This window comes from Phytophthora infestans, genomic scaffold (assembly GCF_000142945.1).
Source record: "Phytophthora infestans T30-4 supercont1.7 genomic scaffold, whole genome shotgun sequence".
Taxonomy (NCBI): Eukaryota; Oomycota; class Peronosporomycetes; order Peronosporales; family Peronosporaceae; genus Phytophthora; species Phytophthora infestans.
Window position 1 is genome coordinate 3405056 of NW_003303752.1, and position 103401 is coordinate 3508456.

Here is a 103401-nt window from a genome sequence, read left to right on the forward strand (position 1 = left end):
AACCGTATCCAGCCTACCACCAACGAAGCTGGTTATACAATCGGACTCTATAACGAGAATTTTACGTCCCGAACAAATTCGAACATGCAGTGGAAAAGTCGCAAAACTGCAAGCAAAATACAAAGGACTACGCGAACAGGGTGTGGTGCTGGATATTGCTGGGATTGGTTTGTATTCAACACGAATGGTGGGTATCATGAAGAAATGACACACAGCTACAAAATCCATTAAACTTATCGAGAGAGGTCTGAGTTGGGCGGAGAGTATTGATTTCGATGTCACCATGCCGCAGTCGTTTCAAGTCACAGAGCAGTCCATTCTTCCAGCAAAACTGAAGGCTATCCCCCTGCTGTCATCAAAGGTATGTATTTTGTCGCTGTACAAAATCGTTTCAGCTCATGCTAACTTTCCTTAATGTGAGTTAAGGCGGAAATACTGGACCTCATTGGGAAAACTCAACTAAGTGACGATACTATTAGCTTTGTTATGTCCTCGCTCTTCGAGTCCAAAGCCAGTATTATAACTGTGGATACAAATGTTTTCGGTCCAATGAAACATGGTGCTGTCTCAGTCCCGATGACGGTATTCGCGGACATGTTCAAGAACTTGTCGACGGAGAAAATTCTGATCCCTGTATGCTGCAACAAGAACCATTGGTGTGGTATTATGGTGGATGTGGAGCGCACAGAGGCAATCGTGTACGACCCAATGGCTTCTACATACATGATTGGAGTCCGAGCGCTTACTGAGAAGATAGTGACCCAGCTGCCAAATTTCGCCCCACGAAAGTATCGTGTCTCTCCCTATCGTGGAAATCTCGGCGTTCAGGTCGACAGTTTTAACTGCGGGATGTATGTCTTGCTGGCGTTTGAAGTGTTTGCTGGGGCCGACGGACTTAGCTACCTGAACAGAAAGGAACTACAGTATTTGCGCTATCGATACCTCTGCATGTGCGCGTAAGCCTAACAAGTTAGCAATCGTTTTACTTTAGAAAAACGTTTTTGAGTGCTAAGTTGGATCCGCTGTGAACGGAGTACATAGAATGCTTTGCCCTCTTCGTCAGATTCAGAGTCTTAATATCCGTGTATACGCGCTGGACACGTATACTTGGAGTGCGTTTCCTGTGATTGCACAACTGAACCTTTATCTAGTTGGGGTCAGTCGGGCATCCGTCGGGTTGGGTCGGGCAATGTAGCCTGACTCTTTCACATCCAGTCGGGCTAGATAACGAGTGCCAATTAAGAAAGAGATTGCATAAGCTGACAATGCCTCGCTAAAAACAGACTTTGATATCGGATCATGTGCACGTATTGAATTAAGTTAGGATAAATTAAATATATTCGACTTTTGAAAGAGACCAGAGTGATTTCAGCGGATCGTGCTAGTCCAACAGAAAATGGATAGACGAAAAAAAGGTCTCTCACACACGCGTGATGGGTAGCGTATTTTTTCTGTGTGCTACAGAGAATGGGCTTTCAAATAAATGACGAAGTAGCAGTAATTTACGCGGTAAGTGCTCGGTAAGTGCGTAAGTTTGATGTCGTTTATAGTGTGCATGTCGCCTTTTATAGTCTTTATAGTTTCTGGCGAATCAAATCTCGTCGTTTGCTTATGTGTCCTTTACAATAATATGGCGCTGAGTATAAAAAATTGAACGCACAGCCGTTTTTCAAAATATAGACTTGACTCGGCTTCCCTGGAGCAGGAACACCTCGCAAAAACTCTAAGTCCCATGGATTCTGTATAATTTTGGTTTGGTTCTGTTTGGCTTCAAAGTGATACCAAAATCAATTCGTGTTGAAGTTACCAGTAACTAATGTCTGCACTTACTTCTCTTCTTCCGGCTCGTCTTCAACTGAAAAGTGGCTCTGCAGCTTGATCACCTTGTGCAAGTACCGCATGCGCAAATAGCCGGCTGCTTCGTACAACGAGTCGCTTCAATAGTTGCTCCACTTATCGTGAGTTGCTTCGAAGAGCAGTAGCTCTAACACGACCAAGCACCAGAGGCCGCAGGACGGGCTATCCTGCTGCTCACAGCCAGTGATAGTTTCGTACTGGATCTAGTCCGTCATCTTCAGCATTGGCTCTACGACAGTGCACACCGCCGTTCTGAGCGACGTGATGTTGCTCTTCAACTGCATCGAGTCGAACAGGAAGCATTGCTTTCTCTCCACATCAACGTAAAAAGCACCCCACTGTTATCCGAGATTGACCGCACTCATAATTTTCTTGACCCCTGGTTCAGCAGCACCATACGAGCGAGCGATCCGCTCCCTCTGCTCCGACATAGCAAAGTCTAGGAAGCGGGGGTTGACGATGCCGACATCTTCATAAGTCGATCGCATCATCAACAGCGACCCAATAATTGATCCAGAGTGCAACCACACATTTTCTCGAAAATCAAGGAACTCACTGCCAAACTGGGCGTGTTTTCCAACGAACCACCTCCCCAAATTCAGGTCCTCAACGGCTTTTTTGTGGTCCGCCTGTCCAAACATCGTAACAATATACATTTTGTGTCAGTTTTGTACAGGTTCTGTGTCTTTGGTTTTTGAGTCTGGTTACCTTCGTGATGTCCACTGAGTCTTTAAATGGTTCCACAATGGAATCCACTTGAAACTCCACTTTGTCGATCCACTCCATAGTTGCCGTCACCATCTTGAAGTTGTTCTGGGCTTGCACTACCAAATCCATCAGCTTCAACTGCCCGTAGGTTGCACATCCGTATTCATCCCAACGCGCAAGTAAGTCTTGATCGCCTTTGTCATCAATTGCTAGGATGGCCTCTCGGATCTTCTCACCTTGAGGAATTGCCTTAATGGCAGGGACCGGTTGGCCGACGTTGTACTTGCGCACCACCAATGGGCCCACCACTTTTATACGTGGTAGCTTCAGTCTGTCCAGAAGAGGTCTTGTTGTGCTGCTGCTAATAGGCCCGCTGAGGATCTCCATGTGGCACAGCTTCACCGCGCGCGCCTTCTTTCCTTCCCTGATGCACGTCTGGATGCGCTTCGCTTCTTTCAGCTCCTTTTTCGAAACTTCTTTCTTCTCAGCTCGCGTAGAGAATCCTCTCCGTTTCGGTGGGGAGCCAAACACAATCGGGGCGGCGGCGCTGCCAGCATTATTCGTAATGGGCTGGTCTTCGTCAAGTATCTTGTTCCCGCTCGGTCCTCCAAAAGACAGTTGAGAAATAGTGACGCTGTTGATGTCGGAAACTTGCGTCAGGTTAGGGAAAACGCTGGGTGTTGCTTCTGGCTCAATACCCACGAAGTCTTCTAGTTGGCCGGTGTGTAGAGCAGTATGAAAGCCCTCGAGCCACTTCATCGCTAGTCGAAAGGTTGTGGACGGCTAGAGACATCACGTCGATGAATTACTCAGAGAGCTGCTTGCTGCGGCTGTACTTGGTATCTCTGTCAATTGCCGGTAGAGCTCGGATGGGTTGGCAGCTCACCCGGGTGAGGCCACCAGCAGAGACGTCGTCTGTTTCAATGTTGTTAGCTGGACTCTGTACGATCCACCTCGACGAAAAAGTCCTCATCGGCGGAACCACTGTCTCGTAGTTTGCTTTACTGCGAAGGAACATGATGTGTCTGCATGGTAGAAGACACGTCTGCCTGAAGATACAGTCACACGTACAGAGCTACAACAGAAAACAAGTGTCACTTTCCAAATAGAACATAATACCATAAACCGAAAATACACAAAACACGTACCCCCGCATTAACTTGGTATGTTTTACCTGTTGCAGGATTTGTCAGCGTCGTCCTCATACCGTCCACTTCAATGTCGTAGGACGCATTCAAACCCAAGGCCAATTTGTGCTGCTCTTCCACCATCTTAAATGCGTAGTTGCTCAGCTGCATTGCTAAAGCCGTCAGCTCCGGGTCTTCGGATATTGGAGGCCGGCTGTTAACGCGATGGCACTCAGCTAAATACCGTTCCTCCGCATAATTCTGCATCGTAATCAACATGGAGACCAGCTCGTCCATCGTGAAATTGCCATCCACAATCTCCTTGACTCGTCCCCACTTCGACTCCAACCGGTTGTTAGTATTGTTCTTCAAGTGCGGTACGCCGCCACGCTTGTACATCACCCATTCTTCGGTAGTCGTGTCCCAGTGTTTCATGAAACTTTTGTACAGCAGATTTTCTTCATCTTTGCCGACCGTCTCCAGAAGCGCGTCCTTAAAGTCATCGTATTCCTGTTGAGATTCCGCGTTTACCAGTCCTTTCATGATCACCTTCAACTGCTTAGTCTCCAGTCTGCCAACTCCACCCAAACGAGAGCACAGCTTCTTCAACCAAGTTTCCACGTGCCAGCGACATAGCAACTGCGTTGCATTAGGCCACCCCTCATTTAGCACTTCCTTTTCGTGGAGAGCCTTGTCCGTCATTACCACTCTGATCTTGGGCCAATCCGGATTGTTTTTCTTGAAAACGTTCACAGCTAGAGCTATATTTGGTTTCTCTTCTGTCAGTACCAGCGCATGCTGCACATACTGGCCCTACCAACACACAAAACAGAATATAAGTTACTTCTTTTTTTTGGTAGTACTCTTCACTCAGTTATTACCTTCCCGAACACATCATGAACTGCGAAACTAAAGAGTTTGTAGCGGTTTGCGTTGGTTCCATGCGTCGCATCAACAAGAACAACTTCGGGAAACGCTGCAAACAACCGCTTTTGCCTTGCATACTGAAACGTCACGACTCGAACCACGTTACTCTCGCTGTCCACTATGAATTCAGCCGTATTTCCTGGTGTGCCTTCAAAGAATTCATCCAGAACCGACAGCGCGCGCTCTGCATCACTTTTTCCACCGCGGAACACCTGCTTCGCTGTCTGAGTCATGTTATGTACGTCTTTCAAAGTTGTGCGCTTGCCTAGACAGCCAAATCAGAATTAGTTCAACAAAATATACGTCGAAGATTTACAAAACGAATACGGTACCCGTCTTGGAACGAAGATACTCTAGTATACCTCTTGGTTTTGCACCAGCCTTGGCCATCACAGCGACGTCTTCGCGAAGTTGCGGGCTATCAATACGTCGGTTCTCAGCGTAGTTAAACCACTGGTGGTGTGTCAAGTTGTGATTGTGGATGCCAGTTGCTTTCACCACCAAATAAAATCCTTTTCCACCAGATCTAAGTCGCACACGAGCATTCACACGCGCCGTACAGCCTGTTGAACGCACAGTAGTGTGCTCGCGTTGACCAGTGCCCTTGCTGTCGAACGGCATTCGATGCGTACACAGGTATGTTCTGCTATACAATTTCCAATCATCAGGAAGCAGTGTGCCGCCAGTCGCTCGCCTTCCCTTCGTCTTCTTAGGGTCTTTCTTCTTCGCCTTCTTCTGCTTGGCAGAAATCTTCCGGTTTCTTGCAGCGACTGATGTGCTCGTACGGCAGGAAAAAAGCTGGAATGTAGCCTCCTGGAACTCTGCAAACACCTTGTAAAATTTATCCCACGAGCTCCAAAAGACGGGAAAATCTTCCAGGAAAGACCCAGCAACCGGCATATCCTCCGAATTAGAAAAATGGCCCTCCAAACATATATGCGATGTCATCTTGTGTGTTTTCGGTTCATCTTCTGTATTAAATTATGTTTGTCTTTCTCCTCGTGATTTACACTGGACTCTGCGCTTTAACTGGACACGTCTTCCAGCGCACCATCTTATTCGTAGTCGCCGTCATTACTGTCACCATCCGAGGCAAGCTCATCTTCCTCATCCAGCTGGTCGAGCACCTCCGCCAGCGCATCGTTATTTCCAGCACCATCCAAACTTGCGCCCAAATCATCCATGTCCGTTATCTCCTCGCTGGCAACATAGTCCGAATGCGTGCTTTCATCGGCTTGCAATTTCTTCAGAACCTCCGCTTCCCATCTGAATTCTTCGCCCGGGGCTGCAAGCGGTGAGTTCGTCTTGCGTTGATTTGGAAAGCGATCACCGTACCTCGCGCCTAGCACACGCTCCTGGCGCGGCGTCATTTTCTTCCCGCCGTGTCTTACAACTTGAGCGAGAGGGGGCAGTCGTCTCGCTGGTGGCTCAACGTCTTCTTGCGCAGCGCGACTGGCGGACCGAATCTTCACGCGGTTTGCTTCCGCTTGCTGCTGGCGCGACAGCACGACGGGATCCCGGGAAGGGGCTTGCGCTGCTTGCTGTGGCCAGGATAAGGAGGAAGCTCTTCTTCTAATGGCTGTGCATTACACAACCGCACCTAAGACAGTTAAGAGCACTGCAAGGAGCCATACATCACGGCTTACCATCGATTCGAGTGGGTTGTCTGGGAGCGGGAAAATCTTCGAATGAGCGGTCCAAACGGCCTCACAGACTTTCAAAATTTTGAATGTCTCAATTTTGCTGACGAAGTTATTTTTTCCTGCGCAACTGCGTGATAGCAGCTGGGGATCTGTTACTCCGTATATTTTGAAAAATACCGAAATCATACAGAACCAAACCGAATATGCTGTTTCTGTAGTGTGGATTTTCTGTTGCTCTAGACTTCTCCGATTTCAGCAGTGCTAAATCGTGAAAGCGCTAAGTTTAGACCGTACAGCCTTCTCCAGTGGAGAAGGCTGTGGAGACTCCACAGGCCGTCCGCGCAGCACAGCACTTGATTTGAGTATGCGGTATTTTGTCGTTTTGCCAGGGGCCGTTGGAAGCCCAAACTCTTCAACCGCCCACTCAGCTAGCTCATTATACGACAGACTAGGTAAGCGAGCAGCCTTCTCGAGGGTGGCTACTCTCTCAGACCAGGTGAGGCGGGCGGAGACGATTGAAGAACATGGGGGCTGAGGACGCAGTCGGCTAGTTACCTTGAATGCAAATGTAGGAATGAAGTTCGGCTCGTAGGGCTTGAAGCGAAGGAGGATCACCTACTGCGCGCCACTTTTTTAATTGAAATCAAAGTCAGTGCCTGGATAGTTTTATCAGTATTAATACCTTGCCCATCACTATCTCATCTCCCTAAATCTTTCCCGACTATAAAAAATGCGAGGTTATTAGATGAAACCCCGTTCCTTATTCAGACAGATTTCTGTACTTATTATAAGTGAGACTTTGATACTTGAGATGGCTATCTCCAGGGCTCCCGATTATGGCATTGTTATTTAATGGGAACCCTTTTTAACCATAAATAATGGCATTGGGCAGCTAGTGTCATCGCATACATTATGTCATGTACTGCGCACAAACAATAAATAAGAGCATAATGTAAAGCAAACCAACACCATGTTAATGGCCTCGTCGACAGTCTGAGCTGACCAATACTCACCATTTTGGCGTAAGAACAGCACCATTTCTAATGTAATTGGCTGCAAGCTGTGGCGCTCTTGCCCGTACGTCGTCCTGGTGACGCTAAAGAACCCCTCAACAAGGTTAGAAGTAGGTGGAATGCAGCTAAGCAGGTTGTATCGCGGCTGAACTGCTGCTAAGCGGCGACGTTTTTGTAGACTCGCCACGAATAAACCTTCGTCTTCACTTTCCTTCGCTTTGCTGCAGTGTGTGCAGGTTCTTCTATTTTTTCCACGCAGCGGAAGGGCTGCAGCACTGCCTTATCGGCCCTCGTTAGACTTTGGCTCCCTCCCAAGGCACGCACACAGTAACCTGGGCTGGCGTGAAGGTGGCGTTGCGGGGGAGCGTGGCAAGGACCATAGTAGTATATTAATAGCGAGGGGCTTTGTTCGAGTTGCTCAAATTAAAAAGTGAGGATGTGAGCAAGCTGTGTCGTATAGCTGGCTTAGAGAAGTGCTGATAGTAGAGAGTTTAAGTACAGTACATGTAGTGACAAGTCATGGTTGGTTGTGAGAGGTACATAATGATAAAGAAGTTTTGCTCATAAATTATGTCGGATGATTCCTTAAGCAAATAAATTATTAATAACATCCAGGTAATCGAAGAAATAAATAATTTTATAATTTCATAAGAAATAATTGAAAAGACCATGCCATAATCGGGAGCCCTGGCTATCTCTGTAGGGACACTACAAAAGAAAACTCTTCCCCGCAGACCTCGTCAGCATCATAGGACAAGCACTCATGCAATCAGTAGTATCATACAGTAGGATACTGGTATAGTACCGGTAAGCCATTTTAAACCTCTCTATGGCGATGAGTTGCATGATGTACGAGGACTTGCAGGATGCATTAAAATAGAAGCGCTAAGTTATGGAGTCGCATACGATGGACCGTGAGCGTGAAGCGGAGCTATAATAGCTGCGCTGCGGAAATTGGTGACTACCGCTGGAGCTGGCCACCTTGAGGCAGTGAAAAAGCTTACGGCATCGAAGCTCGAGCATGTGGCTGAATATTTTGTGGCGAAAAGAGATATCGCCGCGTTGAATTAAGAACTGAAAATTGTGCACGGTGAATTAGAGAATGAGAGGCAGAGTAAGCGACAGCGAGTCGAAAATAATAATCCAGCAGTCGAAATGGTGTGATATCTATTACTAAATGAATAATTTTGCTGTAAATCTGGTGAGGATAACATTGTTAACTTGACACCAATTCTCTCTGGTCCTTTTCCTCTTTAGCCAGTGCAGCCTTGACAACTCCAATTCTCTCTGAACAGTTTCTTGTCGAGCTAGCACTCTTGAAATTGTCAGCTGTCAAGGCCCAGAGAGTATTGGAGTTTGTCAACGAGGCCTGGCGCTCGACTGCCGACCGCAACCAGCAAGTGGAAACCTTGCTGGAGATAAACTGCTCCGAATTGACGGAGAAATCGCGGGTGAAGATTCTGCGGAAATATTGTCAGACTACCACGACTGAAACGGTTAGTGCGTATAAACAGCTACAAGTCGCAAACGAGTATCTCTGTTCTGCGTGGCGGAGAAGGAAGAGCTTCTGCAGCAAACTTTCAGCGTGGAATCAGATACAACAACACCAATGGAGTGTGGCACACTGACAAGCGTCGAAAGGGCTGAGCTACTGCAAGCGGTCGCGGTGGAGAAGGAAAAGATTCGGCTACTACTCAAAAGACGTCGAGAAACTGCAGCATCAGCTTGAAACGGAGAAGGAAAGGGTTCAGATTCAGCTCAAAGCTGCCGCTGAGAAGTGGAACAAGAATGTCAAAAAGAGAAAAGCTGAACGGGACGAGCAACAACGCGAGCTTGTAACAGAGAAGATAAAGGCACAATTGCACCTTGTTATTGTCACTGAGTACTGGAACAAGACCGACAAAAGAGAGAAGTCGAGCGCGTCGAACAGCAGTGTTGCTGGGAGGCTGTCATTGCTGCCACGGATGCCACCCTACTGGGCCTGCCGACGCGTCCTCGGCTAGCAGTGAGGCTGAATCGGCCCGCAGACCTTGGTTGAGAATAATTGTGGGCTTGAGGTACATGTGAAAATGAATTGAGAATTAGCTTTGCATTCGTGCGCTAGCCTGCTTCATACTAAAGTTAACTTTGTGCAATATGTGGTTCTCGTTATTCAGATGCGCTCTGCGGCTGGTGCTATTCAAGTACAATTAGTGGGTAGCGCGTTCCGGCTCCATTCGCGGAAGCGATTGGTAGCAATTTATGTATCCAGTCGTGTCATGTCCCCACCCCTGGGGTTGTGCTAGACTGGCTCGATAAAATGCGTCAGATGCTGATCTGTTGATTCATGACTTACTTTTCGACTGTGACGGTGCCATTGTCGTGACGTTCACGGATCAGGAAACGCCCGTCGGCAGTGCACTTGGGTTTGGACGGAAAATAATAGGGGACCCGAACCATGACTTGATCACCCGGCTTGTAGATATGCTCAAGGCGTTTGGTGTTTTCGCGGTCGTTGTCGGATATTACTGCGTTGAATCTTTGTTTTTGACATATAGCTCCGATTGGTCACGTAGAGCTCGCGTAAGGTCATTTCTTGCCCGAAGTTAGTTGGCCTGGAAAAGCATTAAAGATGCTGTGGTAGCTGGATCAGACGGCGAAAGCGATGCAATATATGACCTTTCTCCAGTCGGCTTTTCGGTGATAGCGAACTACGTTAAAAATACTCGAGGTGGACTCGCTTGCAGAGTGCGTCGGTCGGTGGGTTCATGGATGTGATCGGTTTGGACTTGATACTGTAGCTGCGTAGCAGCTCCTGAAAAATTTCCCCGTTTAATTCACCACCTTGGTCGTGAATTACTTTGCATGATCTGGGACAACGGTACAGCCACTCGGGACCAAAACTGTCAGCTGTCGTAAGAGCCTCTTTGTCAAACTGTACACCAACTTCAATTCAGCGAGGCGCTTGGTCAATCGTGGTGATTTTATAGCCGTTTCATGTCGTATGGACCGATGAAATCTACATGCACGAGGTCAAAAGGGTTGACAGATTGCATCGTCCGGGGGTGATAAAAAGGCCATAATTTAGCTTGCCCTAGTGTAACTTGGCACTCTTAAACATGCCGGACGCCTTGACAAACTTTGAAATCGTCTCCATGTTTGACCAGTAGAACGTGTGGTGCATGGTCCAAAATTGGCGCACGCTCGCAGAATGGCTGAGATTTAGGTGGTACCCGAAGATCAGGTCGTCACGTAGACTGTCGAGCGCGATAGCACGCTTCTGATAGGATACTAGAGTGCATTCTAAGAGAGTCATCAACCGATAGTCGTGATTGTTGTTGCCCACAAGGCGTGCAGTTTTGATTTTCTAGATCTTCTCGTCGGCCACTTGGTGCTCACGGATGACTGTTCCGTGCATGATGCATGCGGCTTCGGTGCTTGCGGCAAAAAATTTCGTCATAAAGCAATTGACCCTTGCTGATGGCAATGCGCATACCCCAGAAGGCGCCAACTCCAACATTCTTCAGACCTTTGATGAAGTGCAACGTGGGCCGGTACTCCAAAAGCAGCTTCCCACGCTTGACACGCAGACTCGTCTCGGTGGGTAGATCATTTTTTTATTTGTGTTCACCACCACTGGAAACCTGAGTAGCTTTGTACGATATTCTATTAAGAGTTCCTCGGTCGACAATAGTTCAAACGCCATCGTCGTATAGCTTAGAGCATCTGTACCGGTAGTGCAATGGATTGCTTAGTTGACATCCATTGTACTATTTGCATTTTACCGGCTTTACCGGCGTGATCGTGAACGTAAGTAGCTCTAAAGTAACGTGATTGCGTATGCTCTTTCCACTATCACTTTTCTGCAGTGAAAACGACCCCGTTTTCCACTACACTGCGCGACAAAATCTTTCGGACACTTACATTTTTATTTATAGCTTGGCTTCTAGAACGAGTTGAGACGTGCTATTTAGATATGTTTAGCCAATCCGATAGGTCTATAGCTGGCATGTGACATGGAGCTAGTATGTCGGTAGGCTTGCATACAATGAACTAAAAATGGGCTGCGACACAATTTTCGAACACACTTTTATCGTATTTTTAGTAAGGGTAAGACTGATTATCCTAAGCGATAAACTATCAGTAATGCGTCTTATCACCGTTCTTTTGTGCTACCTCAAATCATCGCGATGGCATCGAGTCCATCAACTTCATCAACTCGTCCATCGTAACCGAATCCCATGCAGCCTTCACAGCAACTGCTAGCTCAGGTACAGACGCATACGGCTTACCATTACAGTGCACCTTTCCTGTGAGGATTCCCTACACGTTCTCGATTGAATTCAGATCTGGGGATCTTGCAGGCCAGTCGAGCACCGTCACCGAATCTGGCGGTCGGTGAGGCTCTTCGACCTAACAGGCTTTGCCGCGCGTTTGTCTTCAGTACGCAGTACGTAGCTCACGCCGTCCGGCGACCTCTTGAGGCGGCGACCGATCTCTCTCACCCCTCGTTTGCTTCGTGGAGGCCCTTAATCCTCTCTCGCTCTTCGTCAGTGATGGGTGGTCCGCGTCCCATAATAATATGAAGTCAGAAAAGAGATTGATTGAATGACCGCTTAGGACAATCATTCTTTCCCTTACTAAAAATACGATAAAAGTGTGTTTGAAAATCGTGTCGCAGACCAATTTTTAGTTCCTTGTATGCAAGCCTACCGACATACTCGGAAATCTAGCTCCATGTCACATGCCAGCTATAGACCTATCGGATTGGCTAAACATATCTAAATAGCACGTCTCAACGCGTTCTAGAAGCCAAGCTATAGATAAAAATGTAAGTGTCCGAAAGATTTTGTCGCGCAGTGTAGCTCCACAGTAGCTAGTACACAATCCCCCCTCCCTCTTGTACCAGCCTCAACAGCACCAGTCATGCCGAAAGCAAAATGATCGGAGCGAGAAGAAGAAATCCACCTATGCCAGGCGCAGGTGAACGTCACAGAGGACCAAACCGTTGGCACATACCAGTCGATGGCCACCTTTTGAAAGCGCGTTCACGCTACCTTCGTGGAGCTCAAAGGAGGCGTAACTTCGCGCAACACCAACTCACTTCAGACCCACTGGTCAAACTTGATTCGACCTGACGTCACTTTATGTGCCTCACCCCATGCTGCTCTACGTCTAATTGGTACCTGAATAGATAAAGAGCTGACCTAACGTGAGCTGCCATTTCAGGTACTGGCGGAACAGCATAGTGGTCGGAACGATAACGACGTTGCACACAAAGCTGCTCTTCTGGTTACAGCAAGAAGGGAGCAGTCTAATAAGAACAGCCTATGTGAATATAATACTGGCGACGAAAAGACGCGCTAGCTGAGACTTAAGAGGGAGGGGTTTCGGCTACAGCATTGCTTTTCTGTACTGCGGCAAAGCGCCCGCTTTACGCGGGGTATAGCTCAACCTCGTAAGCGTCATTTACCGCATGAAGAGCGTGCCGAACAGCGTGCTAGTGATGACGGGTCGAAGAGAGCAGCGTTGAAATTTCAGGTTTATTGCATGTACTATCCAGCCACTTCCACTTTTCCACTATAGTCAGTGGGATGGCTTTTGGTAGTGCAGACGTAGTTTACCAATCTTGCGTTTCTATGTTCCGAAATTTTCATTCACTACGCTATAAACCACGAACCCATTGCACTACCGGTACAGATGCTCTAAGCTGGTGCTTTCTCAGTGTGCGGAAGTAACACACGATGATCTTCGTCTCTAGCGTGACCGGACCTCCCAGCAGAGAACCGCTGAAGTCAGTGTAAATATGAAAGGACTTGTCGAATTCTGGGTACAGCAATAGCACCGCCTCTGCAAAACGTCCCGGAAGGTCTTCTTATCACGGGCAACCATGAGCGGAACCTTGTTGCTAGTAGACCTGTACAGTCGTTTGCACAATGTGGTCTTGTTCGGCACCATATCGCGATAGTAACTTATCATACCCAGGAACCCGCGGAGTTTTTTGCGGCTTCTAGGCTCGCCAGTCTGCTGAATTGCTTGAATTTGGTTTGCCTGTGACTTGATGCCTTCCGTTGAGAGTGTATATCCCAGATAGTCGATTTCGTTGCGCAGGATGTGGTACTTTTTTCCGTTTAAGGAAACTTCGTAGTCCGTAAGGCACCGGAACACGATGCGCAAATGTTAAGATATTTTTCCTCGTCTGCGGAGAATACTAAGATATCGTCAAGATAAACGACGACGAAGTCCACATCACCGAAGTTTCTCTATGCATGCCTGGTACTCATCTGGCGGTGCGGGTATGCCCATCGGAAGTCGTTTGTACTAAGACTTTCCCCACGGTAGACATAATGCGGTGGGGTGTCAGCTTTTTCTGGCAAGCTGACGTGTATAACAGCCAAGGTTACTGCTGAATGTCGAAATGTAACTGGCCTTTGCGAGTTTCATGAGTAGCTCACGGCCCCGAGGCACGTAGAACGAACTCCTGCGTAATTGCTTATTCAGCCAACGGTAGTCGATTAGCAGACGCAGCGATTCGTCGCTCTTGAGCAGGAAGAACGCGGGCGACGACATCTTCTAGTCGTAAATGTGCTCGTGCACTCGACGTTAATTAGTTTCTAAATAGCGTAATTGTTTTTTTCCATGCTTCGAGCTACGCTGTACGGCTTTGCGTGTACTGGTTTGTAATCTGTAAAATAGGAATTACGTAGTCATTAAAGCGCATGCGGATCATAGTAATGCTGGTGCTTTACGAGCAGCTGCAAGTATTGTTGCGCGAGGTCTTCATCCAGGTGGTCAGGCAGCAGATCTTCAGGCTTAATGGCGTTGTCGGCTGCTTCATTGGACTCATTGAGGAACGCGTCGACTTGCGGCTCTTTTAGGTCGCTAGCGTCGCAATCCACGCCGGTCCGACCGGCGTTGAGGCGGTACTGTACTCATTTCATTGCACGATATTGTCATTAAAGTTTGGGATCAAGCCCAGAGCATTCAAGACTTTGCGGCCAATCACCAAGGAGTCTCTGCTATCCTCGATCACTTCAAATCGGTGCGTAATAACCGAGCTGGCCTTGAGCGTCGGGACATTGAACTGCTTCATTGCTATACTGCTACTCGGGTTAGATTCGCTCATCGTGTCAAATACGGTGGGCGAGGCCGGGGTTAATCCTTCAATCCCCGGCCAAGAAATCAGGGGATATTTTGGTTATTATATTGGACCGTCCAACATAATTATTATGGAGCTTTGTATTGGTCGCTCGTAAGTGAGGTTTTGCTGCGGGAGGGTTTTGGTTACGGGAGAGGCAGCTGGAGTATAAGGCCATGCGATATCTAACATACTCATGTAATATACTGGCTTGTAGGACACTGGCGTAAAATGGACGCGCCAACATATCCAATACCTTTTCTACTAGATACAGCGCACAAACGGACAACGAATGAATTTACAACCAATTTCAAAGCCAGAACGAATGTTGTGCATTACGTAAGGCTAAGAAAAGAGCGACCGCCGGCTCGGAAGAGTCTGCACTGTACTTACTTATTTTCGCGCCTGGTCGCCTCACAGTCGTTTGTCCCCTCCGCTCCCTCGTTCATGTCCACCCGACGCCTGCTCAGGCACGGACGCTTCTGTCCAGGGCGTCATTCCTGCACGCGGCGATCGTTCAGCAGCTGTTCCGGAATTTGCTGGCCGTTGCCCCAGTCTTCGTGCCAATTGCGGAAGCGAGTCTTCTCTTAGCCGCCACGCTCCACATGCACAGGTGCTTCCTGCAACACAGTACCAGGTTAGTAAATGATCAGAGAGGCGATAGATATTAACTCATAGCAGGTTGTCCACTGAGCGCCCAGGGCAGTAATTTTTGGTAAGCTTCCGTGGTACAACCTTGTACACGGTGTACACTTTGTATGACCGAGCCACACGCTTCTTCTTCTAGTCCGTAAGGTCCGGACACTGCGCGAGGCGGTGCCCACCCTGCTCTCGGTCAACGGCGCCGTCCTTAAGCGCACTTGCATCATCACGAGGCCTGTGGGATGTAGCCGCTCTGTCTTCAGCTCTCGTAACAGCCTTATACATAGCAAGAAAACGCTAGTCAAACTCTCCATCTTCGTCAGATTATTTTTACGTTAATTTCATCGAATTTTATGTCATCAATGGCCAAAACCGACTCGTGCAGCGTCTCTACACCCATGTAGTTCCTGCGATAGACCCCACACTTATTAGCACAGCATCCGCGCAGTCAGCAAACCGAGAAGATACAAGATTTCGGAGGGCACCAACAGACCTCGCCGTTCGTATGCGTTCTGATGCTTCTTTTTGTTTTACGTTACGTCATCCGGGTTAGCCTCCTTCTCAGCTTTTCGCATCTCTGCTACACGTGTTGTAATGCTCTTTAGTGGTTCTTAAAAAAAAATTATAAATCTACCTTCACAGTTGAGGAGGAAAGAAAAGACAAGAAAAGAGTCATAGCGTTATTCTCATCCTCGCTGTATTTAGAGCTTACGTAGTTTGTGGATGTGCGCTTTCGTTTGCAAACACTACCAGAGAGATTATAAGAGCTTGTTGAGTGTAGGAAGGACTAGAGCTCTTGAGCACTTAGAAGTTGAGCGAGTCGAGAGCTGACAAGTATGAGACGATAGTTTGAGTAGAAGCAAGTAAATTGCAAAGTAATTCGTGTTGAGCTCTTCGAGCTTCTGTGTCTGTGAAAAAGGAGATAAACCCATGGCTACAAAACTCCCGTGGACTTACTCTACTGGCTACACTGCACGGGCCTGGAAGTGGCCCCAGCTTAGGTAGCCATCCAAAATGGGTGTCATGGATTCTTTCAACGTTCCACAGAGTGCATGCAAGCCACCAGTAGTAGATGTCCAGCCGAAAACACAGGCCAACACCGGTTTCATCCTCGCAAAGCAAAGTGACCCCCTGAATCAAGTGGTGTGGTCCACACCATAGAGATAGATTCTTATACTCCCACTTCACGTTGCTCTGCAAAAAGAGTGTAGTGTCTTATAGAGCGTTACCACTACGATGTTTCCGCGAAAGCATACCAGAGATCACTTCAAAATCTCACACCATATCGTCCAGGACAATCCAGTCCCTAAGCAAATATGTCACCGTGCTAGCCACCATGAAATGTTACCGCCTCCCAGCTCTCACCGCAGTAGCTCACCAAAGACAAATCCCATATAGCACGTACACGTCCATGATTGTCTCCTCGAAAAGATGTCTACTTTCCCGACGCACACGCAATGAGATGACCCCACGATCTTAACCACTTGCTGCACCCCAAGTCCATAGCTAATAGGGACAACTCTAAATCGCCCATGCAAATCAAACTCGACAATCCTGCGATTATCCAAGAAAATCACTGATAGTCACTCCGGATCTGCGCGTTATTCCACACAGTCACGACATTCTCCATATTCTACTTATCGCGCAAGTATTCGAAGCGCTACGGACCCAGCGCTTTAGTGAAGATGTCGGCCAGGTTTTCAAAACTTGGTACATGCTCCATTTGCACCATACCTTCATCAACGAATTCGGCCACCATTTGAGCTTCTTTGGCAAATCGCTGTACTTTCTTGCTGTTACCACAGCTCGCAATTACCTAAAGGGCGCTCTGATTATCACATGACACTGTTGATACATCCACGTTCACTGGCAGCTCCCTCAAAAGTCGCCTTGCCCATATGACACAATCACACGCCGCAACGAGCTGACAAGGTTTCAAAACCACCACAAAAAACTCTAAAAACACCATGCGAGCTGACAAACACAAGACCACGTGTTTTTATGACATCAAAGCATTCGGGCCCACCACAAAATCACAGGCAACACAAAAATCTGTAAATAATCATCCCATAGTGTGTTTCAGCACAAAACGATTCTTTTCATCCAAGCACATGCCTCTATTTAGATAATTTTATCCAATCATATCACAGAATCCGTAGCCAAAAGTACAAGATGACTGGTCCAGCTCGCCCAAGAGCTTGCCGTTTTAAGCGCTCTTTACTTTCAAACAAGCTTCCAACTGCCTAGGCCACCCACCAACTCAAATCTTGCACCGATGCTCAGCTCTCACACCTGGAACCTACTCTGCAGCGGCATTTCGTCCGAAGACGCGGCCCTCCTTCTCCAAGGAATGAAGACTTGGAAGACGGTCAAAAGTCATCTGATGCCGAGCACGGCTTGTACCAGCGGTGATGCGCACACTATGCGCTACAAGCTTCTACGCTGCGCCTGCAAGCTCTGTACGGACGTGGTTCCCTACCTGGCCTGCACCTGGCGGATGAAGGTCTTGGTCTGCCAAGATACAGACATCGTCGACATGCTCGAGCTAGGCGACGATCATTCGCGTGCGCGAACGCCATCCAGGTCATGCATTACGCCGAGGTGTCGCGAGTTCATCAAGGAGCTCGTCTGTAAAAAACCTAATGCCGGTACGCATCCGGCACGCTTTAGGACGCAAATTTGGCCTCCCTCCTGCAGCATTAACCAGCCTGCGAGAGGTGCAAAACATCGTACACCACTTTCGGCGCACGCGGCTTGGTGGAAACGACAAGCGCAAGGCGGTCGTGGAGTCGGTGAGGGCCTCAGCATTTAGTGGACGTGAAGGCGACCACGACCCCTTCACGTTCACTAGTGCATACGACACGACTAGCCTTCCTGAGGTTGGAAACGGCTCAGATGCTCGGCCGTTTTTGGTAGGAATGACGACGAAGGCGCTACTTCGTAACGCTGCGAGGAACAGTGGGGCCTGTGTCTTGCACCTGGACGCAACGTTCAAGCTGAACAGCGTCGGGTATCCAGTCCTCGTCCGCGGTATTACCGACGCCTCCAGGGCGTTTCACCTGGTAGCGGTCTTTATCACGTCACAGCTCCAGTACAAGCATTTCGTGGCCGCGCTCGCTGCATTGCGTCGTGTATATGCCCGGGTTAACGGAGCAGAGTGGCGAATGAAATTTGTGCTTGGTGACGCGGACAAGGCACAATACAAGGCCTTCTGCAGTGTGTCCACCGACAGCTCATTTACGTACCTTATGTGCTTTCACCACGCGGTGGCGAAATTGCGTGAGCGTACTCGTGGTTTCAGCTCAGATATGTCTGGATTGGTATACACGGGCATGTACAACTTGCATTTGCGCAGAGCGATGCCGAACATGTCGACCAGAAGGCAGCTATGTTGAAGGAGTGGGCTGGACACGGATCTCGCTGCCTTCACCACGTACGTGAAGGCCCAATGGCTTGAAGGCAACTTCGCAAACTGGCAGTGCTTTCTGACACCATCCGAATATGCCAACACCAACAACCCGGTTGAGCAATCCAACCGAGTGCTGAAACGGGACTACACTCACCACCGCCAGCTGAATATGGGAACGCTGCTCGCCCAGCTACTCGCATGTTGTGACCACCGCTCAATGGCGTTGCCTCAGTTCTCGCTCGTGCCTACCTGCTCGACGACGCTTCAGACACGCACACGGGGGCTTCGTCGCCGCGGACTGCTGAGTGAGAACATAGCTACCAGGTTCAGCATAGACTTTCTCCTTGGCGACGCTGACCCTGACCTCGTACACGTGCGCGCGCTGCCTCCCGCGAGGACATTTGTCCCAGAGTTTAACCGCGCGAGAGAAGATATGGCGACTTCTGCTCAGTTTGAAGTCCGCTACGCGAGCATGGAGGCTGAGAGCCAGCCTCGTACTGGCTGGACGGTCGATCTTTGGTCTGCATACTGTCCCTGCAAATACCACTTTAAAATGGGGGTACTGCTGTCACTTGCTCTTTGCTCAGCAGTCACGAAGCGTTGTGGATGAGGCTGGCGAGGGAATCCTTGTGAGCAGGAAGCGCGTTTAAAAAGCTGGACGCCCGCAAAATATCGGTCACGCTCTGCAGCGTCTGTAAATAACAACGACATCAACAAATAGTTCCTTTGCTCACATGGCTTCATTTGTTTAGCGGTATCTACAAAGCAATATACTAAGGCACAAATACGTAAAATGTTAGCGTTTGAAGGCTCGCATCACATTCGGAGCAATGAGCTGTTACCTTATAATTCCTGAGGGACGGTAGCCCTGATTCCAACAGCATGCATATCCCGAGCGCGGTAGGAAACCGACGATGCCATCAACCTCCGGCCACGAGCCAGTCCCAGTCGTGAGCTGAAGGCCACCCACAGCACGCTTCACTATACCTCCAGCAGCCTGTCAGCATACAGATCACGTGTAACAAACCACCGACGCGCGCACCCTACCTCCAGACGCAAGCAGCTCTGACCACACGATGTAGATCAGCGACGACGCGCACCCTAGCTCCAGACACAAGCAGCTCTGGCCACGCGGTGTAGATCAGCTACGACGCGCTCTACAGTGTGTTACAGGCCACGCCTGCTCAGCCACGTGCTCCGCCCTACGACGCTCGAGTTCTTGAATGGTGAGTGGCCCCTCCTGTTGGTGGAGGAGGTGATACAATTTAACCTAGCCCTTCTGACAGCAAGACCGTCTTGAAGACGTGGGTCGTCTCTGTCCTGGTGCTGTGTTGGACTTTATGGTGTTTGTCAGGGATCTTATGGTGTTTATGATATTTTGTGCAACGAGCTCTGAAGAGCAAGTATCGTGTGTCACCAGCCCTTACTGCTTACTCTTCCACATCCACGCACAACCAATAAGCTGCAACACAAAGCCGGTATTGGAGCGACTGGTGTTTGAGCACATTGCGTGGTCAGCATCTGCAATTTCGTTGAGTACCGGTATTGCATCAACCGGGCGATACATCAAACCAAGCCTCTTCGTTCCAAACCAGATATCAAACAGCGAGCTTTGCCATAGCGAAGTTCGCGTGGGTGTAAGCTACGTTGTATTTGCCGAGGGAACGAGCAGTACTTGCCATATCTGGACGCATACAAGCCACTCCATACTGCAGCGAGCCGACTATTTCTCGGTAGGGAAGGAATTCAGCGCTGGTCTTGGCCTTATCCTTTTCCACTGGGGCATGCGCTCGTTGTGCATCTGCGGTGATCGAATTGTTCTTGCAAGCTCCATACCGAAACGATCTGCCATTCTTTCCACGTACGCTGTCTGCGAAAGATACATTATAACACTGAGCTGAAAGCTGATCTCCATGCCGAGGAGATGCATCACGCGGCCTATAGCTTTAACTTCAAACCGGACACTGAGCTGCTGAATTACTAAGTCGATGTCCGGGGTCATTGCTGCAATCACACCATCATCCACATATACCGTTAAGTAGACCTTGCCATGTAGACCTTTGCGAAAGTAGAAACCAGCGTCGAAGAAGCACTGCGTAAATTGAAGTTCCACCAAGTAAGCATACAGTGTGTCGTTCCAAATCTTGAACGCCTGCTTCGGTCCATAGAGCCCTTTGAGGAGATGACACACACGATCCGTGCCATCATGGTATCTCTGCGGTTGCTCCATGTAAATTTCCACATCGACCAGCTCGCCATTTAGGAATGCGGTAACGAATTCAACGGGTCTGTAATCGTGACCTTGCATTAGCGCGATGACTAGCACAAACCAGACAGACTTTATCCGTGCTACCGGCGAGTATTTTGTCAAGTAGTCGATACCATATTTCTAAAGAAATCAACGCACAGCGAGCCGAGCTTTAAACCGCTGTATTGCACCCATTTCATCCCCCTTGACAGCAAGAGCCTAGTCGGACGTGAGAATATTAACCTATTTTTTCTTAGTAGATTGGGGGCGCGGCACAAGTTCCCAAGTCACATTTTTCAGTAAGCTGTTTTACTCCACGTCGATGACAGCCTTTCACTTAGTTGCATGCTCAGATGCTAGGGCTTGGCAAACAGTAGTGAGGTTCAAAAGCTCATTGACAGCACCGATGATCATGTACTGCATGCCTGTGCATGCCATCACCCATGTAGACGGATCAAGTCGAGGGAGTGGACGTCTGACACGAGTCGATCGCCACGCTGGTATTCCTGGGGCTCTCGTCACTGCTCGACTGTTATTCGCCGGTCCAGCCACTGCTGGTGTATCGTGCCACTGCTAACTTCCATGGAGTCTCCGGCCGCGCTACGTGAAGTCACAGTGAGCGATTTGCGGCGCAAGCCCGAGGTCACTGCGGCTGACAGAGACAGAGCAGCTCACCAACTGCAGATTGGTGCGGACGCATGCGCAATTCAGTATGCTGAAACGTCAAGCTACGGAAGCGAGTTCTCGATCTAGAGGCAATCGTGAGTACCGTATTTTTAATGTGATTGCCGACGTTCACTCATTAATGACTTTAGAAATAGCCAATCATTGCACTCTAAATTTTGTACTGTTGCAATATAAGTGCTTACTGACAGCTTACAAAGTGCAAGATTAAACCTGAGCAATTTACCGTTGGTTTATTTTTTGCTTAGCGATAGGCAGCATTTACTTTAAGAATATGGCTGTCGTTTATCACAGAAGGGATACGGTAACCAAATCAATTTCCAGGTAAGGTATATGTGTACATATAGCGATGAATGCTCTAACGGAGGACTAATAGCCGCAACAGAAGCCCATACGCGTCATCTGCTGTTGGAATCGTGAGGAATCGGCAAGTGCAGCGTGCAATAGTCGATGTGCATCAACAAAGTTGAGGCTCCAATGTTGCCCCAATGTAACACAAAATGCACTGGAAAATGAATGTTGCACTAAGCCACGCGCGAAAAGCCCTTACAAAAACGTGATCAAAGGGGGCGATGGCCGAGCGCAAGCGGAAGGCGCTGTCTTCGTCGTTCTTGTGTTCGCCAATACCCAAAGACCCGTCGCAAGTGTTTTTCGTGGACGACAGAAGCTCCTTGCAGGTAAAGATGTCTCGCTGTCTATCTCTCGATGGTCTTTATTAATGCACTATTGTTGCCTCTTTCGCAGTCCAAAGACGGATCCAGCGGCATCTTCCTAGACGACATGAATACGCCCAACAAAAGCAACAGCCGCTTCTCACCCGAGTACGTACGACAGCTTCATGAACGTGTGCAGGAGCTGGAGACAGAGCGAGCCGAAGGTGCGGCGCATTATGGCACATCCGAAACTTGAGATTGTTGAGTAATGAAGGACTTGGCAGAGAAACAAGCAGTGGAAACTGACAGTGCAAGAAAGATCAAGCGGCAGCGACTTGAGATTGAGAGTATGGCAGTCTCCAAGGTATTTCTATCTGACGATCAACATTTTTTAGAAAGACATTAAGGCTGATAGCGACGGTGTTGTGGGGTATAAGAATGAGGAGCTGAAGCGGGAAGTGCAGATGCTGAAGATTCAATTGGAGACCAACTCTCAGCGTCACCAGATCGCGCTAAAGGAAAGAGACGTGCAGCTAGACCAACTTCGACGACAGCTTAAGTTCGCTGTGACGGAGGAAGAGGAGACACGGACAGAGCTCAAGAATGTCATTAATGAACATTCATCGGAGAAATTACAGCTGGAGAAGAAGGTGGTTGAATTGGAGGCGCAGCTGGAGCTTGTCGAGGGGAAGCTGAACGAGTGGAAGGAGAAAGCTCTGGAAGCGACCAGCCAACTGCGCTCGAAGTCGAGACAGTCGGAGATGAAGGTGAGCTACAACGAAAATGCGCTGAATAAACTACACTTGAGCTGGTGACTGACGTTTATGTCATTTGCCATAACAGATCCAGCTTCTACAGTATGAACTGGAGGCAGCTCAAGACTCGTCGTCGACTTCTTCTCAGGTTAGAGCGGAGCTGATGCTCTATTGCTGTGTATATTTCTTGTATTTATTTGATTTAATGTTCCTCAGAGTGAGGACAATATCTTTGAATCAAAGATTCGTTTGCTAGAGTCCCAGCTGAAGGAGAAGAGCCTCGAAGCTGAACACGCAGCTTCAAGCTTACTTGGAGCCCAAGAGACTCTGGAAAACGCCAAAGAAGTTCGCGAGCTGAACGAACAGATCATGCAACTGCAGTCTACAGAGCGCAAACTTAAAGCTGAGGTGCGTGCACGATGGCCACGTGTTGTTTAAGGCACAAGATTCTGAGACCATGCTGCTTGCAGTTGGTGGACTTGATCGAGGCGTCTCGATCTTCGTCTATTCTGCAGGAAAAGCTGTATCAGACGACTCAGAAGCTGCAGCAGAGCGAAGAACGAAACTCTCAGGCGCTCAAACGCGTTGTACGTTGCTAGGACATAACTATCGCGGTTGCTGTTTGTTATTTAACCCCCTTCTGTCCATACAGGAGGCTGCGATGCTCGTGGAGGAGGCCCACAAGCAGTTCTACGACTACTTCGAGCCGATTGTGAAGGAAGCAAACAGTATGCCGAGCTGCAGTTGTTTGTTACTTTACAAACAAGTTGTTAACGCACTATGTTTGAACGTTTCTAGGTGGTGTGTCGCTGGAAGACCTGAAGAACCGACCTGCAACTGCCGTCATTGACCTGTATAAGGCGCGTCAAAATGCTTTCGAGATTCTCCTGGAGCAAAAGAGCAACATGGAGATCCAGCGTCGGCGACTGGAGAAGCAGTGCGAAAAGCTTCAAAGTGACTTGATCACGTCGAGTAACAAGTGCGCGAAGCTTGAAATACAGCTGACGGAGACTCAAGAGAAGATGAATGGCTCCAATGATGTGGTCGCACACTTGCGTAAGTTGAATACGGAGTTGATTGAGATTCTGGAAACGTACGGTAAGGACCCGGACGACCAGGAAGCAAATGAACTCTCGACGAAGCGTGTTGCCTTGCTGGAGTCGTCACTGAAGCAGTCACAAGAACTGTTAAAGGGGATGGAATCTACCCAGAAATCCATGGCGACACCTGCTGCTGTCAAGAAGTATGAGGCTCGGATTGAGAGACTGGAGAAGGCGCTGGCTGACGCGAAGCAGGAGAATGGGAATCTGACGAAGCATCTTGAAAAGGCAGAGATGGAGCTAGCAGTCTTTGAGAAACGATTGGGCAGAGGAGAGTTCAACGTCGAGACGACGAAGATTGTGCATCTGGCTGTCAATCCAACGCGTGAGCTGCTCCAAAGCAAGGCCAAGTCTAGTGACATTGAGAAGCTGCGCCAAGAAAATGAGGCACTACGTGCAAGACTCAGCAAACTCACGGACGGCGAAGACACAGAGGTAAGTCGTAGTAGTGCGAGCTGCTCTAATCGTGTTTGAAGGGTCTAATGTGATGTTATACGGCTTGGAGCAGTCTGTTGGTGTCGCTGCAGAGGACAAACTTACCACCACAACGTCGTACGATACGGTGGAGGGTCTCAAGAAGCTCAATCAGCGTCTCAAGCAGGTGTGTTGATTGTTTGTGTCGTTCTCGATGATCGAAGTGCCAGTAAATAACGATATTATCTTGTCCTTGTAGGTGTTTGGAGACCAAATCCGACAGTACAGAGAGGCAGTGTATTTGCTGACGGGCTACAAGGTGGATCTGAGAAAGAGTAATGGTATGGAGCTGCTTCGCCTGCGTTCCGTGTACGCCGAGCACGACGACGACGAGCTGCTGGTTCGCATGGAGGCCAACGGGTCGCTGGAGCTACTGGACAGCGAGTTCTGCTCACAGATCAACCAGCGTGTGTTTGCGTATTTGACAACATGTCGATCCTTCCCAGCGTTCTTGTCCACACTAACGCTGCATTTGTTCGAGAAGCAGACCTTCCAGGGCAATTAGAAGCTAAGCGCTCTCTGCACTTGCTCAAACTGCTCAATATACCGAAACTGTGTCTCCTTACTTTAACCCTTTTAATACTGTCAGGTTTCCTCCAATCCTGCATGTCAACAGTGTTGACTGCCACGTCAGTGTCGGTTGCAGCTGTTTGATGTTTGCACACTTCTTCAATTTCCAAACATCGGATTGGACGTCAAGCCTTTCATCACGGCGGAATCGTGTGCGCCACATTAAAGGTCATTGAAGTGCCGTTTCCAGATCCCACACAATCGAATTCGCCTTCATCAGCGCAATCGCTCCCGTTCTAAACCCGCTACAATGCTGAGTCTTGCCCGTGGAAAGCAGACCCAGTCGGTATTTGTAATGACGCAGTTGGCGCGTCGTCGCATGTCCGTGGCGTCTGGCCGTCTAGCTCAGTTTCCATTCCTGGAGGAGCTGGGACTCAAGGAGGAGAACCACGGCGTGTACAATGGCAAGTGGTTCGGCAACGGCGACGTGTACACGTCCGTGAGCCCTGTGAATGGCCAGCCTATCGCTAGTGTGCGCGCTGGTAACAAGGCTGACTACCAGAATGTGGTGGCCGCCATGGACGACGCCAAGCCCAAATGGTGCGATCTGCCAGCCCCTGAACGCGGAGAGATCGTCCGCCAGATCGGAGAGGAGCTGCGCAACAAGCGCGATGCATTGGGTAAGCTTATTTCACTCGAAATGGGCAAAATCTACGTGGAGGTACGACTTGCTTTTGAAATGCTGGCTGGATTGACGACTCTGACGCTTGTTTTGTGCGCTTCTTGGTGACTTTTAGGGCGTTGGAGAGGTGCAGGAAGCCATCGATATCTGTGAGTTTGCTGTGGGACTCAGCCGCACGCTGAACGGCTCGGTGATTCCTTCCGAGCGTCCTGGTCACTTCATGATGGAGCGTTACAACCCCCTCAAGGGCCACGTGGGCATCGTCACGGCTTTCAACTTCCCTTGTGCCGTGCTGTTCTGGAACGCGGCTCTGAGTCTCGTGTGTGGCAACACACAGATCTGGAAGCCGTCCGAGTCACTGTTGCTCACTTCCGTGGCGTGCACGAAGATTATTGCTGACGTATTGGAACGTAATGGCCACCCGGGCGCTATCGCTTCATTGATCTGCGGAAGTGGCGCAGAAGTGGGCGAGGCGATGCTGCACGACAAGAGCATGGAACTCATTTCGTTCACGGGGTCCACAAAGGTGGGTCGTCACGTAAATGAGGTGGTGTCGTCCCGCTTTGGCAAGACCATCCTTGAACTGGGCGGCAACAACGCTATGATCGTGGACAAGGACGCTGACCTGGAGATGGCGCTGCGTGCTACGTTGTTCTCTGCTGTAGGAACGGCCGGTCAGCGCTGCACGTCGCTCCGTCGTCTCTTCCTGCACGAAGACATCCACGATGATTTTCTACAGCGTCTGGTGTCTGCGTACCAGAACGTCAAGATCGGTGACCCGTTGAAGGATGGTGTTCTGTGTGGCCCACTGCACAACACTCAGGCTGTCAAGAACTACCTGGACGGTATCGACTCCATTAAGAAACAGGGTGGCAAGGTGAGTACTGCACTAGTGTTGGTGTTGAACTGTGTTCTCACAAAAATTCTTTGATTGCTTGCAGGTTCTGACCGGTGGCAAGAAGATCGAAGGTGACGGCCACTTCGTTGAGCCGACAATCGTTTCCATCGCTCACGATGCTGAGATCGTCCAGAAGGAAATTTTTGCTCCAATCCTGTACGCTCTGAAGTTTAAGACTCTTGAGGAGGCGATTGAGAAGAACAACGCTGTTCCTCAAGGCCTGTCATCGTCTCTGTTCACGAAGAACCAGGCCGCAATCTTCAAGTGGACGGGACCTCTGGGATCGGACTGTGGCATCGTGAACATCAACATCGGACCCAGTGGAGCTGAGATTGGTGGGGCTTTCGGTGGTGAGAAGGAGACAGGCGGTGGCCGTGAGTCTGGCAGCGATGCATGGAAGCAGTACATGCGTCGTTCGACGTGCACCATTAACTATAGCAAGGAGCTTCCGCTGGCCCAGGGAATCGACTTCAGCTAACTGGTACCTTGTGCAGATGGTTTGTAAGACATATAAGTGACAATCCAAACGCGTTTTTCCTCGTCATCCACAGCTATCAAGAAAGCTCAAAGCCCTCAGCATTTGTGATTGCAAACGTAACCTTCTCCACAAGGGTTTCGTAGCTAGTGTATTCCGGAAGCACGAGTTGATTGAAGCATGTGTGTGTTCGTGGCAGTGCTTGCGGGTCTAGATCTGACTTGGTCAAGTTTAACGGAGGCTCAAAGCCGTCCAGCGGAATCTTGTTCGTGCCTGTCATAAATTTCAAAAACTGACCTCGTAATTCGATTGTAAATTTACGCAAAGCCTGCCACAACCAGAGAACAACTTGGGTATGCTCATCGTAGCCACCTTGGAAAACTGTGCAGGAGCGCAGCTCTTCCACATCGATCGTTGGTTTCCCATTCACTAACATTTTTAACTCCGCCATATCAAAAAGTTTAATAGCAGACAGAGGGATGAGAGTGGTAAAACCTTGAACTACAGCATCCATTTGTGCTTGAGCGCCAAACTGTGTACGCCACTGAACCACTAGGTCTACATACTCTTGTTTGTTGACGTCTGTGACTGGAATATCTCGACCGTTTTCCTTTAAATCCACGACTATCGGCTTCTTTGCACCTCCTTCCATCTCCACACTGAAAGTCTCGTCAATCACATCTTCTATATCGTTTTCAAGCATCCACACCAAAGATTTGTGATACTGTGAATCCATTTGATAGAGATCATTCATTCCGGTAGGTAGCTGCAAAACACGCTTGTAAAAGGCGTCACATAGGGGCAAATCCAGCGTTTGTCGGTCAAATATTGCCTTTGCAATGAATTTGCCCAAAAACTTGTAGTGCTGGGCAAAATTTGGGACTTGAGACGACGCGATATCGACTGTATAAAAACCTTCATCGCAGAGTTCAAACAACCGTCGATCCTTACGAGTAGCAAGCTTCGACACTTGCAGAAACCAATCCTTGGATAGTCCACCAGAGTCGATTCCTGGTTCATTTTCGAATGAAATCTTAGGTTTGGCTACCAGATCAGCTTTCTTTAAGGAGTGAAAGTACTTCATTGTTCCCTCAAACATCGACTCGCGTTGAAGCTCAATCTTCATAATGCTGCCGAAGTTGAGACCCTGCATACTTTGACGAATTTCACGATGAAAACGAAATCGCTTCCGTCTGAAAATCATTTCCGGAGTCTCGTCAACGTTGACAAGACCCTTCTCCTCTCTGACGACGGCAAGCTCCGGAGGTTCTTCGATAACTCGCTGACTTGTGAACTTGTTGAAGTAAAACACTTGCTCTGTTTTGGGATCCCAGCATTGTACCCAGCGGTCGTAAGCTGCAATTTTCTCTGCCTTCGTGAGCTCCACGATCTCTGGTTTACCATAAGCCATAGTTTTGACAAGTTTACTCTCAACGAACATCGTAGCCCCAACAATATTTGATGCCTGTATACGAAACGTGTATGTCGTTTTTGGAGTCAGTCCTCCGACAACAAATCCAAATCCCGTCCCCTCATATACCCGGAGAAAAGACGATTGTTGACTTCCACCGCTCTCTCGTAGTTCAAGAGAATAAATAACTGGTGGTGCGCCATTGGCTTCAACAGGAAACCAGAAAATACTTGCATACGTATTGGAGACAGTACCAGCAATTGGCTGTCGTGGGACGTCTGGAGGTCCGGGCAAAGTCCAGTATATTTCACTTGCATCACTGTAGTCATTCCATCCCCCGGGATTTCGTGCTCGAACGCGGAACTCGAACGGGCTGTGGCATTTCACACCGCTTAAGCTGACATGCTTCCAGGCTGTGACTACTGCTAGTCCTGCCCACGCGTTATTGGCGCTGTCAGCTCGACGGTACTGCACCTCATAGCGATCCACCGTCGAGTCCGTTGATTTCTTCCATTTGACGACCAGCTCTGTTTGCTGCGCTTCTACCAATTTTGGTGCTTTTAGCACTGGTGGTGAATCTTTGTTCACCGCAACGTTCATGATGTTATCGACTGAAATCTTGCACATAGTGGCAGACTCGTTCGAATTGGCTTTTGGTGTACTGCCTGCTTCCGATACGAACACATTGCCGTCTTTATCGACTGCTGCGCCCACAGGGTACCGTATTGGACTCTCTCCGCCTCCTCTTCGCTTAATTTGTGCCTCATCTACTGTAATCCAGAGGTAAGACTGACCTGCTTTGGCACTCGAGCTTGGATACTTTTGCGTCTGCACCGTCACAGGTGCGTACGGAAAGAGATTCTCTACGACATGTGCCACCGCCGCTTTCTGCTTTTGTGCGGCCTCTTCCTCTCTAGGTAAGCGGTTAATAGCGGAGTTAATGCATTTAACCACTGAGTCAACAGTATGAATTGAATAACCTCTTGGCTTCCAGCTCTTCTTCGAGGTCCAGTTGCTCGTCGGAGGGGGCAGGAACTATTACGCGCGAGTTGTTTGGGGAAGACGGCGCATACGCACCCTTAGAGATTGTGGATTTTGGGGCAGATGCCCGCGCAGAGTCCTTGCCCAGGACGCCGCCCATAGTGACAGTTGAAGGGCTTCAGGACATCAACGGGTTCAGAAATTAGACATTCTCTCCTACAAACAATGAGTCAAAAGGAGCAAATTTAGAATTGCGGAACCCGCACACTTACCCAATCACACCACCAGAAACGACACTTTTCGTGCATGTCATTCCTGGATCTGCCATCAAGTGCCCAAGACTCTTCTTTCTCTATCTACAATGAGCTGCTGCCCTGTTACTGCTGAGCCTGCGCGTGACGCGGCCGACCACATCGGTGTGATGAAGAAGGCTGGCAACACTAACATCTACGTGACGGGCCCTGCCTCCTCCAAGGCTGGCGTCATTGCTTACCCGGATATCTACGGCCTGGACAGTGGCCGCACCAAGGCCGACGCCGACACGCTGGGCAAACTTGGCTACTCTGTTGTGGTCGTGGACCTCGCGGACGGTGACTATCTTAACGACACGAACGGACTTGTGGACTGGTTTAAGAAGTACACGTTCGAAGAGCACTTCGGCCCGCGTATTCAAGACGCCGTCAACTACCTTAAGAATGAGGTGGGCGTCGAGCGTATCGCCAGTTACGGTATGTGCTGGGGATCGTGGGTGGGTGCCACGCAAACTACCCTGGTGGACCCGGTTGTAGTGGGTCACGTGTCTTTCCATCCCACGTGGATTGTGGAGAATATGCTCAAGGGTGACGGCGCCGTCGACAAGCTCGCTTCTGCTGTCAAGGTACCGCAGCTGCTCATGGCTGCCGGTGACGACCCGGATTTCGTCAAGCCGGAGGGCAGCGTGCACAAGATCCTTAAGTCCCGTGAGGACATCGGCGCAAAGTCCGACGTCCTCCTGTTCGCCGACCAGAACCACGGCTGGGTACACCGCGGAGACATGGACAACGCTGCCACCAAGACTGCCGTCATGAAGGCCTGGCACGCGGCTGTCAAGTTCATTCAGACCAAGTGCCCCGTGTAAAGCGTTATCCAAATGGATCGCTCGACCGGATCGCACGCATATGAGCTTGCAGCCGCTGTAAAGGACTTTTTTAGCCTGTGGCCTATTAGGCCACAGGCTAAAAAAGTGAATTTTTCGTCAGTTATGTGCATGTACCTTATATAGCAGTATTTGCTCACGATACAACGCTATCTGGCGCAAACAATACAGTTTCAAATTTAAAACGCCTTAACTGCGATATTTTCGCATATAGCTCAATCACTTTTAATATAACTAGGCTGCAGCTGTAATATTCAAGTATACATAACAGCGTGGTATCATTGGCAAAAATATGTATCTGAAGCTAGTGCGACATCGTATTATCTATAATATATCTGGTTTTCGCGAAATCCTGGCCATTTAATTTGGAAAAAAGTCAAAGCACAGAGAGGAAGCTCAGATTCACTTGTCAATTTCCAAGATGCCCAGTACAGCCAGCCAAGTGTTCGACCGCCTCAACCGACAGTGGGAGGACGAGACCTCCAACCTCATTGGCAAGTTGGAAAGTGAGGAAGATGAAGTGTCTCGCTGCTGTATTTGCACTTGTAGAGTACCTGATATTGTACTGGCGAGATGAAATGCAACACCAAACATTGCCCCTTCACAACTTCTCACCCAATTACCCAATTTATATGAGCTTTTTTTTGTTGGAAAGATAATGATTTCTTCTCTTAAGTAGTCATAATCATCCTTGAATATCTGCTCAAATTCACATGCTACACTTAATCGAAAAGTGCGTGTCTTTCGTTCCGCCCAAAAAATCGAGGCTATGTTCTTGACATACGGCATCAGATGTTTTGGTCCTTACAAACTTTAGTATTACAATTAACAATGCCCTTTTTACTCATTTCTATGCACATTTGATCCTAGGAAGTGGGGCTGTCGGCGATGCGTTTAACACTGCATGCAGCAATCCCTACGCTGCTCCTGTAGCTAAAACCAACTTCTGCAGATGCGTTGCATTCCAAGCTGCATTCTGGCGTAAAGCTTGTCACTTTAGGCTTCTTTGTTTATTAAATATCGCAAGAAATGTTCTGTGCATGCATGATCAGCATCAATTTCCCGCAGACGTTTGAGCTTCCACCATTTTAATAAAAGACAAGAAAGTCAAACAACGTGTGTTTGTCTGTGATCTCTGTGCTACCCTGTTTCCATTGCGGGTCTGCCGGCATTAATCCGATAATTACTTTTGTATTTATGAGCAAAACAAAAAAATGGTGGTGCATTTCATCTCGCCAGTACAATAGTGTACCGGTATTGATAACAAAGAGTAATTCATAACTAAGGTATAGGCAGAACCCAGGTGTCGTTGAAATAGACCGAAGCAGATGCTGTGTGTCTTCCCATCGCATGAGCAGGATAGCGATCTTCCAACTGAAACTTCAGAGTGAACGTGTTAAGCTGCGGTAGGCTGAAAATTTCGTCGCACGTGTTTTTCGAAGATCTGATTCGCGCATAACTTGAAAATTCGCGTTTACATAATCAAATTTTCACTGCTGTCCTCACTTTTTGATTCATTTACCGTCAAAATGCTGCAGCCTTCAACGCTCACCCGTGCGCTGCGCTCCCGTGCCGCTCGCCAACTTGGCGCCGTGCAGACGGTCAGTCTGCACTCTGTTCGTGGTGCTGGACAGCAACGTGCTTCCTCTCGGGAATCTTTCAAGTGGACTGCAGCTCTAGCGGCTGGCACAGCTCTAGCTGCCGTCGGGCTCTCCGACGTCGCATTGAACGAGGACCACCACGAGTTCATTAACTGGTCAGCCACGCACGAGTGTCGCCCCAAGAACTTCCATGTTCCTGAGACGGTGGACGAGGTGGAGAAGTTGCTACAAACGTACCACAACAAGAAGCAGAAACTGCGATGCATGGGAGCTGGCGTCTCTCCCAACGGTCTGGGCTTTTCGGGCAAAGCTGCCGGCAAAGGCGATGCTTACGAGGCACTCATGACATTAGCGTTGTTCGACAAGATCCTCAACGTGGACAAGGAGAAGCTGCAGGTGACCGTGGAGACCGGTTTCATCGTCGGAGAGCTGCTGGACAAGCTGCGCGAGCACGGCATGACCATGCAGAACGTGGCTTCCATCCGTGACCAGCAGGTCGGTGGCATTTGCCAAGCTGGATGCCACGGCACAGGTGCGGGTATCCCTCCCATTGACGACCAGATCGTCGAGATGGAGATCGTGACCCCTGCCAAGGGCAAGATGACGCTCAGTGCCACACAGAACCCGGAGCTCTTCCACCTAGCCAAGTGTGGACTCGGAGCACTCGGAGTGGTGACCAAGGTCACACTGCAATGTGTTCCTATGCACAAGCTGATCGAGAAGACCACAGTGATGACGTTGGACGAGATCCGTAAGAACCACAACCGTTGGCTCGTCGAGTTCCAGCACTTACGCTACATGTGGATCCCCTACACGGACGCCGTGGTGGTGGTACAGTGTCGTCGTGCTCAGGAAGACGAACCACTGAACGACAAGCGCTTCCCTCCAGTACAGAACAGCGACAAGGTGCGTATGGAGGCCCCGCGCGAGCTGTACCTGGAGCTAACCAAGAACAATCCCGAGCCGGATTATCTCGACTGGAGCTTTACGAAGATGCGCGACAAACTGCTTGAGATCAACCCGTTGGACAAACGACACGTCGTTCGTGTGAACGAGGTGGAAAAACAGTTCTGGAAGCTTAGCGAGGGCTACCGGGTGGCGTACTCGGACGACATCATTGGCTTCGACTGCGGAGGCCAACAGCTCGTGGAGGAGGTTTCATTTCCGACTACTGGTACCCTGGATCTCGACTTTATGGAGAAACTTCTCAAGCGTATTGACGAGGAGGACATCCCGGCACACTCGCCGATCGAGCAGCGTTGGTCAGCTCGTAGCACTTCCTTGATGAGTCCGGCGTCGGCTTCCAACCCGGACCAGATCTTCTCGTGGGTGGGTGTCATTTTGTACTTGCCAACAGCGGAGAAGAAGGTTCGTACGGCTATCAAAGACCGCTTTATGGAGTTTTACGCCATGTACCGGGACTTCATGGAGCCCTACGGAGCTACGGAGCACTGGGCGAAGATCGAGTGGCCTCAAGATGCCGCCGAGCGCAAGAAGATGCGCGAACGCTTGAACAAGAGATACCCGCTTGACAAGTTCAAGAAGGCTCGCGATGAATTGGACCCTCACCACATCCTGTCCAACCACATTGTGGACGAGATGTGTGCTTAAAGTTGCTTTGCGCTTGTAGAAATGTCTCCTCTGAACATGTGAACAAAAACGATCAGCGCTTTCATGTTGAATAGTTCCATGTTTACCTGTGTCTGGTGGCTATAAAGTTGAAAACCTGATTAAACTGACCAGCAGGCAGATATGCCAGCCAAGCTGCTACGAAATTCTGACTAAAATACGCCTCAGTCGTAGATATTTCTCGAAGTTGCTCGAGCTGGTGCAGCAAACGGAGAAGTGACAGCTCTACTTGTGTCCGAACCGTAGGCCAGGTAGGGAGCGTCTCCAAATGCATTTCAGTTGCAGTCGACGACAGGAAACAGAGCCGTTGGATACAGAATAAAGACCCTGACATTGATCTCTGGGACGACGTAACAGCTTGGTCGAGCACTGTTAGAACATGGCTGAGAGATTCAACCAGCAGTACATTTGAAGGAGTAGCCAGTTGCTTGGTAGCTGCACCAGAGAGACCCCAGCTTTTCGCAACATAGCGCATCAACGAGTGAGTAGACACCAGTTGACACGGAATTTGCAGTTCGAAATCCGGTTGCTCAGGTAGCACGCCAGCAGCCCATTTGGGTATCGTAAGCTTCTCTTCCTCAGAAATCTCGACTGGCTCGTATTCCAGCAGGTACGGAATGATGTTGAAGAGCATAACTTGGAAAAGGGCACTCCCACATTCAAGCATCATTTCTGCGATGGCAGACTGGATTAGGACATCGCCTTTAATTGCGTTCACAGACGAGTCTTCAGAAAAGTCATGCACTGCAATCGCATCCAAAAGCCGCCATGTTTCGGGCTTAGTGGATCCAACAGACTCGCTTTCTGCCAATGTGGAGTCCCAGAGCAATCCCCAAAGGAGCGCTTGGATAGCAGAAATTACACTTGGTAGTGACAATCCGGCCTTTGACTCTTCCTGCATATAAACCTCCACTGCTGCCACATCGTTCAACCCCTTGCAGAGTTCACCATCGCCAAAATCACTGTCGAAAAGACTAACGAGAGTCCAGAGTGAGGCACTGAGCGGAATAGTGACCTTATCGAGCGTGACCATCGACACAGGATCAGACATCAGTTCCAATATACTTTTGAGCAACAAAAGCAATCTCTCACGAACGAGAACCGCGAGTCTCAGATCACAGACATCAGTATCAGAAGCGCAAATAGCCTCGAGCACCAGGTCAGATGCATCCTTCAAGACACCAGAATTTATATCTACTCCACCATCGACTATCGCAACGTGCCGCAATAATTGCTCGACTAGAGTGAGTAGATTCAGCTGCACCTTCAAGCTTTGGTCAGGGCGACAGCAAACAGGATTAATCACTCCGTCGAGAACGTCGGTCATCGTCACTGCTAAAGTATCCCTCTTCGAGGCAGAATCGCCATCTATCCCAATAAGAGACAGGAGAAATGACAGCACATTCTGACTTTCTCGGTCAAAGCATCTCTGGTCACTCGAAATATCGAGTAAAGTCTGCCGTAATTCACGCATTAGCAGAGTACCTGCTTCTTCTAGTGCTTGTCCCTTCCAATCTAGTAGCAACGGAGACGCGCATAACACCTTTGAGTACAAGCTGTGGTGTGACGAACCAGTCCGAGCACCTCGAACACACTGCTGGATGACTTGTCCAGGACGAAATGCAGCCAAAACAACCAGCGATTCAACATGCTCCAGCTCGCGAGCGTTGTCTGTAAGACGATTAAATATTCTTTTGATCCGTCGATCATATTCATCTCTCATCGAATCGCAGTGATCAACAAAGCAGCGTTTGCTACGCATTTGCATGCCCAGGAGGAACGATGTTTGAATCGAGATAGTAGCAAGATTTTTCAGTGATGACAACTCGTCAAAAACGCTTTCCAGTAAGTCGGCTGATACCAATGACTCATCACGTGACGAAGACCAAACGCTTACGAGCTGCTCAATAACTGCCAGCTCCATATCGTCGTCAACGAAGTCAATAGCATGATCTGATGAATCGTTAATAGCACAAGACAGAGCCTTCGCTTTTAGATATTCTTCAAAATCCGCGCCACCCACAAACGACAGTGAAGAATTTAGTGCTGAGGTTGCAACTACCTCGCCATCACCGCTCGAACTTGCCTCCGTTTTCATCAACCCCACAATCTGAGTCGCAATACTCCAGAAAACAATAGTTGGCTCTTGGTAGTCTCCATCGAGCTCCACTCTACCAGCAGATCCGCGCACAGAAGCTAACTCAGCTTGCTGTAATGAAATGATTTGCTCCGCTGCATCCATAAAGTCTCGACCACTTCGTGAATTGAAGACTCGAGGGTCCAGCACATTCGAAAGCCCCAGAAACTGCATCCAAGCATCGTCATCTTCTTCGGCTGTCTCACTCTTGTACAAAGCACTTAAACCATACTTTGTCTTAGTATTTGCAAATGCTCTTCCTTTCATCATGTCCAAAATCTCTGCCATTCGTTTCTTTCGGTCCTCAACATTTCGATCAGAAGCAGCAGCTCGAAGACACGCCGCCAAGAGCAAAGCATCCAACATTGGCTTCACCAGCTCCAACCCGTCCGTATTAAAATACGGATCTAAACAAACACTAACCATGGCTTGGATGTCTTCTGCCGCGTCATCAGCGTGATGCTGTAGCAGCCACAACAGAAGCTGCTCCTCCAGTCCACATGCCACCACCTGTAGCACCAAATCCCTCGCGGCATCATCGGATCTCCTTAAACGTTCCCATTGACGATGAGCGTTTGCAAACAATTCTTCGTCCGTGTGGCCATGATTCAAGCCCCAGTACTGTCGGATATTCGCCACAGTATCCGCAACACCATTGAACTCCATTTCTAATAGATTTAGCCCAATTACATTTATATAGATAGATCGACCAATGAGATTGCTAGAAAAAAAATGTAATTTTAGGTTAGGCGAGCTGCACGCCTACAGCTTAAACCAGGGTGCTGGTTCGTCCGTTGTTACTGTATGAGTCATTTGTGCGGGCTTTCTTCATGTAGCGAGCTCGTAGCACTTCGTAGCAGTCTTCAGCCTCCTCTGGGAGTGATTCGCCATTGATCTTTAAAAGCGCGATGGCATTCTGGTCTTCAAGTAAATCGTTCTGTCGCTTGAGCTCCTCGACCAACGTGGCAGTCAGACCTTGTAGTTGTAGGCTTGAGGAATGGCTGAAGGAATCGAGTGCCTCATCCGCTCGCCGTTTATGACTAGAACGAATGCTAAAGTTGCTCGGCTCTGTTGAGCCCTGAATAACTGCAGCAACCGCGGCTGCAGCAGTAACTGAAGGCGCCGAGGGATTATTGGAACGAGGTGGTGAAGCTGACTTAGTAGTGGTAGGAACCAGATCTGTAGTGGTAGTGGCACCTTCCGCTGGGGTGAATTCCTCATCACTGGTTGTCGAAGACGGCGCAGCGTTGGTCTCCTCCGTCACCACTGTCGATGTCGGCAAGGAGCTTACTATCACTACCGGATTGCTTCTGGAGTCGGCAAATAGCTGCAGCCACTTAGTGGAGTACCGTAACTGCTTCCAGCAGCTCTCAAAGGAGAACTTCGTGTTGTAATAACGGTGAAACGCGTCTTTGGCCTCATCGATCCACTGCTGTTCCGTCAACAGTGCTACGGCGGCAGCGTCGCCAGAGTCACCACCACTCACCTGTTCTTGCTTCATGCCCTTGCTCTGAATTTCGCTGAAAATGGCTGCGAACTTTTGCGAGTCGCGGTTAATCCGCGTCCAGCGGACCTTGAGACCGTTGAGTGGACGCTCCACCGCCGTTTCCAGCTCTTGGTGGAACAACTCACGCACCATGTTCCAAAAGTTGGATGCCTTGTGGTCTCCTCCCTGCAGCTGCAGGTCGCTAGCGGTCAGCCATACGCGGCACAGGGCCTTGTCCTCAGCCGAGCTCCAGTTCGTCTTCTTCCCCATAATGCAGACCTTTTAGAAACGCGTTTCGTTTCTTAGTGCAGGAAGAGATACTCCTTCCCTACAAACCCTCTTACTCTCGTTTATTTCCGATCGAACTTAAAGCGAATGCCTGTCATTTCAGATGTCGAATCGAGCATGGCAATTGGCGGCGACGACCGCCGCGCTAGCGGCGGTGCCGCTTGCGTACTGGCAATACCAGCGATACAGGTGCGTGACCTAAGCTACATTGTAGCTGTGTAGTAGCTGGCGTGATTTCAGCTCGAAAAGTTCGTTTCTGTAAGTTTAAACTGCTTGGTTGACCTCTTGGCATGGATGTGCGGCGTGTCCCGTATCACCACAGTGACCTGAACGAGCGACGCGAGTCAGTTAAGCTTCTGCGGAAGGTAGAGCTTGTTGCAATGGAAGTATCAGTGCGGCTGATGCACCTGGAGAACCAAGTGAAGGAGTTGGTGGAGTACGACGCCAAGAAAGAGGCCGGCGATATTGAAGAGGAGGACCCTGCTGCCGATTCCACACTGAACTCCTGTATGTCCGTGCATTATTAGCCACTTTTCCTTGCCACCTGTTCATCGTTGCTGGTACTGGGGTGACTTATGGAATAATTGTGTAATTTTCGCTGCTGTAGACTATCACTTTGACTCGCAAGGAAACAAGCTCAAGACGAAGTGGGACTCATACGACGTGGATGCTGAGCTCGATCGCCTTGAAAAGGAAGAGCGAGGAGTCGAAGTGGCTGCACCTGTAGCTAAGCAGCGTATACTTAGGGCACCCCAAATTACCAGATCGAAGGCCCTCGCTTCCTCGCAAGGTATTGAACACGAATTTGAGGCTGTGCTGTCCTTTTTGGACGACATCCGCGGAGACGACGAGGTCAAGCAGCTACGCAAGGCTATTGCGAACAAGGTCACGAAGGAATACTTTGCCCGCATCGATGCGATTCAGACGATGCTCGCCTGAAGTAGCAGCAACTTCATGTCTACAATAAAAACACTTTTTTTGTCAAAACCCGTAATTAATAATGCCAACTCATATCGAATTCCGCAACCTTTCTAAGTCAAACGAAATCGATGGGGCGGAGCTCTAGTCCGCGTCGGCGTTACCGGAGTCCGTCTCCTCGACATAGTCGCAGCCGGACCCGCACATCATACAGAGACTCGAGACGTCAACGCAGTCGAAGCAGCGGTCGGCGCTCTCCAGCACGCTCTCGTTCTCCGCGTCGAGGGCGTCAAAGATCGTCGAGTTTTCACAGGGACCGAGAGCCTATGGGGCGCTATGGACCTTCGAGCGGCTCCAGCGGTCTCAACAGTAGAGGGGGCAGAGGAGGAGGACGATACGGTGGCAATGACCAGACGGACGACTTCTTTGAAGAAAGAAAGAGACAGCGAGACACCGTCGACTTTAGTATTTGGGCAGGCATCCCCAGCCCTCCGCCCATGAAGAAGAAGATCAAGAAGGAGAAGAAGAGAGAGCCCACACCATCTCCCTCCAGATCTAGATCACTTTCAAGATCACTTTCAAGATCACTTTCTAGATCTCGATCTAAATCTAGGTCCGACGTTTCTAGTTCGGACAGTGAAGAGGAGCGACGTCGACGTAGAAAAAGCAAGAAGAAATCCAAGTCTTCGCGTCGCTCTCACAAGAAAAAAAGCTCCAAGAAAAGCAAGAAACACAAGAAGGAGAGCAAGAGCAGACGCAAGCGTCGCCGACGCTCATACAGCGACAGTGAGAGTGACGACAGTCGTAGTGGCAGTGAATCGGACGCGTCGGTGGCTTCAGAAAGGAACAAGGGGAGGAAACTCAGCGTCGATAGTCGAGACAGCACTAGTGGACTGGATGAGAATGAGAAGAGGGAAACGGCCAAGTTTAAAGAGGCGGTGCAAGGCTCACGCAAGGACGAAGATGACGACGAGGAGATTGGACCGAAGCCTTTAGTTTCAGCCGATGATGAGACGTCGGCTGCTTCGTCGATGAACTACGGTAAGGCGCTGCTGCCTGGTGAGGGTGCAGCTATCGCGCAGTTCGTGCAGAAGAACATGCGTATCCCTCGTCGTGGTGAAGTTGGCTGGCACGGTGAGGAGATCGAGAACCTGGAGAATCTGGGCTACGTGATGAGTGGTAATCGTCACAAACGCATGAATGCTGTCCGTATTCGAAAGGAGAACCAAGTTTACACTGCCGAAGAGAAGCGAGCACTTGCGCTCATCAACTTTGAAGAAAAGCAGCAGCGCGAAAACGCCATCATGAACGATTTTAAGGAGATGCTGACTGCCAGGCTGACGAAGAAGCACGGTTCGAGACTGGTTGAAGACATGGAGTCAGCAGCCAAAGATTAAACGGATGAGGCATGTATCTTTGGAAATCGTACCACAGAATCTGTGGAAGGTATAGATCAGTTGTGCAATCAAAACTATATCATACATCAGTGTCGCTACCGCTATAATTGTTCATTGTTTATGAGGAAGGGCAACGCATACCCTTCGATAACAAACGACGTCCATTATAGGGATATTGCGCTTTAACTTGAGGTAAGCGTTTCTTTTCATCTTACGTGTCCGCGCACTTCATGTAGAACACTCTTTGTCTTTGCTGCTGCTCAATTGGATCTGGCGCTCTTGAGAACGTAGTCTAAAGAACAGCAACGTGAATTACTTTAGGCAATGCTTGTCAAAGCAGCCATTCTTACCTGAAACTCGCTGGTTCATATTCGAATTCGTCCTTTCAATACCCCCACCCAGAGCCCGATCGAAAAGACTTACAATACCGGATCAAGGGTGCTCATCACAAGGACACACGTACGTCCTTGATACACTACCACATACGTAGAAGTCGTGACGGGGGATAGCTCTCCATCGCAGTATTGTGTAAACGAGGAACTCACTACCGTCCTCCTCGACCATTTTCAATAAGCCGAACGCTTTCAACGAGCTCACTTTATAGAACAGCTCCCCATTCTGCCAAGCATATCCATTGAGTAGGACTAACTTGTACCGTACCCCCAGTGTCAAATCTACACAACACGGCTGGGAGGATACTCGCAAAGTACCAAACTTCCTCAAGACGAATACAATAGCACCAATCGATCGAGTACAAACAATAACAAAGACACATCCCAATGCAATAATTCCGTGGCCCACCAAACTCATGACGTAGTATGACACTGCCTTTGCTTCCGATTCAGTATCGCGAAGACCTGATCGATTCAATGTCGATAAATAGTACTGCGTCACTGCCGCAGTGATAAGTTCGCCTACTAATAATAACGCTGTTTCATAGTTGAACAACAACCGCTTTACCAGAATCCGAGCTTTCTCCGTCATCCAACGCATCGATTCAACCATCTCAAACATCATCGACATAAGGCCAGCTAAATTGTAGCCAAGCGAGATACATTGGATCCGACCGACGAGTCCTTCCTGAGTGATTAGAAGAAAAAGATCGCTCATCAGACCCTGATCCAGCAGCAAGAACAGCAGAACACCACGCTGGTAGTTGTTTGCTCCATGTGCAGACAATCTCATTGTCTCTTGGACGTACACGAATGCTTCCTGGAAGCGAACATGCTTTTCGGAGATTTGGTCGCAGCTTGCCAAATCGCTTACAAGTAGTATAGCTTCTTCTGAGCACCCAGCATCGAATAAGTACCAGCGTCAAGCCTGCAAAACGCATACCAGTACGACCTTAGATAACCAACTCGACCTTTGTCATTAGCCAAAGAAGCTCCGCTGGTGTCAAGTGTCCCAACGCTTGTGTTGCCCAAAGAGCAGAATGTGCCTTCACCTTTAGCGTAGAATGAATAGTATAATATCCGATGCTCCCATGGTAAAAGTAGCTGGCAAATCTACAGCTTTCACTTGAGCAGCCAGGCGGTGTAGTCGTATATGGTTCTACCGTCGTATTTTTCAAAAAGTATACACCGTGGATATTGTACTACGGCATGACGTACCGTATTTGAGATCTCCTACTTCAGAGTGATCTCCTAATTCAGACTGCCCTCCAACCAATCACATATCGAGAATGGAACAGCGCACAAGTCTAGATCTCCTAATTCAGAGTACAAAAAACATGCTAAACTGGAACTTTCCACCAACACGTTTGCGTGCCAGCCGGCTGATATTTCGTGGAACAAGCCATTAAAAGACAAAATGCGGAAAAATTGGGTGGAGAACATGTTGAAACAACTACACGCTTCAACTTCGACGCTTCCGTTTAAGATAAAAGCACCTACACGGCAGCAATTAATAGGTTGGACGAAGAATTCGTGGAATGCGTTGTCTCGCAAAACGGTTAGAAGCGGATTTGAGAAAGCAAAAATGGTATCCATTGAGCCTACTGAAAACTTAGAGGCTGGAACGGAGCTTTCCAACAGTGAACCTGATTGGGAGCTGCTACGACGGTTGCTGGAAGAAGTGCCCGTAGTGCGCCATGCTGTGGATACGCGTCACGACATAGAAAACTTCGTAGTTCCCGAAGAAGAACTTGATAACTAAATTGTTTTGTTTAAATAATACGTGATAGAGATGCGTCGGTACGTGTACAGATCTTGTGCATTTTGCAACAATACAACTTCAAAAATATTGGGTCTGAAGTAGGAGATCTCAAATACGGTAATGACAAAGAACTCCATTCGTGACGACGTAGTAGTGTGTAGGAGCAATGTTCCAAAGGCTCCAGCCATGAACAATTCGTTTACAGAACAAACTTTGTGATGATCCAAATACTCTCCTCGAATATAAACTCCGTTAGCTGGCGTTATCAAGGTTTGCGATATCTTGTGCGGCGTCACAAATTGCGCGTAGCATTTGATCTGAAGAAAAGCAGCCTGGGTGCAACTTTTTCTCGAGTAACTGACGGATTTCTTTCGAGGAAGAGCACCTTTCGGCGTCTTTTCAAGTAAAATACTAGTTGGTCACGCGAGCGGGATGTGAAAGCTCGCGTGATCAACTACTTCATGCGCTGCGATAAGATCATATTGCAGCTGCTGCAGCAGCATGGTATGGCAAGCATCTTCTCCACTGAGACGGGGAAGAAGGAGAAATGTAACATTCTCAGGAAACATCTCGAGCCTGCTGCGTTGCGTGAGGCTGTGGACACACCAGCAAATCGGACGAGAGTGCACTTTACATGCTTGTGAAGGAAAAAGCGCTGGAGCAAGAGCGAGTGTATCAGTTGCTGGCCAAACGTAGGCATCAACCGACCACTTCGCACAATAATGGGAAAACGAAGAGCGATGGTGACCAGGGGTCCCGTCATGGCAACCAGCGTTCCAGCTCCGATCGGAAGGTTAAAAAACCCTCCGAACGTGGACGTTCTGTGCAGGCACAGACCAAGCCTGCAGCAGCGTCTCAGGGCAAGCCGCGGACTGGCTATTTTCACTGTGGCAGGGACCACTGACTCAGTCAGTGCCCGGACCTAGATGAGGCTGCGAAAGAAGCCATTTTGGCCGAAAGAAAAAACAAGAGAGGTGTCAACAATGAAAAGAACAAGAAATTGCGCTCGAAGCGCGTCGATGCACCTTCTACGACGAACAAGGAGTGTTGCCCTACGGCAGTCATCAATGGAACACTGGAGTTGCCGTATTGCGCCGACAGCGGCTCGGATATGAACATCATTTCGCGTAAGCACGTCGATCTGCTTCGTGAGCAGGATGCGGCCGTTGTGCTAGTCGAATTGGATGCACCAATCACTTCGAGGGCTGTTGGTGGAGCTTTGCTCACCTCAACACATACAGTTGAAGTTCGACTGACGCTTAATGCTGCAACAGGGCCCGTGAGGTGCCAAGATGCAAAAAAGTGTTTGATTGTCGAGACCGAAGAAGACGAATTTATCGTTGGTAAACTGTTGCTGACCAAGCTAGGTATCGATGTGGACCGCCAATTAGAGTATCTGGCTACTCGTGGAGTGGAAGATGACGATCTGTGTGGCGATGCTGAGGGAATGCCACCATGTAAACCTGTTTTTGGCGACGTTGTGATGAAAGTTGTGGATGCATATGTGTGTGACGCTATGTACCGTGGTGTGATTGACGAGTACACAACTAGTCGCTTGTATGGGGTGGTTCGAAAGTATGGCGGATGGCGTTTAGAGCTTAGGGATGACCCTTCTGCGCGTGTACCCGCGCTGAAGATCAGGTTGAAACCAGGTGCGACACCATATCGGTGTAAAGCTCGACAGTATAGCCCGGAGAAATCTAAATTTATGGCCGAGTTCAACAAGAAGCTGGTGTCACTCGGTTGGGTATACGAAAATTGTGCGAGCCGTTGGTGTTGCCCTGCTTTACCTGTGACGAAGCCACACACCAGCGAATTTAGACAAACTGTGGATTATCGACCTACAAATGCTGTGACCGAGCCGATTGCCGGCGTAATGCCAAGTCTTGAGGTGGCCCTCGAGCACTGCAAAGGAAAAAATGTTTTACGCGGTGTTGGACTTCTTGAAGGGATTCTGACAGCTACCCTTGGACGAGAGTTGTCAAGAAATCCTCTCTTACATGACAGACCGAGGAGTTTTTACACCTACACGAGTACCTCAGGGGAGTATAGACGCAGCACTGCACTTTCAGTCAGCAGTGGAAATGGTATTGGGCGATCTGGTGAACAAGAGCGTTATAGTATGTATTGATAATTTGTTGGTTTTCGCTGACGCTGCAGAAGAGTTAGTGGATGCGATCGATGCTGTACTGGTGAAGCTAGACAAGCATGGACTTTTGCTCAGCCCAAAGAAGAGCGCCCTCTTTCTTACTGAAGTGCGATGGCGCGGTCGTATTATCAACCGACTCGGGATCGGGCACGACCCAGAGCGAATCCAAGCTCTGCGCGACATGCCCGTGCCACAGACCGCTGCAGAGCTGCAACAGTTCCTCTGTGCGAGCAACTGGATGAGGTCAGGGCTCGTAGACTATGCTCAGGTAGCACGACCACTACAGGAGCGGCTTGATAGCTCTCTTACCGACTCCAAAAAGACGAAACGTATCGCCGCAGGCATTAAGCTAAATTTGACTGAAGCTGAGGTTAAATGTTTCAACTCTGTGAAGGACCTGCTCGGCAATTCGGCAATGCTCACATTTCCAGACCCGGCCAAACAACTGTGTGTTTTGAGCGATGCTTCTGACTATGGATGGGGACTTGTGGTCACACAAGTGGGTCAGTGGCAAGATGATGTACCGATTCACGAACAGCACCGCGAACTGGTCGTGTGTATGGGCGGGAACTTCAAAGGCTCTGCACTTAATTGGAGCGTCATTGAGAAAAAGTTTTTCCCAATTGTACACGCGTGCGAAAGACTAGAGTACCTACTTATACGTCCCCAAGGTTTCAAGCTTTACTGTGACCATCGAATATCGTGTATCTCTTCACTCCGAACAAAGAACTGAAGAAGCACGCCCGGGGTAAGTTGCTGCGCTGGTCCACGAAGTTATTGGAGTATAGATACTCGATCGAACACATTGAGGGAATCCATAACGTGTGGACAGACCTGATCTCGAGGTGGGGTGGCAAACCCCTACCTACTGCGCGCATGCAGTCAGCCAAGAGATTCACACGTGCCAACCGGAAGCGTGGCAGCAGTGCAGTGACAAGCACAACACCACCACCGTTGCGTCCACTAGATCGGGACGGATTTGTGTGGCCCACTATTGAGGAAATCGGAAGCGTGCAAGCATTGCACGATGCGCCAAAGGGTGCAACGCTGAGTGATGATGACCTGTGGCTCGTGAATAACATGATGTGGATACCGAGTGGAGCTCACGACTTTACTCAGAGACTTTTGATAGTCGCTCATTGTGTTAGAAATGGACACCGCGGCATACATGTGATGGAGAACCACATTCGCCGGTTGTTCTACATTAATGGCCTCACTAGGATAGTAAAGGATTTCTGCTCGAAATGCCTCCTCTGCCTACATGTGAAGGAAGGGGTGGTGATCCCCCGACCTTTTAGTGAGACCCACCATACTTATGAACGGAACGAGACGCTACACGGGGACTTTTTGACTCTGGGCGACTCTTTTGGTACCTCTCGCTCTACGCTCGTCCTGAAGGACGAGGCAACCCACTTCACAGAGTTGGTGGCTTGTGACAGCCCAGCATCTGAAGTTGCAGCGAGTGCCATCCTGGACTGGTACAGCCGCTTTGGAGCGCCTAGGGTGTGGGTTAGTGACTCGGGATCTCATTTTAAGAGCAAGGTGGTGGAAGATCTAGGCCGGAGACTGAAAAGTCGCCAAGAGTTCGTGCTAGCATACTCACCTTGGAAAAACGGCTCAGTGGAGTGCGTAAACCGGGACATCCTGCAAGTACTAAAGGCACTGGCACTTGAGTACAAGATCAGCTTGCGCGACTGGCCCTACCTACTCCCGATGGTACAGTCCAGCATAAATCACCGGTACCGTCACTAGCTAACCGGGCTCCGATTGAGTTATTTACCGGATTGCCATGTCCCAGTGCATTGGACACGGTATTTTTCCCGGGAGGGAAGGGGCGTGTAGCTACGCTGGACCAACCAACGCCAGGTACAGTGGAACGACTCACTAAACTACGAGAAAACATCCGCAACATGCACAAGTCTGCCAAGGAGGAACGACAACGCCAGGCCAAACGGTACCGGCTACGACCACACTATGAACAACCTGTAAACGTCTCGGTCGGTGATTACGTCCTACGTTCTCGTGTCGATAAGAAGTTGCATGCGAACAAGCTACGAGTGATGTGGGTCGGTCCGTATCGCGTGGTTGGCAGTGCTGACTACTATTTTACTGTGGAGCATTTGGTCAGTGGAAAAACAATGGATGTGCACCCATCTCGTCTAAAACTGTATGCAGACGTCTCACTAAATGTGACTGAAGATCTTCTCGATCATGTTGCCTCTCAAGGAACACTGCTGGCCGTAGAGGCAATCGTGGGGCACCGATTGAATGTAGACATGCAGGCGTATGAGGTGAAAGTAAAGTGGCTTGGCCTTGAGACCGTCGAGGACTCCTGGGAGTTTTTGAAGACAATGAGTGAAGATGTACCACAGCTTTTACTACACTACGCTAACGAAGCTCGTGATGGTACCTTCCTACGCGCTACAACAACAGCTATCGATCGGAAGTCAAGCCAATCCACAACACCTCCTAGGGGCTAAGTTATGGGCACATCTTGTTCAAGACGATTATCGATTCTAATAAGGATCTGCAACTGGGACTGGGACTTCTGGTACCCCTGGTATCATCAACAATGACTACGATGCCAAACTTTCGAGTTGCAGGACGGGGTACAGGCAATACAATTCGGATTTGAAGTTTTGGACGCCTGTGATTAGTTGGAATCCCAATCCTTGGATTTTCATTGACTGAAGCTGAATTGGTGTAAATCTTTGAAAAATGAACCTGTAGCACTGCACCGTGATGAAGTTGGCGTACCGGCTATGACAACATATGCGGCGAGACGCTTTCAAGTACACGATCATCGGGGAACAGCATTTATAACACGGCAACGACGACGGGAGGAATTATAACTGCGGTTGGAAAGCTTGGGGGCAGTGTGATGTAATGCAAGATCACTTGCACCAGCTCCCCCAACCCGCAGCCAACTTCGTTGGAGAGATCACTGATCAACTATAGTTAAGCAGATCTCTAAGTGCTGTTCGCAGGTGATGCTCCAGAAGGCATGACAGGAATCCTGTCACAGGATGATGAAGTACAGCCGGTTGCTCTTCAACGCGGACTACAAGGACTACAAGAACTGCATCCCCTGGACTGCCGTCATGGCAGGCGGGTGCGTCCTGAACTAGATTAGATAGCTCACTCTTCAATTGACATTGAAGCAACCAAGCAACCAAGCTACTACAAGCAATAAACGTTGGCTTAACGGGAGTTCCAGCTCCCTAATCGTGAGCACGTCACACGCACACTTAGCGGTTGGGAGAAATTATAACGGGACAAATTATAAGTACAAGCAGTAGATTTAAAAAATATTCTAGCCAAATGTCACAGGCAAAATTACTACACAGTTTTTTCAACTCGAGTTATGAAGAGGTATAGTTCGCTTATGGGAGAGCTCTTATTGCACGATCATTCTCGTGCGAGCTGTTCTGCAGACTCACTAATACATGTACCGTACAGATATGGTTCATTTCTTGCACAAACGTACTGTACGCTTTGAGCTTGTTTTTTTCACGGGCGCTCTGCAACGGACGCTCCTTATATCCCCCCGGCCCTTTTCCCTGTTTAAGCCGTGCAGTATGTCCGCCTCGCCCCGCTTGGCGGGTAGGCTTCACTTTTGTAAATTGTGCATTCTCATTTCAGATTCGAAAAACCGGATGGAAACGAAAAAAAATAGGTGAGAAAATATAACTGTTATTCGCGCTTTGCTCGGAGGAGAATATCTTTATTTAAATAGCCGCTCCGTATTAGCGATTGACCGTCTTATTTGAAAATGCCGAGGTCAGTCTCATGCTACTGTCCTTTAAATAATACCGAGAACCGGATTATTTTAATATTTGTTGCTTACCTCGAACAATAACTGTTACATTTTTTTAAGACGGACCAGCATCTACGTAGCCATTCCAGACACTTTTTTAAGTAGTCGCCAGGTCCTAGAACACAAGAACTCTGGTTTTGATTGTTGCTGCGCTTGGGCTGCCATTGACATGTATTAATGAAAATATCTGAGCATGTAGATTGATTTTGATCTAACCAGCGACTTACCGCGTTAGCAAGGTTGTACACTGGAGCTGGAAGATATGACGCCGGAGGTGAAAGACACGTTCCTGTTGCTCCTGATACCGATCTTGAAGCAGAACCGAGAGCTACATGTGCGTGTGTTCACACGTTATACTGAAAACCGCGAAAGCACATCAAGTTGTGAAGGTGATACCGGGAAAAGGGGGGGGGGCGCTCTCTAATAATAGAGCAGCACTTCCACTTGAGACATGCATCAACATTTTACTTTGTAAACTTGTCACCATAGTACAGTGACCGTACATGTTCAGTTCCAGGTACTGAATCAACGTACTGGGAACTTGGAACAGGCGGTTCCCAATGTTCGAGCCGACACCGAGACGAGAAAGACGTCGAATCTTATTCAGGAACCGCAAGTTGTAATGCTGGCCACTTCGAGAGCTCATTACTAAAAACAATATGAGTTTTCCATAAACCCATGGGAATGGAGAGCTACGAAATGATAATAGACTTTATTTTGATATACAGACATCTTAGGCAAGCAAAGTGTATTTAAGCCTCTGTCGCGCAAGTGTCTCGATTGCTATGCACATATTACCTCTAAGAAATGTCAAACCAAACAAAAACACATTTTTTTGCATGAAGAACCTCTTAGCGGATTGATTTAGTAGTATATATACTTCTCACTGAAGAACAGCACTTCAATAAAACCCGGAAATAAGAGGAGCCACAAGGGAGTAAAATGGTACCAAAGAGGTGATCTCTCAATAGTGAGTAAGGTGGGCTCCTATTAACGAGGTTGCGTTGATGTTGTCCATCCAAGCAGTGTGGACACTGCTTTTTTTTCTCTCAGCTAAGACCAACGAACAAATTCATGCCAAAAATTGCAACAGCTATTGTAAATCATAACATGAAGTAGCATTTAAACGGATAAATAGTCTTACAAATTGGGAGGCCAAAACGTCTAGATACTGAGTATCTCACGGGGGGTGTCTGACCGCGTCTGATACAAAAATCGTAATATTTCAGGCGCCCGCGATCCCACTTATGACACGGCTATATCTTCTTGACAGTGTCGTGTATTCCATTCTAATTTTTACATGCTGGAAAGATTGTAACACGAGTACATGTATTAAAGCAAAAAAACTACAGCATTCACTTTGTGATGATTATTGCGCTTGCAAGCTTGCTAGTGTCGAAAGGATCTTGGCTCGCGAGGCCGAAGCCTTCTTTACGTTGAATGCGCCCGTCGTCAGCGAAGGCATGTGCTCGAGAAGCGATTCTGGACGATGCTTGATAATAAACTTTATTACGGCATGCATGTAGTGGAGTGCGTACACTGCACAGTCGACAAAGTTAGCCTGACGAGGCTTCGTGACGTAGTTGTATGTGGTTGTTACAGTAGTGTCGCTGGTATCAAATGCTTTGGTCTTAACTAAAAACCATTCGATCACAGCAAAAATATAGTCTGGTTCATGACCACCCCGCAATGAATTCACGTGGTATATGACGGTGCTTTCGCTGGAAAGGGGGCGCTCAGCTACCACAAAGCTCCAGTGGTCGTCCATCACAACCAGAAGGATCACGTACGTGTGCGAACTCCAATTAACTTGCCGGGTTATTTCATCAGCATACCGTTCTGTAGCCATTCGATCAATATATGCGAAATTAATCTCCGAAAAAAATGCTGACGTGCCCGAATACACAAGCCTATCTTTTTCAAAATACGCTGCAATGCAAAAGTCGGCAGCCGCATTTGTTACCATGTTGCCTTCCATTAAGCTCTCCACATCATTCGCAAATAGCGAAATTGCGACAGGAGCAGAGTCAACCACCCCCGCTAAGCGCGCTTCCGACGTGTTAAGGGATGGGTTTGCGTGGCCAGAGCCAGAGAGCCGCACCACGGGTATACTTTGGACTGTCCGCGGCCGAAGCTCATAATTGCCGACGAATTGCTCGGCGCTGCGTGAGCTGCTCTCAGATGAGACAGGCGCATTACCACCATAAACCATGAGGATATCCCCATCTTGGTCAAGTTCCGCTATTGTAATTTCTTGAATGTGGTCAATAATGTCACAGCCAGTCTCAGAGTCAGTCTTGTTGCTCGATGCAGTCACCTCCTGCAGCACAGTAGTTTCCACTGCAGTACTTCCGGTTATTATCTGCGTCCTTACACTATCGCGTTCCTAGAATAACAGTACCTCCGTCTATTCAGAATGTCTGACCCGTCAGTCTACTCTAAATATATCGGTTACTAGAATATGTTCAGAACAGACTGATCTGCTGTTTTACGCACGCTCTGAATAAATTGACCAGTCAGTTTATTATGAACAGCACCATTTTCACATTAAACTGACCGGTCAATCTTTTTATTTGTGTTCGGAACAGCTTGACCAGTCGATGTCTAAGCCACGTACCATTACAACTGAATTGTGTAGGTATTTAGCTTCTTGCTGAATGCGTTAAGGGACAAATTGTCACCCTTCCGCGCCAACCCAAGTTTTTCCGCCGCCGCGTTTGGAGAAATGTTATGTGTAACAGCTGTCTTTGCGATGACATCATAGTACTTTTTGCGCCAGAGATAGAAGCAAGTTTCTGTCGGGCCTTTCCGCCATTTAGACCCGAGCTTCTCATTTGCCTCCGAAATTGACATGTTTCCTGCAAGTCCACAACCGTCGAAATCGATCTGCTCAGCTTTGGATTACGAGGTTGAAGTGACTGCGGAATTGCACATGATGTAAAGGGCGGCTGCGTTACTGCTGACTGCAGCGGATCATGACATGAGGTGAAGTCTTCCCAGCTGAGTACAAGCCGATTGATTTGTTTGAGAGAGCCTTTAGGGTTCTACCCCCGCTGCTAGCGCATCCAGCTTGCCGTGTAGAGATTCCATTCCGTTCTCAGCACGTCCGCAATTTGAGGCACTACAGCTGCAAGAGATTTTGTTTCAGGCTGTGTAATCGCTGGTATCAACGAATAAAGTTCCTGATCAAAGGATGCGTACTCTGCAGTGGAAAACAGACTGTGCTTCCACAATTGATGACTGGGATACTGCTGCCGCAGCACCACAGAGTCTTGGAGAAAGACCACTCGCATGTGACGGAGCATTTGAATGAAGGCAGCTCCAGCAATTTCACGCGTCGAGCTTCGAGCCAGTTGATTAACTGCAGCCTCAACCTCAGGGTAAACCAGTTGTTGTAACTCAGAGCTTGGAGTAGCAGAACCTCGCTGCAGCCAGTAGCCGCCTCCCTTTGTCGGATATCCAGCCAAGGCTCGCATAGCCTTTTTAGGTAGAGATGTAGAAGAGCATCCTTCCATCCACGCTGCATTCCACCTCCCAAGATGCCGAATTTGCTCTTCACTAGCACCAGATGTTTCCGCCAATTTCGCCCATAATACAACCGTAATGCCGTAAAAGCTGTTTCTGACACTTCGCCATAATAAACAACGCACTGAAGCCTACCATAAGAACAGGCGTCTCTCTCCTTTTTGACATCTCTCAAAGTCAGAAGCTCAGGGGTTTCAACCTAGCCATGCGCCTCTACGCCTTTGTTATATCAATGCTGCTACGGCGGTATGCGAAAAGAACGGAAATGCTTCACTGCGATCAGGCGAGACTTCGACCTCTACCGATATTGACGAGAAGGGCGGGAGCAACAAGCAACTGATGAGATCGGACGAAATGATGGAGAGCAAACATACGATTGAGTGACGAAGAGAGGTTGTTTCAACTCCATCTGTAATTCAGACTCTGGAAACTCATCGGAATGTATTTTTAGTAAAATTGTACTTGGAAGTACTATTTTCCTATCAGTCTGAGATTCTCACAATGCAAAGCAGTAGCTTGATACATCATAACCAAAGCTTCGCCACATTGCTGAATAGTATTAAGAGTCTTTCCTTGCTCACGCTAAGCCCTCCACTATTGAAGATTTGCAGTCTCTTGCCCCCCCCCCCCTGCGTCAATCTCTGCCAGCGGAATCTAAGATCTAGCAGGCCGACGTAGGTATTTAGGTCTATCACGTAAATGCATAGTTGTTGTTGTATTCTTGAGCACTTCTCTTGTAAGAAGGAAATTCATAAAGCTCCAAGCTGAGAGCTAGGCTCCTTGAGATACCAGTCCGTACAGATGTCGATACTTTCATCGTCGTGATCGAGTGTAAGCCACTGTAGTCTATTAATAGCAAATCAATTGTATTTACTGTGTTTTAAACGTCTCGCACTCCTATTTCTTTCAACTGATAGACATTTGTCATCTTCTAAAGATAGTTATTATGCTTTCAAAAATCTTGATTTGCAAATGCTTCCTATATTTGTTATTTTCTGCGGTTTGCTTTACAATTTTTTAAATTCCCACCCTAAGTGCGATTTGAAAGCATGTGAAAGATAATGACTGGTGGGGATAGAGATGAAGTTTTTAGCAGAACTAAGTCAACATTTAGTTTCTATTTTGGCAGCGAAATGGACGACCTTGTTCCTTTAGAGGACGTGGAGAATGCCTATGAAGCCGAGGGTACAGTTCAACGTCGTCGGTATGCTGTGCTGTCAGCGCACGGGTTGGAAGAAGAGGCTATAGCAGCCATGATGCTGCGAGAACGACGTTTCGGTTCCTCTATAATTATGGACCTTTTGGTTCATCTTCTGTCTACAAGTGTTCATCACACACAAACTACATATGGTTTGTCCGTCTCGTCTCCAGCAAAGACGAATCAGGGGAAATCTCAATAAGTCTACAATCCAGCGGTATTCATACCGGTCCCGAGTTAAATGGACGGAAACACGGAATTCCCGTGCTTGTGAAGCGGGAAGTTGACGCTATACTTTCTGGGGGAGCAGGCCCGAAAAAGTGCCTTAAGATTATTCAGGAGAACCATGTTGGCAACGCGGCTATGCTCAGTATTCTTCCGACTACTGCCCAACTCAAGAACCGGAAGGCAAGGCTCACTAAAAAAGATGAAGGTAATTTTCTGTTATTGTAATTATGAAATTGCTCTAATGTGTTAGTTTTTTAAATTATAAAGGAGCTTGAAAATAAGGACACCTACCGCCCTACTCGAATGGAGTCACGGCAAGATGTGCGAGTCTACGGAGGCTTTTTACGGACAAACGCCGTCCGATTGTACGGGTGAGCCGAGGTTCGACTCCTCCTTGGGAGACGCGATGGATGAAATGATAGTTCGTATTCCAGCACCCTGCTGACGGAGGAGACAGACACATCGTTTGGAATTGTTTTCTCTAGTCGGCGAATTGTGCTGAACATTCGGAGTGCCGTGTTAGGACAGGAAAGAGACGGTATACTGGCCGCAACAAATGGTACTTACAAGCTACACTTCGGCGGGTGGACTTTAGTGAACTTTGGGACCTTCGGGACTCGGTATGTACGCGGTGGCTACTCTAAGTATTACGCACCATGGGCGTTCATGTTTGTCCGCACTGAACATGCACTAGCGTATCGTGAACTCTTCAACATCACGAGACGGTTTAGTAAGATGCTGTTCAACTCTAATTTGGAGATTCAATTTAAAAGCCTCGATCATGCTACATGCATTTTCAAGCGCTTTTAAGGAGGTGTGGCCAGATGTAACGCTTCTAACCTGCTGACCCACTACGCCAGAAAGAGTAGAGAAAAGGCTCGGGAACTACTTCACGCCGAAAGCTACTTCGAAGATGTCGTCTACCCGCATTTAAAGTGGCTACATCACGCGAAGAAGAAAGAGCAGTTTGCGTAATTGGTTAAATTGTGCGTTAAAAAGTGGAAGTAAGACGGACACGTTGCGGACGCTGACTGGTTTGAATTGACCTACGTGTCACCGCCGTGGGGTTCCTGGTTTGTGGGTGCAGATGGGTCTGTGCAGGGAATCCTCCCCTCTCAGAACCCACTAGAATCGTATCACCGAGCCTTTTAAAAGGCAGCTGTGTACTCGCTGCGAGCAAACACGGCGACGGTCCTGAACAGCTCACTTCCTGGTATTCTGCGTGTGTCTGCAATGGATCAAGCATCGATTACGATGCGTCATTATGGAGAAGGTTTGTACTAATAGTCTATTGCTGCAAGTTACATTTGTACTAAAAAAAAACTTTTTGTCGGCAGGGCCTATCGTAACTGAGTGCTTTGTTCGAGCGCGAGTGCTTCTGGGTGACAAACAGAATAATCTTTGTCTCTGTAAACCACGCTCTAAGGTCGTGTGGGCCATTGCTTTCAATGGACCCGACTATGTGATCAGCGCGCTGCAGCCATATACCGGTATTTCAGTCACTCCGGCTCGATTAAAGCGCGTGACGGACTCAACCAAAGGTAAAACTCCAGAGGGTAAGTCCATCACAGACGCACCGCTGCTCTTTATGTCGCTACATTTCGTCACAGTTCACGACGAAACTCTGGAATCGCTGGTACACAAACCAACTTGACGGTCAAATGAGGTTAATGTGTAATTGCACGGTCTGGAGTATATGGTATTGTTAACGTGACATTCGTATTTTCTATTATTTGTAGATTGAAACTATAAGACGTTGCTTCACCTGCGACTGCAAATATGTGCGCCAAAGTGGTTGGATCTGCGAACACGTCTTGTCAACGCTATCGCTACTCGGTAAACTTAGTATGGATGACGCCCTACGAACCATACCCGCTTGTCGTTTACCAGGACGACAGCCAAAAAGTCGCGGAGCCCTCGTACGGGATTCAAGCGACGAGCACTGCTTAAGTGCTAAAAACCTCATGAAAATGCTAACGAAAGCTCCGGAAAGATGCATCCACTGGTCGATCATGCACAAGCTTGAGGTAGTTGACAACGGCAAAAAGAAACGGCGAGAACCTCGTCGGAAAAGTGATTACGTGGCAGGCGAATGGAGTGAGATACGCTTGGCTAGTTCGTTTTTCGGATGGAGATGTCATCGTGATGCAGTGCGAGAGTTGGGTACTGGATTGGCACGTAGCTACACGTTCGGTTTTGACATCACTAATACACCGGAATAGTAGTAAACAAGCAGCTCTTACTCGTAAAAGATCTCCGGGAGACTACATAATCTCATCGCTTGATTTTTACTTGTAAAACCTCCATTTTCTCTCTTTACTCGCAAGTGAGCCAGCTTTTACTTGAAATTAAGCCCCCCCCCAATCCCATAGCCATCAATACCAAGATCTATGTTCTCGTTGCAGAAAGCCTTTTACGACCTTTTCTTTCCTGAGATGAGAGCGTGTCCACCTGCATTGCTTTTGTGCGAAGATAAAAAATGTGAAAGAAATGTGGCCTTTTGCTTTCCTCACGTAGCACCGTGATATAAGCAATACTCTGATGAAAATATCATCTTCGCTATTTCCTTGCCGTGGAGATAACTTTTTTTTCCAATAATACTTTTTGAAGTGACACAATATGCCGAAATGACGCAATCGTCCATTATCCATAGTGGAATTTTTTGTAAAAGCTTATGCGGGGTCTTCTGCACGAAGGGCGTCAGTCTCTTTCGTTGCATCTGCTGGAACAAGTAAATTGTGCTCGTTCCAATGGGAAGAATCCAAGTCCAAGTCATACCATTACCAGCTACATCTTCCCCGATATTGAAAGCTATCTAGCACCCATAGGATGGTTGACCATTTTCTCTTTTAAGCAACATCGATGAGCCGTGTAGTGGAATTGTATTTATCTTGTTTCAGCAAAATTGGCATTTTACTAAGCGACCCAGAAACAATTGTGAGACGACAAGTCGAGAGAACCTGAATCGGAAAAACTAAGTTCGTTTGTTATTTTTCAAAACTAGCGGAATTCTTCATTGAATTGACTCCAAGATGCCATTTCTGACCGGTGATGGCTCCCTGGGACTATTAACTTGACGAGTAGGACTACCCACTTTGATTGTCGCTGGTGCAAGAGCGACTCTATTGGTAGAAGCTCCACGAAGCGAAGCGTCTTCGCAGTCGACGACAGGACCAGAGAGGCTGGCTGAGGTATAATATGAGTCATCGACAATGAGAAGTCTTTCTATCTTACAGAGTCGCATAATGCGACTATTAGTGCAACTCGTGGGATGCTAAAAGTGTCCATGATTGACACTTGAGAAGAGGATATTCATAGTGATTGGCGTTGGTTTTACTAATTGCACCGAGGTTGGTCTGCGTTCGCTAAAGCAGCTTGGCGCGCTTGTGGCATGCGGACGAATCGGAGTTATGATAGCAGCATAGTGCTCAGTGGACCGCATCTGGGTGCACATGGTGGAGTTTCGATCTCGACACGGCGTTTACTTCTTTTGGTGTGGATGAGTATTGGAGGGGCCCCGCTATTGCTCCAGGCGAGGAGCTATATTCGCTTTGTGACCCCGCACAAGATCTCTCGAAGCCTCTTGCCTCCATTTACCGACGTACAGAACACGACTGATCTATTAAAACACTGTCCTGTTGAAGGTTTATTCATCGCTGGTATCTGGTGGAATGTTGTGCCAGCGCATTATTACCCTGCTCAGGACGGTAAACTTTGCCACTTCACTGTCCCTCAGTACAATCAGGGAACCCGAAAAAATAATATGCGTAAAAATTAATCCGAATTTTTTAATTTTATTATTAATTTATGGCTGTCAACAACGGGAACAACCCCAATTTTGAGTAAGGTCTAGTCAAGTTACAGCGTGGGGACGCGCTGAACGTCGCGGAAAAATTAGCCTGCGCTGAATTTAGGTCGCCTGATCTCGAACGGTCGTCTTCAAGAGCCGCCGAAGAGCGTTCTATTGTGAGAGCGGCGTTCAAGAAACCCAATTGCGCACTACGTCGACGTCGCGTACATCCCGCCAACGTCTAACGAGTGTGAGCGCTTCTTAAGCTGGTGCTGTCTGACCTACGGAAGCGAATGTCTCCAGCCAGGCTCGAGATGATAATGTTTCTGAACTACAATCGTGACTTGCGAAGTTTTGCAAATAATTGAATTATTAATTTTCTCAGCTCACATCGATGTATTAATCTAAGTATTGCATTTTCGGGTTCCCTGAGTACAATATTCACGGCAACTACTTTCTGGGATTTAATACCACGAATGCATCGAGCACTACACCTTCAAGCTGCGCGAATGAAAGCTTCCCGTTTTCCCATTATTTTTATCATGGCAGTATCGGGTATTTTGCATTCTACGAAGAAGCTCGAGGGACCTACTGCGCTAAGGCAGGTTACTAACGGGATCATTTAGTATAATGCTCCTGGTAGGGGTAAGGGATTACACACGGGATCACAATCCGAGTCTTAACAGGATCATGAAAACGGTCTCTCTGAAAGGTCAAAGTGAAACCACTCGCAGGTCCAGCGTATTAGAGTGATGTAATCTAGCATTTCCCAGCCAAGAATGGAGACTTTCGCGCGCAATGAAGTGGTAGCTAGCAGTAAGTGGACAGCGCAGCAAAAAGCGGGACGGAAACGTACTATCCCTGCACCGACGTCGGACGTCTACGCCGACTGGACAATGGATCAACTGAAGCTCGAATGTACAGCACGCAAGCTTTGTGTCGCCAAAAACACCAACAAAGCTGATCGGGTCACTATACTGAAGGGATACGACGGGTCCAAGTCGGCTATGGAGGTTTTACTCGAGAGCCAACGGCTGGACAAACGCGGTCGATCAAGTAGCGAAACTAATGCAGAGCGACGCTCAAAACACTGTCCGTATCGGTTGCTCAACGTTCTGTTTTCGGAGGGTTTGTTTCGACAGGTTTATCACATCTGGCAATGTCCTAACTCGGGCTGAGTTAGACGAAGGTGGACGGGTCTTCTGGAACTCTGTTTCTGAAGCGTTCAATACAAGCAATGCTGTATTTGACCGCTTAGTAAGCGACGACTCGATCTTTGAAGGCATCGATCCGGCTCAAGTAGTCGTTCACTCGGCCGCTAAGTTGAAGTCTATCTGGAAGGAATGCAGCAGTCGGCTCGCTGCTGTCGAAGAAAGGTGCAAGCGTTCTGGATCCCATTCACAATTCTGGGACTACTGTCAAGGGGATAAAGTTGCTATGTATGTGCACCTTTGGTGCGAGCAACGTGGATCTGGTCGCGAGTTTTGTGCGGCGAGTGTCTACCAGGAAAACGAAGATGATGAGTCGAACGAATCGCAGCCTGCTGCTATAACAAACAATCGAGCAACCAACCGAAAACGCCACAAAAACGATGATCGGCGAAGTAGCATCGATTCTGTTGTCGATCTGACGAAAGTAGTAACAAAATTGGTCGAAGCAGAAATGACAAGTATAAATTCCGACTTTACTGCAGAAAAGTTTGCGGTAGCTCGTTTAAAACGGGAAAAGATGGAGAGAGACGTTGTAGTTGAAAAACTCGCGGCTGTGAATGGGATGTTGATCCGCCAACGACAATCACTCTCGCTGTTGGACATGCAAATACACGAAAGAAATACGAAGGGAATGGACAAAACCGATATAATGCAGCAAAGAGAAGCTGTTTTTCAGCGTTTACAATCCATTCAAAGGAAATCGGAAGAGCTTCAAGATCGTATTATGGATAACTAGAATGAAATACATTATTTTCTGGTAGATGCCGGTCTTGACAGGTTGTATGTCTGAATATGCTCTAGGATTACGTTGCGGAGTATGTGGCCATTCTGAATGGCCTCTGTTAGACTTTCTTCTACAGTTGGCGTAAAACCACAATCCTCTAAAGTATTGTATTCCCGCACAGCTGCACTTGTAAAACCTCCACTATCCGGGTCTTGAATACGCTCATCGATACAATAGTTGTAAAGTTTCATACAGGTCTTTATAACAAGCCCTGTGTGCATGAAATCAACGGCTAATGGCCTCTTAAATATTTGCCATTTGTTGACGAGAAGTCCAAAAGCCATCTCAATACGAATGCGCAGCTGAGAAATATAAAAATTGTAATCTGAATATGCTCTCGACTTGATTTCAGGCTTTGTGAATGGCACTAGTGCTGTAGAGTGCAACGTGTATGCGTTATCACCAATTATGTAATATCCAAACGGTAATTTAGCGATTGTAGCACTTAAGGGCCACTTCTTAAAAGCAACACTGTCAGCCACTTTTCCAGGAGAATTGAAACAATAACCCGTGAACCGACAAGCAGCATCACACATAGCTTGAACATTAATGCCATAGCACAAATAGTGTCCCGAAAAAAAGAAGAAACATCGGGAACCTCCCTAGCGCACGGGGCTTTAATCCTGCAAAGCCACCCGTCCACACAACCAACGCACCCAGTCAATATGTTGTCCTTGCTGATATCTGCAAACTGAGAAGCTGCACGCAGTATCGATTCATTATCGTAGACGGGGGCTGTTATTTGATACCGAGGGTGGGCACATATAGCCTCCATGACCTCCACGACGCTTGAGTAGAACTCCGATTTACTAACTTCCGCAAGAGACCGGATGGAATGGAATGAGCCCCCTGCTAGCCATGATAGGGTCATCTGCACTTTATTAACAGGAGTGACGGGCGCGATACCGGTTCTGTTTCTCGATTTAACACCGTCGCACTCAAGCATAGACTTGAGAGTCTCTACCAGCTCCTCGAATGCCACAACTCCCATCCTATAGTAGCGCCTGAACTGCCCTTCTTGAAGCAAACGATCGCGGTGGGCTTCCCAGTCAAGACGCTTTCGTGGAACGACTTGAGCTCGGCGTCGTCGATATTCATTAACTGCAATAAGAGCGACCGCGCATACGACAAGCCTTGATATTTTCATTTGTCGGATGTGTGAGCTGTGATCTCATATGAGGGCATGATCCCGACTTGGGGTCATCGGAGCATTTTGGAAATCACATGTTTATTTTTATTATCCAATCAAGTTTCAGATGATGGGATCATGCGGCGAAGATGATCCTGTTAGGAACGGGCCTTAGGATAAAACTGCGTACGTGCTGGTTGGGGGATTGGGAACGTACGACAGCAACGGCTTTTGGCTGGATTGTGATCGAGGCAGCACCGAAAATCGAGAATCCTACTGGTATGGTCTTAGTGGGTCGGTGTGGATAGCCTATCGCATCTTGATGCTACGGAGAAGTTATATATCCTGCAAACGATACGGAAAGCGGTGTGATCGTATGTGCGAAGGCCTTCGCTTGAATGACGCAGTGGTGTACGCTCAAGAAAGCATGCGACTGTCTGCGTACGACGCAAGAAATTATCACACGTGTGGCGCTTTTGTATTTGCTAGTGGAAGGACTCATGGGTGACCTGTTTCTACTGATCGCACAAGAAGGAATTATTGGACGCTTGCAGTACACCGACGGACAGAATGCAACTGCCATTAAAATTCAACGTAAAACGGGCGCAGGTCATAGCTGCCACTTGCAAATCTACCAAATAAGCCAATCAAAACAGCTAAAACGCCACATTGTACAGCTGAACTGCAGTGGTTATTCTGCACCAGTCACTTGGTAAAATGGAGGCGGTACGTGTAGCTGAAACCACCTCGGAGTTCGAGTCCGAACGCCGGTCGGAGCCCCCACCTGAGCCTCCGTCACCACCAGAAATCGTGGCGATTGCAGACCTACTTGACGAGGTATACGCGGAGCCTAAACAGCGTCAGATGCATTATACAATGAAGAAGAAACGACATGCTCTTGAAGGGCAAGAAGGGCGAATATACTGCGTATCAGTCTCTACAAAGGTTGCTACGACGTTTTGCCTATCGGCATGGCTTCGTGCAGCGCACACCGCACGGTTTAAAGGTAGTGCTTTGACTTATAAATTGTATGGAACTGATCTAATTTGATCATTTTGATATTTTATTTATAGGAAAATTGGTAGAAGTACAGGACAGTTTCGCTAAACTTTTTAAGTCTAAGTACAAAACCAACTTTTAGTGCTAAATACAGCTGCCTCCCTAACTTTGCCAAAAACTCTTGGTAATTCGTTACTGTAAAAAAAAGTGCTGTGGTCATCTGACCGCTTTTGTACCAGTGGGAAAGTGGCAGTTGCATTCTGTCCGTCGGTGTACATTTCGCTAGGCTATAACCTATCCGGAGTCATGTCGATGCTGTACGAAATGATTGAAACCATGCACTGGCTTGGCGAGAAGATGCGAAGTCTCATTAAAAGACTCTTGTTCAACTACGAAACTATGCTTCTCGGTGAGTGTACATGCGCTGCAGCAATGTAACATTATCTCACTGCATTAAACCGCTCGAAGGGGTTTAAACACTCGGATTCAGAAGCAAGGATAGTTTCTCCATACGTATGGAGCTTAGTTGGACATGGTGTTATCGTGCTGGGCTGTGTACTGGTCCTCGTGAGTGTCCGTTCCCTCGGCGCAATTATCTACATGCGAATAAAGTATGGCTGCTTTGCGGTTCTAGTCACGCCGTGTTGTGTGGACACGACGCTGGGAATTCGCGGTAAACTCATTGTGTTAGGCGGGTATGCATTCGAAAACCACAGACTATACTACAAACTCGCCACCTTGAAAGCATTCGGAATGATGAAAGTGGTGGAGGAAGACGGAAGTGAGTTTTTAGTGCTGCACAAACTCTACTGGATCGCAATTCCAAGACGAGATTTGTTTGTTATTGGATCTGTGCACGGAAGGAAGGTTCAACCATGTGCTGAGAGACTCTGCAATGGAATTGTGAGCTCGTTCACACAAGTTTTGGGTGGAGTTGTCGGTGATGCTGGAAGCACCAGGTGGCGTGAGCTTCACTCACGACTCTGGCTCGGCAAACTTGAGTCTAGATCCTGTTAATAGCAAGTGGGTCCGCCGCTGCTGATCTACGTAGTCAGTGTGTTCAGCTAGACACAGCACGTACGGTTACACCTGTACATTTGCAAATATTATACAACTCAAACGATACCAAAGTGGATCTATGTAGGCCGTGGTTCGTTTATCAAATTAACGACTTGAGCTAAGGATCTCTATCCCAATCAAATGACTCAAATGACTCACTAGACATCGACAGCGATCGAGTTGGCGACCACGTAGGCATTGAATCGCTGTAAAGCAGACCCCATGTGCCAGCTCCACTAGAATCCGAAGCTGCTGGTGTTAGTTGTTCCTGGAAATAAGATCTCGCGATATCTGCTGCTTTGTGTCTTTGCACAAGCTCCAGACACGGTCGACACACGAAAACTTGTCGCTTCTTGATAAAAAGCTTTTTCTTCTTGGGGTGCGACGCCAACTCCCTAAAAACTCGTTCTTCACGGCAACTCGAGCAAGCCGCCGCTAAGCAAAGCACGCAAGTACGTTGGTCATTGCTACGACTACGAGCTGTCTGTCCAAGCACCACTGAACACAGGGAACAATTCACTGAGATCGTCGACAAGTCGTTCGCAATTTCCCGTCGTCGCGCACTTTTCATGTTGGTAATACACCACTGAAGTTTCTTGTGCTCAGCGAGTAAAGGTGATCTGTAGAATCCCAGCAGTGACTGCCACGTTGAGCTAATTATGAAGGATTTCATGAGGTTACCTAGCGACTCCACGTACTGTTGAATGTACACGTCCACACTCCCGTCTTCCTTTTGCCGATACAAAGCTCCAAACAAAAATTTCCCGCGAATCATTGGCTTCGGCAGTGGTGGACACTGCAACAACGGTGCCGGCTGCAATAAATCGTATCCAATACGTTCTCCATCAGCTGTAGTTACCACTCCACTTGCTGAGAGCAGCACAAAGTCTCGAGGCTTTACCACTTTACTCACTAGCCACGGTAATTGGCTTACCATGTACATTATGGATAAACTCTGGAACGGCTTCTCGTCGGTCGGACCTACGAGTCTCGCAAGCATCGCACCGCCAATTTCTTGATTCCCAAGTGTCGAAACTCGAACTTTCAGCGCTTCAAAACTAGGAATGGACATGCCAAACATGACCTCGTCCAGCGGTGCAGGAATATTCCCAACCATCAGAAGAACCGTAGGGTCACTCCAGCTGTCCTCAGGTAGATGCAAATCTGCTCGAACGTGACGAATACGCTCAGAGTACAGCGATGCATTCTCCTGCGTTTTCTGCAGTTTCCAGCGTGCGCTATCAAGCTTCGAGTGATGACGAGGCGTGATACCAGCCAGCCGCTCGTCGTAGCTGTGTAGCGTTCGCTCCAGCAATTGCAGACTGAGGTCGTGGCAATGCTGTTGCTCCTCGAAAGTCAATTGCAGCGGTGCAAACGGAGACTGGTCCGATAGTAACACATCGTTGTCCTCTGCCATGGGTGGTAATCGCGCGGTTGACTGTTTCGAACGGGACACCTTCTGAACTTATTTGACTGATACAGTATGTTTGAAAAATGTACCTAAACAATTAGATTAGTGTCAGTGATGACGTTTTTTTTTTCTAGTTTTGATGTTGCAAATTTGTCTTGCTGTGAGAGGTTGCTTATATCTCCAGCGAGCAACGGTCGACGCTCCAGGCGAACGTCTCAAACGAGTCACTTGACATTGACAAGGATCGCGTTGGTGACCAGGACGGCATGGAATCACCGTATAGTAGACCCCACGTGTGTTGTGTGTCACCAGTGGAATCCGAACCTGGAGTCAGCTGTTGCAGGAGGTTGTGTCTCGCAATATCCGTCGCTTTATGCCTCTCGACGAACTCCTGACAGGGTCGACAGACGTACACATGACGCTTCTTGACCAGTAACTTTTGCTTCTTCGGGTGACGTTCTAACTCTCTCAAAACATACTCTTCGCGACAATTCGAGCATACGGGTGCTAGACAAAGTACGCAGTTCTTCTGATCGATACTGCGACTACGAACATGTCGCCCAAAAGCCAGGGAACACAAAGAACAACTCATTGAGTGTCCGGTCAGTTGGTTCGCCAGACCCCGTTGCTTCATGTTGGCAATGCACCACTGTAACTTCTTGTGCTCAGCAAGCTCAGGTGATTGAAAGAAACCCAGAAGACCTTGCCACGTGGAGGAGATCACGAACGAGTCGAATACGTTGCCCATGGCTTCCAGATACTGTTGTATATATACGTCCACTGTGCCATCGTCCTTTTCACGATACAACGCGCCTAATATGAATTTCCCACGAATCATAGGCTTTGGTTGTGGTGGACATTGCGGCAATGGCGCTGGTTGCAATAAATCGTAGCCAATCCGTTCCCCGTCTGCAGTTTTAATAATTCCTGAGGCTGAGAGCAGCAAGAAATCTCGAGGTTTTACCACTTTACTCACGAGCCACGGTAGCTGACTCACCATGTACAAAACGGATAAATTCTGGAAAGGTTTCTCTTCCGTCGAGCCCACAAGTCTTGCGAGCATTGCACCGCCAGTATCCATATTTCCTAGCGTTGCCACCCGGACTTTGAATGATTCAAAAGTGGGAATCGAGATGCCCAACATGACCTCGTCAAGGGGAGCAGGGATAGTCCCGACCATCATGAGCACAGTGGGGTCATCCCAACAGTCCTCAGGAAGATGCAGATCGCCTCGAATGTGCCGAATACGCTCAGAGTACAGCGATGCATTTTCCTGAGTTTTCTGTAGCTTCCATCTTGCGCTGTCAAGGTTCGCGTGATGGGTAGGCGTTCTTCCTGCCAGCCGCTCGTCGTAACTGTGAAGTGTGCGCTCCAGCAATTGAAGGCTGAGGTCATGGCAGTGCTGCTGCTCCTCGAACGTTAATTGCAGCGGTGGAAACGGAGACTGGTCCGACAGCACATCGTCGTCTTCTGCCATGGCATGGCCCATGCTGCCTGTTGTTGGCATTTTTCTGACTTGATTGGGAAGCACTAAACTGCTTCCTAACAGTACAGTGTACCGGTACACACCTTTACTACTGTTGCATACCGGTTTAGTGCCAGTGGTGGGCGAAAATAGAGACTTGTGATTGGGTGAAGGCGTTTCACTAGTGTCCTTGCTTCAGAATCAGTTTGGCATCATGGCAATCAAGGCGCAAAGTGTTCGTGTCGGAGTCATCGGCGGAGGCGCGGCTGGCATCAGTACGCTGGTTTATTGTAAAATATGTTAATTACTATTATGTGAATGTAACGGTGTAACTTGCTGGATGTTATTGCAGTCACGGCCAAGTGTCTGCGAGACGTGGGGCACGAGGTGGTTGTGTTCGAGAAGTCGGGAAATTTGGGCGGTGTGTGGAAATATGACGAGGCTGCGGATGCCCAGTCGTCGGTGCTGTACAAGTCACTGCACACGAACCTACCGACAGCCATCATGCAACTCAAGGAGTTCCCGTTCCAGAAGGGAGTGCCCAGTTTTCCATCACACGCGGACGTACTGACCTACTTGCAGAACTACTCGAAGCACTACGAGGTGGACAAGTTTGTGCGTCTCAACTCGGCAGTGACAAGTCTGTCAAAGGTCTCCGGTCAATGGAAGATTGGCGTGTCGTCAAAGGAGAAGGGGGACTACGAGGAAGGCTTCGACCGCGTCGTGGTCTGTAACGGGCACTTTTCCGAGCCTTCACTCGCATCGATTAAAGGTATTGAGCACTACGGGGACACTGTGTCACATTCACGATCATACCGCACAACCGATTCGTACAAGGACAAGGTAAGGCATCTAGTAAGGTATTCTTCTAGAATGATAACATAAAATTTGATGCAGCGTGTTGTAGTGATTGGCCGTGGACCATCAGGTCAAGATATTTCTCTGGAACTTGCCCGAAGTGGAGCTGCAAAGGTGGTTGTTGCAACGCTTGACTACGATCCGAATGTCATTGACCCCGAAGACCCGCGTGTACTGAAGCCTGCGATTGATCGTATCGCTGAAGATGGTTCCGTGGTGTTCACGGATGGATCGACCATTGCTTCACCTGACGAGATCATGCACTGCACCGGATATCTGTACACGGTCAAGGACCTCTTCCCGTCTGAACTGTTATTCCCCAATGCCTTCGCCCAGCCAAATGACTTGAACGATCAGATCGCTGCGGACCTGCTGCAATGCACGACAAACGGAACTGCTGTGGCCCCCGTCTACAAACAATTGTTTGCTATTGAAGACCCCACGGCTGCGTTCGTCGGACTTCCTTTTAGCAACCTGCCGTTCCTCTGCTTCCAGCTCCAAGCTCGTTGGATAGCACGCGTTTTTGGTGGATCTGCAGTCCTTCCTTCAAAGGAGGACATGTACGCGGATTTCTTCGCTTATCTTGGCACTCTTAAGGATGGAGTGAGAAAGCTGCATCAACTGGGAGCTCGCCAGAAGGATTATTTCACGTACGTCACGCTACTATTATTCTCTCCTTTGGTTGCTGGTTTGCTAATGTTGCCTGTTGTTCAGCGAGCTGGCCGCTCTGTCCAACTTCCAAGTAGGAGAAGAAATTCACGAGATCTACGAGGACGCTCGCTTCTTGCGTCAAAACTTTCCGTACAACTACCGGACAGCTGAGTTCACACAGGATGAAGCTACGGGAAAATGGGTCCGTCGCATCAAGTCGCGCGACTCCCCTTCAGAGCTTGTGGAGAAATTCTCGGGCTAACGCCTCTCTTCTCAGCTTCTCGAGCTACTGCATTTTAGATTGTACAGCGCTTATGTTGCATTGGAGTTGTCAAGAACACGGAAGTCAGTAAGACTTGCTAAGGTAACGAGCTAGGAGCTGGCGTGTTGGTGGTTGTTAAACTGTGACTCGGCACTTCCTGCCCACATTCTCAAAAAGCTAGCCCCTCCATTGCGACGCAGCATGCAGTCTTCACGCGAAGCTACACGATGTTCCCGTTCTTGCAGTCTGTCGAGATAGTCAAACCTTTCACCGGCGACTTTGCGTATGCTTGCACGCGTCTTCCAGTCCTTCAGTCGTTCATCTTGAGCTTGTGCTTCCTCAAAGCCTTGCAGTAGAACTTGCGTTCGCTCGTATCGTGTCGTGCGTCGTGCACGGCGAGCATCTTCTTCAATTGTAGCGGTGGATTTGCCATCTCTCATAATGAGGAATGAGTCATTCACGTCGCAGTTCTTGGCAGACGGCGGCGCACGATAAAGTGGACTATAAGCTCCACTACTTGTAGTTGAAAAGCGATCTTTCGAAGACATATACATCCCTGTGTCGGTGCCGGTTCCATTTCCTCCCACACCAACACGAGTCCAATCAGTGCGCTCACGACGTCGATGATAAAAGCGATCACAAGAAACTGGTGTCAATACAGCCACAATAGGACTCCCAGTCGCACTCGACGTTGCTGGCCGACGATCAATCTCGAGTTGAAGAGATGAGTGTGACGATGACAGCGAGGTTTTGCTATTACCGCCTTTTGACGTGCGAGCAGAAGATGTTACGTTGTTATCAGCATTGATGATCGCAGCAGTTCGCTTACTTAGCTGCTCTGGAAGACATGCTCCTGGACTGGAATCTCTACGGTCAGGAGGCAAAGGAGGCTCCTCTTTCTGAAGCACTGCGTTCTTCAAATGAGCGAATATCGGGTCAACTTCTTCACGAGGCGTAAGATCCACCGTACGCTTGACGTGTAAAGCTGCGAGCTCCTTCTTGCGTCCATTGTCGATCATATCTGTGGCTACGTCACGCTCTCCGGCAGCAAAATATCGAACAAACTCCCGTAGACTGATCTGCTCGTCGCCGTTCTGGTCCATTAGCTGCAGCATTTCACGCATTTCACTCACAACAATCGTATCTTCCAACTGCAAGTACCCAGATCCCAAAGCGTGTTCCACCTGGCTGTAGGACAGAAGTCCATCATTATCCGAATCGACATTTTTGAAAGCGTACGCGAGAAGCTGCTCCGGTCTGCCACCACGCACACCCATGGCCAGTCCGTGTTTTCGATGAAGCGCGTCAGTCACTTGCTTGCGAAGCTGCGTCATACGCCTTCGCGAACGTGGCGACAACTCCAACGGAGTGTGATACTTAATGGCCATTGACGAGCTGGGGTCTCGCACTTGTCCAATTATTGGACTAAAGGCGCTTTTGCCTGACATGTCAGTACCGACATTAGGTGAAAACATTTGGACAAACTCTTGAAAAGCCACAGTGTTGTCGCCGTTGACGTCTGCTGTTCGGTAAAGCGCACGAGTCTCATTGGGTGTCAGGTCCACCTCTGCAGCCTCCACCATATCATGGAAGCGTTGGGCTGAAATCATGCCATTGCCGTCGTTATCGAACGCTCGGAAGACTGCACGCACCGAGCCGTACTTCTCCATGAATACGTCGTACAGCTTAGCACGGTTTTGAGCCAGCGATATCTTCTCCTTGCTATCGACACTGTTCATCTTAAAGAAACTGTTAAGGTCAGAGCTTTTTGCAAGTGAGTCTTCGTGGGCATTGTTTCCTAGGGGGCCTGGATGCTCTGCTTTTTCATGCTGGCTCAAGTCAGCAGGTAACTGCTTCAGCTTTGGGGTTCCGTTGGCAACGCTGACGTCTCGATTTTCGTCAGTGCTTCTACTGCTGTTGGCTGGGCTCAATGCTCTCAATCGTCGAGTCTCAGTCCGCAGGACGAGGGGTGTGATCTTGCCTGAGTCAGTCGATTGGCGGTGTGCTGCGCTGTGATGTTGTGGTGAGTCTACTGTCGATTTCATCGCTGCAATCTTAGTCTCTGCAATTCGATCGGATGTGTTTACTGCAAGTACAGCAGGACTGGGGAGACTATTGAGCTCCACCGACTTGGTCAAGTTGGTAGTGCCCACTTGTAAGCGCTTGCGCTGTCGAGCAGGGAATTCAGTGTGATACTTTCCCGGACTCCCAGTACCTCCCATGACCGCGGCTCCTGCTGCCATAGAGGCGGTGCGTTGGGGCGACTTAGGACCATCGGGTAGGCAGAGGAAGTTGTTGCGTTGAAGAGGCGAAGACATGGCTCCTGTACTGCACAAAACACACCTGCCACGACCTTGACAAATGCTGCACACCACCTAAAAATACAAGACCAAGCTCGCTAAATTAGACGTTTATTGTGACTGACCTTCGTCGATTGGTTTCCTCTCGTTTCTTGGCACATTTCCTCAACTTGTATCAACAAAAGACAGCGTGGGTTATTATCGTATCGTTCGGAAACCATGTCTTTTATACGTAGCTTACATGTTTTCCGCACAACTTGGTCACCATATGGCTAAGATGTTGTCATTGCTGCAGATTTACCTAGCCGTTTCCGTTTTCGCTTTTGCGGTGTCTTGTGCTGATCACTCGAGGATCGTATGACGGCATTATGTTGACGTTGTGCTAACATTTGAGATGCAGCGGTTGCTCGATTGGCTTGTCGCTGTGGGAAAGACCGCTCTAATTGTCTAGCAAGGTTCTGGTCATATCGGACACGGACTCGGTGGGCACGGGTGGGACCAACCGAACACGATCGTGTGCCGTTAGCGACACCTTGAGGCAATATGCGGCCTTCGCTGGCCGCGATCCATTCGACTGTGTCCTCAGACCACAGCGAAAAACGCACCAGCAAAAACTTAGAAACCCCCAGCCTGCTTTCCGAGTAAATCTCCACAACTTCGCCGTAATTCCAGCAACCATTCCGGTCAAGGACGTCCACCACGTCGCCCATGCTCAGTCCTAGGGCAAATTCCACCGAAGCTGCTACTGCCAACGAACAGTTATCCGCGATATCGTGGCGTACACTATAGGCAATCATGTCATGCGGGGCACTAGTGATCTGTGTCCACGGTTTACGACTTGGACCAGTACCAGAAGGTACAGTTATATCCACATTGGAGTCTTCGGGAGGGCACAGCTCCAAAAACACATCCTCCAGCTCTCGAGCAGCGGCAGCTTCACCCTCTAGGATCGGTGCACATTGGATACTACACGCTGCTCTTTCGTATACGAGCTGCGCAGTTCGCCAGTTGTACATGGACAGCGGAATCAGCTTTCGCATTGAAGCAGCCAGCGCTTGTGAGATTTCATCTGCTTCCACACAGTTGCCAAATGACGGTAGCTCATCAGTAATCTCGCTGGTAGAAATAGTCGCACGGAGTCGATCACGAGCCGTGTCGCCAGTACTTTCATCGTCTCCATCACTCGGATCAGCTAGTTCATTTGTGTGCTGTAGTTGGAGTTCGTACTGTTGTTGGCGATGCTGCTTCCTCTCCTCTCTCCAGCGTGTAGGAACTTTATCACGGTTTACAGATGCAGGGTGCACAACTTCAAAATCAGGTTCTTGATTCTTGCGGAGCTTCCAAAATCCTAGAGACGCTGGATGCAACTGATGTACTGGGAAACTCGGGAGAACTTCTTCATCAAACACAACCTCATCAGCACTCAAGTCTGAAGTATCGTCAATAACATCTTGCAGTCGTGCAGCTGGTGACAACGTCTGATACGCCTTCACTCGATCCTCAAGACGACTCTTAAACTCGAGGAAGAGATCGTCATCGTATCCATACACCAAGTCGCGATGGGATTCCAGCAAGGAACTCTCCGTATCGACAGCAATTCTTCGCTTCATTTTCATCTTCACGGCTTGATGAGTTTCCCCCGCGGAGTTGTCGCGCTTTTGTTGAACAAGAAAATCCTTTTCCTCCCAAACATCGCGGTAACTCCGTCCCCGACGAATTGGGATATCCACGTGAGCCGTCGACGCATCTGAAGCATCTGCGAGCATAGACTCTAATACTGCACGCTTCGTCTCCATCCCTGGCATGTCGCGACATGCTCTTGCGTTCGCCGCAATGAAATCAGCGTTTTCCTTGCGCCAGCGAGCCAGATTATCCAGGTCGCCCTGTGCTAGAGGGTCAAAGTACGGATCAACATCTTCCCAATGCCAGGGTTCTCCTTCGGGTGTCGACGGGTACAGGTGTGAAGCGTCTGCATCAGGATATACCGGTGATGGAGGTGCATTCTCGCCGGTGTCAGTCTGGACTCCATTCTCACCTGCGTGTCCGTTCACTGAAATGCTGATTTTGTCCTCTAATGCAGGTGAAGCGGGGACACTGTCTTGCTCCTGCCTCGACTTGGTTGCTAACTTGCTTCGTGAAGCTGAATAACTCAATTTCTTCCTGCGCTTCCTTCTCCCCACGGTTCGATTTAGCGAGCTTGTCGTTGCTGATTCATCTGCTGTTACCGACGCAGGTGTCAAAGATGCTTCTGCTGGTGTTGCAGCTGGTGTAGTAGGAGTGATTGTTTCAGTCTTGGATTCTGCTTCTACTGTTTTCTTTTGTCTGCGAGGCGGAGACTCGGGCAACGTCTCCTCAGCGCTCCCATCACTTGAAAACGGACAAAGCTCAATGGGCACTTCATCCTCCGGGAACACCATATCAATACCAGTATGGAGTGCTGGAGAGAGCACTGATTCAAGTACTGGTACTGATACCGATACTGGTACAGACACGGACGCTGCATCGCTTGTTAATGCCGCATCACTTTCATGCTTCTTCTGCTGCTCCCCAGAACATTCGCCATTAGCCTGCACTGCCTCTGTTGTCTCTTTCTGTTGCTCCTCTGGTTCCTTTATCCCATTCGCTATAGCATTGGTTTCTACCTGCTCCTTCTCGGTCTCATTTTCGTCTTCCACACGTCCATTTTCCTTTGGAGCCTGAGCTTTCTCTTCCCTCTCCTGAGTCTGCTCATCAGAGGCATCACCACCTCCGTTCACCTGCGGATCCCGCGCTATTTCACCACTCTGCGTTCTTCGTCGCTTTTTGCTTTGAGTAGCACCGTCACACACACATACATTGTCGTCAGAATGATGGTCTTTCCGCATCTGATTCGATTTCTGAGACTCCGGCGCTTCAGCCGCCACCTCGGCTTCCATGTCGGGACTGGTGGCGTCTTTCTGACTCGGCGCGCTGCCCATACCGCCCGAAATTTCGTCCAGTGCTGCTACGTGTGTTCTCTTTGCGTGGCTGAGTTCGATCTGCACGTAGTGCCGCTCAGCGCTCGGTCAAGCACCGTCAAGCCGTTGCGGTCACGGTAGGTCCCTTTTGATCGTGGGAGGGGACCGAATTTCTATAGTAGTCAATACTTTAGTCAAGTCAAAAGACACAATACTTCCACAAAGTGAGGTTTACATTATCACTTAAGTACGAATCTAGAGCAGGTCCACCACGTCCGACTTGACCTTCTTGCTTGAAGTGGCGGCGTCTTCAGTTGCATCTCTACTGCGCTTGTGTACGGGGGCATCCACAGGCTCCAGCACCTCGACATCATCGTCACTGTCGTCCTCTTTGCCATCAGCAGCAGCTTCTTTCAGCGCCGCTTGCTTGGCCACCTCCGCCTTCAGATCCGCAGCTAGCTCGGCGATGTCTCCTCCTAGCGCGAACAGCTCCGCTGCATCCTCGCCAAATTCTTCTTCGTCACGATGCAACACGCGGATATTGCAGCGGAAATCTTGCGAGAAGTCCTCGACAGATACGGTGGTATCATGACGGATCCCCTTGCCAGGGAGATCTACAAGCTTCTTCTCCAAGTTGACAGCCAGACTCATTTCGGCGTCTTCACCTTCTTCGTAGATTGTGTTAGCACCGATCGAAATTGTGGGCTCATTCACACCCAGCTTCTTCTTCAGTACTTTATCTACCAAGTCACGCAGCAACATGCAGTTGGTATCCACAGCGAGCTCCACTGTGTGCTTGGAGCACACGTAGCACTGAGGGTTGGGCTTCTCAAGATTACTAGGCTGAAGAAGCACGCCACGGTCATTCCACGAGCGGTTGCAGAGCGTGTACTTGCATGCTTCTTTCACGGGCTTCGCTGCCTGCAGAATACGGAACGCCTCCAGTACCTGGAAACCTGCCACGATAGCATTCGTGGTGGCGATAGCTGGGATGATGTTACCGGCAATACCTTTGCAGCTGTAAAGCGACTCCATTGCAATGGAGAACACAGATGCACGCAAGTTTGCAGCAGCAGTCACGAACTCCATCGCAGTGGCGTCATCCTTGTCGAATTCATAGCTGCCAAGGTTCGCGCGTGACTGCTCATTGCTCAGGATACGGACAATACACGACACAAAGCGCGTCACGCACTCCGAGACGCTCCACACGTCGCGGTCGTTCCAGACCTTCCCATTGTCAGTCTGCTTCATAACAGCCTCGTCGTTAAGATTAATAGCCTTCACAATGTCCGAGCCAATGATTTCTTCCAACACCAGCGGCTGTGGGCGCTTGGCTGCCGCCTTGTACGTCTTCATCTCAAGCCTCTTCTTGATCTCAAAGTCGAACAGTCCTCGGAAGACACCGCACGCATATTCTTGAAGCTTAGTGACGTCGTCCAAGTTCATGTCCGGACCGCGCATGCAGAGATCCATGAAGGCCGACTTGTCCTCGTTGGTCGGGTCCTCCCACAGCATAGAGTCTTCCGTCTTGCCGAAGAGCAGCTTGTAACACTCCTTGGCCCACACGATGCAATGCACCATCTTCTCGGGTGTACTACGGATGGTACAGATCGGATACTGCTTCTGTGTGACCTTGGGTGTGCACTCGTAACACGCAGTCTCACTTTTCTTAATAACGAACACTTGACCCAGATAGCCCGTAGTGCCGCTCTCGATGAGCGGTGTATTGGTGGCCAGACACAGACGATTCACGTGCTTACGCGCGTCCACATTGTCCAGCGCGTTGAGCACAAGGGCAAACTGCTGGAAATACTCGAGACCAAACTGGCTGCTCTTGATGTTACCATGATGCGCCTTAATTTTGGCGCGCGGGTTAAAGCTCGTCGCAATTTCTTTCGCCACCAGCGCCTTAGACTGGCCCACGTGGTGCACGCGGAACAGAAACTGTCGGTTCAGGTTCGATACGTCGATGGTGTCCAGGTCGATAAGCTCGATATCCACGAAGCCGCTGAGCACTAGGTTCTTGAGCAGCTCACAGCCGATTCCACCGGCGCCTACCACCAAGATCTTCGCGCTTTGCACCTGGCTGCGCAGGTCTGTGCCCTGTACAGTAGCACAGTAAAGTATCTAGGCCCTTAGATGCATGCATTCTCAGCCTTACAAGCGCATACAGGCACGCACCAACACTGTCTCCAAGCTTCCCGCCATTTTCGTTTCTGATGGTTAAAGATCTACCGGTCGTACCGGTCTATCAAATCTCAGGCTTTTCGGCGTGTACCACACAGGGTAGAGGTGGAATTTCCCCCTTTGGCTTTGAAAAACAAAGAAAAAGGCCGGCGGGCAAGTAGCTCTGAGCTCTCTTGGCCTGAGAGCTCTTCCTCTCCCCATTTCTCACTTGCACTCTGTCCGTACGTCGGGACAGCGCTCTTCTCGAAAAGAACAGTGCCGCCTTTCGCCCTCACTTTATCCCGGGATCGGACCTTGCAACGGCTCGCCGACTCTTACAGCATTGGTAATACCCATCGGGCACCATGGAGCAGCAGGACGCGTTGGTGGACGTGATCCGCGCTATCATCGGGCCCCGTGACGTTTCGCGAGAGCGTATTTTGGAGTTTCTGGGGCAGGCTGGAAACGACCCTAACAAGGCCGTGGACCTCTTCTTTCAATCAGAGGCGGCTAATGGTGCGGAATTCAAGGTTAACGACGTGGAAGGCTCTGACGAAGAGGACGGAGAAGACATGTCATGGGCCGAAACGTCTGCACTTCCTCGCAAGGCGCTGTCCATCGACGGCGACGCTCCTGCTGAGTGGACACCCAAGGCTGAAGAGCTCAGTGGACTGTTGGGCGGGGAAGTTAAGCGCGATGTCATTCTGAGTCTGCTCAGGCGCACCAACAACGATCTGAATAAAGCTGTGGAGATCTATTTCTCGGAGAACGGAGCAGATGCTGAATTTGACGAAGGAAGCGACGAAGAGGACGAAGCTGCTGGCAAGAAGACGCCTGTCAACAGTGAGAACGGGATAGAGCCCCCATCGCCGTCTTCTGGTCCTATCAGAACAGTCGCGCCGCCTTCGGGTGCTGTAAAAACCCCGCAAACACCTTCTCAATCTTCCGCGGCGATGCCGTTGTCTCCATCAGCATTGACATCCATTAAATCACATCAGCTGACCCCACTATCGTCACCTGTCGCTAAGGATAGTTCGAAATTCATTGAGGAGACAAAAGTTGCTGCTCCAATGGACAAGACACAGACGGAAGAAGAGCTGTTGTATGGTCCTGGAACATACGAAGTCGTCATGTCGAGCAGTAACTTCCGCTGGCAGATTGGCAACGTGTTTGGACGAGCTGTTGTGCAACAAGTGCAACCTGGCGGCCCAGCGGCTCTTGCTGGTATCCAGAAATCGGACGTGCTGCTTTCATTCCGAGAAACGGTGCTGAACGAAGAGAATTGTACTGCAGTTGTACAGCAGCTTTCCAAAGAGGTGGGTGATGCCATTACTGCATATCTGGCATACTGTAACGCAGTGTTTTCCTTGATTAACGGCGTTTTTTTTATTTTTTAATGCATTTTCTAGCGTGTTCTTGTCCCGTCTGCGCTTCGATTTCGTCGTGCATCAGAGCTGCACCCTCCTCAGCACACTACACCAGTGTCTAACGGTGTGACCGCTTCTGTGGTAAAATCACCCCCACGAGACAGTGACGGCGACGTTGTGATGGCGTCAGTGGATGATAATGTTGTTGCAAAGGGCCCTGTGGATCCAAAATACGGCCTTCAAGTCCTGTGTCAGGCTGTGGAGTCCATGGAGGATGCTGTGGCTGGACCATCTGCAGTGGAATTTAAGGTACTGGTGGACCTGCTTCTCAATTCAGAATTTAGTTTGGATCGCGCTGTGAACACGTTCCTGACCGAGGACCGCATTGTAAGTGACTTCCGTGGAATTATTGGATGCGATTGGGATCCAGAACAGCCCGTGTCGTCTGTAATGGGTGGCAACACGCCCTATCCTGCGTCTATTCCTGCAGGACCACTTGGTCTGACGGTCGAGAACATCCTAGAGCGGACGATTGTCGTGGATATCAAGTCTGGAGGTGCTGCGGAGCGTGCAAATGTAAAGCGCTCGAGCTGGCTCGTTGGTCTGAATAGCCAACGAGTTACGCACCTCACGCACAAAGAGACACTGCGGTTAATCGAGACCGCTACGAGGCCGTTGCAGCTGGAGCTTGTGATTGTTCCTCCTGATGACTACAAGGCACTCCGCAGACAACTGTCAATGAACATTCGTCAGCAGAAAACGGAACGCCCCATCCCCGAGCAGGATCGAATGTCTTTCCGTGTCTTCCAGATGAAGATTCATCAGGGTGTACTGGCTTTCCCGAAGATTGTGACCAAGGCTCTTTTCCAATACCTCAGTACCGAAGAGTATCACCCGCCGACGAAGGATCCACAGTACCCGAACCCGTTGGATAGATTACTTCCGGACAACGAAACGTGGGACGCTGCTTTACTACAGGATATTGAGACGATGGAAGAGGAGCGTGTGGGTGAAATGTGTGCCGAACGCAGATTCCTGCTGAACCTGTTTGCCTCTATCCACGACTATGATGATAAGGGTGAAAGCACTGTTATTCGGACGATTCAATTCCTGGGATGGCTTGCAGTACGCACAGCAAAGATGCAACATTTTGTGGATGCAAAGGAGCCAGAGTCTACTAATGGTGAACGAGTTGCCAAGCGCCACCGTTATGAGTTGTTGCTTGCAGTTGTACTTCACGTACTCGAGAGCTTATCGATTATCGAAAATCATGCAACATGGGACGTCATGGTGAACGCGCTGAAGATGCTGATCCTTTCGTTAACGGATGTGGACGTGATTAAGCTGTTGGTCCCGATGTTTGCACGGCTCAGTATTAGTTCAAGCCCCACGGCAAGAATTGTCCCTGTCGCGCTACTGTCTATGGTTTACCCACACGTTGGTGGCGATGTACGTGTTCAACTCCGTGGAATGCTCGACCGTATGTGCAACGATGATAATCCGCTGGTGCGTCGCGCCGTGACTTCGGTTATTGGTGACTTGGCAGCAGCAGGTGGATCTTCTGTTGCTGCGTGGACAGTCCAACTGTTAGAGAAATCGACGGCGGATAGTCATGACATTGTTCGTATTTTCGCAGTGAAAGGCTGCATCACACTAGCCACCACCTTGCGTCGTCTACTTCTTGAAGACCAGAACAAGTCGCAGAAGGAGGCGGAGCAGACATTACGTCTGCTTTATTGTCAGATGGTGCCGATGGTGAACACCTACACGTCAGACTCTTCGTGGCAAGTGCGTCTAGAGACTGCGCGGACCTTGCCTGCGTTTTGTCGAGCGTTTGGGGCCGAGTACACAGACATTTTTGTCGATCATTTCGTGTCGATGGTTGGTGATCCGACTGTGGAAGTGCGTCGAGCGTGTGCAGAGGGTTCTTTTCTTCTTGGAGAGGCGCTTCGAGATATTGCTGTGCAGCAAACGGCTGCGTCTAAACCGGACGACTCTGCTACAGAAGAAGTTCATAATGCGAACGGCGAGAGCTCCGAGTTTGTGACTGCTGCTCAAGTCAAATTTGTACGCAGTGTATTGCCGGCAACGTACACGCTTTCAACCGACGTTTCTGTGGCTGTAAGACTGTATTTGGCGCAATCAGTTGGTCGCTCGTTGCAGTTCATCGGTAGCAATTACTACGATGAGTTGGTCCCGATCTTCACGCAGTTTTTGGATGAAAGTCAAGACGCAACTGTGCGCGCGTCGCTTTTGGAAGAGATGGCGCGTTACTGCGACAGCTCAGCAGATACTGTGACCGCTATGATCTTCCCAGCCATCCAAGCGCTACGTACCTCCGTGCAATGGCGAGTCCGTGTAAAGTTTGTTCATTGCGTGGCTGCCTGGGCCGAGCGTGAAGATGGTGCTACACTGCCTGCTGACTTCGCTGATGCCTGCTTGGAACTCTTGGGTGACGCAGTCAATGAAGTTCGTGCTGTGGTGTGCGAAAAGCTTTCTTCTCTTGGGAAGTCGTTAGGTAGTGAGTGGGTGGTTGAAAAGTGCGTTCCTCGGGTGTCCGTGTGTCTTCACTCCACCTTCCATGGACGGCTTACGGGATTGCTGGCGGTGGAGCTCCTGGCTCCAGAGTTGCAGAAGATGGATAAATTAAGAGACGTCATCGAGATGGTGCTGGAGCAGTGTACGTCCCAGACAGCGAACCTCCGCTTCCGCTCACTGCGTACGCTTGGTCTGATTGTACCGAGACTGAACGACCCGCCAACCACGGAAAGCACGCTAGAGATTGTCCGCCCTCTAGCTCTTGCCGAAACGGAAGCCGACCTGGATGTACGTGAAGCTGCGGAAGCCACACAGGCACTGCTGGAAGCCGTGCTGAACTAGTGAATTGAGTCACCTTAAAGCTCAAATTAACCCACTTATGAGATCCTGTCTTGAAGTGCAGAGTGCTGAACACTTACCGGTTCTTACACTTTTTTTAGATACTGCTCTAGGGTCTGCTGTTCAACTTGTAGCACGGTTCGTTCTCCATTTAACCGTAGCAGCAATGAGTCGTGAGCCTGGTGTCCGTCCGTTCCCTTTCAACTCGGGAAACTGGCGAAGACGTTCGCACTCGGACAAGAAAGATTCTGTCGGAGCTGATTCGCTGGAAGATGGCGCTGCAAGTGTGCAAAATGTGCCACCCATTGCACTGAAACATGCCGTTGTTCTGTGGCTCTCGAAGAACTGCATCGTGCTGCTCTACTTCTCAGTTTCATTGGCTCTGCTTCTACTTCTGGTTTACTTGAGTTTCTTTGCGGCAACCATGAACGATGGAAGCCAACCGGACTTTCTGAGCTGTCGCTCGTGGGGGTTTGGAACATCGTGCGGCTTGTGGGGAGTCGACTGCCGCCCGTTTGCATCCGAGTGGACGGCATTCAGATGCCCCACACGCTGCACTTTAGGTTTGTCTTACCTTCTTCATCGTTCGAGGCGGAGCCCTGACTCACGGTTTATGCTTGTACTGTAGAACAATCATCATCGATGGCAGTGTTTGGGTCAGGTCCGTACAGGTAAGCTTGAAATTGTAAGCGCTGTCATAACACCCACCTTACGTTTGTTTTGTATTAATGCAGAGCTGATTCCAGAATCTGTCGGGCTGCCGCCCACACGGGTGTTATTGGTCCCAACGGTGGGTGTGCTTTTTATCGTTTTGCCGGTACGTAGAATTGTTTAACTGGTTTGACGATCCTTAATTAACATGTCCGTGTAGGTGCTGCTGATGCATTCTACTCATCCACATCGAATGGGGTGACCACGAAGGAATTTCTGTCATGGTTTCCTAAAACGATCATGTTCAAAGAAGCATCCAGCTCGTACTGCAGTGATCTTTCGTGGTGGATTCTCAGTGTGGGCTTTATTGCCACGGCAGGCTTTGGTTTGCTGCCTCGCGCGAGACCTGACGTCATGTTTTACTTGTTGGTCACCTATGGATTCTTCTACACACGACTAGTTGGCCAACCTTCAAGCCAGGATTACAGGGGTATTTCTGTAAATGCTTTCGGCGAGGTGATTCTTCTACTGGCTGCAAGTACTTTGGTATATCGAATAGCAGCATCAGACACGCTAAGTGGCTGGCAATCGCTAACGCTGAAGCGGAAATTTATTATGTGGACGCTCTGTTACGTGGCTCCTTATCACGTGATGATCAACATGAACCTCATCGGATTCATTCCGTGGCTTAATGTCGATCTCGGCGGCTACGAGGAACTACACGCCAACGTTGGAACATACGTAGTGTTCACTCTGGTAGGAATTGGAGCGCTGTTCTTGGCTTCCCAACTCTTTAGAAGTATTTATCTCGGCGGGAAGTGGAGGGCGTTTGTTGCGATGTACATGGCTGTACTTGCATGCGTACTCGTGTCGTGGGCACTGTTCCCTTCAACATCATTCCACCTTCATCACACAATGCTGGGAGCTCTGATTATCCCCGTTACCTCTTTTCCTACACCTGCTGCAGCCTTTTCTCAAGCTGCAGCACTCGGGCTCTTCATACAGGGCTATGCAAGGTGGGGTTGGCACTCCTACCTCGACACTATACGTACGTAACGCGAATGAGTCCTTGCAGGCATTAGAGAATGCTATTGTAACTAATTGAGTTTGTCCAACACAGCCACGCATCTGACAATCACAGTTCCAGAAAATGCTCCTAACTCAACAAACGTGACTGCGTCAGAAGCCAGAGTCGTGTGGGATCCGCTTGAATCTGTCCAGGCGTATTCACTTCGACTTAATCGTGTAGAGGTCTACCGTGGTGTAGACACCTTCGCAGTTGTCGCCAATTTGAAGCCGAATATGACTTACTTTGTAGGTGTGGCCGGCGTAGCAAGCTGGGGGACCGATGGTCGAGTTGGCCCTCTATCCAACTTCACGACACCAAAAATTTGATAATCATCATTTAACTTCTTCGAAATTATGGAGAAAGTAGAAACATTTCTATACTCCAAATGCAAAATTTATTGAAGTTAAAGTTGAAATTGTTCTTTGCACTTGTCATTTCTTATTAATGGAGTCGACATGTGCACTTCGATTGTGCATAGTGCAGCTCCACAGCTCGGCGGTGACGCTAGACGAACAGACGCGGAGCTATCGTGTGGGCCATGCGTGTTTTAATCGCGCTCAAGTGTTGGGGGTACTGGTTAAACGGAACGACTCGCACATCCAGCTTGGTTCGTGAAAAAGCAAAAGTTTTGCTTTTCGCTAATAAAACCTAAGTAAAGATTGTCAAGAGCAGATGACGGAACGGGGTTGTTGGATGTGAGGCTGGTGCCAGGGTCTAACCAGGACGCACTGCAACTAGGGGCATTGGTGCGATGTTATACAACCAAGCGAGCAATGAGTTGGTCCTTACGCGGTATTTTATTGTGTAGGTGGAGTGTGTGGGAAGTATCGACGAGCCGCAGCCATCGTCCGATTTGACAAGTAGTCGGCGGTGGATGAATGCAGTGCAGTGAGTTACCTGGCACTAAGGTGATGCATCGGTCTTAGCTGATGGAAATTTTGTTGTAGTGTTCATGAAGTTCACGACCGCAATGTTGAGACGCTGAGGATGCTCGAAGTCATGCACTTGTAAGTCATGTCCAGATATCTCACGTGAGAAGCTGCGTTTTGAACTATTAACCCTGTATTATTGCTCGTTTCGGTCGTGCAAGGTACAAAAGTGACTATGCTATTCGACATACTTCACCGCCAACTCAACTTGAGCTGCTGGCATTTCCACCGATAAGCGACGACGTTACGGATAGACACGCGGTGTCAGCTTTCTACACCGCTGTGCAACCACATGAAAACGGTCGTCAAGCCAGTGTGTCTGGCAATTTTACGACTTTAATCGAGAAGCCCTGGGAACAGCTTCGTGTGGGTGTTCCTGGTCTAGATGCTGCCATACCTCCTCCGGACTATCAGTTTGCACTCCCAGAGAGAGACCACCAGCTAATCGAGCAAGGATCAAAGTCGCTTGAGATTCGGTACGTGCATACTTTAAGTAACCCAGAGGAGCCTTGTCATTAGTACTCATGTTTCGTGGCCCTAGATTGAACGACGCTCCTTACTCGATCATCCACGTGAACGATCGCATCACGATCAACGGCAAAACCTTGACGACCGTTGCATCGATTCGCAAATACTCGAGTCTGCAATCTGTTCTAGAAGCTGAAAATGTGAGTGCACTATTGCCACAAAGCTCCTTTGTTGGCGCTGAGACTTTCAACGCGGCAGCCGCTGCGGAGCGCCATTATCGCCAATTCTTTAGTGTCGAGGAAGAAGAACACTATGGCCTAATAGTCTTTCAACTGGCCGTAAGCGCACCTGGACCCAAGTCTCAAGAAGAATGGAGTGGTAAGTTGTGCGCTTCGGTATTTCAGTGCGTCGTCAAACGTTTGACTGGTCTGTTACCTCCGCAGCGCTAGTCCTTCAGCAACTAAAGGCAAAGCAAGATGTCGGATGCTCGATAGTAGACCTGCGATTTACTTTTCCTTCTCTGCCAGTCGACCAGATCACGGAAATACTGACGAATGTAAGTTTTTGTTGATGAACATGCCTCCATCCTTGCGTCTAATGCCTTGCCTTGTACTACTATGTAGCTGCAATATGATGCGTTGGTCGTTTGCATGAACGATAAATACCGTCTCGTATGATTATGTTGTCGGAATTTGCCACTCGAGAAAAGCTTCGATAGTGTCAGTAGTTCCGTCGTATGGGCTCCCAAAAGTTACTTCGAATAATGATTCTGAATCCATGGATGTTTGACTGCATCTTCTAAGCTCAATCGGTCGCTTGGTTTCCGCTGGAGCAGTCCAGCAATGAAACTCTTGGCAGTCTCCGACACTGCCGGGGTCGATGGGAAGTGATAGTCGGCGAGTTCGATTCGCTTGTACATTTCCATTTGGTTTTCGCAGTAGAACGGTGTCGAACCGACTAGCAGCTCATACGTCAACACTCCAAGGCTCCACGAGTCTGTTCGATAGTCATAAGACTCTCCCATAACCATTTCGGGGCTCAGATAATCCGGAGTTCCACAGAATGTCTTGCGAACATTGTTCGGCGTTGGAGCATGTACCGACCACCCAAAATCAGCTAGCTTGATGGTTTTGTTGTGCCCTATCAGAAGATTTTCAGGCTGCAAAAACCAATATTACACAACGAAATGACATTGCCATAATGATGAATCTTACCTTAATGTCGCGATGGATCACATTGCAGCTGTGACAGTACTTCAGAGCTTCGACAACTTGGGATACATAATGCGCAGCCACCGCGTCGGAGAAGTGTTTTTCTTTGGCCAACTCTTTGTATAGCTCTCCGAATGGCGCGTATTCGAGAACCAGATAAACGCACGAGTCGTCATAAAAGTAGCCATGCATGCGCAGCACATTCGGGTGACGAAGCCGCACTTGAATTTCCACCTCCCGTTTTAAGTTACTGACGCCACCATCACGCGTCAGCGGTGACTTGAATAAAACCTGCGCATAAAAACTCGCGTTAGCAATGGTTCTGGAAGACATAAGCTGCCATAATTACCTTGAGTGCGACAGTAAGGTTAGAGCATTTCTCCTTTGCAAGATACACGTTGCCGAACTTGCCTTGACCCAGATTTTTCGTCACCAAAAAGTCGTCCATTTTCCATTTTGAATTTCTTGCTAGTCGCTCACTGAAAGATTGAGTCGGCTTTGAATCGTCAAGTGAGCGCCGGCTGGATAGGATTTTTCGAGACGTCGGAGCTTCAAGGCTGATCCTAGTTGGTTTTTGATGAGTTGGATCCACCAGAACTCGTTCGGGAAAAAGCAGTTTGCGGTCGGTCCGTGAGCTCTCCAACTTGATATTTGCATCGTCGTTAGTAGACTTCTCGTCTACAAGCGGAAGTGGTTGGACCTCGTCTTTAACTCGTAGCGCATGGACCGTCAAGGATTTGTGTGACCTTGGACTCACGTCGCTCTTTGTGTCACTGGAAATAGTGTGTCGCTCACGCAGAGACGCACTTATACTGCCGATCGATATGGTCTCTCTTGAAGAAGCAGATTCGTCCTTCACGTTCTCTTCTTTGTATGGCGTCGCCGATCGTGCACTTTCGTCGCTCTTTCTCCGTTGTGCTAGCACACTAACACGTCGTGGTCCCGATAGAATCTCGGGTGTGGGACCGTCAGTATCTCCGTCCATTCCACCATCATCATTCATAGTTGGGAGTAGCCGTTGGGGGGTCAGCACTCGCTGCGCTCCACCAGCCAGCGACGGCGCATCGGAGCTTGGGGAAATATAACTTCGTCTCCTCCGTTTTTTCTTGCTAGCAGACACATTAGCGGTGCCCAAGATTTTGTCCATAGCTGTATTGTTCATTTCAATCCCTTTGACGCTGCTGGTTTTAGCTGGTGTCTTGTATAGCAGCGTCTGACTCCTGTCCAGCTCGTCGATTGGCTCTAATGGCACAGGCTCACGCGATACTCGGCGTGCTACAGGTGGCGCTGATGGTTTCTGCATTTCTGGCCGCTTTGGTGCAGCACGCGCGCGTACTGGGGCTCCCTGTGTGGCTCTATGTCGGGAAAAAGAGTGATGAGGTTTGTAAGATGGCGTTATTGTCACACTTAAAGAAAGCTTCTGCGGGATTTTTACCTTTTTGAGAGCAAACGACGAGCGGGACGCGCAATCTTAGCGGCATCCTGTGTCTGCTGCTGTTGCTTCAGGTGCCGCTTGTCTTCACGCCATCGCTCTAGCGCTGCCCGTCGACTCTCCGCCATGAGGTTTGATGAAAATATCAATGCGGAAAATGAGTCACTTTTGAATTTAATTTTTTTTAAAGTAAATCGATCAAACCTTAGAATATGGCATTTCAACCGAAATTTTATGTTTTACTTTTAACACCAATTCCGTGCAAGAAGGTCTCGGGAATTTACGTATCTTTTTGAAACTTCCTCCTATAAAACCTATCGGAGCCCCCAAAACATTCACAGGCCGCGTTCGCGCCGGCATTACGCCAAAATCGAGATTTGTATTGGAAGGCCGAAGCAACTTCATATTATGGATAGCTCTCAGAATTCTGTTTCGACTTGCGTCGTGTTCACATAAAATCTCATTTTACGAAAATTTTCGGAGTTGATATAACTCGAGCAAACACACCGAGAATCTGCTTCTAACGGCCATGATGCTGCTGCTGTTGGCGATTGCAGTGATTCGCTTGGGGTTGACGAAGCGCCAATAGCGGGGGTAGGAACATGACAATGCTGTACGACTGCTTGGGCTCACTGGAGAGCGCTTCTTTCGCGCAATTCACAGCTCACTGAACTGAAGCCTCTTCCGGGACCATTCTCGCATGGATGCTGAAGCATTTGATGAGCTGTACAAGACCTGTAAGCCGCACATTCGCAGCTCACTTCGATACCCACGCGAAGTGTTAGCCGTAGCGCTGAATCGATAGGATCAGCAGCGACGTGTCGTAGCCAAGAAGTCCTCTTTGACCTGGCGTACTCGACTGTCCGCAAGTATCGTGTGCACGGCGTTTACGCAATTGTACGAGCTTGTAGGATCTAGTCGCTATGCCATCAACGGTTCCGAGCTCGTTTAAGGCGGCTCATCCGTATTTTGACCAGGCCTTATGCGCCATTGATGGTACACACTTCAGCATCGTCGTTCCCAGTGAGGACATCAAGCGTTACCGCAATCATAAAGGGTTTGTATTTACCAACGTGCTTTTCGCCTATGACTGGAGCATGAACGTTTGTTTTATTTACCCTGGTGCTGAAGGAAGTGCGCAGGACTCGATGGCATTGCAGTGGAGAAGATTTCTGGACATGCTTCCTGAAAACTTTTACGTGCTCGCGGATGCTGGATTTGCATTGAGTCCTCAAGTTCTAACACCATATCGTGGAGTTCGATCCATTTGAAGGAATGGGCTATTTCTTCTGGGCGGCCACACAATGGCAAATAACTCTGCAACCTGCGTCATGCAAAGGCACACACGTTGTGGAGCGAGTGATTGGATTGCTCAAACGTCGATTTTGAGTGCTCTGATCCTGTATGGACTACGAACTCAGGAATGTCAAAGCTGTGATAGTTGCATGTGCTCTGGTTCACAATTCCATCAGAAAATTTGACGAATCTGACCTCGCTACGGATTTCGAGGAGGATGGCGACGCTGGAATTGATGCCTCAGATGATTTCAGCAATGATGAACATATTGCTTTTGATTTTTGAAATGGCACTTCTTGGCGAACGTGGATGACAAGGAAATGTGGAGGGAGCATGAGGAGCAAGCAATCCAATGGATTGTAATCAAGATAATAAGGAAAGCAGCGACGAGATTGATCAATCGAGCAGCGACATCAGCATGAAGTCAAGCATCTCCAGCACCAGTGATTACGAAGATGGTGACTTAGCAGTGGGTAGATCTACGACGTACAGCAGCAAATGAAGCAGGGCATAATGAGCTTCATTTAGGTCACATGCATGTCGTACTAGCCGATGCTCCCACGTGCCGTGTGTTTTGACCTTCGCAATGGTTTGAACCACCACGCATGGGAGCCAAAATAACGTAGGATACCTTCAATGCTGGTATCACAACAAATCACCTTGAAGGTATCACAACAAATCACCTTGAACTACCGCTTCGTACTTGTCTTCTTCGTCTTCTTGGCCACTCGTAGCAACTTCATCGCTTTCGGAGTCATCTGCAAACTGTGGTGTAGTAGAACACAAATACCGTCAGATGTGGATTCCTTACACATACCACAGCGAATCGCCGAGTTAGTTTGGCGGTTGTATGGCCTGCGCAGAGGGTGGTCCCCTCGCGGCCCGGCCCTTCCGGGACAGACGAGTGGCTCGCTTCCACTCGGTTCCGACTAACCAAGTCAGATCACTTCCGAGGCTCCGCCGAGTTTGGCTCGGCTGAGCTCGCTCACAACCCTGTGCCCTCCACCAAAGGATGGACGACGGCGCGCGAGCGCTTTACAGGTCACCGAGCGCAGAGGCTCAGCTAGAAGTTTTACGGCACCCGGGCTATCCAACGTACCGGCCCGCTGAGTAGGCGGGACTTTCTTTCGCGCGTAGCGAGACTTTGTCCTACCCGGACCGACCTAATCTCTTGGCGCTACCAGTCAATACCCTACAAGCTATGCCTCTCGAGTATTGACGGCAGGCATAATCCAGCCCTATGCAGGGACTTACCGGAAAAGTGTACACGTGTCTTGGACTAGGAAAATTCTGCTCTGTTATCTTCTGGGAGCCTTTTCGGCTCCCCCTATTTAATCCTATGCTTCTTTTACAAATATCTAGTGAAATGTAGTCGTTTCGAATCTCTACCGACCCTTCAGCTGGGTTCAGGCGACCGTTGAGCTCATCGGTTATCCGGATAGCATCATCCGGACAGATCGCCAATTACTTACCGTGATCCTTTGCTCCTAAGCTCTGGGTTATCAGACCGAGCCGATTCTTGATCTAAAGTAGGTTGGCGCATGGTCGAATCTGGAAATCCCTACACCACAACTGCTCCGGTTATGATACGAGCCGAGCTGGTGAGTGTCTTAATCCTTCATTTGGTTCTGCCACCGTTGGTCCGTACTCGGCTGATGACGTTTCGCGGCTCTCCACCACCTTCTTCGGTACGTTTGTTGCTTCCGCTGTCACTCACTTGGTAGCTCCTTACTCCTCGCATGTTACTCCAGCACAACTCGCGGCGCCACCATTCTCCTCCAACTCCTCGTCGAGGTGAAGGCGCGCCAGCTGAGTCGATTCCTCGACCCGTCGGCACTCGTGGAATCAGCGACCGGCCTGACACTGGGTTGGTCGACTTGACAACTTCCCATGAGTCTGACGCGGAGTCGGTGGAGTCTTCTCGCGCGCGCCCTTCTGGTCCACCGAGCTTGCCGGGCGACACCACTTCGGGCGCCACCAGTCAGTCAAGCTCGGCTGCTCCAGTGAGTCTTGACTCCCTCATGGCCAGAGTTAACGAGCAGGGACACGAGCGTCGAGAAGAATTGACCTTCTTGGCGAGGCTCATGGCCTAAGGATTCACTCGTTCCGTGGAGCCTTCCGATCCCGCGCAGCGGCGAGCGATCTTGCATGCTTCTTCCGCGGGGGAGCTGTTGGATATCTTGAAAGGCAACTACGCCGCTCTTGATTTTCCCCAGATCATTGGCGATCTCCGGACCGACAATCAAGCTGTTCAAGAAGAGAACCGCGCATTGACTTGGCGACTGGACTCTCTTGCTCTCAGCAATGTCGACTTGTCCACTCAGCTCTCCTCGGCGCGACAACAGGTGTCCCGATTGGAGGCTGCTGCCACGCAGTCTGCTAATCTCCATGCTTCACTGCGAAAGGCTGTAGCCTTGAGTGAAGCGAAACTTGCTCAGCTGAGCAGAGCAAGGTTGACGCTGCGTTGAGTCAGGCCCAGCTCCATCATCAGCAAGTCTTGGATCGAGACGCCGAGATCGCAGTCCTTCTCCGATCTATTTCCGAGAGGGATGCGGCGTTCGTCACTCTTCAAGGCATTGCTTCCAAGCATTTCGAGCAGCTGCAGGAATCGGTGCGGCTGTACAGCTCCACCGGTACTCAACCCTTGCGGCACGCCCAGTCGGTGATCGCTGAGCAGCGGGCTGTGATCTTGCGGCAGAAGCGACTCATCCGTCGGAATGGTATTATTCCGATGCACGACCCTCACATGGCTGCTGCTGGCGCTGGTTTGGAGGTGCCTGGACTTGATCCGTCCGACCTTCTTCTTATCGCCCGGATTATCGTGTCTTGGAGTCTCGCTTCCCTGAAGTTCTCCACATTCCAACTGGGGAAACTCGGCGGTTGGAGTTGATCGTCCATCCTCGCCAAGATGCCCCAGTGACCGGTTCAACTGTTGGTCCTAGTGTGGCTCCTCCAGCTGGTCAGGGTTCTCCTGCGACTCCATCGGCGGACTCGGCTGCGGCTCCTGTCAGCTCATCGTACTCCGTTGGCGGACCTGACATCGACTCAGCGGCTTCGGCGTTATGCAAATCCCAAGTCTTCAACTGCTGCAGGTCCTCGTCATCGCTCACCGGCGCCGCATCCGCCTCAGCCGTACGCTTGTCCACTTCCCGGGAAGGAGGGACACGAGGCTATCAGTGCCCTTTTGCGTTCAAGTTCTCCTCAAGCTACCGTGTCCGATGGAGAAAAGCCCCGCTCTGGAAAATCTCGTAGTCGGACTCGGCGGAAGAAGGTTCGTCACCTTCAGTTGAGTTCTGCTACACAGCCAGCAGTCTCTGCTCGCTCTGAAGACGACGATGACGCTTCAAGCGAGGCTGAATTCGAGTTTGAGTTGCCCGAACCGGCCGCCGACACCGTTCCTGCGATTGATTCGACGACTTCGGTGGGTTCTTCGTCTTCTGGTCCTCTGTCGACGTCGTCAGTTGCGGCTACTCACCCACCGCCGGTATCTTCTTCTGATGTCGTGGCCTCGCTGCCTGTCGCGGCTACAAGTGTTTGTGCCCCAGGCTCGACTTCACCCATCTCCGCTGAGTTGCCCAAGTCAAGTGTGCCGCTCAGCGTCGTATCAGCGGTGGTTGGGCACTCCCAGTCGTCATCTGGTCGATCCTCTCACGTCTCTCCCTCTCAGGGTCTGAGCGTATCCACTACGCCGACTGACCTAGTGACTCCGGCCGTGAGTGTCCTCAGACCGTCTCTCCCTGCGAGCTCGGCGGTGTTGACGTCCCCGTCTGGGCTCCCCATCCGGAGATCTGCTGCGACTGCTTGCACTGTGACTGCTCAGCTGCTTGAGGACCTTAGCGCGTCTGACGGCGAGGTTTTAGGGCCTGGCGACGGCTCTGCGCCGTCCGCCGTCTCGACGAATCCTGCCGCTGGGTCGATCTTGGATCCCATTTCTTTATCCGAGAACTCGGCGAGTAGTCCTCCAAGTTCTGACTTGGCGGCCGAAGATGCCCGTCGTTCTGCCAAGGCGAGAAGCCTTCATGCGGCAATCTTCGGCTCTGACGATGAGATGAGTGATGAGTCCTTACCGCCGAGTAATCGCCACTCCTCGCGACATTCATCGATGGATTCTGGTGACGGGACGACTTCTACCTCTGCGTCGGCTTCGGGGAAGCAGCAGCATCGCAAGCGTCGTGCCTCGTCGAGTCCTACCGGTCACCGGTCGAAGCAGTCCAAGAAGCACAAGAAGCACAAGAAGCACAAGAAGCATCACAAGAAGCACCGGCACCACAAGCATCGGCAGCCTGCGTCAACTCCTGATCTGGCTCCTGCCCAATCTCTTTCGGCTGCTCCTTCGCCAAGTGTGCTCCCGGTCGTGCCGATTCTCTCTCAGCCGAGCTCGACTGCATCACGTCCGGCTTTGGTCACACTACCCAGCGCTCTTACACTCCCGCTGGCGACGTTACGGACCCGGGCCTCGCAAGCAGTTTCCAAGGATTGTCGCTTGACTCTTCACATGGCTCAACTCCGCGAGGTACCATTTAGGCATTTCGGCTCAGCCCGTTGTTGGAATGCGTTATTGGATACACTGAGCGGAGGGGTGCAGCTGGAGCTCATAGGTGGCAAGAGTCGTGTGCCACCCACGCCGTCTTCTCTTGACGGCATACGAGCTTTCATGGCTGTCTTTGATCCGAGCCATCCTTGTCAGCGCCTCCGGCGGATGCTCCCTGAGCTTCCTTTCCGGCCACCGACACCGTTCCTGCGATTGATTCGACGACTTCGGTGGGTTCTTCGTCTTCTGGTCCTCTGTCGACGTCGTCAGTTGCGGCTACTCACCCACCGCCGGTATCTTCTTCTGATGTCGTGGCCTCGCTGCCTGTCGCGGCTACAAGTGTTTGTGCCCCAGGCTCGACTTCACCCATCTCCGCTGAGTTGCCCAAGTCAAGTGTGCCGCTCAGCGTCGTATCAGCGGTGGTTGGGCACTCCCAGTCGTCATCTGGTCGATCCTCTCACGTCTCTCCCTCTCAGGGTCTGAGCGTATCCACTACGCCGACTGACCTAGTGACTCCGGCCGTGAGTGTCCTCAGACCGTCTCTCCCTGCGAGCTCGGCGGTGTTGACGTCCCCGTCTGGGCTCCCCATCCGGAGATCTGCTGCGACTGCTTGCACTGTGACTGCTCAGCTGCTTGAGGACCTTAGCGCGTCTGACGGCGAGGTTTTAGGGCCTGGCGACGGCTCTGCGCCGTCCGCCGTCTCGACGAATCCTGCCGCTGGGTCGATCTTGGATCCCATTTCTTTATCCGAGAACTCGGCGAGTAGTCCTCCAAGTTCTGACTTGGCGGCCGAAGATGCCCGTCGTTCTGCCAAGGCGAGAAGCCTTCATGCGGCAATCTTCGGCTCTGACGATGAGATGAGTGATGAGTCCTTACCGCCGAGTAATCGCCACTCCTCGCGACATTCATCGATGGATTCTGGTGACGGGACGACTTCTACCTCTGCGTCGGCTTCGGGGAAGCAGCAGCGTCGCAAGCGTCGTGCCTCGTCGAGTCCTACCGGTCACCGGTCGAAGCAGTCCAAGAAGCACAAGAAGCACAAGAAGCACAAGAAGCATCACAAGAAGCACCGGCACCACAAGCATCGGCAGCCTGCGTCAACTCCTGATCTGGCTCCTGCCCAATCTCTTTCGGCTGCTCCTTCGCCAAGTGTGCTCCCGGTCGTGCCGATTCTCTCTCAGCCGAGCTCGACTGCATCACGTCCGGCTTTGGTCACACTACCCAGCGCTCTTACACTCCCGCTGGCGACGTTACGGACCCGGGCCTCACAAGCAGTTTCCAAGGATTGTCGCTTGACTCTTCACATGGCTCAACTCCGCGAGGTACCATTTAGGCATTTCGGCTCAGCCCGTTGTTGGAATGCGTTATTGGATACACTGAGCGGAGGGGTGCAGCTGGAGCTCATAGGTGGCAAGAGTCGTGTGCCACCCACGCCGTCTTCTCTTGACGGCATACGAGCTTTCATGGCTGTCTTTGATCCGAGCCATCCTTGTCAGCGCCTCCGGCGGATGCTCCCTGAGCTTCCTTTCCGGCCACCGACACCGATCCTGCGATTGATTCGACGACTTCGGTGGGTTCTTCGTCTTCTGGTCCTCTGTCGACGTCGTCAGTTGCGGCTACTCACCCACCGCAGGTATCTTCTTCTGGTGTCGTGGCCTCGCTGCCTGTCGCGGCTACAAGTGTTTGTGCCCCAGGCTCGACTTCACCCATCTCCGCTGAGTTGCCCAAGTCAAGTGTGCCGCTCAGCGTCGTATCAGCGGTGGTTGGGCACTCCCAGTCGTCATCTGGTCGATCCTCTCACGTCTCTCCCTCTCCGGGTCTGAGCGTATCCACTACGCCGACTGACCTAGTGACTCCGGCCGTGAGTGTCCTCAGACCGTCTCTCCCTGCGAGCTCGGCGGTGTTGACGTCCCCGTCTGGGCTCCCCATCCGGAGATCTGCTGCGACTGCTTGCACTGTGACTGCTCAGCTGCTTGAGGACCTTAACGCGTCTGACGGCGAGGTTTTAGGGCCTGGCGACGGCTCTGCGCCGTCCGCCGGCTCGACGAATCCTGCCGCTGGGTCGATCTTGGATCCCATTTCTTTATCCGAGAACTCGGCGGGTAGTCCTCCAAGTTCTGACTTGGCGGCCGAAGATGCCCGTCGTTCTGCCAAGGCGAGAAGCCTTCATGCGGCAATCTTCGGCTCTGACGATGAGATGAGTGATGAGTCCTTACCGCCGAGTAATCGCCACTCCTCGCGACATTCATCGATGGATTCTGGTGACGGGATGACTTCTACCTCTGCGTCGGCTTCGGGGAAGCAGCAGCGTCGCAAGCGTCGTGCCTCGTCAAATCCTACCGGTCACCGGTCGAAGCAGTCCAAGAAGCACAAGAAGCACAAGAAGCACAAGAAGCATCACAAGAAGCACCGGCACCACAAGCATCGGCAGCCTGCGTCAACTCCTGATCTGGCTCCTGCCCAATCTCTTTCGGCTGCTCCTTCGCCAAGTGTGCTCCCGGTCGTGCCGATTCTCTCTCAGCCGAGCTCGACTGCATCACGTCCGGCTTTGGTCACACTACCCAGCGCTCTTACACTCCCGCTGGCGACGTTACGGACCCGGGCCTCGCAAGCAGTTTCCAAGGATTGTCGCTTGACTCTTCACATGGCTCAACTCCGCGAGGTACCATTTAGGCATTTCGGCTCAGCCCGTTGTTGGAATGCGTTATTGGATACACTGAGCGGAGGGGTGCAGCTGGAGCTCATAGGTGGCAAGAGTCGTGTGCCACCCACGCCGTGTTCTCTTGACGGCATACGAGCTTTTATGGCTGTCTTTGATCCGAGCCATCCTTGTCAGCGCCTCCGGCGGATGCTCCCTGAGCTTCCTTTCCGGCCACCGACACCGTTCTTGCGATTGATTCGACGACTTCGGTGGGTTCTTCGTCTTCTGGTCCTCTGTCGACGTCGTCAGTTGCGGCTACTCACCCACCGCCGGTATCTTCTTCTGATGTCGTGGCCTCGCTGCCTGTCGCGGCTACAAGTGTTTGTGCCCCAGGCTCGACTTCACCCATCTCCGCTGAGTTGCCCAAGTCAAGTGTGCCGCTCAGCGTCGTATCAGCGGTGGTTGGGCACTCCCAGTCGTCATCTGGTCGATCCTCTCACGTCTCTCCCTCTCAGGGTCTGAGCGTATCCACTACGCCGACTGACCTAGTGACTCCGGCCGTGAGTGTCCTCAGACCGTCTCTCCCTGCGAGCTCGGCGGTGTTGACGTCCCCGTCTGGGCTCCCCATCCGGAGATCTGCTGCGACTGCTTGCACTGTGACTGCTCAGCTGCTTGAGGACCTTAACGCGTCTGACGGCGAGGTTTTAGGGCCTGGCGACGGCTCTGCGCCGTCCGCCGGCTCGACGAATCCTGCCGCTGGGTCGATCTTGGATCCCATTTCTTTATCCGAGAACTCGGCGAGTAGTCCTCCAAGTTCTGACTTGGCGGCCGAAGATGCCCGTCGTTCTGCCAAGGCGAGAAGCCTTCATGCGGCAATCTTCGGCTCTGACGATGAGATGAGTGATGAGTCCTTACCGCCGAGTAATCGCCACTCCTCGCGACATTCATCGATGGATTCTGGTGACGGGACGACTTCTACCTCTGCGTCGGCTTCGGGGAAGCAGCAGCATCGCAAGCGTCGTGCCTCGTCGAGTCCTACCGGTCACCGGTCGAAGCAGTCCAAGAAGCACAAGAAGCACAAGAAGCATCACAAGAAGCACCGGCACCACAAGCATCGGCAGCCTGCGTCAACTCCTGATCTGGCTCCTGCCCAATCTCTTTCGGCTGCTCCTTCGCCAAGTGTGCTCCCGGTCGTGCCGATTCTCTCTCAGCCGAGCTCGACTGCATCACGTCCGGCTTTGGTCACACTACCCAGCGCTCTTACACTCCCGCTGGCGACGTTACGGACCCGGGCCTCGCAAGCAGTTTCCAAGGATTGTCGCTTGACTCTTCACATGGCTCAACTCCGCGAGGTACCATTTAGGCATTTCGGCTCAGCCCGTTGTTGGAATGCGTTATTGGATACACTGAGCGGAGGGGTGCAGCTGGAGCTCATAGGTGGCAAGAGTCGTGTGCCACCCACGCCGTGTTCTCTTGACGGCATACGAGCTTTCATGGCTGTCTTTGATCCGAGCCATCCTTGTCAGCGCCTCCGGCGGATGCTCCCTGAGCTTCCTTTCCGGCCACCGACACCGTTCCTGCGATTGATTCGACGACTTCGGTGGGTTCTTCGTCTTCTGGTCCTCTGTCGACGTCGTCAGTTGCGGCTACTCACCCACCGCCGGTAACTTCTTCTGATGTCGTGGCCTCGCTGCCTGTCGCGGCTACAAGTGTTTGTGCCCCAGGCTCGACTTCACCCATCTCCGCTGAGTTGCCCAAGTCAAGTGTGCCGCTCAGCGTCGTATCAGCGGTGGTTGGGCACTCCCAGTCGTCATCTGGTCGATCCTCTCACGTCTCTCCCTCTCAGGGTCTGAGCGTATCCACTACGCCGACTGACCTAGTGACTCCGGCCGTGAGTGTCCTCAGACCGTCTCTCCCTGCGAGCTCGGCGGTGTTGACGTCCCCGTCTGGGCTCCCCATCCGGAGATCTGCTGCGACTGCTTGCACTGTGACTGCTCAGCTGCTTGAGGACCTTAGCGCGTCTGACGGCGAGGTTTTAGGGCCTGGCGACGGCTCTGCGCCGTCCGCCGTCTCGACGAATCCTGCCGCTGGGTCGATCTTGGATCCCATTTCTTTATCCGAGAACTCGGCGAGTAGTCCTCCAAGTTCTGACTTGGCGGCCGAAGATGCCCGTCGTTCTGCCAAGGCGAGAAGCCTTCATGCGGCAATCTTCGGCTCTGACGATGAGATGAGTGATGAGTCCTTACCGCCGAGTAATCGCCACTCCTCGCGACATTCATCGATGGATTCTGGTGACGGGACGACTTCTACCTCTGCGTCGGCTTCGGGGAAGCAGCAGCGTCGCAAGCGTCGTGCCTCGTCGAGTCCTACCGGTCACCGGTCGAAGCAGTCCAAGAAGCACAAGAAGCACAAGAAGCATCACAAGAAGCACCGGCACCACAAGCATCGGCAGCCTGCGTCAACTCCTGATCTGGCTCCTGCCCAATCTCTTTCGGCTGCTCCTTCGCCAAGTGTGCTCCCGGTCGTGCCGATTCTCTCTCAGCCGAGCTCGACTGCATCACGTCCGGCTTTGGTCACACTACCCAGCGCTCTTACACTCCCGCTGGCGACGTTACGGACCCGGGCCTCGCAAGCAGTTTCCAAGGATTGTCGCTTGACTCTTCACATGGCTCAACTCCGCGAGGTACCATTTAGGCATTTCGGCTCAGCCCGTTGTTGGAATGCGTTATTGGATACACTGAGCGGAGGGGTGCAGCTGGAGCTCATAGGTGGCAAGAGTCGTGTGCCACCCACGCCGTGTTCTCTTGACGGCATACGAGCTTTCATGGCTGTCTTTGATCCGAGCCATCCTTGTCAGCGCCTCCGGCGGATGCTCCCTGAGCTTCCTTTCCGGCCACCGACACCGTTCCTGCGATTGATTCGACGACTTCGGTGGGTTCTTCGTCTTCTGGTCCTCTGTCGACGTCGTCAGTTGCGGCTACTCACCCACCGCCGGTATCTTCTTCTGATGTCGTGGCCTCGCTGCCTGTCGCGGCTACAAGTGTTTGTGCCCCAGGCTCGACTTCACCCATCTCCGCTGAGTTGCCCAAGTCAAGTGTGCCGCTCAGCGTCGTATCAGCGGTGGTTGGGCACTCCCAGTCGTCATCTGGTCGATCCTCTCACGTCTCTCCCTCTCAGGGTCTGAGCGTATCCACTACGCCGACTGACCTAGTGACTCCGGCCGTGAGTGTCCTCAGACCGTCTCTCCCTGCGAGCTCGGCGGTGTTGACGTCCCCGTCTGGGCTCCCCATCCGGAGATCTGCTGCGACTGCTTGCACTGTGACTGCTCAGCTGCTTGAGGACCTTAGCGCGTCTGACGGCGAGGTTTTAGGGCCTGGCGACGGCTCTGCGCCGTCCGCCGTCTCGACGAATCCTGCCGCTGGGTCGATCTTGGATCCCATTTCTTTATCCGAGAACTCGGCGAGTAGTCCTCCAAGTTCTGACTTGGCGGCCGAAGATGCCCGTCGTTCTGCCAAGGCGAGAAGCCTTCATGCGGCAATCTTCGGCTCTAACGATGAGATGAGTGATGAGTCCTTACCGCCGAGTAATCGCCACTCCTCGCGACATTCATCGATGGATTCTGGTGACGGGACGACTTCTACCTCTGCGTCGGCTTCGGGGAAGCAGCAGCATCGCAAGCGTCGTGTCTCGTCGAGTCCTACCGGTCACCGGTCGAAGCAGTCCAAGAAGCACAAGAAGCACAAGAAGCACAAGAAGCATCACAAGAAGCACCGGCACCACAAGCATCGGCAGCCTGCGTCAACTACTGATCTGGCTCCTGCCCAATCTCTTTCGGCTGCTCCTTCGCCAAGTGTGCTCCCGGTCGTGCCGATTCTCTCTCAGCCGAGCTCGACTGCATCACGTCCGGCTTTGGTCACACTACCCAGCGCTCTTACACTCCCGCTGGCGACGTTACGGACCCGGGCCTCGCAAGCAGTTTCCAAGGATTGTCGCTTGACTCTTCACATGGCTCAACTCCGCGAGGTACCATTTAGGCATTTCGGCTCAGCCCGTTGTTGGAATGCGTTATTGGATACACTGAGCGGAGGGGTGCAGCTGGAGCTCATAGGTGGCAAGAGTCGTGTGCCACCCACGCCGTGTTCTCTTGACGGCATACGAGCTTTTATGGCTGTCTTTGATCCGAGCCATCCTTGTCAGCGCCTCCGGCGGATGCTCCCTGAGCTTCCTTTCCGGCCACCGACACCGTTCCTGCGATTGATTCGACGACTTCGGTGGGTTCTTCGTCTTCTGGTCCTCTGTCGACGTCGTCAGTTGCGGCTACTCACCCACCGCCGGTATCTTCTTCTGATGTCGTGGCCTCGCTGCCTGTCGCGGCTACAAGTGTTTGTGCCCCAGGCTCGACTTCACCCATCTCCGCTGAGTTGCCCAAGTCAAGTGTGCCGCTCAGCGTCGTATCAGCGGTGGTTGGGCACTCCCAGTCGTCATCTGGTCGATCCTCTCACGTCTCTCCCTCTCAGGGTCTGAGCGTATCCACTACGCCGACTGACCTAGTGACTCCGGCCGTGAGTGTCCTCAGACCGTCTCTCCCTGCGAGCTCGGCGGTGTTGACGTCCCCGTCTGGGCTCCCCATCCGGAGATCTGCTGCGACTGCTTGCACTGTGACTGCTCAGCTGCTTGAGGACCTTAACGCGTCTGACGGCGAGGTTTTAGGGCCTGGCGACGGCTCTGCGCCGTCCGCCGGCTCGACGAATCCTGCCGCTGGGTCGATCTTGGATCCCATTTCTTTATCCGAGAACTCGGCGAGTAGTCCTCCAAGTTCTGACTTGGCGGCCGAAGATGCCCGTCGTTCTGCCAAGGCGAGAAGCCTTCATGCGGCAATCTTCGGCTCTGACGATGAGATGAGTGATGAGTCCTTACCGCCGAGTAATCGCCACTCCTCGCGACATTCATCGATGGATTCTGGTGACGGGACGACTTCTACCTCTGCGTCGGCTTCGGGGAAGCAGCAGCGTCGCAAGCGTCGTGCCTCGTCGAGTCCTACCGGTCACCGGTCGAAGCAGTTCAAGAAGCACAAGAAGCACAAGAAGCATCACAAGAAGCACCGGCACCACAAGCATCGGCAGCCTGCGTCAACTCCTGATCTGGCTCCTGCCCAATCTCTTTCGGCTGCTCCTTCGCCAAGTGTGCTCCCGGTCGTGCCGATTCTCTCTCAGCCGAGCTCGACTGCATCACGTCCGGCTTTGGTCACACTACCCAGCGCTCTTACACTCCCGCTGGCGACGTTACGGACCCGGGCCTCGCAAGCAGTTTCCAAGGATTGTCGCTTGACTCTTCACATGGCTCAACTCCGCGAGGTACCATTTAGGCATTTCGGCTCAGCCCGTTGTTGGAATGCGTCATTGGATACACTGAGCGGAGGGGTGCAGCTGGAGCTCATAGGTGGCAAGAGTCGTGTGCCACCCACGCCGTGTTCTCTTGACGGCATACGAGCTTTCATGGCTGTCTTTGATCCGAGCCATCCTTGTCAGCGCCTCCGGCGGATGCTCCCTGAGCTTCCTTTCTTCTTTTCTCCGTTGGTGCTGGAGGAAGCTCGGCGGTGCTTGGCTTCTCAGACCCGACCTCGAACTTTGATGCAAGTTCTTGGAGATATGTGGGTGAAGCTTCGTGGCGACAGTCCTTTGGACTCGGCGGCGAGGCCCATCAAGACAGATGGCCAAATGATCCGTTACTTTGTTGCTCTCTATGAGCGTCGTCATTGGATCGTCGAGTCAAGTGTGTTGATGGGCTTCCACCCTGACGTCAACCCGACTGCCACGCCCGCTCAGCTTGCTGAGGTGTATGAGCTGCGGCTGGTGTACAAGCGCGAGCGCAAACGCCGTAGTGATACCCTACGATCCTTGGCTGTCGCTGTCTACGACCAGCTTTACTCGGCGGTCACACAGAAGCTCGGCGATGAACCTACACCTCGTGTGGATGCTGAGGTTTATTTCAATCCGTCCGTCCCCCATTACTCTCCTGTTAAACTTTCGTTAGTTCCATCCGGGAGAGACTGGGTTCAGTGTGCTCACGATGTGGATCTAGCCGAGCCCTGGCGAGCTTGGTGGCTAACCGACCCGGCGGTTCACCCGTATAATACATGCTTCCGCGCTCGGAACGTGGAATTCTTGGTTTTCGCTCCGCGCGGTATGGACCTTCAGGTTGTTGACGACGCTATTGAAGAAGACTTCGATCTTGCCGAACAAGCGCCTCCTGTATACGCTCACGGTGCTCCACCTCGGCTGAATCGTCAAGGTATCCACATCTTCGCTGGGTCTTCAATCGGTGAGCTCGGCTCGGACGACGAGAGTGCGTCTGATGACGACTCAGCGGACGACTGGTTGGGCTCTCCCAATCTCCGAGGCACATCTCCGAGTATGTCTCTGTTCGGCACTCCACTCCCAAGTGGAACGGATCCGCCTCAACCCACTTCAGCCGAGTCGGGTTCTGAGGCACCGGTTCTTCTTCCACCTGCTTCGGCGTCAGTCTCTTTAGCTAGCTCGGCTATGATACTTCTTGCCACGGCTGCGGATGTTGCATCTCCTTCCGTAGTTTACCAAGGGGCGACGTCTGCTACGACGCCACACCTCCAATCGTCGAGTCCGCTCAGCTCTTCCCAATTGTCTCCGTCGGGTTCAACTCTCTTGGAGTCCGGATCGCCTTCTTTTTTATTTTCTTCTTTTGACTGAGCGTCCCGTAGGTATCGTTCAGGACTTCATTTCGAATTTATTTAGTATATATAATTTCGACACAGTAGCATTCCATCTCAACTCGGCCTGTGTCGTCCGCTGAGTTGGTGTAACATTTGGTGCAATAACTGTTAATCCTCATCTGCAGCTTGCACCATTTGCAGACGGTTTTCACGCTTCTTCTGTCGTAGATAGTCAAACAGGAGACCTCCACATGACAAATTCGACAGTGGTTCCCAAGTAGGCTCATCGTAGCCGACCCACTTAGCCTTAAACTTCCGTTGTGACCGGGACGCACTTGTGGATAATGGTAGCTCGTCGTCGAGGATTGTTTCGACTTCATACTGGTTCATACTTGTGTCTGGCTCCCGGCTATCTTCAGGCAGTAATTCTTCGTCAAAGTCAAATCGCTGAGTCTCTTCGAGGTCGGCGATTAGCTTCGTCTTTGGTCTTCCGCCGAGTTCGGTGACTGCCTTCAGACGTGATACATGGACCACTGGGTAGAGCCTATATCCACTCTTGTCGGGTAACTCCAATTCATAGGCGAATTCTTCCACCTTCTTCTTCACCCTGAATGGTCCATGCCATCGATGGGCTAACTACTTGGTCAGGCTCGACTTAACTCGCTCCATAAACAACCAGACTTGGTCTCCTTCTTTGAACAAGGATTCGGTGGATTCATCGCCCGGTTCTGCAACTCCATCTTCGTCATCTGCTGTGTTGGGAATGGATATTTTCTCCTTCTTGCTCAGTGCTTCGTTGTACTCTCGAGCTCGTCGTGCCTTCTCTCGCACTTGGAGCTCAGCTGCTAATCGAAGGACAACTTCTCGCTGTCCGTTCGCTTCTCGGCGCCACTCGACTGCGTCCGCCGAGTTGGCTGAGCGTCCCTGTCCACGTCGCATTGTCCCTGTCCACGTCGTATTGAGCTCGTCATAGCTTTGAGTGTTGACTTGGCGTCCCAACCATGTACCAGATAGAAAGGGGTTTCTCGCCGAGTCGAGTCTCTTGAGTTGTTTATAGCGTGTCCTATCTTCTCGGCGATGCATCCCAGTCGGCTTGAAGTGGGTCTTCCACGTAGACCCGTATAGTCTGAACCATTGTCTTGGCTGACCTCTCTTGTTGACCGTTGGCTTGTGGTTGGTAACTCAGCGTAGCTCTTGATCTCGACTGCATCATCTCGGAGAACTTTTGGAATACTTCACTCATAAACCTTGGATCTTGGTCGTGCCGTATCAGAGACGGAGCCCCCAACTGCCTGAAGACGCCTTCTTCAAACACTTGGCCACTTCGAGTGCCCCGGTGCCATTCATAGCCTTAGCGATAACGAACCCCGTGAAGTGGTCCTGGAACAGCAGCAGTGCAGTATTGCCCCGCTGAGTTCGAGGCAGGGGAACCACGAAATCCATTGACACAACTTGGAGTGGATGGTCTGACACCACATTTCCTGGCGAGTAACCTCTCAACTGCGGCTTACTCTTACTGGTATTGCAGTCCTCGCAGGCCCTAACATGTTTCACCACGTCGGCGTAAAGACCAATCCAGTAGTAGTCGGCCTTGACTCGGTGGTAAGTTCTGACGATGCCTTGATGCCCCCCTTCGATCGAGTTGTGACAGTTATGAAGTATCTCGTCGACCATAGTTGACGGAATCACCAATCTCAATGAGAGGTTCGGTTCGCCGAGTTCGTCCTGTCGGCGAGCTTCATCTCGGCGGTATAACAGGCCGTCTTCGCTGAGTACAAAGACTTCTGCGACTTTGCTGGCATTCTGAGCTCGGCGGTGTGTAAGGTCCTCAAATTCACCTCTCAGGTACGCCTTCAGATCGGCCCACCTGAGTTCTTCATCTTGTGCCTTCGCGATTCGTCGTCTCCGCTCAGTCTGTACTGTCACTGGATCAATGTCGTTGGCATTCTGAGCTGTCTGGGCTGACTCCATCTGCGACCCTTTTCGACATTCGGGGTCGTGTGGTTAGTCCGCCGAGTCGACGCCCTGCTGACTTGTTCGAATTCATCTCCACTGCTTTCAAACGCGAATTCTCCAGGATTTGTTGATATGGCTTCGTGATCCTGACTTACTCCTCTTGCTCTAGCCGAGTCTTCATCCAGCTCGTCCTCAAAGTGAACTCGGCGTACTCGGCTACGAGTGACTGCCGTGACAACCGGGGTTTCCGCTGGGTTGTCTATGGCGTACAGTTCTTCGGCTACTCGGTTAATCATTCCCAGTTCTGCTTTCCTATCCGTCCTGAGAATTACTCGTCCAGCTTTAGCTTCGAGTGCTTCCGTAGCGAAAGAATCAGCCGCTGCGTTATAGTGTCGCGCTATGTGTCGATACCGGACCGAGTTGAGTTGCTTCGTGAGATCCTTGTGTCGAGCTAGCTCTACTTGCAACGTTTCCTTCTTGCATGCTATCACCCCATGGATTGCTGGATTGCAAGCCGGGCGTCACCCACGATAATCAAGTCAGTTATGCCTCGGTCAATCGCCGCCAAGACTCCATTGTTCATGCCGGTGTACTCGGCGATGTTGACTGTGGTGGACGACAGGTACGCACTAGCAGCGATCTCAATGTCCCAATTCGGAAGGCGCCACAGTATCCACGAACAACTTCCATACCCGCCGTATTTAGCTGTCTTCGCTGAGCCATCAAATGACAGCACACATCCCGCAAAGTCAGCTGGTATTCGGGCGTATAGCAGCTCGGGTCCATTCGAACTGTCGCCGAGTTCTTGGAGGGAGGCGTAAGATGCTTCAAGGACTCGTCGAGTCCGATAAACGGGGTTATCGACGCCTGGAGCAACTGGGCGAAGTCTACATCTCGTTCACGTACTCACTTCAACTTCAAATCGTAGGGCGACAACATAACTGCGAAACTGACTGCGCGGCCGTACAACGACTTTGACTTAAACACCCACTCCAGCGTGGAGAAACGGGTGTAGACGTGTAGCGTCTTTCTCTACTTCTTTCTCAGCGGGATGATAGCCGAGTTAATTCTCCTTTAGTACGCGTCCGCAGAAGCGAACTGGGTGCAGCTTGTCGTCGTGCGGCTGCATCATGGTACTGCTCAGTGCCCAGTCATTGGCGTACAACATTATGTGGACTTCTTTTGCCGAGTCGAAATGACGCAGAATTGGAGCTCGGTAAGCAGGTCATCGACTAGTGGCATAGCGTATTCCATCGGCGTCGTAATCACACTAACTAGTTTATAGTCAATGCATAACCGAATATCCACACCATTTTTCTTGAGCACTATCACCACTGGCGAGGCCCAAGGGCTGCCCGAGAATGATATCAACCCAGCTCGAAGCAGCCCCTTCAACAACTCGTACAGTTTGCTCAAGTGGCGGAGAGGTATCCGCCGAGCTCTCTGCTTAATGGGTGCGTGTCCTTGAACGTCGATGTCGCACAATGCTCCGTACGCTGGAGGCGGCAGGGCATTACCACTTGAAATCATTATTCCTTCGTGCTTTTGCAGCTCTGCCACCAACATAGCCGACTGTGCTGGCGTATGACTACTCGACTTGACGTTTGGAGCACCACAGTCGAGTTCTGTAGGCTCAACTTCAGTGAGGTCCGGAAGAAAAGCCAGCTCGTGAGCGTAGTCCGTCAACTCCAGATCTGTCCCACTACGCTCAAAGGTGTCGGTCTTACCATCGTCAATGTGGTGTAGGGATTTCCAGATTCGACCATACGCCAACCTACTTTAGATCAAGAATCGGCTCGGTCTGATACCCAAGAGCTTAGAAACAAAGGATCACGGTAAGTACTCGGTGATCTGTCCGGATATGCTATCCGGATAGCCGCTGAGCTCAACGGACGCCGGAACTCAGCTGAAGGGTCGGTAGAGATCCGAAACGACTACATTTCATTAGATATTTGTATGAGAAGCATAGGATTAAATAGGGAGAGCCGAAAAGGCTCCCAGAAGATAACAGAGCAGAATTTTTCTAGTCCAAGACACGTGTACACTTTTCCGGTAAGTCCCTGCAAAAGGGCTGGGATTATGCCTGCCGTCAATACTCGAGAGGCATAGCTTGTAGGGTATTGACTGGTAGCGCCAAGAGATTAGGTCGGTCCGGGTAGGACAAAGTCTCGCTACGCGCGAAAGAAAGTCCCGCATACTCAGCGGGCCGGTACATCGGATAGCCCGGGTGCCGTAACACTTCTAGCTGAGCTGCCTCTGCGTTCGGTGACCAGTAAAAGCGCTCGCGC

General features: G+C 50.2%; 21 protein-coding genes across 21 annotated transcripts; 11 read left to right on the forward strand and 10 right to left on the reverse strand.

Annotated features, from left to right (window-relative positions):
• Positions 1 to 21947: 21947 nt before the first annotated feature.
• PITG_05461 (mitotic spindle assembly checkpoint protein MAD1, putative) lies at positions 21948 to 24862 on the forward strand (the record flags this gene model as incomplete). Its single annotated transcript, XM_002999056.1, has 11 exons — positions 21948 to 22052; positions 22120 to 22221; positions 22315 to 22392; positions 22466 to 22795; positions 22872 to 22931; positions 23000 to 23191; positions 23254 to 23370; positions 23436 to 23511; positions 23582 to 24349; positions 24411 to 24484; positions 24557 to 24862. The coding sequence occupies 11 exons, from the start codon at positions 21948 to 21950 to the stop codon at positions 24860 to 24862; spliced, it is 2208 nt and encodes a 735-aa protein (XP_002999102.1).
• Positions 24863 to 25135: 273 nt separating this feature from the next.
• On the forward strand, positions 25136 to 27462 carry PITG_05462 (aldehyde dehydrogenase family 7 member A1; the record flags this gene model as incomplete). Its single annotated transcript, XM_002999057.1, has 3 exons — positions 25136 to 25588; positions 25665 to 26426; positions 26491 to 27462. The coding sequence occupies 3 exons, from the start codon at positions 25178 to 25180 to the stop codon at positions 26923 to 26925; spliced, it is 1608 nt and encodes a 535-aa protein (XP_002999103.1).
• PITG_05463 (HECT E3 ubiquitin ligase, putative) lies at positions 27002 to 29474 on the reverse strand (the record flags this gene model as incomplete). The annotated part of the gene is made up of 3 exons (XM_002999058.1): positions 27002 to 29246; positions 29314 to 29411; positions 29466 to 29474. The coding sequence occupies 3 exons, from the start codon at positions 29472 to 29474 to the stop codon at positions 27002 to 27004; spliced, it is 2352 nt and encodes a 783-aa protein (XP_002999104.1).
• Positions 29475 to 29599: 125 nt separating this feature from the next.
• PITG_05464 (uncharacterized protein) lies at positions 29600 to 30642 on the forward strand (the record flags this gene model as incomplete). Its single annotated transcript, XM_002999059.1, has 1 exon — positions 29600 to 30642. One exon carries the CDS (start codon positions 29676 to 29678, stop codon positions 30429 to 30431), a length of 756 nt encoding a protein of 251 aa, XP_002999105.1.
• A 1312-nt stretch (positions 30643 to 31954) lies between these two features.
• Positions 31955 to 33661, forward strand: PITG_05465 (L-gulonolactone oxidase, putative; the record flags this gene model as incomplete). Its single annotated transcript, XM_002999060.1, has 1 exon — positions 31955 to 33661. One exon carries the CDS (start codon positions 32315 to 32317, stop codon positions 33659 to 33661), a length of 1347 nt encoding a protein of 448 aa, XP_002999106.1.
• An 82-nt stretch (positions 33662 to 33743) lies between these two features.
• PITG_05466 (uncharacterized protein) lies at positions 33744 to 34349 on the reverse strand (the record flags this gene model as incomplete). The annotated part of the gene is made up of 1 exon (XM_002999061.1): positions 33744 to 34349. The coding sequence occupies one exon, from the start codon at positions 34347 to 34349 to the stop codon at positions 33744 to 33746; it is 606 nt and encodes a 201-aa protein (XP_002999107.1).
• Positions 34350 to 36585: 2236 nt separating this feature from the next.
• Positions 36586 to 37572, reverse strand: PITG_05467 (uncharacterized protein; the record flags this gene model as incomplete). The annotated part of the gene is made up of 2 exons (XM_002999062.1): positions 36586 to 37032; positions 37081 to 37572. 2 exons carry the CDS (start codon positions 37570 to 37572, stop codon positions 36586 to 36588), a joined length of 939 nt encoding a protein of 312 aa, XP_002999108.1.
• A 121-nt stretch (positions 37573 to 37693) lies between these two features.
• PITG_05468 (uncharacterized protein) lies at positions 37694 to 38529 on the forward strand (the record flags this gene model as incomplete). The annotated part of the gene is made up of 4 exons (XM_002999063.1): positions 37694 to 37779; positions 37913 to 38097; positions 38198 to 38301; positions 38362 to 38529. The coding sequence occupies 4 exons, from the start codon at positions 37694 to 37696 to the stop codon at positions 38527 to 38529; spliced, it is 543 nt and encodes a 180-aa protein (XP_002999109.1).
• Positions 38530 to 38834: 305 nt separating this feature from the next.
• On the forward strand, positions 38835 to 39905 carry PITG_05469 (uncharacterized protein; the record flags this gene model as incomplete). Its single annotated transcript, XM_002999064.1, has 1 exon — positions 38835 to 39905. The coding sequence occupies one exon, from the start codon at positions 38835 to 38837 to the stop codon at positions 39903 to 39905; it is 1071 nt and encodes a 356-aa protein (XP_002999110.1).
• Positions 39906 to 40333: 428 nt separating this feature from the next.
• PITG_05470 (uncharacterized protein) lies at positions 40334 to 41090 on the reverse strand (the record flags this gene model as incomplete). The annotated part of the gene is made up of 1 exon (XM_002999065.1): positions 40334 to 41090. One exon carries the CDS (start codon positions 41088 to 41090, stop codon positions 40338 to 40340), a length of 753 nt encoding a protein of 250 aa, XP_002999111.1.
• A 19198-nt stretch (positions 41091 to 60288) lies between these two features.
• Positions 60289 to 60975, forward strand: PITG_05473 (uncharacterized protein; the record flags this gene model as incomplete). The annotated part of the gene is made up of 3 exons (XM_002999066.1): positions 60289 to 60484; positions 60579 to 60727; positions 60964 to 60975. 3 exons carry the CDS (start codon positions 60289 to 60291, stop codon positions 60973 to 60975), a joined length of 357 nt encoding a protein of 118 aa, XP_002999112.1.
• A 1091-nt stretch (positions 60976 to 62066) lies between these two features.
• On the reverse strand, positions 62067 to 63365 carry PITG_05474 (uncharacterized protein; the record flags this gene model as incomplete). Its single annotated transcript, XM_002999067.1, has 2 exons — positions 62067 to 62415; positions 62482 to 63365. 2 exons carry the CDS (start codon positions 63363 to 63365, stop codon positions 62067 to 62069), a joined length of 1233 nt encoding a protein of 410 aa, XP_002999113.1.
• Positions 63366 to 63531: 166 nt separating this feature from the next.
• PITG_05475 (uncharacterized protein) lies at positions 63532 to 64836 on the reverse strand (the record flags this gene model as incomplete). Its single annotated transcript, XM_002999068.1, has 1 exon — positions 63532 to 64836. The coding sequence occupies one exon, from the start codon at positions 64834 to 64836 to the stop codon at positions 63532 to 63534; it is 1305 nt and encodes a 434-aa protein (XP_002999114.1).
• Positions 64837 to 65038: 202 nt separating this feature from the next.
• PITG_05476 (flavin-binding monooxygenase-like protein) lies at positions 65039 to 66595 on the forward strand (the record flags this gene model as incomplete). Its single annotated transcript, XM_002999069.1, has 4 exons — positions 65039 to 65099; positions 65177 to 65667; positions 65722 to 66336; positions 66401 to 66595. The coding sequence occupies 4 exons, from the start codon at positions 65039 to 65041 to the stop codon at positions 66593 to 66595; spliced, it is 1362 nt and encodes a 453-aa protein (XP_002999115.1).
• Positions 66596 to 66705: 110 nt separating this feature from the next.
• PITG_05477 (uncharacterized protein) lies at positions 66706 to 68913 on the reverse strand (the record flags this gene model as incomplete). Its single annotated transcript, XM_002999070.1, has 4 exons — positions 66706 to 67460; positions 67545 to 67997; positions 68052 to 68313; positions 68476 to 68913. The coding sequence occupies 4 exons, from the start codon at positions 68911 to 68913 to the stop codon at positions 66706 to 66708; spliced, it is 1908 nt and encodes a 635-aa protein (XP_002999116.1).
• Positions 68914 to 69167: 254 nt separating this feature from the next.
• Positions 69168 to 71312, reverse strand: PITG_05478 (uncharacterized protein; the record flags this gene model as incomplete). Its single annotated transcript, XM_002999071.1, has 4 exons — positions 69168 to 70307; positions 70389 to 70475; positions 70518 to 71158; positions 71264 to 71312. 4 exons carry the CDS (start codon positions 71310 to 71312, stop codon positions 69168 to 69170), a joined length of 1917 nt encoding a protein of 638 aa, XP_002999117.1.
• A 774-nt stretch (positions 71313 to 72086) lies between these two features.
• PITG_05479 (ubiquitin-activating enzyme (E1), putative) lies at positions 72087 to 74067 on the reverse strand (the record flags this gene model as incomplete). Its single annotated transcript, XM_002999072.1, has 2 exons — positions 72087 to 73934; positions 74013 to 74067. 2 exons carry the CDS (start codon positions 74037 to 74039, stop codon positions 72087 to 72089), a joined length of 1875 nt encoding a protein of 624 aa, XP_002999118.1.
• Positions 74068 to 74362: 295 nt separating this feature from the next.
• PITG_05480 (uncharacterized protein) lies at positions 74363 to 78320 on the forward strand (the record flags this gene model as incomplete). The annotated part of the gene is made up of 4 exons (XM_002999073.1): positions 74363 to 75029; positions 75090 to 75313; positions 75407 to 75440; positions 75525 to 78320. 4 exons carry the CDS (start codon positions 74363 to 74365, stop codon positions 78242 to 78244), a joined length of 3645 nt encoding a protein of 1214 aa, XP_002999119.1.
• A 345-nt stretch (positions 78321 to 78665) lies between these two features.
• PITG_05481 (uncharacterized protein) lies at positions 78666 to 80287 on the forward strand (the record flags this gene model as incomplete). The annotated part of the gene is made up of 5 exons (XM_002999074.1): positions 78666 to 78804; positions 78870 to 78912; positions 78976 to 79058; positions 79113 to 79940; positions 80040 to 80287. 5 exons carry the CDS (start codon positions 78666 to 78668, stop codon positions 80285 to 80287), a joined length of 1341 nt encoding a protein of 446 aa, XP_002999120.1.
• Positions 80288 to 80405: 118 nt separating this feature from the next.
• PITG_05482 (uncharacterized protein) lies at positions 80406 to 82035 on the forward strand (the record flags this gene model as incomplete). Its single annotated transcript, XM_002999075.1, has 8 exons — positions 80406 to 80568; positions 80634 to 80707; positions 80770 to 80849; positions 80909 to 80968; positions 81052 to 81366; positions 81432 to 81736; positions 81802 to 81914; positions 81982 to 82035. The coding sequence occupies 8 exons, from the start codon at positions 80406 to 80408 to the stop codon at positions 82033 to 82035; spliced, it is 1164 nt and encodes a 387-aa protein (XP_002999121.1).
• A 74-nt stretch (positions 82036 to 82109) lies between these two features.
• PITG_05483 (protein kinase, putative) lies at positions 82110 to 83226 on the reverse strand (the record flags this gene model as incomplete). The annotated part of the gene is made up of 4 exons (XM_002999076.1): positions 82110 to 82517; positions 82573 to 82860; positions 82919 to 83126; positions 83168 to 83226. The coding sequence occupies 4 exons, from the start codon at positions 83224 to 83226 to the stop codon at positions 82110 to 82112; spliced, it is 963 nt and encodes a 320-aa protein (XP_002999122.1).
• Positions 83227 to 103401: the final 20175 nt, after the last annotated feature.